General features: G+C 42.4%; 8 protein-coding genes and 1 long non-coding RNA gene across 20 annotated transcripts in view; 4 read left to right on the top strand and 5 right to left on the bottom strand.

Annotated features, from left to right (window-relative positions):
* Window positions 1–405: 405 nt before the first annotated feature.
* LOC122876765 (GTPase IMAP family member 8-like) lies at window positions 406–9,457 on the top strand. 2 transcript variants are annotated; one of them, XM_044197468.1, is made up of 4 exons: window positions 406–607; window positions 1,562–1,647; window positions 3,648–3,707; window positions 5,534–9,457. In XM_044197468.1, exons 2-4 carry the CDS (start codon window positions 1,626–1,628, stop codon window positions 7,996–7,998), a joined length of 2,547 nt encoding a protein of 848 aa, XP_044053403.1. In that variant the 5' UTR covers window positions 406–607; window positions 1,562–1,625; the 3' UTR covers window positions 7,999–9,457. The 2 variants fall into 2 exon arrangements, with proteins under 2 accessions (XP_044053403.1, XP_044053404.1); XM_044197469.1 differs by lacking the exon at window positions 1,562–1,647.
* A 12,356-nt stretch (window positions 9,458–21,813) lies between these two features.
* Window positions 21,814–65,757, top strand: LOC122876769 (GTPase IMAP family member 8-like). 7 transcript variants are annotated; one of them, XM_044197476.1, is made up of 14 exons: window positions 21,815–21,892; window positions 33,961–34,017; window positions 34,738–34,812; window positions 35,778–35,834; window positions 45,538–46,089; window positions 56,409–56,465; window positions 56,723–57,274; window positions 57,415–57,540; window positions 58,502–58,561; window positions 59,373–59,924; window positions 60,064–60,159; window positions 61,819–61,875; window positions 63,061–63,145; window positions 63,355–65,757. In XM_044197476.1, exons 1-13 carry the CDS (start codon window positions 21,874–21,876, stop codon window positions 63,135–63,137), a joined length of 2,337 nt encoding a protein of 778 aa, XP_044053411.1. In that variant the 5' UTR covers window positions 21,815–21,873; the 3' UTR covers window positions 63,138–63,145; window positions 63,355–65,757. The 7 variants fall into 7 exon arrangements, 6 of the variants coding, with proteins under 6 accessions (XP_044053416.1, XP_044053411.1, XP_044053413.1 ...); XM_044197480.1 differs by lacking the exons at window positions 21,815–21,892; window positions 33,961–34,017; window positions 34,738–34,812; window positions 35,778–35,834 and adding exons at window positions 41,426–41,702; window positions 42,411–42,477; window positions 43,583–43,648; window positions 45,237–45,293; XM_044197479.1 differs by lacking the exons at window positions 21,815–21,892; window positions 33,961–34,017; window positions 34,738–34,812; window positions 35,778–35,834 and adding exons at window positions 41,426–41,702; window positions 42,411–42,477; window positions 43,583–43,657; window positions 45,237–45,293.
* On the bottom strand, window positions 52,522–53,718 carry LOC122876809. The gene is made up of 3 exons (XR_006378136.1): window positions 53,519–53,718; window positions 52,719–52,810; window positions 52,522–52,624 (listed from the first exon to the last, which is right to left on the bottom strand). It is a non-coding gene; the product is annotated as an uncharacterized LOC122876809 (long non-coding RNA).
* LOC122876764 (GTPase IMAP family member 8-like) lies at window positions 52,810–92,752 on the top strand. Of its 5 annotated transcripts, none has more exons than XM_044197467.1 (4): window positions 52,810–53,026; window positions 53,725–53,791; window positions 72,282–72,356; window positions 88,731–92,752. In XM_044197467.1, exons 3-4 carry the CDS (start codon window positions 72,329–72,331, stop codon window positions 91,196–91,198), a joined length of 2,496 nt encoding a protein of 831 aa, XP_044053402.1. In that variant the 5' UTR covers window positions 52,810–53,026; window positions 53,725–53,791; window positions 72,282–72,328; the 3' UTR covers window positions 91,199–92,752. The 5 variants fall into 5 exon arrangements, with proteins under 5 accessions (XP_044053402.1, XP_044053400.1, XP_044053401.1 ...); XM_044197465.1 differs by lacking the exons at window positions 52,810–53,026; window positions 53,725–53,791 and adding exons at window positions 70,305–70,443; window positions 71,150–71,216; XM_044197466.1 differs by lacking the exons at window positions 52,810–53,026; window positions 53,725–53,791 and adding exons at window positions 70,531–70,667; window positions 71,150–71,216.
* Window positions 92,753–95,975: 3,223 nt separating this feature from the next.
* Window positions 95,976–101,546, bottom strand: LOC122876781 (actin, cytoplasmic). The gene is made up of 9 exons (XM_044197514.1): window positions 101,397–101,546; window positions 99,578–99,702; window positions 99,362–99,490; window positions 98,635–98,745; window positions 98,296–98,380; window positions 98,019–98,180; window positions 97,671–97,862; window positions 97,297–97,478; window positions 95,976–96,535 (listed from the first exon to the last, which is right to left on the bottom strand). The coding sequence occupies exons 2-9, from the start codon at window positions 99,698–99,700 to the stop codon at window positions 96,392–96,394; spliced, it is 1,128 nt and encodes a 375-aa protein (XP_044053449.1). The 5' UTR covers window positions 99,701–99,702; window positions 101,397–101,546; the 3' UTR covers window positions 95,976–96,391.
* An 11,053-nt stretch (window positions 101,547–112,599) lies between these two features.
* LOC122876771 (golgin subfamily A member 6-like protein 6) lies at window positions 112,600–115,297 on the bottom strand. The gene is made up of 2 exons (XM_044197485.1): window positions 114,541–115,297; window positions 112,600–114,401 (listed from the first exon to the last, which is right to left on the bottom strand). The coding sequence occupies exons 1-2, from the start codon at window positions 115,001–115,003 to the stop codon at window positions 112,834–112,836; spliced, it is 2,031 nt and encodes a 676-aa protein (XP_044053420.1). The 5' UTR covers window positions 115,004–115,297; the 3' UTR covers window positions 112,600–112,833.
* Window positions 115,298–123,447: 8,150 nt separating this feature from the next.
* On the top strand, window positions 123,448–125,127 carry LOC122876786 (protein NYNRIN-like). Its single transcript, XM_044197521.1, has 2 exons — window positions 123,448–123,819; window positions 124,297–125,127. The coding sequence occupies exons 1-2, from the start codon at window positions 123,448–123,450 to the stop codon at window positions 124,852–124,854; spliced, it is 930 nt and encodes a 309-aa protein (XP_044053456.1). The 3' UTR covers window positions 124,855–125,127.
* Window positions 125,128–131,331: 6,204 nt separating this feature from the next.
* LOC122876760 (GTPase IMAP family member 8-like) lies at window positions 131,332–139,342 on the bottom strand. Its single transcript, XM_044197452.1, is given in 7 exon segments — window positions 131,332–133,606; window positions 133,609–134,337; window positions 136,135–136,194; window positions 136,301–136,936; window positions 137,119–137,172; window positions 137,880–137,957; window positions 139,270–139,342. Coding segments are annotated over 6 exon segments (3,447 nt in total). The 5' UTR covers window positions 137,899–137,957; window positions 139,270–139,342; the 3' UTR covers window positions 131,332–131,657.
* Window positions 139,343–142,186: 2,844 nt separating this feature from the next.
* The window catches only part of LOC122876162 (GTPase IMAP family member 8-like), a 7,423-nt gene continuing 6,964 nt past the window's right edge, over window positions 142,187–142,645 (bottom strand). The window contains 1 exon segment of the mRNA XM_044196144.1: window positions 142,187–142,645. This exon segment is cut by the window's right edge and continues 1,794 nt beyond it. The gene's annotated coding sequence lies outside the window, so the exon portion shown is untranslated.

Below are 142,645 nucleotides of genomic sequence, written 5' to 3'. Positions count from 1 at the left end.
GATGAGCCTCCTGTTTCCGTTTAGATCACAAATTGCGTCGCCTTGTGACTGATGCTGTTTACCTGTGTCACAAATTTATCCAAGCACACAAAACCTCTGTCGGTCACAGCAGACCCTCAGTGACACTGACAGACATGAGGACAAACCAGGGCCTCCAGAGGGGCCGCTGGTCTGAGTCCAGCCCGACAGTGCCGCTTTAAAACGGCCTCAGCGACGCAGTGTTTGGTGCAGCTCGTTGGTTTTCATTATATTTGAAAGTGTCACCACCTGTGTGATCACAAGCATCATCTCTCAGCTGATGGCTGCTTTATGATAAAAATGCACTGCGCCTCTTCAGTGTGTTCTACTGTTGCTGCCCAGCAGGTGGCGCTCTACCCTGCACTAGTGAAGTCTGTTGGAGCCGGGGGAATTAGTGTTTCCGCTGTGATTATATTCAAAGTTCGCTTTGCATATCCACAGCTCGTGGACTTGTATACTTCGGGCCACTTTTCACTCCTTTGAAATACACGCGGATGTGTGGAGAACGGCGCCGCGGAGCCTTCTGACGTCGCGAACTGTCTTTACTTTCACTTTCACTTTCTCCTGATGGCGCAGCAAGAATCAGCTGGTGAGTAAACTCCAGAAAACTAAACACAAACATGAATAAAGTCGCTGCAGGTTGTTGGAAATGTTGATGGATCGTGTTATTATAATGATTCGGACTGATTATTGATGATCGTCGCGGTCAGGGCGGCTGCAGGCCTGCAGCCTGTAAAACACAGAGGGAACACAATCGTAGCTGAAAAGGGAGCTTTGTATTAATATCCTCACATTATACTTGTATATAGTGTGTTTGAATGACAGCAGCTATGTCGGATCAGTGTGGTAAAACTATAACAGGAAAGAAGTGACGTGCAGACTGAATCCGGTGGTTTGTTTGGAGGGAAATGGTTTTTACTGTAATATTACAGCTACTGAAGCATTGCTACTGCTAGTACTAATACTGCTACTCATGGAATAAGCGGTTGTGTAACAGCTGCTTGACTGATGCTTGTTGGACAGTACAGGCCTCTTTCACAGCACACATTTTGATTGATTGATTCCTGGATCAACCTTTACTGTCATCACGGGGACATTGACTTGTGGTGTGGGCACAGAAAGAAACACACACATTAAAAACGACTTTTTTAAGTCATAAAGGCATCAGATTAATACTCACGATAAATACCTACACCAGCATAAAACCCAACACTGGAACAAACACACCTGCATGGAATGCAGCTATGAATGTTAATCACACCTGTTTTTCCTGTATGTCACAAGGAGAGAGGTCCATTGTTTTTCTCCCTGTATAAAGATCACCTTTTGCCTTTTGGCATCTAGTGTGTTTTAAGTGTTTTTGCTATACATGCTCACCTGAAAGTCGTATAACAGAGCCCGAGCCAGAGAGAATTGGTATTGGACCATAAAGTTCAAACACCTAAAGGCTGGTGACATCATTGGCACAGAGTGACTGAGTGAGTCAGCAGAACCACAGAAGAAGAAGTGGCTCCAGGTTGGTAAAGTTGTTTTGTGTTTGAAGGCTTTGAGGACCAGCTGTTGGTCTCCAGCTGAGCCTCTTCCGGTGTTTCCAGCACAGAGACAGTATGGCAGCTGCCGCAGCATCTGGTGAGTACAGTCACATGCACAGCAGAAACATGCATTAACTCTATTTGTTTTATGTTGAATTAAAATATCTGGATCTTGTTGTTTTCCTGCTGCAAAGACCCAGTTTCCCTCTGAACAGACAAACATCGTTCGTTGTGAGACCAAATCTATACTACTAGATGGAGACACAGCATTATATACGAGAGAGTCTATACTTGCAATATTGGATTCATAAAATCCAACATCACAGTAATGAATGCTGATAATGTCACTGTGTTTTGGAATAATTATTGCACTGTTTGAGGCAAAATTGTCTAGGAGAGGGTCAATACTTTTCTAGGGGTTCACGGCTCTGTCTAACAGGAATACATCCAGTATCTATCGAACAGTATGTACAGTATATCTACAATATATCTAACAGTATATACAGTATATACAGTATATGTACAGTATATCGAACAGTATATCTACAATATATCTAACAGTATCTACAGTATCTACAGTATCTACAGTATCTACAGTATATCTAACAGTATATCTACAGTATATCGAACAGTATATCTAACAGTATGTACAGTATATTGAACAGTATATCTACAATATATCTAACAGTATCTACAGTATATCTATAGTATCTACAGTATATCTACAGTATCTACAGTATATTTAACAGTATCTAACAGTATGTACAGTATATTGAACAGTATATCTAACAGTATCTAACAGTATGTACAGTATATCTACAGTATATCTAACAGTATCTAACAGTATGTACAGTATATTGAACAGTATATCTAACAGTATCTAACAGTATTTACAGTATATTGAACAGTATATCTAACAGTATCTAACAGTATGTACAGTATATTGAACAGTATATCTAACAGTATCTAACAGTATGTACAGTATATTGAACAGTATATCTAACAGTATCTAACAGTATGTACAGTATATCTACAGTATATCTAACAGTATCTAACAGTATGTACAGTATATTGAACAGTATATCTAACAGTATCTAACAGTATGTACAGTATATCTACAGTATATCTAACAGTATCTAACAGTATGTACAGTATATTGAACAGTATATCTAACAGTATCTAACAGTATTTACAGTATATTGAACAGTATATCTAACAGTATCTAACAGTATGTACAGTATATTGAACAGTATATCTAACAGTATCTAACAGTATGTACAGTATATTGAACAGTATATCTAACAGTATCTAACAGTATGTACAGTATATCGAACAGTATATCTAACAGTATCTAACAGTATGTACAGTATATTGAACAGTATATCTAACAGTATCTAACAGTATGTACAGTATATCGAACAGTATATCTAACAGTATCTAACAGTATGTACAGTATATTGAACAGTATATCTAACAGTATCTAACAGTATGTACAGTATATCTACAGTATATCTAACAGTATCTAACAGTATATCGAACAGTATATCTAACAGTATCTACAGTATCTAGTACAGTATCTTAAAGTGTTAATCAGACCTGGGACTGATTATTGAGTTTTAAACACTGTTTTGGAATATTTGCAATATTAATATTATAACATTGAGCTTACCTTAAGATGAATTCCACACAGTGGTATAATAATAAGGGACAGTGTGTTTTTTCCCATTAGCAGTTCCATTGTCTTTCTGCAACGATTAATATAACTGATGAAGGTAAAGTTTTCAGGCTTACTGACCATCAATAATTGTAAATGTCTGAGTTATCTTAGCTACAAAATTAAACGTACCTGTTGTAAGGTTAAACATACTCTGTTAGCCGTTGTCTGTAACGTTACTCAGTCAAATACAGTTTTCTACTCTCTGTAGGTTTAGGATTTAGTACAAATCATCCTTGTGTTAATGGACTTGTTTTCTACACCACCCACACTACAGTGGTCTTTAAACAACATTTTTCTACTGTCTCAACACTATAAAAAAAAATCTGAAATGTTGACAGAGGTTTGATTTGCTGAAATGTTATTTTTCTGTTTTCTTACAGAGGGAATCAAAGGGAGACCTCTGAGCCACAGCAGCAGCTATCAGCTTATTCCCCCTACCAGTGAGTTCAACTGACTATGTTTAGGTGTTTTGTGAGGTATTCTTCCAAACTGGCTTAAAGTGTATCTGGAGCTGCTATCAGAGCTACTGCAGTAGCTGTGCTACTAAACCTACAAAAGTGCAGTGTATTAATTAATGCCGGAGCATGACTAAGACTTTTTAAACTGAAGTCCATAAATTAACTAATTTCCAGATACAAATGACTATCGGCACCAATGGAATTAAGTTTTCCACAATAAATACCTACATATTTAGAAAATAGGCTATGCAATGATATATATAGATATTATGATCAAATCAACTAAAAGTTTCTGTTACTGGACCAATGGACTACAAAATATCTATGTTTTACTTAAATACCGATTTAATTGATGGGAATTTGTCATTTAAACCCTAACATATAGCAAATATACAAGTATAAAGGGTAAACACTTGGAATGAAACTCAATCAGTTTTAGTTCATTGAGTCAGTTTCATTAATTATTATTAATTATTTGAGATTGTGTTTCTTTTTTGGAGATTTTGGCAGGTTTCTTTTAGTAGTACACATTCGTAAACATATTCATAGTTAGAAATGTTTAAGGTGGTCCCTCAGCTTCATTAACTCCAACTGTGCAGCTGCAGTAAAAAGTGCTGTCTGTAATAAGTTATTGAGCCATGCCAGCTTATCATGCGTACAATCATATAATTAGCACTCAGCCAATCGTATTAGTGATCATCATGGTTCTGATTTCGTATATCTCATGTTGCCCATATAGCAGAACACTGCTCTTCAAGGTAACTTCACCAAATCCAACATCTAACTCCATTCAAAGGATCATTAGGAACTAATTTGGCATAAACCAACATTTTGCTCATTTTGGTCACCACATCGCTTAAGATAGAGTGAAATCTAAATATAAGTAGAAAGAATAGTTGGTTTGAATGGTGTGTCAAGGAAGCCATTTTTGTGAAAAAAGAGAACCCCTCTTTGAACAGAAATGGTGGTCTGAGATTCAATCTGCCCAAGGTCTATCACAGTGTATTAACACCTTGGTCACGCCAATCATATGCTAATCAGGTACTTAACAGTGATGAGGTAGGTGCAGCCAGAAAACAATAGGCCTGATTACTGATTACTGAGCCATCTTGGAAACAATTAGGTCAGTTTCAGGTGAAACTAGCTTTTAACAGATACTCAGGTAGATTTCTTCCTGAGGGCAGGGCTTATGTATCACAGAGTAGCTTAAATTTCCAGTTCCCGTCCCATTTTTTCACAATTGAGAATGACTTCCGGATGGGAGCCGAAACGTCTTGATTCTGAAAACAGTGTCCAGATGACTTTGACTGAAACCTTTTCTACTAAGTTGAATTACATCTGCATAGCAGCGATAAGAGATATCTTTAAAGTGTCTTATTATCTGTCAAAGGAGAAGCATATACGAGGAAAACAGAATAGGACCAAGGACTGAACCTTGGGGCGCACCACAAAACAGAGTTTCAGATGTAGAGACATAGTTGCCAACAGCAACTGAGAAACTGCCATCAGAGAGGTAGGAGGAGAACCACTGCAGGGCTGACCCAAAGATACCCACCCACTGCCTAAGTCTGTCGATTAAGATACTGTGGTCTACTGTGTCAAAAGCTGCACTGTGATCCAACAGTACCAAACCAGAACACTCTCCTGTATCTCCATGCATCAAGATATAATTTGAGTTCTGGATGTTTGATAGCTTTTCTCCAGGTCCACCAATTAGAGTTAGGTTTCATCATAATCCTGTTAGATTGGTCTATCAGGTCACGTTCAGTTCATAGTTCATCTTTCTAATTCACTGTTTTTCTTTTCAGTGTCTGAGCTGAGGGTTGTTCTGCTGGGGAACAGCTGGTCTGAGAGGAGTTCAGTGGGGAACTTCATACTGGGAGAGACTAGGTTCAACACTGAGCAAAAACCAGACTTTCTGACAGTCAGAGGACAGTTGAAAGAGAAAGAAATAGTTCTCATCAACACTCCAGATCTGCTGCATCCCAACATATCTGAAGACAAACTGAGAGAGCATGTGACAAACTGTGTGAGACTCTCTGATCCTGGACCTCATGTGTTCCTGCTGGTCCTACAGCCTGAAGGATTCACTGAGGAACTCAAACTGAGACTCTGCAGAGTCCTGAAACTCTTCAGTGATCAACCATTTGATCATTCACTGGTTCTAATATCAACACCCAGCGAGGAGAGTCCAGGTTTCATGGACAAAGATGTACCAGACCAGCCCTTAAAAGACATGATCAGCATGTGTAGATACAGACACCTGAAGCAGAAGAACCTTGAACTTCCAGAGCTGTTGACACGCTTGGGTCAAACTGCAAAGGAGAACAATGGAGAGCATGTCAGCCTTGATGTATTTGAAGATGAGGATGCAGGTTTAGTCATGACACTAAAGTCTGAACACATCAAACCAGCTTTAAACCTGGTTCTGTGTGGGAGGAGAGGAGCAGGGAAGACTTCAGCAGCCAAGGCAATTTTAGGTCAGACAGAGCTTCATTCAGTCTCCAACTCATCAGTGTGTCTTAAAAATCAGGGAGAGGTGTGTGGACATCGGGTTTCCCTGGTGGAGCTGCCTGCCTTGTATGGAAAACCTCAGGAGGCAGTGATGGAGGAATCATTCAGGTGTATCTCCCTCTGTGATCCTGAGGGCGTCCATGCCTTCATCCTGGTCCTACCTGTGGATCCCCTCACTGATGAAGACAAGGGAGAGTTAGAGACCATCCAGAACACATTCAGCTCTCGAGTCGATGACTTCACCATGATTCTGTTCACTGTGGAGTCAGATCCTGCAGCTCCAGCTGTTGTTGAGTTTGTAAGAAAGAACAGAGAAATCCAGGTGGTCCGTCAGAGCTGTGGAGACAGATATGTTGTTCTCAACATCAAGGACAAGCAGCAGATCCCAGAGCTGTTGGATGCTTTGAAACAAATCACAGTTAAAGGATCCAGATGCTTCACAAAGGACATGTTCACCAAGGCTCAGATGGAGAAGGTTTCAAAACTTAAAGCTGAACTGCAGGATGTGAAACAGCGTGAGGAGGGAGGTGATGATGAAAACCAGAGCAGAGAGCCTCTCAGGATGGTGCTGATTGGGAAGACTGGCAGTGGGAAGAGTGCGACAGCAAACACTATTTTAGGGAAAAGCATTTCAAACCCAGAATCGCCGAAGCCACCGACCAAGTCTTATGAGACAGCAACAGGAGACATTGCTGGACGGCCTGTCGCTGTGGTCAACACCCCCGGCTTGTTTGATACAACTCTGTCTGATGATGAAATTCGACAGAAGCTTCACAAATGCTTCAGCCTGTTGGCTCCTGGACCTCATGTGTTCTTATTAGTGATGCAAATAGGAAACTTTACACAAGAGGAAAAAGGCTCTGTGGAGCTGATCAAGAAATATTTTGGCAAGAAATCTGGAGAATTCATCATCATTATATTCACCAGAGGAGATGATCTGGAAGATCAGACATTTGAGAGTTATATCGAAGGTTGTGATGGCTTTGTCAAACAACTCATAAATGACTGTGGGGAGAGATACCTGGTCTTCAACAACAAAGATGACACAAACCGCACACAGGTCAGAGAGCTGCTGACCAAGATCGAGACCATGGTGAAGGAAAATGGTGGTTGCTACAACACTGAGAGGTTTGATGACAAAGAGGAATTCATACAAGTGGACAGGATTTTGAAAGTGAAGGAAGAAGAGATAAAGAGAAAGGACGAGGACCTCAGAAAACATGAGGAAGATTTGAAAACACTGCAAAGGAAAATGAATGAACAGCGTGGAGAAATTGAACAGGAGAGAAAACTGTTATCGAAACAGCTGAAGGACAAAGACGAATGCATCAACAAGGAGCGTGAGAAGAGAAAGAAAGAACGGGAGGAAGAAGAGAGGAGACGGAAAAAACAAGAAGAAACTCAGCGACAGGAATGGAGAAGAAAACTGGAAGCTTCGGAGAAAACAGTTCAATCAGAAAGAGAGCAAAGGGAAAATGCTGAGAGGAAGCTGGAGCTGTGTAGAAAAGAGATGAAGAGAGATCGAGACGCCTGGGAAAAAGAAAGAAAGGACATCTGGGAACGAATACGTCAGGAGGATAAACAGAGCCTGGAGGAGGTGAAAACAAGCTACAGAAAGCTCCAAGAAGAGTACTATCGTAAGAGAAGAAAGTGGACATGGTCTTTGTTTGTGCTGTTGATGTTGCAATTATTTTTTTTATGTTATGTTTTTCTGAGTCCTGCAAACACACACACTACAGAGACAAAAGAACACACATGAAGAGTTTTACATCTTGCTGGCTGTTCTTACTGGAAAGGGTAATTCCAGTATTTTTAAACCTGGGCCCTATTTTTTGCATATTTCAGGGTCTAAATGACTAATAGGTACAAAAAGCTTTGGAATTGTTCCAGTAGATCTCCTCAGCCAACAGCAGCGAAACGGCTGCAACATAATCCTTGGGGGTAATTGCGCCCGTCAAATGTACGACCAACAATATTCTTGTTTTTCCCCAAAACAGGCTCAGATTGTGTCTGACAACATTATGAAAAGGATCCCTACAGAGATAGACCTTTTTCTTAAAGCCAGTGTAGGTAACATTGGAGAAACTAGCAACAGACAGCAGATTTTGAAAGTATCCAACTGAAAAAATCCCACCCCCTCTCTTCATGCCTCCCTCCAAGTCCAATCCCCGAAAACACATTTTCATACGCAATGAGTACACGAGTAGAGTGCACGAGGTAGGTAGGCAGGTAGTTAGGTACGCTAGCAAGTAATTTCATTTGTTCTGAATTGGATGACCTTATTACAGGCCTACGACAGCCACTTTTTTTCCCAGAGCGTTGGATTTATTGATTGTTGTCAGGATGTAAAGAGAATTTCAACAAATATAACAAAAAATGCTTCATACCTACCTACATTACCTACCCTAGATTTAAAGAGTACGATGACTCACTGACTCGCATTTCCACCGTCGTCTTTCTGCAACAACTCACCTCTTGTGAGATTTCAGAGTGAGACTTCTCCTTGAGCGAGATGTCTGTGTCTGGTTAAACAAAAAGGATCTTACTCTTTAACATTCATCTTTATCACCTTGAATAGTAATAATTGTTTAAAGTGGGACATTGCTTCTCCAGGCTGCATGGTAAGCAAACATGCACAGGGATCACTTGGAATAATTTGAGTTGCTGTTTCTTTTTCTTCTTGTACAGATTTTAGGCCTTAAAACGTTTGCGTGTTTTTGTTTTTTTTGGGGGGGGGGGGGTTCGTTTCCACCTCCCTACATAGGTAATATATAGGTAAAAGTAAAATAATAGTGTTTCTGATTAAAATTTTACAACAAAAAACAATATTATGTAAAAAGTGAACATATTATATATGTAATGTACATATATACATTATTTTATGCATTTTTTGTGTTAAGTAAAGTGCTGCTGTTTAGGCCAAGAGTGCCAATCTGGAGCTCGTGCAGTCGCCTATACAATTTATCTTTAGATCATAGAGGCTTTTTGATGGCAGCATTTATTTTCTATTTTGTGTGGAAAAGTAATATGTACTATACAGCATATAGTCCTATTTATATGCTTTATCTTATTTCATCATAGCTCTTACATCACCCTTACAAAACTTACATCCTTTGTCTTGGTTCATTTATATTTGTTGTTTCAGTTTTGTTCAACATTGTGAAAGATATAAAACTCTGGAGACATTTTCATCATGAATAAAATATTTATCAATGCAATGCACTGTCCAAATAATAGCATTAAGGTGCACAGTTACCACTGCTAATGCAATTCTGTGTTTATTGATTTTCTCTCACATGACAAAACAGAATGTGACATAATCTCTGAATGTCATCTGTTAAAATTAAGCCTGTGACAAGCAAAACATAACAGATCTGTATTCTGACTGAACGGATCAGTCAAACACAGTTTGTACATGCACTTCACTGCCAAGTCTGAGTGACTGGCAGCAAAGCACTTTTTAATTCTTTATTCGATATTTCATCATCCAGATTATGATCAAATGTCTCGATGATACTTTAAGAGCTCCTTTAAAAAAAATGTTTAAACCCAAACTAACTATTACCATTTTCTATAAATTATCAATTCCTTGACGCAAGAGTCTCTGACTAGTTTTAATTTTAGGAATTGTCAAGTGGTATTCACCTCATACTCCACAGCTCCACAGTTTAAATTTCCATCATTTTGTTTCAATACATGTGGGTTTGAATGTTAGGTCAGCGAGAAAATGGCAACACTTCTATCAGTGGACCAAAATATAAACTTTAAGTAAAGCCACAATGAGGTAAATTACAACAGTGGAATTTATATAAAATGATTGCTGTCTAACCCTCTCTGTGATCACTCATTTTTAAAAGGCAGTATAGCAAATCATACAGTACAGCAGTTGTTAGTAAACTGACAACATTCTGATCATAAAATTGTAGGTAGGTTAACAGGTAGTATTCATAAACTGTTGCAGAAACAAAAAGTATGTCAATGATCAAAACACAGTATAGGTGATGATGGAGAGCAGGTGGGGACAAACAGTTATGTTTTTATGTTTTCAGGACTGTACCAGCAGAGGGAGACTTTATTCCACTAAACACTGTTTGGTATAAACTTCCTATTAACTGTTTAGTGATACATAAAGGATAGTTTTGATGGCACATATGCAGTTGTGTCTGTCTCAACCTCCACTGTTGTGGAAGAAATTAGTATAGGTTGAAATTGTTAAAATGTTTTCCTCGGTAGGTGTAATCTTATTTTTATTAAACTCTGGCAGACCCAGCGGTGGCCCATCTTAAAAAAAGCTCATTTCATTTGTCCAAACATTGTTCAACCCACAGAACCTGCAAGACCTCTGATTATTTCTGTTTGAGGGAATTATGCAGCCATTAAAAACACAAGTATAAGTGTTTCACTCAGTGTAAATATCATACAGCTTGAATGTCATACAGTGTGGATAGAGATCGTTTTCTCCTTAAATTTATCCATTAAAGAAAATACATTATTTCTTGCCTATTTAAAACAACAACAAACACTGTAAATCTTCATGGAGTCATGAAGCTCCTGAAGAGCCATGCAAGTTCACAAGAGCGGCAGCCACCCTCCCTCTCCTTACCGCTGTCGCCTGCAAAAAACTTGAGAAAGTAAAACTAGAATCAATACTGGAACATTGGAGAGGTAATGTCATCTGGTGTGGAGACTTCAATGCGCACAGCACAGTATGGGGTGAACAAGAAGATTTAAATGGAGAAATCTTAGAGAAGCTAATGGATGAAAAGGAACTGGTGTGTTTAAATGATGGATCAAGCACACGAGTAAATTTGGTGAAGGGAACAGAGTCTGCGATAGATCTTGCTTTGGTATCACACGCTTTGGTCAGGGAGAGTAGTTGGGAAGTATTTAAAGGAAGCACTAGGGAGTGATCACTATCCTATAGTCACAAGTACTGGAGTAGAAAGGGAAGTAGAACAGGATGAGAGAGAAGGAAGATGGAAATTTGAAGAAGCAAATTGGAACAAGTATAGAATAATAACTTAAGGGAAATTAAAGGAGGTAAATATGAACCAGACAATTCATGACCTCAATGCAGAAATAAGCAGTATTATAATAGGAGCAGCAAAAGAGTCCATACCAAAAAGAAGCAGTAATAAAAGGAAAAAGACACAAGAATGCACTTCTGCAATTAAAAATCAAAATAAGGCATTTAAAGTCTTGAAGAAAACACATCATTTTCAGCATCTTATTGACTATAAAAGAAAGCAGGCAGTAGTTAGGAGTACAGTAAAGAGAGTTAAAAGGGATTTTTGGAAGAGGTATTGTGACTACACCATTAGACCGAGTATGGGGTATGAGCAAGGGGATGTCTAGAAATAGAAAAGAGTATGGATATCCTATAATGAAAGATGGGAGAATGTAGTAATAGAAGGTAAAGAGAAAGCAGAGTTATTAGCAGAGACATTTGTTAAGGTACATAGTACTAAAAATTTGAGGAATGAGGAAAAGAAGCAGAGATAGAACAATAGGAAAAAAATGTAGAAGCACTGCAGGATGATGAGGAAGAAGGAAGTGCAATAAATATGTTGTTTACTATAAGAGAGCTAAATAATGCATTAAGAAAGTCTGGGAAAACAACGCTAGGGACAGACCAAATAAGTTATTGTATGCTAGGAAACCTAAGTATTAGGAGTAAAGGAATATTATTAAGATTATATAATAAGGTATGGGAAAAGGGATGTTTATCAAGTCAATGAAAAGAGTCAGTTATTGTCCCTATTTGTAAGCCAGGTAAGGACCCAGGCTTAGCAGAAAGTTATAGACCAGTTTCTTTGACGTCACATGAAGGAAAAATTATGGAAAAAATAATTAACGAAAGATTAAGGTTTCATATAGAGACAAAAGGTCTGTTAAAGAATTACCAAAGCAGATTTAGAAAAGGAAGAAGTACAATTGATCTGGCTCTGTGTTTAGCAAATTAAATTAGGAAAGCTCAAATTAATAAAGAGAGTTTAGTAGCTGTATCTTTTGATGTTGAGAAGGCGTATGACACGTTGTGAAAGGAATGTGGTAGTTTAGGTGTTATTACTTCCTGTTTTATTTTGGTAGTATTCTTCTTCCCTTGTATGTCTTGTGTTTTTACTTCCTGTCTGTGTTTTCCCTCCAGTTTTGATTGTTGGTCCTCCCTTGATTGTTGGCACCTGTGTCTCGTTATCTCACCTCCCCTAGGGTATTTAGTCTTGGTCTTTTCTTTGTTCAGTGTTGGATCATTGTTGTACACATGGTGTTGTTCCTGCCGAGCATTGACTGTAAGTTTGTATTGGATTCTTTGTTCTCCTGTGGACCTTGTTTCGATTTTGGATTTTTGGATTTTGCCTGCTCCCTTGTGAACTGTGTTTTCCACCTTGGACTCACTCCCCTGCTTTCACCTCTGCCTGTACATGCCTGCATTCCACCCCACAATAAACACGGTAGTCATCCGGCTACTTCACCCTGAGACCGCTTCCTCGTAATCTGCTTTTGGGTCCACATACCTCTGTACAGCACCCCTTACGACAGAATGATCCAACCAAACATGGACCCAGCAAGCAATAACCCGGAAGTAGCACCCTACCACTTAGCGCTGGCTAACCGAGGGATTCTGTTAGGCCAGCATGAACAATTACTCAGGGTTCTGACAGACAGCCATCAGGCCATGGTTTCCCAAATCACTCAGCGAACCCAGTAGGTCTCCCGACTCACCACCCAGCTCTCGACAGCCGGCACCACCTCGCCACCAGATTTCGGTCACTCTCCACCACTCCCTGTCTCTGCTGGATGGCAGGAGCCATCGCTCCCGGTCGCCGCTGGATGGCGGCAGCCATCGCTCCCGGTCGCCGCTGGATGGCAGCCGCACCCTGTCCTCGCCGCCGCTGGATGGCAGCCGCACCCTGTCCTCGCCGCCGCTGGATGGCAGCCGCACCCTGTCTTCGCCGCCGCTGGATCACAGCCGCACCCTGTCCTCGCCACCGCTGGATCTCAGCAGCCTGCGCTCACCGCCTTTGCCGGACCGCTGCAGCCTCAGGCGCCACCATCACACTCTATTGGAACACAGCAGACAGCAACCCGGCCTGGTGGCAACTGCTCCCGCTCCCGTACTCCCTGCTGGATCGCAGTCTAATCTCTTGCCGGCCAGATCTCAGCAGCTCCCTGGACTCTCCGCCGGACCTCAGCAGCCCCCTGGACCCCCTGCTGGATCGCAGCCAACTCGTTTCCCGGCTGGATCACAGCAGCTCCTTACTCCCAGGCCTGAGGTTCCGAAGACGGCGCTATGTCCGGAGGTCCAGTCGCCAGCGCCATGTCCTGCTGTCCCGGCGCCATGTCACGATTCCCCGACACCAGCACTAAGTCCTGTGGTCCAGTTGCCGGTTCTAGTCCCTGCTGGGTCGCAGCAGCCCCTTGCTCCAGTCCCTGCTGGGTCGCAGCAGCCCCTTGCTCCAGTCCCTGCTGAGTCACAGCAGCTCCTTGGTCTGGAGCCAGCTCCGCGTCTTGCTGTCCAGACGCGGGCTACATGTCCTGCCGCCTCGCCACCCTGCCTTGATGTCCCGCCGTCGCCGGCTCAACGCCCTGGTGTCCAGTCGCCGGCTCCCCGTCCTGACGTCTCGTTGCCAGTCCCTGGCCCCCCGCTGTACCGCCATTGGTCCCTGAGTGGACGGGCCTGCCTCCAGAGACTCTCGGTCTTCGCCGCCGGCCTCCAGAGACTCTCGGTCTTCGCCGCCGGCCTCCAGAGACTCTCGGTCTTCCCCGCCAGCCTCCCGGAGGGTTCAGCGTTTGCCGCCGGCCTCCAGAAGGGTTGCGCCTTCCCCGCCGGCCTCCCGGACGGTTCAGCGTCCGCCGCCGGCCTCCAGAAGGGTTATGTCCTCGTCGCCGGCCTTATGTGACTCTCTGTCTTCGCCGCCGGCCTCCAGAAGGGTTGCGCCGCCGCCCGGCCTCCTGAAGGGTTATGTCTTCGCCGCCGGCCTCCAGAAGGGTTATGTCTTCGCCGCCGGCCTCCAGAAGGATTCCAGCCTCCAGAAGGTTTCAGCCTTCGCCGCCGGCCTCCAGAAGGTTTCAGCCTTCGCCGCCGGCCTCCAGAATGGCTCTGCCTTCGCCGCCGGTCTCCAGAATGGCTCTGCCTTCGCCGCCGGCCTCCAGAATGGCTCTCAGTGTTCGTCGCCGGCCTCCAGAAGGGCTCAGTGTTCGCTATCAGCCTCCTATGACTCTTAGTTGTCGCCGCCGGCCTCCTGTGACTCTTAGTGTTCGCCGCCGGTCTTCTGTCTGGTCTTCGGATGGTGTCAGTCTCCATCACGGACCTCAGGAGATCAGCTCCGAGGTCCCCAGCTCCGCACCTGTCCAGCCCCCGGGCCGTCCGCCCAAGGTCCCCAGCTCCGCACCTGTCCAGCCCCAGGGCCGTCTGCCCCAAATCTCCCACCTGGCCCTTGGATTTTTGGATTTTGCCTGCTCCCTTGTGAACTGTGTTTTCCACCTTGGACTCACTCCCCTGCTTTCACCTCTGCCTGTACATGCCTGCATTCCACCCCACAATAAACATGGTAGTCATCCGGCTACTTCACCCTGAGACCGCTTCCTCGTCATCTGCTTTTGGGTCCACATACCTCTGTACAGCACCCCTTACGACAAGGAAGGGTTAATGATCAAGTTACATCAAATGGGAATAAGAGGGAGAATGTGTAGATGGGTTAAAAACTTCTTAACAGGTGGGTGCTGTATCAGTAAGAGCAGGGAAAGAATATAGTACCAAGTATTGAGTGAAATATGGAGTATAATTCGTCCAGTTCTGTTCCCACTAATGATAAAATAAGTGTTTAATAGTATAGATAGGTCGATTGGTGTTGCATTATTTGCAGATGACGGAGTTATGTGGAAAAAGGGAAGGAATATAGATTATGTAGTCAGGAAAATGCAACAGGCAATAAGGAAAGTAGAGAGTTGGGCAATGGAGTGGGGATTTTCAGTGGCAAAGACAAAGGCAGTATGTTTCACAAAAAGGAAAATTCAGATTAAAAATTTATGGAGAAAGTTTAGAGAAGGTAGTGTTTCAAGTATCTAGGTATCTGGTTCAACAAGAATCTTACTTGGACTACTCATATTGGAAAAATTGTTGAAAAGTGTAAAAAGGTACTGAATATTTTAAGGTGTTTGAGGGGTAGAGAGTGGGGGTTTCTCTGAAAACTCTATATAGTGGGTTAATCAGGGCAGTTCCAGACTATGGCAGCATAGTTTACCAATCAGCATCAAAAACATTATTAAAGACGTTTGATACAATACAATATCAGGCCTTGAGACTTTGCTGTGGTGCCATAAAAACTACCCCAGTATCAGCCTTGCAGGTGGAAATGACTTAAATGCCACTGTAAATCAGAAGAACCCAATTAGCACTAACATACTGGCCAAACTTAAAGGGGCACAAGGAGAATCACGCTACTCAGAAGGTGTTAAAACCATGCCAAGAGAAAGAAAAATGACAGATCAAGAGCTTCAGCTGGACAATAGGAAATACAGCGAATGGAACAGGGATAGGGGATATAATGTTAAGCCCCACTGTGCCGTTCGCCATTGTCCCACCTTGGTTATTAGGAGAGATAATGGTGGACCTGCACCTTCTGGAAAGGAAGAAAGAGAGAAATATAGATAGGAACCAAGTTAGCAGATATATAGAGGGAGTATAGTAAAATGTACACTGATGCATCAAAAGTAGAAAGTAACAGAGTAGGAGTTGCATTCATAATCCCAGATTTAAATGTAGTGTCAAATAAAAGAGTTAGCAACAACCTTTCGGTCATTTCAGGGGAAATGTTGGCTTTCTTTTAGCCCTTGAGTGGACAGAAAGCATCAAGCCAGGCAAAGTGTTAATAGGTTCAGTTCTAGTAGTGTGTTAACCAGGTTCACAAGTTTACAGTCAGAAGCAAGTCAGGACATTATGCTGGAAATAGCTCCAACTATCTTCAGAATTACTGGAGTAAGCAGGAGTAATAGTGAAATTCATCTGAATTCCAGCACATATAGGGGTGGAGGGAAATGAACTGGCAGACAAATATGCAAAAGATGCAACTAAGAAAGTAGAAGTAAATATGAGAGTAAATTTTAGTAAGGCTGAAGTTAAACGCACAATCAAAGTAGATATGAAAAAGAAATGGCAGGAAATTTGGAAGAGGGAAACTAAAGATAAGAAAGTAGGAGAAATGAAGGAAACCAGTAGAACAAAAAAAGAAGAAGACATTATCTCGAGGATGAGGTTTGGGCATACTGGTCTTAATAGTAAACTTAAGATAACTGGTAAACATGGCACTGGGTGCTCTGTGTGAGTACTGTAACATACAGGAAACTGTAGAACATGTAATTATCAGTTGTCCTAGGTACGTGCAGTAAAGACAGATTCTAAAAAACAGACTGAGAAGAGATCGCATCAAGTTTGGAACAAAGGAGTTACTACAATTGAACTCAGGGCATGTGGGGTACAGGGCCATATTTCTTTTTTTTTAGAAAAGACAGGACTATAAGAATATAAAGTAGTCATAAGACCATTCTGATCCACACTCCATTTCAGAGGGTGGCGGTAATGCACCAAAAGTTGTTTGCCAACCGCCATAAAACATCAGAAGAAGAAGAAGTCCGCTTCCTACCCTGTTAACCTCCTGCATGCTGGCCTCCAGCCTGATTCCCAGCCACCTAGCCTTCAGCATCGTCTTCAGTCTGCACCTCGGCCTGCTAGCATCCAGCCGGCTAGCTTCCACCCAGTTTCCCAGTCTGCTTGCAACCAGCCTTCATCTCAGCCTGCACTCCAGTCTGTTAGGCTCGGGTTTGTGAGCTTGCAGCCTGCCTGTCCTGAACTGGCTACTTCGCTTCCTGCCAGTCCTGAACCAGCAAATCCCACGCCTGGTCCCCCTCAATCTTTGAAAGCCTTAATGAACTGTTCAAAGAGCCACCCTAACATCTGGAAATCTCCTTTTGAGGGAACTCGCCTATGGAAGTTTTTATTAGACTTTATTATTTGTAATCCACAGAAGACAATCCACAAATGTGTACCATAGTACAGAAATATTCCACTATCCACAAACGTGTTTTTTGTATTTGTGTCATATCCACAAAAATACAGAGCGATTTGCAAATATGTTTAACTTAGTCTGTAAAAACATATTTTGATTTCACATAAAATGATAGGGTTTACAAATGTAAAATAATTTTACCACAAAATACATGTAAAGTGATATTTACGCATTTGTGGTTCCATTTTTATTGGTAGATTGCTTCCTGTCAGTTTGTGGGCCACGTGACATTTTTGACTTCCCTCCTGTTTATTTGTGGCAGCAGAGCTGTAGAAAATAATCTGTAAATTGAGGTGCAGTTACTAGAGACTCCCTCACATGAGCGGGCGGAACTACAGTCTGTAAGCTACTGGAAGAAGGCTGAACAGGAAAAATGGCGGAAATGGAGTCAGAGGAGGAATCGGAGCGCGAAATTGGAAACGAGGACTGGAGAGGATTTGAAAAGAAAAAGAAAAGGAAGAAGAGCAGTTCCAGTGAATCCAGTCAGACAATGAAGAAAGAGGAGAAGTATCTTGTCGGGATGGTAGCGGTGACACAAACAGATGGCATTTTCAAGGATCCACATGAGGTTGGAAAGTTTGTAGGAGGAAAGCTCGGAGATGTACGATCAGTCAGGATAACAGGAAGTGGGATGGTTATCATTGACTGTGTATCAAAGCGTCAGAGAGATAAAGCCCTGAAGATTAATGCATTTGGAGATTACAGCAGTGTGAAATGCTTCCCACTTAGAACAGAAATAAAGAAGAAGGGAGTAGTAAGCGTCGTGCTATTAACAGTAGAGGACGAGTCAAGATGTGTGTGAGGCAAGAAGGCTGACAAGATTCAGAAATGGGGAGAAGGAGGAGAGTAACTCGGTGTGTTTGACTTTTGAGGGGGAGTTGCCGGAAAGAGTGGATCTAGATTATGTGTGTTACAGGGTGAGACCGTATGAGAGAGCTCCTCTCAGATGTTGCTGCAGGATGTAGAGGAGGCAGGAGATGTGGGAAGGACAACTGTAATGTGGAGGAGTGCAAAGTGGAGAAAGAGCAAGCAAAGTGCCTGCACTGCGAAGGAAATCACCATACAGGATCAGCACAGTGTCCAAAAAGAATTAAGTAAAAATGAATAAGATCAGAGCAGAAAAGGGATTGTCATACGCTGAAGCTGCTAAGAGTATGGAGAGAAACTGTGAAATGGTGGCAGTGCAAAAGGAAAAGGAGCAGAAAGGGAATGGAGCTGATCAGAGCATCAGTATAGACAAGAAACAATTTCTGGCATTTATTGCCATGGTTATAAATTGTGCTGCTAAAATAAAGGGGAAGTCGAAAGGATTAAGATGGTGCTGGACACTGCAAGAAGGTTCTTGAATGTTGTGAACATATCTGGAGAGGATATAGATGTTACATTGAGGGAAGGAATTTCACCAACTCAGACAACTGGGTCTGGGTTATAGAATGGACATGAGTGGGAACACTTTGGGTGGACACTGTAAATAGTTTACACTGTGAAGCTGTTAACAGGAGTCACCGTACAACAGGAGAAAACCAGCTGGCTTCTACCAGGAGGAGAAAGACAAAGTGGAGCATTTTTATTCGACCCAACGGTCGTGATTCAGCATCGGGTTCATCATTGTCATCTCCAGGTGAGTGTGCTGTGCTGTGCTTGCTTACTTACTGGCGTTACCTACAGCTAGCTAACATTAGAGTTAGCTTGCTCATGTTAGATCATTTAGTTCGGGGCCCTGTTTCAGAGAAGTGAAAACTCTGACTGTTAACCCTGAGCTGAGGGAAACTCTGGGTTTTCAGTTCTAGAAAGAGAGGCAACTTAAACTCTGGATCAGTTACCATGGTAGCTGACTCTGCTGGCAGGTTTTCTTCAACAAACCCCGAGTTTCTCTCTGTCTCATATACTGCAAGCAATAACTGGGGAATAGAACTTCTCCAGAGTGGTTAACCCGGCGTAATATCCTGTAGCCACAGAGGACGTGGTGGGCCCGGTCCTGGAAGAAGCGACGAAGCTCTGGGAGCGAAGACTGGGGAAGTAGGTTCTGAACCAGTCACGCAGCTGCTCCATGGAGTGGAGCAGGTTGGACACGAGAGGCAGCTGGCTCGTGAGGTGAGGCCGACAGAACAAGAGGCAGCTGGCTAGTGTAGCGTGGCAGATGGAACAAGTAAACGGTTTTGTAGCGATCCGGGAGGAGACTGTGGCTGAAATCACTAGCGTAGAGTAGCTCTGAGACAGAAGCAGACAAAGTTACAAACGAGGCAAAAACTAGAAACTACTACAATTACTTAACTTGGTCGAGGTAGGAGCCTTTACGTGGATATATTGTACAAGTGTACGGAGACAATCTGGCACTGGTAGTGTGGTAGAGCCTGAGAGATATGCTGTGGAGAGTGATTGAATGATTGACATCAGGTGTGCCGGTGATCAGCAGCAGGCGGGAGACCAGGAAGCCAGACCAGTATACCCACACACGCACATACAGCAACAGAGGACACACAAGAAACACAAGGAAAGAAAGAGCACACAGGGGTCAGGAGGGAATTGTGGCTAACTATAACTGCTTAGTGCGGTTCCTTTTAACGCCAGTTGAATTTTCCCGTCTCTGTAATAGGATGTGATGGTCAATGGTGTCGAATTCAGAACTAAGATCTAACAAGGCAAGTACAGAACAAGTCCATTGTCTGATGCAATTAAAAGGTCATTTGTAATTTTCACCAGTGCTGTCTCTGTGCTTTGATGCACTCTAAATCCTGACTGAAAATCCTCAAATAAACTATTGTTATTTAGAAAGTCACACAACTGATTGCCGATTGCTTTCTCAAGGATCTTAGCGAGAAAGGGAAGGTTAGATATAGGTCTTGGCTAAAACCCTGGATCAAGAGTGGGCTTTTTAAGAAGAGGTTTAATTACAGCTATTTTTAAAGACTGGTACATAGCCTGCGAATGAAGACAGATTGATCATATCCAGTAAAGAAGTGCTAACTAAGGGTAAAACTTCTTTAAGAAGTCTGGTTGGGATGGGGATGATCCCAACTAGGCTGTCTTCAAACTAACTTCTTCATCCAGCCTGGCTGCTCTATCTGGCCGCATGTGTGTCTGACTTCAGATGCTAGCACGCTACTGCATATAAAGGGGAGAGCATAACTGGACAAGTCTCAGCTGTGTCAATTAGCTCTCCCTGGCACTGCTCACCTGAGCCACTCCCCCACCTCTCCCTCTCTGCAGTTGACTGCCACTGCCCCGCCCCTTTAGGAGACTAGCAGCAGGTCCTGAGTCTATTCACTCCAATATAAGAAGTGAATGTGTGCATTGATTATGACAAATTCTCTCCTCTCTGCTGAATTTCACTCTGGTTTCACTGCAGTGCTGCCGATGTCGCTGTTAGCTGTGTAAATATCAAATGTTTGCAAAAGAAAAAATAAATACATTATGCAAATATAACCTAGATACATATAAATTCCAACATTTACTTGTAAGCCCACTTATCTCTACTGATAACTTGATGCAACACACAACCTATTGTTTTCATCCATCCACACGATGTCTTCACAACACTTGCAAACAGAGTGGGGGGAGGCAACCACACATACACACACCATGGGAGCTGATTCAAAACATGCATTAGCACATACACGTGCATGTGATTCTTCAAAGCTAACACACACTTTCACACTATCAGATGTGTGAAATGAAATATTTGTCTGACAGAGACCAGATGAAGCCTGTTTAACTGGTTATGCCTCTACTATTGTTATTTTTAGAAGCTCCTTTGTCCTTATATAGGTCCTCCTTTTCCGCGAACTGATTAGATTTTACACCGACAAACTGTAATCTAAAGTGAAAAAAAGATCTTTTGGCCAAGACATCGTCTGAATTCTTAGGTGAGCGTCGATCATCTTACTCAAAATTTGTCATCAATGATTGATCTATGATCTTTCAATAAATGTAAACATCACGTTGAATAAATACAACTCTGAGCTGAAGGCAAACTGCCAAACTACTGGCATAAATACCAGAATGTTACCTGAACCACACCTTAGGTTGCCATGGGAAAAAAGCTGCTCAAGACAACAAGTGCTTTATTATTACAAATACTTCAGTCTCATTTCAATTGAAACTGAGTAATATTATAATATATATATATATATATATATATATATATATATATATTCACCTACTGAGACTGAGATTCTCAGTAGGTGAACCTATTTATCCTTTTTTATGTTCTTAGGTTGAACCAACGTTTGTAGGAGACGCCTTCACTTCAGAAACGATGTACTGTCACTTACAAGTGTGGTTAGGTTTAGGGAAAAAAACATTTGGTTAGGCAGTAGGAAGTCATGTAACTTTAAAATCAACATTTACTTTTGGTTTGACACAGGACATGAACCCTGGTCTCCAGGGTGAAAACCCTGGGTTTCAACCACCCCACCTCCAAAGGCTACCTTGTGTGTCTTTATATGACGCTGAGGGGCGTGACAAAATGTTGGTATTTGATGCCCTGGGAATGAGAACGGGCTGGTTAAACCCAGCAGAGGTTCTCCAGTTAAACTAGTTTCTGATGTTTCGAGCAGAGCGACATCATGGCGACTGCAGCACCTGGTGAGTCCAACACCCACATGATAAAATAACTATGTCCTATGTCTCCTAGTCGCTGTTTGCCTGATTAAACTTTACATAAATATACAGTAACTTATTTTTCTTTATTATTTTGTTCTACATGAACTCATCCATATAGTTTAACTGAGAAATAGCTGATGGCCACTTGTGTCTGTATGTTGCCCTCTGATGGTTTCTGTTGTATAGATAACATCATCATAACATGTAATAAGTAACAATTAGTTATAATAAATTATTCTCTACAGCAGTGAATTGTTAGTTGTCAGAGTAAAAAGTTCACCTGTGTAGCATCAGTATAGGTGGAAAATGTTTTGATGATGATGATTTTTTGGTTTTATGTCCACTTCTAACTAATACTTATAAGTTTGAAGTGTGGCTCAGCAGATGGCAGTGTTGAGAGTTTGGTCAGTCCCTCAGATGACTAGCAGAGGGACAACTTACGTAGATCATCATTTGAAACTAGCTCCACCTTTTCAGTCTCGTTGCTGCCGGAGTCGCACATACCACTGTGAAACCAGAGGCTTTAGACGTCTTTCTGTTGTTGCAGCTCTTTTTTTGGCTGACACTTGGTGGTGACAAAATACCAAAGTTGAATAGATTTTTGTGTGAATCTGCTGGGGATGTAACTTTTCTCTACCACACATTCCCTGATGCTCAAAGGTATTATATTTTATTTCATGCTGTGCTACAGTTTTTTCCATGATACACAATGGTCGCAATAAACTGAAGAATTTTTTGCTACTCAGTCGTCTTGCTACAAAAACAACAAGCAGAGCTATTGCAATTTTAAAGTTATTAATTGACACTTTTCACACTTTTTCATGCCACACTTCCATTTCCTCACGCAGTGAAAAACAAATGTATAACAGATAACGTTTCAGCACGAATCAACTCCACCCAGCTGATGCAACACCAGCTTACGCCGGGATAGCCTAATAAAGTAGACCCACTCTCGCGCTGTGATTTGCAGACAGTTTGTGAGTGGTAACCATAGACTGTATAAAACAATGGTAACGTTACTGGTAGAGTTTTGTGATAGAAAATTAAATAAAATAAGCATCACCAACAACAGCAAGATTGATGAATTGATCTGTCTGTCATTGATTAATTGATGTCTTTTACCATCTTAAAATGTAAAAGTTGTAACAAACTGCTGTTAAAATACAGCCAAATTCTAGCAGTAATGTACCGTTCTTCCTAAATATGGGGAAATGCTGTAAATTGTGATGCTTTTTGGAGCCAAAAACAAGAACAATCATTAACACTACTGTAAGATTTGATGGCACAATGCAGTATTTCCATTTTCAAGACATGTGGACCGAAGCCACATGCAACTATCATCCTCCCTCCCAGAATCAAACAAAAAGGTCAGTAGACCTAGTAATGTAGGCTACTGAGAAAATAAAATTACGTTTTCTTGGATCTGGTTACCTAATTAGTGACCTAGGTTTAATTTTTGAGAATGTAACCAAGTACAAAAAAGGTTAAACACTTTATCTTCAGTATTATTTTTTGTTGTTTAAAACAAAAGAAAAGTGAATAGTTTACTCATACTGAATGAAAAAGTGTTTGCCCCCTTCCTGATTTCCTGATGTGTTATGAGAACAAGCTTGGCACCCAAAAGCAGGACACACGGACAGCAGATCAAGTTCTGAACAGTTTTATTGTGCAGATGGACAGCATGTTTGTCACACTTAAATGTTTCAGATCATCAAACAAATTTAAATATCAGTCAAAGATAACACAAGTAAACACAAAATGCAGTTTTTAAATGAAGGTTGTTATTATTAAGGCAAAACACAATCCAAACCTACATGGCCCTGTGTGAAAAAGTGATTTCCCCCTAAACCTAATAACTGGTTGGGCCACCCTTAGCAGCAACAACTGCAATCAAGTGTTTGCGATAACTTGCAATGAGCCTTTTACAGCGCTGTGGAGGAATTTTGGCTCACTCATCTTTGCAGAATTGTTGTAATTCAGCCACATTGGAGGTTTTCCAGAATGAACAGCCACAGCATCTCAATAGGATTCAGGACAGGACTTTGACTAGGCCACTCCAAAGTCTTCATTTTGTTCTTCTTCAGCCATTCAGAGGTGGACTTGCTGGTGTGTTTTGGATCATTGTCCTGCATGGCAGAACCCAAGTTCGCTTCAGCTTGAGGTCACAAACAGATGGCCGGACATTCTCCTTCAGGACAGCAGAATTCATGGTTCCAGTTATCGCAGCAAGTCTTCCACGTCCTGAAGCAGCAAAACTGCCCCAGACCATTACACTACCACCACCATATTTTACTGTTGGTTTGATGTTCTTTTTCTGAAATGCGGTGTTACTTTTACGCCAGATGTAATGGGACATACACCTTTCCGAAAAGTTACATTTTTGTCCACAGAGTATTTTCCCAAAAGTCTTGTTGATCCCCAAGACTTTTTGGAAAATACTCTGTGGACTGACGAGACAAAAGTTGAACTTTTTGGACCTTGCATTCACCAGGCTCAAGGACCTTTTTCTTCAGCATCCATCCTCACTCAACCTGACTCCTCCTGGCAGTTCACTGTAGAAGTGGATACATCGGACACTGGAGTGGGGGCGGGGCTCTCTCAGCGTTTCAGCGTCTTCTCTCATCGACTTACTCCAGCTGAACGCAATTATGACGTGGGCAATAGAGAGCTCCTTGCGGTCAAGCTGGCACTGGAGGGATTGGTGACACTGGTTGGGGGGGTCGGAGTTGCCATCTGTAGTATGGACCGACCACAAGAACCTGGCCTACATTCAATCTGCCAAAAGGCTCAACCCTCGACAGGCCCGGTGGGCCCTGTTTTTCGGCCACTTCAACTTTTCCCTCACCTACAGGCCAGGGTAAAGAAACATCAAACCAGACACCCTCACTCGCCAGTACACGGCCGAAGACTACTCCCCTGATCCAGGACGGCATCCTCCCATCTTCTTGCATCATTGCTGCTATCACCTGGGAGATTGAGGCCAAGGTGAGGAGGCCCAGCAATCCCAACCCGATCCAGGTAATGGACCACCCGAACGTCTGTTTGTCCCTGACACTGCACGTTACCAAGGGCTTCAACGGGGGCACACTTCTAAATTTGCCTGTCACCCAGGTATTGATTGCACCCTGGACCTATTAAAGAGCCACTTCTGGTGACCCACCATGGAGGCTGGCACCCACACTTTTGTGGCGGCTTGCAACATCTGCACACCGGGAAAGTCTTCTCATCGTCCTCCTGCTGGGCTGCTACATCCTCTGCCGGTTCCCAGACACCTGTGGCCCCACATAGCCCTGGACTTTGTGACTGGCTTACCTCCATCCTAAGGTAACACAATCATTCTCACTGTAGTTGACCATTTTTCTAAGGCTGTTCACTTTGTGGCTCTTCCCAAGCTTCCCAAAGCAGGTGAGACGGCCAACATCATGGTTGACCAGGTTTTCCGTCTGCATGAGATACTCCTCGATATCATCTCTGACCGGGGCCCCCAGTTAGTCTCTCATGTTTGGAAAGCCTTCTGTCAAGCTCTGGGCGCCACAGCAAGCATCTCATCAAATTTTCACCCCCAAACCAATGGCCATTCGGAGAGGGCAAACCAGGACCTAGAGGCCGCTCTGTGCTGTGTGGCAGCCACCAATCCCAAGGCTTGGAGTTCCCATCTAACCTGGGTGGAATACACGCACAACGTGGTCGGCGTTTTTGTGTACCCGGCAGAAGCGTCGCTAGAAACTTCGTCTTAAACCATCATAAATTGATATTTTATCGAGTTTTTAAGCCAGGTTTTCTAGGCCACACTGCTTTCCTGGCCACCGCTTTACCTATATGTTCTAACTTGGAAAAAGTTTTCAGTCATCGGACGTGTGGATCTTAAGTAATTTTAAGCTGGCTGCAACTCCACGTGGTTTACCGGACTGCCTCCACTGCTGCTAGCTTAGCTAGGTTTGTTTTTAGCCGGCGACTAGGCTAGCCGGTCGGTTTTACCAAGGATTTTAAGCTTGTAGCACTTTTATGGACTTTACTGTGGACTTTAAGCTCTGAAGCACTCTCACGGACTAAATGATGGCTGAGTGTGGATCTTGTCACCTTGCTGTTTCAAAGCTGAAGAAAAGTATCGCTTGTCTGGAAGCCGAGCTCAGAGAAAAAGACAAGCTCATCCTGGAGTTCTCCACCGTCGCCTCGGCCCAGGCAAAACACCTGGCGGTCCTCAGCTCCTCTGGCTGCGCAAGCCGGAATGCAACCATCCCATCTCACTCCCCGGACTGCTCCACTCCAGCACTGGACAATGATCCCACTCTTCCGTGGCTCGGCTCCATCATCACTGGCGCCCCAGAGCATGAGGCCGCTTCAGCTAAGCCTGATGACCCATGGCTCCTCATGGGTGCGAAGCACAAAGCCATGGCCATTTCTACCCCGTGCCGAGCCCCAGTGGATGCACGGTCACTCGCCGGCGGGGGTGATGAGAAGGCTCCGGTGAGTTCGACTCCACGCCAACCGGAGCACTGGACCGTAGCCTGTAAGGACAGACATGGTGCAAAGCGCCCAACTCCTCCACCTTCACATCGGGACCTCCCGCTGGCCAACAGGTTTGACATCCTGGACACGCAGGATTTTCCTCCACTGGAGGGACGCCCCATCTTCCAGCAGCCAAGTCTTCCTCCTCCTCCTCGCCGCAAGTTACTGAAGGAGGCCGTGATCAGGAGAAGCTCTGGGGGTCTCATTCGTCCTGAGACGGCAGCGAACACCTCTGCTGAGGAGGACGCCGCCCCCTCGCCGCAGCAGTCCCCGGCCACAACTATCCCAGGGACGGCTGATGGGACTCGGCGGGCTCCACGATCATCGACTCTGCCTCCTCTCATCCCCCCCAACCACGCTGATCGTTGGAGACTCCATAGTGAGGAATATCCGCTTCGCTAATGCGGTCACACGCTGCTTTCCCGGAGCAACGACCCCCGACATCCTCGAAAAGCTCCCGGACTTCTGGCTACACTCCCGGCGACTATCACGAAAATCATAGTCCATGTCGGCACCAATGACACCACCCGTCAGCAATCGGAGCTGACGAAAGCAGACTTCATCCGCCTCTTTGACCTGCTCAACAGCACCGGAAAGCATGCTTTCATTTGGGTCCAATTCCTACACTGGGTCGGGGAATTGGCCGTTTTAGCAGGATCCTCAGCCTTCATACCTGGCTCCAGTCTGTCTGCAGCACCCATGACGTTGGTTTTATTCACAACTTTAACTTATTCTGGGATCGTTCTTCCTTGTTTGCACGAGATGGTCTTCACCCAAACAAGTCAGGTAGTCGCATGCTAGCGGCTAACCTGCAGCACGCTGTGCTGTCCTCCTCACGTAGTTGACTATTTATATCACCTGTTTCCCCTCGCTCTTCTTCTTCCTCTACTCTGCCCACAATAAACAGCCACGTACTCTCTGCTGTCACTACCGCCCCCTTGTGGACTGATCATAGTGCTGCTATCTGGAGCCCGGCTGCCTCTAGTGCCACCTTTAACATTCCTGTGGTAATTTCGGACAGGTCCTTAGTGCGAAACAGACACAACCGACACAGCGACAATAATAACTTAATAAAGATCCGGGCCAGAACCCGACCTCCAGTCTCAACATCAAATCTGAACCAGCACAGACTTTTTAAGATGGCTCTTCTGAATGTAAGATCCCTCTCTAACAAAACGTTTATTTTAAATGACTTTATCTCTTCCACTGAGTTAGACTTTATGTTTTTAACTGAATCCTGGCTACATCCTGGTGATCACAGTCAGCTGGCTGAATTGTGCCCTCCTGATTATGACTGCTTTAGTTGCCCTAGGGTCTGTGGTCGAGGTGGGGGCCTTGTTACTGTCTATAGGAAGCACTTTAAGTGTGACCTCATAGCTTGCAATGATTTTTCCTCCTTTGAAGTGCTCATGTTTAAACTTGGTGGCCCCCTCCCAGTCATATTTGCTATTATATATATCGCCCCTAAACCAGCTGGCTCCTTCTTGTTGGAACTCCTGAGTTTTTATCCAGTCTTGTGTTAAATTATGATAGAATTGTTCTTTGTGGTGACTTTAATATTCACGTTGATGACTCCTCTAATGCCCTTGCTGCTGATTTTTAAAATATCACTAACTCTTTCAACTTACAACAACATGTGTCTGGCCAAACTCATTCCCGTGGCCACACCTTAGACCTAGTCTTTACTTTGGGCCTGAAAACCCCATCTGTGGAAACCAGGGACATGTTTGTATCTGATCACCTATGCATTGTTTTCAATTGTGAATTAGAGGCTGCCAGTTCTGTCTTATCCCGCTCTAAGTACACACGCGTCCTTAATGAGCATAGTGCCTCAAAATTCTGTACACGGTTCAATCCTCCGGGCAGTGTGTTTCCCGATTCCTCCAACACCCACGATTTGGTTGATTATTTTAACTACCAGTGTTCTTCAACATTAGATCTCATAGCTCCTCTAAAAATAGACAAAACTCAAAGACTAGAAAACAGCCATGGTTAAATGACAGTATTCAAAGCTGTAAAAGAATTGCAGAAGAGCAGAACGCAGATGGAAGAAATCACGTCTCCAGGTCCACTTTGTGGCCATGAAAGAGTTATTACGCCTTTATAATAGGATGGTGAAGGATGCAAGAACATGCCATTTCTCTGCACTTATCTCTGCCCATCAGCACAACCCCAGATGTGATCGTTGGAGACTCCATAGTGAGGAATATCCGCTTCGCTAATGCGGTCACACGCTGCTTTCCCGGAGCAACGACCCCCGACATCCTCGAAAAGCTCCCCGGACTTCTGGCTACACTCCCGACGACTATCACGAAAATCATAGTCCATGTCGGCACCAATGACACCACCCGTCAGCAATCGGAGCTGACGAAAGCAGACTTCATCCGCCTCTTTGACCTGCTCAACAGCACCGAAAGCATGCTTTCATTTCGGGTCCAATTCCTACACTGGGTCGGGAATTGGCCGTTTAGCAGGATCCTCAGCCTTCATACCTGGCTCCAGTCTGTCTGCAGCACCCATGACGTTGGTTTTATTCACAACTTTAACTTATTCTGGGATCGTTCTTCCTTGTTTGCACGAGATGGTCTTCACCCAAACAAGTCAGGTAGTCGCATGCTAGCGGGTTAACCTGCAGCACGCTGTGCTGTCCTCCTCACGTAGTTGACTATTTATATCACCTGTTTCCCCTCGCTCTTCTTCTTCCTCTACTCTGCCCACAATAAACAGCCACGTACTCTCTGCTGTCACTACCGCCCCTTGTGGACTGATCATAGTGCTGCTATCTGGAGCCCGGCTGCCTCTAGTGCCACCTTTAACATTCCTGTGGTAATTTGGACAGGTCCTTAGTGCGAAACAGACACAACCGACACAGCGACAATAATAACTTAATAAAGATCCGGGCCAGAACCCGACCTCCAGTCTCAACATCAAATCTGAACCAGCACAGACTTTTAAGATGGCTCTTCTGAATGTAAGATCCTCTCTAACAAAACGTTTATTTTAAATGACTTTATCTCTTCCACTGAGTTAGACTTTATGTTTTTAACTGAATCCTGGCTACATCCTGGTGATCACAGTCAGCTGGCTGAATTGTGCCCTCCTGATTATGACTGCTTTAGTTGCCCTAGGGTCTGTGGTCGAGGTGGGGGCCTTGTTACTGTCTATAGGAAGCACTTTAAGTGTGACCTCATAGCTTGCAATGATTTTTCCTCCTTTGAAGTGCTCATGTTTAAACTTGGTGGCCCCCTCCCAGTCATATTTGCTATTATATATCGCCCCCCTAAACCAGCTGGCTCCTTCTTGTTGGAACTCCCTGAGTTTTTATCCAGTCTTGTGTTAAATTATGATAGAATTGTTCTTTGTGGTGACTTTAATATTCACGTTGATGACTCCTCTAATGCCCTTGCTGCTGATTTTTAAAATATCACTAACTCTTTCAACTTACAACAACATGTGTCTGGCCAAACTCATTCCCGTGGCCACACCTTAGACCTAGTCTTTACTTTGGGCCTGAAAACCCCATCTGTGGAAACCAGGGACATGTTTGTATCTGATCACCTATGCATTGTTTTCAATTGTGAATTAGAGGCTGCCAGTTCTGTCTTATCCCGCTCTAAGTACACACGCGTCCTTAATGAGCATAGTGCCTCAAAATTCTGTACACGGTTCAATCCTCCGGGCAGTGTGTTTCCCGATTCCTCCAACACCCACGATTTGGTTGATTATTTTAACTACCAGTGTTCTTCAACATTAGATCTCATAGCTCCTCTTAAAAATAGACAAAACTCAAAGACTAGAAAACAGCCATGGTTAAATGACAGTATTCAAAGCTGTAAAAAGAATTGCAGAAGAGCAGAACGCAGATGGAAGAAATCACGTCTCCAGGTCCACTTTGTGGCCATGAAAGAGTTATTACGCCTTTATAATAGGATGGTGAAGGATGCAAGAACATGCCATTTCTCTGCACTTATCTCTGCCCATCAGCACAACCCCAGATTCCTGTTTAAGACTGTGGATCAGTTAGTTAACCCAGCCTCTCCTTGTGCCCCTGCTGAGTGTGATGCTGATTGTGAAAAGTTTCTTTTGCACTTTGCTGGTAAGGTGGCGTTAATAAGATCTGATATCACCCCCAATCCTGCCTTTTTAGATGTGGATCACCCGCTCAGGGATTCTTTGAGCAATTTTTCTGCTGTTACTCTGCCCGAACTCGCAGACATCATGTCTCTTATGAGAGTATCCTCCAGCCCTCTGGACAAAATCCCAACTAGGTTTCTATTGGAAGTTATGGATTGTATTGCGCCCCTTTTACAAATTATTTTTAACAGCTCGCTGTCTACTGGCTGCGTCCCTGATTTCTTTAAAACAGCTTGTGTCCAGCCAGTCTTAAAAACCTGGGCTTGATCCCACCCTCCTGGATAACTACCGCCCAATATCCAAATTGCCTTTTATTTGAAGATTCTCGAAAAACTTGTATCTAAGCAGCTCCTTGCTGCTGTGGAAAACAATAATACCTTTGAAAAGTTCCAATCTGGCTTTCGTCAACACCACAGCACTGAGACAGCCCTTCTCAAAGTCACTAATGACCTTTTAATGAATGCAGACGCAGGCATGTGTTCAATTCTTGTGCTGTTGGACATAAGTGCTGCCTTTGATACAATTGATCATGGCATTCTTTTAGACAGACTGAGGCACTGGGTGGGCATATCTGGAACTGCACTAGACTGGTTCGCAACTTATCTGTCCAATAGGAAATTCTGTGTTAGCATTAATAACTTCAAGTCATCCTTTTCCCATATCAAGTATGGTGTGCCTCAAGGTTCAATTCTGGGACCAATATTGTTCTCCTTATACATGCTTCCCTTGGGTGATGTAATCCGCAGACACGGTATTTCTTTTCATTGTTATGCGGATGACACACAGTTGTACCTCCCTGTCAAGCCCACTGACCTTAGTACGCTGAGTTCTCTGCAGGACTGCCTGTCTGACATAAAAATTGGATGTCGATAAATTTTCTTCAGCTCAACTCAAATAAAACTGAAATCCTTGTTATTGGGCCCCAACACATCACTAAACAAATACTGCCATCCACTGGTAACCTGTCACAACATATCAAGCCTGTTGCACGAAATCTTGGTGTCCTGTTTGATAGCAATTTATGTTTTGAGCAACATATCACTAAGCTTGTCCAATGATGTTTCTATCACCTCAGAAACATTGCAAAAATACGATCTATTTTAAATCTTAGTGATGCAGAAACTGTTGTGCATGCTTTTATCTCCTCACGCCTTGATTATTGTAACAGCCTGTTCACTTGTCTTAATCAAAAAGCTCTGACACGACTGCAGACTGTACAAAACTCAGCTGCTAGGCTGTTAACCAGGATCAAGAAGTACGACCACATAACACCTGTTTTAGCCTCTTTACACTGGCTCCCTGTTGGTTTTAGGATTGATTTTAAGATCTTGTTGATTACTTTTAAGGCTCTTCATGGCCTGGCCCCAGATTATATTTTAGACCTTGTAATCCCTTATGAACCTTCACGTAGTTTGAGATCTTCGGGCAGGGGTCTCCTGTCTGTTCCTGAGTCCAGGATGAAAACTAAGGGGGACAGAGCTTTTGCTATCAGGGCCCCGAGGCTCTGGAACAACTTGCCCGAAGAAATTAGGTTGTCTGAGTCAGTGTCTTCGTTTAAATCTCGTCTCAAAACACATTTTTATCTGAAAGCATATCCTGATTTTACGTGAACTGGCTGTTTATTTTACTGTTTATTTTATTGCTTTTCTGTATTTCATGTGTTTTATTTCTTTATATTTCGTCATTCACCGTGTTATTTTATTTTTCTTGTTGTGAAGCACTTTGTACTTTGTTTTGATAAGTGCTCTATAAATAAAGTTTTATTATTATTATTATTATAACGCACAGCAGTTTTCACTAAATGTAGTTCAGTTTCACTAAAAGAAAGCCGTTTGGTTTCTAGAGCTGAGACAAGCTGTTTGGAGCTCATTAGTATGATTATCATTATTTATAGTACCGATATGTCAGAGTAATCACGCATGGGGACACGTGCTGTTTGTAGACATGCTAATAACTGATTCATGAAAAATCAAAGAAGGAGCCGTTGTTGTTAAAGACCCACTCTTTAAAATTGCACTACAAGAACCCAACACAGATAAATGGGGACAATTCTCCAAATGGTGATGAAATCTTGAGGAAGAGCAATGGTACTCTGTAATATCGTTTACAATAAATTGCCTGAGTGAAGATGTTTTGGACACATAGAGTCAATCTTTTAGACTCTCAAAATGTGACTTTTTCTGATCTCATATTGCGTCATAAGCAGCACTCTGGATATATTTTACAAAAAGCACTTTGTACTGTATTGATCAGATACAGTAAGCTTATCCTAGTCTCCATGTCCACCTGCAACTCTCAGTGTAAACTTTTATTCATTAAATATATTTTCATTCGCTTTTTTGTAGGATAGCCTGTGTAGTGTGGATGCAGGCGTTTAGTTATTTATTTCATTTTGCTGCCATTTGGAATAAGTACTGTAGGTGTGTGTGTCCTTTTTAAATGTGCAGCTAGCATTAAGGGCGTGGCCGCTTTGAGTGACAGGTGCGTGCCCTCTCAGGTGGCTAGCCGCTAGGTGGTTTAATCAATCAGGCTTCATTCAGCTCGCCTCAGCTCCACCTCTTTGCCCATTTTTGGATTAGCCGGAGTCAGGCACTGCCAAGATGGCGATGGCCGGAGCCGCCGGAGCCAACGGCTCTTCAGAGACCTGTGGGTGGCGTCAAGGAGACTACGTCCATGATTTATACAGTCTATGGTATTAACATGTAGAATTATAGTGTTTGTAGGTCGTTTCTTTCATTTACATATTTGCAAGTTTCGCGTTGATAACTGATGACAGATTCTCTTTAGTCCACCTTAAAGAAGCTGGGACTTCCTCACTGGTTGTTAGTCCAGTTTCATTGGATTCAACATGGACTCAGTCTGCACTTAGTTCCATTTTCTAATTCACTGAGAGACAAAGAACAGACAGTCAGAGAAGACGAAGACAGGAGAGGGAAAAAACAGTAGAACGTTTGTAGAAATACAGACCAACTAAAGTTTTTAAATTTTAATTTAGTGTTTTGCTTTTGCGCACCCCTCCCTCTCTCTCTCTCTCTCTGTCTCTCTCTCTGTCTCTCCCTCTCTCTCTCTCTCTCTCTCTCTCTCTCTCTCTCTGTCTCTCTCTCTCTCCCTCTCTCTCTCTCCCTCTCTCTCTCTCCCTTGCTATTTTCTGTTGCTTACATTACTTTTATTAAGATGACGCTTTTATTCAAAGCGACTTACATAAAGTGCCTTCAGCCATGTGGATAACACAGAAAAATTGCAGAATCATGCAAGTACATAAACTTCATCAAGTATGCTGAACTGCTTAAAGTGCTACATTTAGAAACAATAAGAGAAAGAGGAGTGTTTTTTAATGAGCAGGCTTATTACAGATTACATGCGAGTGAGAGAATGAACTAATATCTACATTTTCTGTGTCTCTGCAGAGCCAGATGTGGAACCTGTGAAGCGCAGCAGCAGCTTTGAGTTCCTGTCACCCAACAGTAAGTTAAACTGAACTGAGTCATAAATCTTCTTACAGTGTTTGTAGGTGGTAAACACAAACTCACATTTTATTTTATTCATTTAAAGATTTGCAAGCTCACTGTTGAATTTGAATTTGCAAGTTTGAAGTTGATAACTGATGACAGATTCTCTTTAGTCCACCTTAAAGAAGCTGGGACTTCCTCACTGGTTGTTAATCCAGTTTCATTGGATTCAACATGGACTCAGTCTGCACTTAGTTCCATTTTCTAATTCACTGAGAGACAAAGAACAGACAGTCAGAGAAGACGAAGACAGGAGAGGGAACAAACAGTAGAACGTTTGTAGAAATACAGACCAGCTAAAGTTTTTAAATTTTAATTTAGTGTTTTGCTTTTGCTCATCTCTCTCTCTCTCTCTCTGTCTCTCTCTGTCTCTGTCTCTCTCTCTCTCTGTCTCTCTCTCTCTCTCTTGCTATTTTCTCTTGCTTACATTACTTCTATTAAGATGACGCTTTTATTCAAAGCGACTTACATAAAGTGCCTTCAGCCATGTGGATAACACAGAAAAATTGCAGAATCATGCAAGTACATGAACTTCATCAAGTATGCTGAACTGCTTAAAGTGCTACATTTAGAAACAATAAGAGAAAGAGGAGTGTTTTTTAATGAGCAGGCTTATTACAGATTACATGCGAGTGAGAGAATTAACTAATATCTACATTTTCCGTGTTTCTGCAGTGTCAGATGTGCGACACATGATGTACAGCAGCAGCAAGAGCAACAGCAGCGATGATGAATTCTTGAAATCTGACTGTAAGTTAAACTAAATTGAGTGAGAAATATTCTCGTCCATATTAACTTCTAGAATCACAGACTTTTGTAGGTGGTGGAAACAAACTCACATTTTATTTTGATGCAATATTCTCAAGTTCACTGGTGAATTTGGACGTTTCAAGTTGACAATGGAAGACAGATGGCGTTTGAAGCAAAACCTGCATCGTTTGTGCGCAGAGAGTGAACCCTCAGACAGACTGCATCTTGTAATGGGAGACCTCCTGTCTTAACTGCCTTTCCAGAGTTCACACTGCTGAGCTGTGAAAAGGGACATTTGGCCCATTAGGTGGAACACAGATTCTGAGGAATCGTCCCCAACTGGGGGCGTTACTGCTCCTGGTCAGTGTTTTGGTAACTCTGAATGACCGGTGGGTGTGAATGTAAGTGACTTCTGACATGTCCAGGTGAACCCAGCCACTCGCCCAGTGTAAGCTGGAAGAGGCTCCAGCTGCACATGAGCTTCAACAGGAGCAGTGATTTAGAGAATCGATAGATGGATGTTTGCTTCCTGCCTACTGACACTCATTTTACTGCACACAGTACTGATGATCATATTCCATAGCAGAGTGTCACACAAAGCACTCGTGTTGCTTCCTGAATTCATCTGCTGCTAAATATCTGCTGAGTAACTCAAAAAGAATCACAACTTCGCCCTGAAGGCAGCAGGTTGTTCTTCTTCTCCTTGTTTAGTTTCTTCAGGAAGTCTTTTTTATTGAGTACAGACATCACAGGTAGTGGAGGCGTGGCCTCCAGATGTTGGTACAGATGCAGGTAGACTCGACTTGGTTCAGGCAGAGCAGATAATAATTGCATCAGTCTGTTACGGCTGTGAAAATGTTGATGCTGCTTGTGGACACAAACAATCACTGTAATGAGCAGGTTTATTACAGATTCCATGTGAATTAAAGACAGAATGAATATCTACATTTTCTGTGTCTCTGCAGTGTCAGATGTGGAACCTGTGATGCTCGGCAGCAGCTTAGGAGTCCTGCCACCTGACAGTAAGTTAAACTGAACTCAGTGAGAAATATTCTTCTGTACATTTACCGAGCCGCAACTTCCGGGGCTGAAAAATGAAGCCAAAACCTGCAGTTCCTCGAATGGCCACGTGAGGCTCCAAAAGCGAGTCAGTCCCCGTAGAGCTCCATGTTAAAATGCCCAACTTCACAACAGAAATCAACATGCTCACAGCCTGGTACAAAACACGGTTTTGGTCTCTGTAGCTAATTTTCTCGTTCATGACAGCTTCAGGCAGAGCAGATAATAATTGCATCAGTCTGTTACGGCTGTGAAAATGTCGATGCTGCTTGTGTGACTGGTGACTTCCTCGCTGGTTGTTAGTCCAGTTTCATTGTATTCAACATGGATTCAGTTTACACCTGTTGTGTTTTCTAATTCACTGTTTTCTTTTCAGTGGCTAAGCAGTTTCTGCTGGGGAACAGCTGGTAGGAGATTCATACTGGGAGAGATTGAGCTTGACTGACCGGCTTCCTCCTCTACAAGCAGACACTGCACAGCAACATATGCTTCCTCAGCAGAACCAAAAATTTTCTGAGGTTTTGTTGTGACGATTTGGTAGCCACATGTTCTATCTTGCTTACATATATATGCCTTATTGCCGACTAATGTTCTGAGATGTGTGGGGCCAGTCTGCATCACCCGGAAGTTGTAATTCCACAGTTTGGCCGCTATCTCAAGTTCACTTCCTGGGGGCTTCTCTCTGTCGCGGTATTGTTTTTAATGGTCTCACAGTTTTTCCTGTATTTCAGGTGACATTGTTGTGAACTACTACTGCTTAGTTCTTAGGCTACTTCTGGGACCCATGAGTTTATAAGTGGTTGGTGTTTTCATGTATTTTTTTACTTACTGCACAATCTGGAAATGTATCCTTTTGCTCATATAAATAAACAAAACTAATCTACAACCAATCTGACGTAATTATTTGTTTCGTATCTGATCTTCTCCTCAGTGCTGAAGACTCAGAGGTGAAACAGAGTCAACAGGCTGCTACTGATCTCAGCACAGATTATTTAACAGGAAAAATACAGAACCAGCACACTGGTTTGTCTTTGCCATCTGATTCTTATATCTTAACAAACTTGTGATTCAAGGTTCAAAGTTTATCAAAATTGAGTGAGTTATGCAATTACAAACAGTAGGTCGTTTGAGGGGGGACGAGGGGGGGTGCCATTCCCCTTGTTAGCAAAATGACCAAACCCGTCCCCCTTGTTAACCTGCTCAAAAGATGCTCTGTGCTTTGTCTCGTAGCAGCGCTTCATGTTGCTGCTTTTAATAATCACCACGGTCTCTGAACACATGAGACTCGCTGGCTTTGAGCTGCCTGTGGAAGACTGAACATGTAACAGTCTGTGCTGAAAGTGCCCTTGAATGCTCATAAGAATTTTTCTTTTTCTTTTTTGCTGTTTCTTTTTCTTTTTTTCAATCAAAACAAATCTCTGTGCCACAAATAGTGTTTATTTGATAATATACTTTAATAACTATACATAAATTCAGAGTTTAGTAAATGTCCCCAAAGATCAGTGAAAGGGGCCAAAAATAGCTACCTTCTGGAGAAAAAAGGCACAAGGGAGCCCTCCTCGCCCTCCAGCGAATTAACAAATCGCCTACAGATTACAAATACAACTACAGATAAACTTCTGAACATTTTTAAAAAAAATAAGATGTTTTATTTGTTCTGTTAGTGCATCTGCAGTTATCCGAAACAGGCTTGTTTTCAGTCAGCGTTAATATTGTTGCAGTTTTCTTTCTCTTCACAAATTTGTCCAAACACAAGAAACCTGCATCAGCAATGAGTTTTGGTTATCATCATCAGCAGACCATCATCAGCACTTTCAGTCATTCATGATATTTACTGAGCATCACGACAAACCACAGCCTCCAAACAAACCGCTGAGCTTCATCTACAACCCTGACTGTGTCCAAAAAACCCTGTATGATCACAATCACCATCTTCAGTTGATGGCTGGTTTCTATGACAACATATAGATTAGAATACATTTGTACACCTCCATACTGTAGGTATAGGTATGAATAATAAATCCATATACATAATAATGTAATAAAGTATATCATGTTATAAATATATTTGCAGTATTTGTAAAATACACCGTTTCACATTATGATGTTGCTACTTTTACATAAGTAAAGGATATGAATACTTCAGTGTGAGATTTGAGTGAACTAACCTTTTGATATATTCCATTGCGTGTCTCACAGTGGACACGTCATCAGGTGCACCTGCCTAGCAGCATGTTGGATGGACGGACCTCCTTTTAGTTTCAGAAAATTAGACATTCAAAAGCCCAGTCAGGTCAAATTAAAGTTTGTTTTGTTTTGTAAAGAAGAAACCTACTTTATTTTTTTGCAGCTTAAACTGTAATAAAGAGATGCAAGAAACCTAATTGATGTTGGAGACTAAAAAGAAGCATTTTACAGAGCCTATTTAAAAGTGTTTGCACTAGCGAGACTGAATCTAAATCGTTTTTGTTGTAGTTAACATACAGTGGTGTGAAAAAGTGTTTGCCCCCTTCCTGATTTCTTATTTTTTTGCATGTTTGTCACACATTTCAGATCATCAGACAAATTTAAATATCAGTCAAAGATAACACAAGTAAACACAAAATGCAGTTTTTAAATGAAGGTTGTTATTATTAAGAGAAAACAAAATTCAAACCTGCATGGCCCTGTGTGAAAAAGTGATTGCCCCCTAAACCTAATAACTGGTTGCTCCACCCTTAGCAGCAACAACTGCAATCAAGCGTTTGCGATAACTTGCAATGAGTCTTTTACAGCGCTGTGGAGGAGTTTTGGCCCACTCATCTTTGCAGAATTGTTGTAATTCAGCCACATTGGAGGGTTTTCAAGCATGAACTGCCTTTTTAAGGTCATGCCACAGCATCTCAATAGGATTCAGGTCAGGACTTTGACTAGGCCACTCCAAAGTCTTCATTTTGTTCTTCTTCAGCCGTTCAGCCTCTTGTCCGACCTCCAGAGGGGTTTCGCCTTTGCTGCCGGCCTCCTGAGTTGCTCTGCACGTCTGGTCGTCTCCCAGACCTGCTCAGCCTGTCAGCCCTGCCTCCTGGTTGCCCTCCTAACCTGTGCTGCTCTTTTGTCCTGCCCCCAGGCCATCTGTGGATTCAGATCCTGCAGCTCCAGCTGTTGTTAACTTTGTAAGAAGTGACAGAGAAATCCAGGAGCTCCGTCAGAGCTGTGGAGGAAGATATGTTGTTCTCCACATCAAGGACAAGCAGCAGATCCCAGAGCTTTTGGATGCTTTGAAACAAATGAGAGTTGAAGGATCCAGATGCTTCACAAAGGACATGTTCACCAAGGCTCAGATGGAGAAGGTTTCAAAACTTAAAGCTGAGCTGCAGGATGTTAACAAGAAAAGTGAGATAGGAATTGATGAAAATCAGAGCAGAGAGTGTCTCAGGATGGTGCTGATTGGGAAGACTGGCAGTGGGAGGAGTGCAACAGCAAACACCGTTTTAGGGAAAAAGCATTTCAAACCCAGATGACTGTGATGATGTAGACATGTTACAGGACAGTTGGTGACACAGAGGCCAAAAACCTTTGTAAGAAGTGACAGAGAAATCCAGGATCTCTGTCAACTCTGTGGAGGAAGAAACTGTATGTTGTTCTCCACATCAAGGACAAGCAGCAGATCCCAGAGCTGTTGGATGACTATGGGAAGGATGAGGCCATCTAAAAGACGACATTGCTGCTATACAACAGAAACATATGCACATGCCCAAAAGGATAAGGTCTTACAACAACATTGGTACCGCTACGTGGATGACACCTTTGTGAAAATCAAGAAACAAGACTTGGAAGCGTTCTCACAGCATATTAATACCGTGGACCCCAACATCAAGTTCACGCGTGAGGACGCCAAAGAGAACCGCTTGGCCTTTCTTGATTGTTCTACTCTCAGAGGAGAGGACGGAAAGCTCCAGATAGAAGTGTCGTCCCTCATTCGTCCAGGAGTGCTCCAGCGTAGGTTTCAAGGTTTCAGTCGTAGTCGTCTGGACGCTGTTTTCAGAATCAAGACGTTTCAGCTCCCATCCGGAAGTCATTCTCAATTGTGAAAATGGTCTGAGAAGCTCCAGATAGAAGTGTAAAGGAAACCAACACATACGGATCAATACTTGCTCTTTGACTCACACCATCCACTACAGCACAAGCTGGGTGTAATCTGGACATTACAACACAGAGCCCAAGAAGTGCCCACCGGCTCAGAGGGTAAGAAGAAGGAGGAAAGGCATGTCCAGAATGCTCTCTCAGCCTGTGGTTATCCTACTTGGGCTATCAACAAAGTTAAAAGAGCCAAAAGAAACAGGACAAAAGTGTAACAGAACCAAGAAGGAACGGTGTCTCCATCCCTTATGTATCTGGACTGTCTGAAAAACTACAAAGGATCTTTAGACAGCACGATGTTCCTGTTTTCTTTAAACCAGGCAACACTTTAAGACAGAAACTCGTTCACCCTAAGGACAAGTTACCCACACAGAAACAGAGCAATGTTGTCTACTCCATTCAGTGCAGTGAGGAAAACTGCAAAGAACGGTACATAGGCGAGACCAAACAGCCACTTCACAAAAGACTTTATCAGCACAGACGACACGCTAACTCAAGATTACAGAGCGCCGTGCATTTGCATCTAAAAGCTACAAACCACACATTTGAAGACAGCGAGGTGAAGATCCTAAGTAGAGAGAAGAGTTGGTTTGAAAGAGGAGTCAAGGAAGCCATTTTTGTGAAAAAAGAGAACCCCTCTTTGAACAGAAATGGTGGTCTGAGATTTAATCTGCCCAAAGTCTATCAGAGTGTGTTATCACCGTGGTCAAGCCAATCACATGCTAATCAGGTACTTAACAGTGATGAAGCCAGAAAACAATAGGCCTGATTACTGATTACTGGGCCATCTTGGAAACCATTAGGTCAGTTTCAGGTGAAACTAGCTATTAACAGATACTCAGGCAGACTCCTTCCTGAGGGCGGGGCTTATGTGACACAGAGTAGCTTAAATTTCCAGTTCAAGTCCAATTTTTTCACAATTGAGAATGACTTCCGGATGGGAGCCGAAACGTCTTGATTCTGAAAACAGTGTCCAGACGACTACGACTGAAACCTTTTCTACGATAGAACGCTCCTGGACGAATGAGGGACGACACCGTCTTGTCTTACAACAAGAGACAAACATCACCACTCTACAGGCTGAACTTAAGGACCTGAAAACAAAGACCACAGTCAGCTGTAAGTATAGTATTTCACTGATGTACAACTCTATCATAAACTATGTTCTATACTATGCTGTAGCAACTGTCAGCATTTAAAGTAACTCCTTTCTTACTTCACAGGTGAGGATGAGGAAGAGCCCAGAGAGTCTCAGGATTGTGCTGATAGGGAAGACTGGCAGTGGGAAGAGCTCTTCAGGAAACACCATTCTAGGAAAGAAGAGAGTTGAGAAATTAATCTTTCCAAACATCAGTCACCAAACGTTGTCAGAAAGCAGAGAGTGAGTTGTTGTGGTCGACACACCTGGTCTGTTTGATAATAGTATGTCCCATGAAGAGGTTAATGAGGAGAAGGTGAAATGCATCAGTCTTCTGGCTCCAGGACCACATGTCTTCCTGTCGGTGTTACAAATTGTGGGAGAATGTGATGTGATCAGAGGAAAAGACTCATTTATCATGAGCACACATGAAGGTCCAAACACAGGAAGCCTCTCAGCAGAGATCACAGCGGATCCTCAGCAGCACCGACGGAAAGACTCTAAACCAAACAGCAAACTGCCACTAAGCTGAATCAACACCGCTGGCAGCGTCACAGAATAATAACATTATGAGGTTCGTGAAGCTCAAACATGTTGCTAACTGTGATCCACTGTGATCCACTGTGATCCGCAGCACCTCTTGTGTGTTGACAGTGTTTTGTCCAGCAGGTGGAGCGCTAACATTAACTACTGATCTGAAGTCAGTTTTAGAGCTTCTTCTGCAGATCTGTTTGGATTTAACTCTCCATCATTCACTGTTAATGCTTTTGCAACATGCGAACAGTGAAAAGCTTAAAAGGTGGTTTCCGTTAAATGTAACATTGATAATGATGTCTAATATACATTTTACTACAGTAGAGTTTAGGAATGTGTTTTTATTGATATTCGGACTTTAATCAGTGATAATAAATGTTTCACTGTAAGTTTAGACTTGTTCTGCGCTTTAAAGTGTCGCTGTAAAGATGAATGAATCAGTTTAAACAGTCAAGGAAAATACAACAGAGAGCCTAGTAAACATATTAATAGTAAATATCAATAAAACGTGTATAAAGTGATGAAAGACAGTGAGGTTTTACATTCAATGTTTTTTGGTTTCTTCAGTATGAGCAGAGTTTAGTCAAGTTTTAAAAAGTCAAACTCAGCCAAAGCAGGTTGTCCCTAAACTCCACACGGACACCTCCAGTATATGAAGCTTTATGAAAACATGTTTTGGTCAGACACGCTGTGGCTGCTGGGAAACTTCACCGGGGACCGTTTCTTACTTTCACTTTCACTTCCACAGATGATTGTGGCGCAGTAAGAAATCCAGCCGGTGAGGGAACTCGAGCAACACAAGATCAAGAAAATAAGTAAGTGAATAAAGTCAAAGTAGTTTATCGGTGTTGTTGATGATCAGTAGAGTCGATAATAATGATGATGATGATAATGATAATAATAATAGAACTGCAGGAGGTTCCAGATTCACATTATTAACTGAACACATTCAGTTTGTTATCATCACACGAACTGATCTGGGAACAGTGATCCATGTGGAAACAATCCGTTTACTGTACGAACACTTTGCTGCTGTAACGTGTAAAATGTTTAGGATGTCGGTTCTGCGTGTGACAAATGTTTATGTCAGCATGTAGGCCGGAGCGAGCTGAAGACGCCATTTTATGTATCATGCGGAACCTTTCAACCTTTTGTTTTTTCGGTAACGTTACAACTGACACCGGCAGAAACCAGAAACAGGTCGTTTTTTACATTTTTGGGCAACAAAACAAAACAAAAACCCCAAATTGAGCTCGAGTTCTTGTGTTTTTAGCACTCAAAGTTTCGTTTTCATTGGTGGGCGGGCCTTCAGCGCCCCCTTGCTTCTGATTGGCTAGTGTGCTCTATCAATTATGTCTGCTTTATGATAAACTTCTACATTTATTTAGCCTGTTTCAGGGGTTGTAAAATGTTTTTTATAGGTTATTCTTATTTATTTTTTTTAAATTACACATTTGTAAGAATTTTATATGGACCGAAGATGTTATTATCATCATTATTATTATATACAGTAGATAGATTATGTACAGTCTGCTTGGATTTACATTTACAGCAATTTGTAGATGTTTATTGTACAATTGAATAGAAACTAATATACATGATTGGTAGATGTATGGGTTGTACATGAACATTACACAGGAATTGTTTGCTGTTTATTGTCATTACTGGTCTGATTTAAGTGCTCATGAGTGTGATAGCGAGTGGAAAGAAACTGTTGTGTGTGTGTGTGTGTGTGTGTGTGTGCGTGTGTGTGTGTGTGCGTGTGTGTGTGTGTGTGTGTGTGTGTGTGTGTGTGTGTGTGTGTGTGTGTGTGTGTGCGTGTGTTGGGAGGTTTACTGATGAAACATGAGGCAGCATCAGACGAGGTGAAACAAGTTAACAAACAAGATAAATTAACATTTTACATTATTCTCTCTTTAGGTTTTTAAACCCAGCAGTTGGTCTCCAGTCAGTCTCTGAAGTTCATCATGGGGGGCATACCATCTAGTGAGTCCAGTAAGACTTTATTAGTCTGGATAACACACTGTCTGCTCTCACTGTCCACATGTTACACACATCATAAAAGAAGGGTTTGTGACAAAGCGCTATGAGCAATGGTTGTGTATAACGCACAGCAGTTTCACTAAATGTAGTTCAGTTTCACTAAAAGAAAGCCGTTTGGTTTCTAGAGCTGAGACAAGCTGTTTGGAGCTCATTAGTATGATTATCATTATTTATAGTACCATTATGTCAGAGTAATCACGCATGGGGACACGTGCTGTTTGTAGACATGCTAATATATGATTCATGAAAAATCAAAGAAGGAGCCGTTGTTGTTAATGACCCACTCTTTAAAATGGTGAACCCAACACAGATAAATGGGGACATTTCTCCAAATGGTGATGAAATCTTGAGGAAGGGCAAGTTGGTACTCTGTAATATCATTTACAATAAAATGTCTGAGTGAAGATGTTTTGGACACATAGAGTCAGTCTTTTAGACTCTCGAAATGTGACTTTTTCTGATCTCATATTGCGTCCTAAGCAGCACTCTGGATATATTTTACAAAAAGCACTTTGTACTGTATTTATCAGATACAGTAAGCTTATCCTAGTCTCCATGTCCACCTGCAACACTAAGTGTAAACGTTTATTAATTAAATATATTTTCATTAGCTTTTTTGTAGGATAGCCTGTGTAGTGTGGATGCAGGCGTTTAGTTATTAATTTCATTTTGCTGCCATTTGGAATAAGTACTGTAGGTGTGCGTGTCCTTTTTAAATGTGCGGCTAGAATTAAGGGCGTGGCCGCTTTGAGTGACAGGTGCGTGCCCTCTCAGGTGGCTAGCCGCTAGGTGGTTTCATCAACCAGGCTTCATTCAGCTCGCCTCAGCTCCACCTCTTTGCCCATTTTTGGATTAGCCGGAGCCGCCGGAGCCAACGGCTCTTCAGAGACCTGTGGGTGGCGTCAAGGAGACTGCGTCCATGATTTATACAGTCTATGGTATTAACATGTGGAGTTACAGTGTTTGTAGGTGGTATTCACAAATTTACATTTTCTTTCATTTACATATTTGCAAGTTTGAAGTTGATAACTGATGACAGATTCTCTTTAGTCCACCTTTAGTGGTGCTTCATTCAGCCCGCCTCAGGTCCATTTTCTAATTCACTGAGAGACAAAGAACAGACAGTCAGAGAAGATGAAGACAGGAGAGGGAACAAACTGTAGAACGTTTGTAGAAATACAGACCAACTAAAGTTTAAATTTAATTACTTAATTTAGTGTTTTGCTTTTGCTTCTCTCTCTCTCTCTCTCTCTCTCTCTCTCTTGCTATTTTCTCTTGCTTACATTACTTTTATTAAGATGACGCTTTTATTCAAAGCGACTTACATAAAGTGCCTTCAGCCATGTGGATAACACAGAAAGATTGCAGAATCATGCAAGTACATAAACTTCATCAAGTATGCTGAACTGCTTAAAGTGCTACATTTAGAAACAATAAGAGAAAGAGGAGTGTTTTTTAATGAGCAGGCTTATTACAGATTACATGCGAGTGAGAGAATGAACTAATATCTACATTTTCTGTGTCTCTGCAGAGCCAGATGTGAAACCTGTGAAGCGCAGCAGCAGCTTAGAATGGCTGCCACCTCACAGTAAGTTAAACTGAACTGAGTCATAAATCTTCTTACAGTGTTTGTAGGTGGTAAACACAAACTCACAGATTTGCAAGCTCACTGTTGAATTTGAATCTACAAGTTTGAAGTTGATGACAGATTCTCTTTAGTCCACCTTAAAGAAGCTGGGACTTCCTCACTGGTTGTTAATCCAGTTTCATTGTATTCAACATGGACTCAGTCTGCACTTACTGTGTTTTCTAAGTCAGTGTTTTCTTTCCAGTGTCTGAGCTGAGGGTTGTTCTGCTGGGGAACAGCTGGTCTCAGAGCAGTTCAGTGGGGAACTTCATACTGGGAGAGACTAAGTTCAACACTGAGGAAGAACCAGACTGCTGTCAGAGAGAAAGAGGACGGTTTAAGGAGAAAGAAATAGTTCTCATCAACACTCCAGATCTGCTGTTTCCCAGCATCTCTGAAGACAAACTGAGAGAACATGTGACAAACTGTGTGAGACTCTCTGATCCTGGACCTCATGTGTTCCTGCTGGTTCTACAGCCTGAAGACTTTACTGAGGAACTCAAACTGAGACTCTGCAGAGTCCTGAAACTCTTCAGTGATCGATCATTTGATCATTCACTGGTTCTGATATCAACACCCAGAGAGGAGAGTCCAGGTTTCATGGACAAATACATGAACCATCCGCCCTTAAAAGACATGATCAGAAAATGTCACGACAGGTTTTTGTGGAGGAAAAACCTCGAACTTGCAGAGCTGCTAACACGCCTGGGTCAGATTGTGAGAGAGAACAATGAACAGCATCTGAGTTTACCAAGAGGTAAGTCCTGCTCGCAATAAAATCTGTTCATCAGATTTCCTGCAGTTTAAAAATATTCCAGAGGTCTCTGAAGTTGGCTGTTACAGATTACATGTGAATGAAAGAATAAAATCTACATTTGTTGTTTTTTCTAATTCACTGTTTTTTTTTCAGTGGCTTAGCAGTTTCTACTCGGGAACAGCTGGTCTGAGAACAGTTCAGTGGGGAACTTCATACTGGGAGAGAATGAGCTTGACTGAGCGGCTTCCTCCTCTACAAGCGGACACTGCACAGCAACAGATGCTTCCTCAGCAGAACCACATTTTTTCTGAGGTTTTGTTGTGACGTGTTTATCTATTAGGTTAACTTGATAGCCATGTGTTATGTCTTGTGTGTGTGTGTGTGTGTGTGTGTATATATATATATATATATATATATATATATATATATATATATATATATATATATATATGGTGTTTGTTTAATTATGGCAGCATTTGTAAATGTATTATCCTTTGATTAGGCTGGCGAGACAGGTGTAGTCCACTGGAGCCGGTGGCAGGATTTCCAATGTGGTCCGTGGGGGGACCGGCAGGGCTCAGAGGGCGAAGGCGGTGGAGAGAGTGTTCTGGAGACGGCTCGGGTAGTGTGGCAGGCAGAGAAGTGGAGGCAGCTTGACTGGAGACTGTAGAGATCAGGTAGACCACGATGGCTGGAATCAATGGCAGGGAGTTAATCTGGAGCAGAGACCGACAAGGTCACACAGGAACAAACGAGCAACTGGGGTAAATATACTGTGAGGCTTGATTGGGTGATGAACATCAGGTGTGCTGGTGATCAGCAGCAGGAGGGAAAACCACAACGCCACGTCCAGGCCAGCACACACACACACATACACACAGAGGAAGCAGCTAGGAAAGAAAAGATTCAAGAAGTAAGGGAGAACAAATCAGGTATGTGCTCGCTAGCTAATGCTGGAAGCCAGAAACAAACATCTATGATCCGTTTTTTGTTTGATAATCTAATCAAAGAACACATTTTCTTGCGGTGGCCTTTTGAAAATGAGCAGTGGTGAAAGTTACTATATTCCGTTATGATCGAGGAGTTGATAAGCAGACAGCGTTAGCTAGCGCTAGCTAGTTGAAAAGTTGTCCGTACAAAACAAATGACGGATGGAGCAGCGTGAGTTGTTTGTGTGCCTCCCCCCCTTATAATACTGTGAAGTGATTCGCTGAATTAAAATCTGACAACTGGTGAAATTAGTTTTTGACTGACCAAATTAAAAAATGATTAATAATTCATTAACAGTTACCACTCCCTCTCAAAGTCTCCTGTCTGCAGTGATACAAACTTGCATTGTGCGCACTAGCGTTTCCTTTAACCCCGCCTCCCTCGGCGGCCTCGGGGCTGCGCGAGCCGGCTAAGTTCCAGTTTAGCCCTCCACTAACTTGATAAAATGATTTAATCATGCGGCTCTTCTAGTCTTTCCAAACGTTATTGACCGAATGGATCTAATTCGGATAGTGAAACGAGTAATTTCGCAGGGGTTGTGACGTTGAAAAAAAATGTATCCACTGTTTTACTGCAGCTTCTTTCACAATGTAAGTCTATGGGAAAAAGTGTTGTGGGGCCAGTCTGCATCACCCGGAAGTTGTAATTCCACGGTTTGGCCAATATGTCAAGTTGGCTTCAAACCCAGCGCACTTCCTGTGGGCTTCTCTCTGTCGCAGTATTGTTTTTAACTAAGATGGTGAAGGCATGATCCGCCCTACTCTGCTCTGCCTTTGATTGGCTTACCCTGTTATTCTTACCCTAACCAATCTCACTCCTCTTGCCTAAACCTACCCAACCCAACCATGGAAGGCAACAAGTACTAGCCAATCAGAGGCAGAGTTAGGCAGCACATGACTTCACCATCCTAGGAAAAAACATTTGGCCTCCCGGTCTCACATTTTGTCCTGTATTTCAGGTGACATTGTTGTGAACTACTACTGCTTAGTGCTTAGGCTACTCCTGAGACCCATATGCGTTTATAAGTGCTATAACTGCACAATCTGGAAATGTATCTTCTTGTTTATATAAATAAACAAAACTAATCTACAACCGATCTGACGTAATTATTTGTTTCGTATCTGATCTTCTCCTCAGTGCTGAAGACTCAGAGGTGAAACAGAGTCAACAGGCTGCTACTGATCTCAGCACAGATTATTTAACAGGAAAAATACAGAACCAGCACACTGGTTTGTCTTTGCCATCTGATTCTCATATCTTAACAAACCTGTGATTCAAGGTTCAAAGTTCATCAAAATCTTCATATTATGAGTTATGCAATTACAAACAGTAGGTCGTTGGGGGGGAGTGCCATCCCCTTGTTAACCTGCTCAAAAGATGCTCTGTGCTTTGTCTTGTAGCGGCGCTTCACTTTGCTGATATTAATAATCGCCACGGTCTCTGACCACATGAGACTCGCTGGATTTGAGCTGCCTGTGGAAGACTGAACATGTAACAGTCTGTGCTAAAAGTGCCCTTGAATGCTCATAAGCATTTTTCTTTTTCTTTTTTGCTGCTCACTTATTTTTTCAATCAAAACAAATCTCTGTGCCACAAATAGTGTTTATTTGATAATATACTTTAATAACTATACATAAATTCAGAGTTTAGTAAATGCCCCTAAAGATCAGTGAAAGGGGCCAAAAATAGCTACCTTCTGGGAAAAAAGGCACAAGGGAGCCCTCCTCGCCCTCCAGCGAATTAACAAATCGCCTACAGCTTTCAAATACAACTACATATAAACTACTCCTGAACATTTTTTTAAAAATAAGATGTTTTATTTGTTTTGTTTGTTCTGTTAGTGCATCTGCAGTTATCCGAAACAGGGTTGTTTTCAGTCAGCGTTAATATTGTTGCAGTTTTCTTTCTCTACACAAATTTGTCCAAACACAAGAAACCTGCATCAGCAATGAGTGTTGGTTACCATCATCAGCACTTTCAGTCATTCATGATATTTACTGAGCATCACGACAAACCACAGCCTCCAAACGAACCGCTGAGCTGCATCAACAACCCTGACTGTGTCCAAAAAACCCTGTATGATCACAATCACCATCTTCAGTTGATGGCTGGTTTCTATGACAACATATAGATTAGAATACATTTGTACACCTCCATACTGTAGGTATAGGTATGAATAATAAATCCATATACATAATAATGTAATAAAGTATATCATGTTATAAATATATTTTCAGTATTTGTAAAATACACCGTTTCACATTATGATGTTGCTACTTTTACATAAGTAAAGGATATGAGTACTTCAGTGTGAGATTTGAGTGAACTAACCCTTTGATATATTTGTCTCACAGTGGACACGTCATCAGGTGCACTTGCCTAGCAGCATGTTGGATGGACGGACCTCCTTTTAGTTTCAGAAAATTAGACCTTTTAAAGCCCAGTCAGGTCAAATTAAAGTTTGTTTTGTTTTGTAAAGAAGAAACCTACTTTACTTTTTTGCAGCTTAAACTGTAATAAAGAGATGCAAGAAACCTAATTGATGTTGGAGACTAAAAAGAAGCATTTTACAGAGCCTATTTAAAAGTGTTTGCACTACCGAGACTGAATCTAAATCGTTTTTTGTTGTAGTTAAGATACAGCGGTGTGAAAAAGTGTTGCCCCCTTCCTGATTTCTTATTTTTGCATGTTTGTCACACTTAAATGTTTCAGATCATCAAACAAATTTAAATATTAGTCAAAGATAACACAAGTAAACACAAAATGCAGTTTTTAAATGAAGGTTGTTATTATTAAGGCAAAACAAAATCCAAACCTACATGGCCCTGTGTGAAATAGTGATTGCCCCTAAACCTAATAACTGGTTGGGCCACCCTTAGCAGCAACAACTGCAATCAAGCATATAACTTGCAATTGTCAATAACTTGCAATGAGTCTTTTACAGCGCTGTGGAGGAATTTGAACATGAACTCCCTTTTTAAGGTCATGCCAAAGCATCTCAATAGGATTCAGGTCAGGACTTTGACTAGGCCACTCCAAAGTCTTCATTTTGTTCTTCTTCAGCCGTTCAGCCTCCTGTCCGACCTCCAGAGGGGTTTCGCCTTTGCTGCCGGCCTCCTGAGTTGCTCTGCACGTCTGGTCGTCTCCCAGCCCTGCTCAGCCCGTCAGCCCTGCCTCCTGGTTGCCCTCCTAACCTGCGCTGCTCTTTTATCCTGCCCCCAGGCCATCTGTGGATTCAGATCCTGCAGCTCCATCTGTTGTTAACTTTGTAAGAAAGAACAGAGAAATCCAGGAGCTCCGTCAGAGCTGTGGAGGAAGATATGTTGTTCTCAACATCAAGGACTAGCAGCAGATCCCAGAGCTGTTGGATGCTTTGAAACAAATGAGAGTTGAAGGATCCAGATGCTTCACAAAGGACATGTTCACCAAGGCTCAGATGGAGAAGGTTTCAAAATTTAAAGCTGAGCTGCAGGATGTTAACAAGAAAAGTGAGATAGGAATTGATGAAAATCAGAGGAGAGAGTGTCTCAGGATGGTGCTGATTGGGAAGACTGGCAGTGGGAGGAGTGCAACAGCAAACACTATTTTAGGGAAAAAGCATTTCAAACCCAGATGACTGTGATGATGTAGACATGTTACAGGACAGTTGGTGACACAGAGGCCAAAAATCTTTGTAAGAAGTGACAGAGAAATCCAGGAGCTCCGTCAGAGCTGTGGAGGAAGATACTGTATGTTGTTCTCCACATCAAGGACAAGCAGCAGATCCCAGAGCTGTTGGATGACATGGGAAGGATGAGGCCATCTAAAGGAAGACATTGCTGCTATACAACAGAAACATATGCACATGCCCAAAAGGATAAGGTCTTACAACAACATTGGTACCGCTACGTGGATGACACCTTTGTGAAAATCAAGAAACAAGACTTGGAAGCGTTCTCAGAGCATATTAATACCGTGGACCCCAACATCAAGTTCACGCGTGAGGGCGCCAAAGAGAACCGCTTGGCCTTTCTTGATTGTTCTACTCTCAGAGGAGAGGACGGAAAGCTCCAGATAGAAGTGTCGTCCCTCATTCGTCCAGGAGTGCTCCAGCGTAGGTTTCAAGGTTTCAGTCGTAGTCGTCTGGACGCTGTTTTCAGAATCAAGACGTTTCAGCTCCCATCCGGAAGTCATTCTCAATTGTGAAAATGGTCTGAGAAGCTCCAGATAGAACAGGAACAGGAAACCAACACATACGGATCAATACTTGCTCTTTGACTCACACCATCCACTACAGCACAAGCTGGGTGTAATCCGGACATTACAACACAGAGCCCAAGAAGTGCCCACCGGCTCAGAGGGTAAGAAGAAGGAGGAAAGGCATGTCCAGAATGCACTCTCAGCCTGTGGTTATCCTACTTGGGCTATCAACAAAGTTAAAAGAGCCAAAAAAAACAGGACAAAAGTGTAACAGAACCAAGAAGGAACGGTGTCTCCATTCCTTATGTATCTGGACTGTCTGAAAAACTACAAAGGATCTTTAGACAGCACGATGTTCCTGTTTTCTTTAAACCAGGCAACACTTTAAGACAGAAACTCGTTCACCCTAAGGACAAGTTACCCACACAGAAACAGAGCAATGTTGTCTACTCCATTCAGTGCAGTGAGGAAAACTGCAAAGAACGGTACACAGGTGAGACCAAACAGCCACTTCACAAAAGACTTTATCAGCACAGACGACACGCTAACTCAGGATTACAGAGCGCCGTGCATTTGCATCTAAAAGCTACAAACCGCACATTTGAAGACAGCGAGGTGAAGATCCTAAGTAGAGAGAAGAGTTGGTTTGAAAGAGGAGTCAAGGAAGCCATTTTTGTGAAAAAAGAGAACCCCTCTTTGAACAGAAATGGTGGTCTGAGATTCAATCTGCCCAAAGTTTACCACAGTGTATTATCACCTTGGTCAAGCCAATCACATGCTAATCAGGTACTTAACAGTGATGAAGCCAGAAAACAATAGGCCTGATTACTGATTACTGGGCCATCTTGGAAACCATTAGGTCAGTTTCAGGTGAAACTAGCTATTAACAGATACTCAGGCAGACTCCTTCCTGAGGGCGGGGCTTATGTGACACAGAGTAGCTTAAATTTCCAGTTCCCGTCCAATTTTTTCACAATTGAGAATGACTTCCGGATGGGAGCCGAAACGTCTTGATTCTGAAAACAGTGTCCAGACGACTACGACAGAAACCTTTTCTACGATAGAACACTCCTGGACGAATGAGGGACGACACCGTCTTGTCTTACAACAAGAGACAAACATCACCACTCTACAGGCTGAACTTAAGGACCTGAAGACAAAGACCACAGTCAGCTGTAAGTATAGTATTTCACTGATGTACAACTCTATCATATACTATGTTCTATACTATGCTGTAGCAACTGTCAGCATTTAAAGTAACTCCTTTCTTATTTCACAGGTGAGGATGAGGAAGAGCCCAGAGAGTCTCAGGATTGTGCTGATAGGGAAGACTGGCAGTGGGAAGAGCTCTTCAGGAAACACCATTCTAGGAAAGAAGAGAGTTGAGAAATGAATCTTTCCAAACATCAGTCACCAAACGTTGTCAGAAAGCAGAGAGTGAGTTGTTGTGGTCGACACACCTGGTCTGTTTGATAATAGTATGTCCCATGAAGAGGTTAATGAGGAGAAGGTGAAATGCATCAGTCTTCTGGCTCCAGGACCACATGTCTTCCTGTCGGTGTTACAAATTGTGGAAGAATGTGATGTGATCAGAGGAAAAGACTCATTTATCATGAGCACACATGAAGGTCCAAACACAGGAAGCCTCTCAGCAGAGATCACAGCGGATCCTCAGCAGCACCGACGGAAAGACTCTAAACCAAACAACAAACTGCCACTAAGCTGAATCAACACCGCTGGCAGCGTCACAGAATAATAACATTATGAGGTTCGTGAAGCTCAAACATGTTGCTAACTGTGATCCACTGTGATCCGCAGCACCTCTTGTGTGTTGACAGTGTTTTGTCCAGCAGGTGGAGCGCTAACATTAACTACTGATCTGAAGTCAGTTTTAGAGCTTCTTCTGCAGATCTGTTTGGATTTAACTCTCCATCATTCACTGTTAATGCTTTTGCAACATGCGAACAGTGAAAAGCTTAAAAGGTGGTTTCCGTTAAATGTAACATTGATAATGATGTCTAATATACATTTTACTACAGTAGGGTTTAGGAATGTGTTTTTATTGATATTCGGACTTTAATCAGTGATAATAAATGTTTCACTGTAAGTTTAGACTTGTTCTGTGCTTTAAAGTGTCGCTGTAAAGATGAATGAATCAGTTTAAACAGTCAAGGAAAATACAACAGAGAGCCTAGTAAACATATTAATAGTAAATATCAATAAAACGTGTATAAAGTGATGAAAGACAGTGAGGTTTTACATTCAATGTTTTTTGGTTTCTTCAGTATGAGCAGAGTTTAGTCAAGTTTTAAAAAGTCAAACTCAGCCAAAGCAGGTTGTCCCTAAACTCCACACGGACACCTCCAGTATATGAAGCTTTATGAAAACATGTTTTGGTCAGACACGCTGTGGCTGCTGGGAAACTTCACTGGGGGCCGTTTCTTACTTTCACTTTCACTTCCACAGATGATTGTGGCGCAGTAAGAAATGCAGCCGGTGAGGGAACTCGAGCAACACAAGATCAAGAAAATAAGTAAGTGAATAAAGTCAAAGTAGTTTATCGGTGTTGTTGATGTTCAGTAGTGTCGATAATAATGATGATGATGATAATGATAATAATAATAGAACTGCAGGAGGTTCCAGATTCACATTATTAACTGAACACATTCAGTTTGTTATCATCACACGAACTGATCTGGGAACAGTGATCCATGTGGAAACAATCCGTTTACTGTACGAACACTTTGCTGCTGTAACGTGTAAAATGTTTAGGATGTCGGTTCTGCGTGTGACAAATGTTTATGTCAGCATGTAGGCCGGAGCGAGCTGAAGACGCCATTTTATGTATCATGCGGAACCTTTCAACCTTTTGTTTTTTCGGTAACGTTACAATTGACACCGGCAGAAACCAGAAACAGGTCGTTTTTTACATTTTTGGGCAACAAAACAAAAAACCCAAATTGAGCTCGAGTTCTTGTGTTTTTAGCACAAGTTTCGTTTCATTGGTGGGCGGGCCTTCAGCGCCTCCTTGCTTCTGATTGGCTAGTGTGCTCTATCAATTATGTTTGCTTTATGTTAAACTTCTACATTTATTTAGCCTGTTTCAGGGGTTGTAAAATGTTTTTTATAGGTTATTCTTATTTATTTGTTTTAAATTATACATTTGTAAGAATTTTATAAAGACAGAAATTAATATTATTATTATTATTATTATTATTATTATATACAGTAGATAGATTATGTACAGTCTGCTTGGATTTACATTTACAGCAATTTGTAGATGTTTATTGTACAATTGAATAGAAACTAATATACATGATTGGTAGATGTATGGGTTGTACATGAACATTACACAGGAATTGTTTGCTGTTTATTGTCATTACTTGTCTGATTTAAGTGTTCATGAGTGTGATAGCGAGTGGAAAGAAACTGTTATGTGTGTGTGTGTGTGTGTGTGTGTGTGTGTGTGTTGGGAGGTTTACTGATGAAACATGAGGCAGCATCAGACGAGGTGAAACAAGTTAACAAACAAGATAAATTAACATTTTACATTATTCTCTCTTTAGGTTTTTAAACCCAGCAGTTGGTCTCCAGTCAGTCTCTGAAGTTCATCATGGGGGGCTCATCATCTAGTGAGTCCAGTAAGACTTTATTAGTCTGGATAACACACTGTCTGCTCTCACTGTCCACATATTACACACATCATAAAAGAAGGGTTTGTGACAAAGCACTATGAGCAATGGTTGTGTATAACGCACAGCAGTTTCACTAAATGTAGTTCAGTTTCACTAAAAGAAAGCCGTTTGGTTTCTAGAGCTGAGACAAGCTGTTTGGAGCTCATTAGTATGATTATCATTATTGATAGTACCATTATGTCAGAGTAATCACGCATGGGGACACGTGCTGTTTGTAGACATGCTAATAACTGATTCATGAAAAATCAAAGAAGGAGCCGTTGTTGTTAATGACCCACTCTTTAAAATGGCACTACAAGAACCCAACACAGATAAATGGGGACAATTCTCTAAATGGTGATGAAATCTTGAGGAAGGGAAAGTTGGTACTCTGTAATATCGTTTACAATAAAATGCCTGAGTGAAGATATTTTAGACTCTCAAAATGTGACTTTTTCTGATCTCATATTGCGTCCTAAGCAGCATTCTGGATATATTTTTCAAAAAGTACTTTGTACTGTATCTGTTTAATAGATCAGATATAGTAAGCTTATCCTAGTCTCCATGTCCACCTGCAACACTAAGTGTAAACGTTTATTAATTAAATATATTTTCATTAGCTTTTTTGTAGGATAGCCTGTGTAGTGTGGATGCAGTCGTTTAGTTATTAATTTCATTTTGCTGCCATTTGGAATAAGTACTGTAGGTGTGCGTGTCCTTTTTAAATGTGCGGCTAGAATTAAGGGCGTGGCCGCTTTGAGTGACAGGTGCATGCCCTCTCAGGTGGCTAGCCGCTAGGTGGTTTCATCAACCAGGCTTCATTCAGCTCGCCTCAGCTCCACCTCTTTGCCCATTTTTGAATTAGCCAGAGTCAGGCACTGCCAAGATGGTGATGGCCGGAGCCGCCGGAGCCAACGGCTCTTCAGAGACCTGTGGGTGGCATCAAGGAGACTACGTCCATGATTTATACAGTCTATGGTATTAACATGTAGAATTATAGTGTTTGTAGGTGGTATACACAAATTTACATTTTCTTTCATTTACATATTTGCAAGTTTGAAGTTGATAACTGATGACAGATTCTCTTTAGTCCACCTTAGTGGTGCTTCATTCAGCCCGCCTCAGGTCCATTTTCTAATTCACTGAGAGACAAAGAACAGACAGTCAGAGAAGACGAAGACAGGAGAGGGAACAAACAGTAGAACGTTTGTAGAAATACAGACCAACTAAAGTTTAAATTTAATCACTTAATTTAGTGTTTTGCTTTTGCTCACCTCTCTCTCCCTTGCTATTTTCTCACAGAAAAATTGCAGAATCATGCAAGTACATAAACTTCATCAAGTATGCTGAACTGCTTAAAGTGCTACATTTAGAAACAATAAGAGAAAGAGGAGTGTTTTTTAATGAGCAGGCTTATTACAGATTACATGCGAGTGAGAGAATGAACTAATATCTACATTTTCTGTGTCTCTGCAGAGCCAGATGTGGAACCTGTGAAGCGCAGCAGCAGCTTTGAGTTCCTGCCACCCGACAGTAAGTTAAACTGAACTGAGTCATAAATCTTCTTACAGTGTTTGTAGGTGGTAAACACAAACTCACATTTTATTTTATTCATTTAAAGATTTGCAAGCTCACTGTTGAATTTGAATCTACAAGTTTGAAGTTGATAACTGATGACAGATTCTCTTTAGTCCACCTTAAAGAAGCTGGTTGTTAATCCAGTTTCATTGGATTCAACATGGACTCAGTCTGCACTTACTGTGTTTTCTAAGTCAGTGTTTTCTTTCCAGTGTCTGAGCTGAGGGTTGTTCTGCTGGGGAACAGCTGGTCTCAGAGCAGTTCAGTGGGGAACTTCATACTGGGAGAGACTAAGTTCAGCACTGAGGAAGAACCAGACTGCTGTCAGAGAGAAAGAGGACAGTTGAAGGAGAAAGAAATAGTTCTCATCAACACTCCAGATCTGCTGCATCCCAACATATCTGAAGACAAACTGAGAGAGCATGTGAGAGTCTGTGTGAGACTCTCTGATCCTGGACCTCATGTGTTCCTGCTGGTTCTACAGCCTGAAGACTTCACTGAGGAAGTCAAACTGAGACTCTGCAGAGTCCTGAAACTCTTCAGTGATCGATCATTTGATCATTCACTGGTTCTGATATCAACACCCAGAGAGGAGAGTCCAGGTTTCATGGACAAATACATGAACCATCCGCCCTTAAAAGACATGATCAGAAAATGTCACTACAGGTTTTTGTGGAGGAAAAACCTCGAACTTCCAGAGCTGCTAACACGCCTGGGTCAGATTGTGAGAGAGAACAATGAACAGCATCTGAGTTTGCCAGAAGGTAAGTCCTGCTCGCAATAAAATCTGTTCATCAGATTTCCTGCAGTTTAAAAATATTCCAGAGGTCTCTGAAGTTGGTTGTTACAGATTCCATGTGAATGAAAGAATAAATGAAAATCTACATTTTCTGTGTCTCTGCAGAGCCAGATGTGCCACACATGATGTACAGCAGCATCATCAGCAGCACCAGCAGCACCAGGAGCGGCAGCAGCGGCTACAGCAGCACCAGGAGCGGCTACAGTGATGATGAATTCTTGCTATCTGACTGTAAGTTAAACTAAACTAAGTCAGAAATTTTCTCGTCCATATTAACATCTAGAATCAGACTTTTGTAGGTGGTGGAAACAAACTAACATTTGATTTCATTTACATATTTGCAAGCTCAACGGTGAATCTACACGTTTGAAGTTGATAACTGATGACAGATTCTCTTTAGTCCACCTTAAAGAAGCTGGGACTTCCTCACTGGTTGTTAATCCAGTTTCATTGGATTCAACATGGACTCAGTCTGCACTTAGTTCCATTTTCTAATTCACTGAGAGACAAAGAACAGACAGTCAGAGAAGACGAAGACAGGAGAGGGAACAAACAGTAGAACGTTTGTAGAAATACAGACCAACTAAAGTTTTTAAATTTTAATTTAGTTTTTTGCTTTTGCTCACCCCTCTCTCTCTCTCTCTCTCTCTCTCTCTCTCTGTCTCTTTGTCTCTCTGTCTCTTTGTCTCTTTGTCTCTTTGTCTCTCTCTCTCTCTCTCTCTGTCTCTTTGTCTCTCTCTCTCTCTCTCTGTCTCTCTCTCTCTCTCTCTCTCTCTCTCTCTCTCTCTGTCTCTCTCTGTCTCTCTCTCTCTCTGTCTCTCTCTCTCTCTCTCTCTCTGTCTCTCTCTCTCTGTCTCTCTCTCTCTCTCTGTGTCTCTCTCTCTCTCTCTCTCTCTCTCTCTCTCTCTGTCTCTCTCTCTCTCCCTTGCTATTTTCTCTTGCTTACATTACTTTTATTAAGATGATGCTTTTATTCAAAGCGACTTACATAAAGTGCCTTCAGCCATGTGGATAACACAGAAAAATTGCAGAATCATGCAAGTACATAAACTTCATCAAGTATGCTGAACTGCTTAAAGTGCTACATTTAGAAACAATAAGAGAAAGAGGAGTGTTTTTTAATGAGCAGGCTTATTACAGATTACATGCGAGTGAGAGAATGAACTAATATCTACATTTTCTGTGTCTGCAGTGCCAGATGTGAAACCTGAGAGGCACAGCCAAAACAGCTTAGGAGTCCTGCCACCTGACAGTAAGTTAAACTGAACTCAGTGAGAAATATTCTTCTGTACATTTACTGAGCTGCAACTTCCGGGGCTGAAAAATGAAGCCAAAACCTGCAGTTCCTCGAATGGCCACGTGAGGCTCCAAAAGCGAGTCAGTCCCCGTAGAGCTCCATGTTAAAATGCCCAACTTCACAACAGAAATCAACATGTTGATAACTGATGACAGATTCTCTTTAGTCCACCTTAAAGAAGCTGGGACTTCCTCACTGGTTGTTAATCCAGTTTCATTGGATTCAACATGGACTCAGTCTGCACTTAGTTCCATTTTCTAATTCACTGAGAGACAAAGAACAGACAGACAGAGAAGACGAAGACAGGAGAGGGAACAAACAGTAGAACGTTTGTAGAAATACAGACCAACTAAAGTTTTTAAATTTTAATTTAGTGTTTTGCTTTTGTTCACCCCTCTCTCTCTCTCTCTCTCTCTCTCTCTGTCTCTCTCTCTCTCTCTCTCTCTCTCTTGCTATTTTCTCTTGCTTAGCAGCAGCTTAGAATGGCTGCCACCCGACAGTAAGTTAAACTGAACTGAGTCATAAATCTTCTTACAGTGTTTGTAGGTGGTAAACACAAACTCACATTTTATTTTATTTCATTTTAAAGATTTGCAAGCTCACTGTTGAATCTACAAGTTTGAAGTTGATAACTGATGACAGATTCTCTTTAGTCCACCTTAAAGAAGCTGGGACTTCCTCACTGGTTGTTAATCCAGTTTCATTGTATTCAACATGGACTCAGTCTGCACTTACTGTGTTTTCTAAGTCAGTGTTTTCTTTCCAGTGTCTGAGCTGAGGGTTGTTCTGCTGGGGAACAGCTGGTCTCAGAGCAGTTCAGTGGGGAACTTCATACTGGGAGAGACTAAGTTCAACACTGAGGAAGAACCAGACTGCTGTCAGAGAGAAAGAGGACAGTTGAAGGAGAAAGAAATAGTTCTCATCAACACTCCAGATCTGCTGCTTCCCAGCATCTTACAACACAGACTGAGAAGACCTGTAGAAAACTGTGTGAGACTCTCTGATCCTGGACCTCATGTGTTCCTGCTGGTTCTACAGCCTGAAGACTTCACTGAGGAAGTCAAACTGAGACTCTGCAGAGTCCTGAAACTCTTCAGTGATCGATCATTTGATCATTCACTGGTTCTGATGTCAACACCCAGAGAGGAGAGTCCAGGTTTCATGGACAAATACATGAACCATCCGCCCTTAAAAGACATGATCAGAAAATGTCACTACAGGTTTTTGTGGAGGAAAAACCTCGAACTTCCAGAGCTGCTAACACGCCTGGGTCAGATTGTGAGAGAGAACAATGAAAAGCATCTGAGTTTACCAAGAGGTAAGTCCTGCTCGCAATAAACTCTGTTCATCAGATTTCCTGCAGTTTAAAAATATTCCAGAGGTCTCTGAAGTTGGTTGTTACAGATTCCATGTGAATGAAAGAATAAATGAAAATCTACATATCTGTGTCCCTACAGAGCCAGATGTGCCACACATGATACACAGCAGCAGCAGCAGCATCAGCAGCAGCGGCTGCAGCAGCTACAACGATGAAGAATTCTTGCTATCTTCCAGTAAGTTAAACTGAACTCAGTGAGAAATATTCTCGTCCGTATTAACATCTAGAATCACAGCGTTTTGTAGGTGGTGGAAACAAACTCATTTTATTTTGATGCAATATGATGTTTCACATTGACAATGGAAGACAGATGGCGTCTGAAGCAAAACCTGCATCGTTTGTGCGCAGAGAGTGAACCCTCAGACAGACTGCATCTTGTAATGGGAGACCTCCTGTCTTAACTGCCTTTCCAGAGTTCACACTGCTGAGCTGTGAAAAGGAACATTTGGCCCATTAGGTGGAACACAGCTTCTGAGGAATCGTCCCCAACTGGGGGGCGTTACTGCTCCTGGTCAGTGTTTTGGTAACTCTGAATGACCGGTGGCTGTGAATGTAAGTGACTGCTGACGTGTCCAGGTGAACCCAGCCACTCGCCCAGTGTAAGCTGGAAGAGGCTCCAGCTCCACATGAGCTTCAACAGGAGCAGTGATTTAGAGAATCGATTGGCAGAGTAGATAATAATCTGTGATTTCAGATTCCACGCGAATGAAAGAATGAATGAATATCTACGTTTTCTGTTTCCCTACAGACCAACATTTTTCAGAGTCAGAAATATTCTCGTCCATATTAACATCTACAATCACAGACTTTTGTTGGCAGGGCTGGGCGATATGGGTTATGAATATTATCTTGATATTTTTAGGCTATTTTTGCTGGGACACACACTTATACACTTATTTTTTTCCAGAATTTATTCTTCCGTTGGCTTCTCTGTTTCGCAATCTTTCTCCATTTTGAACTGATGTTAACTCCGTCAGGTCAGCGATGGGCTGGTTAATAAGTTTGTGGGTGTCTGTGACTGTGAGTGGGAGAGAGAGAGCGAGTCTCCTGCATGTAAACAGTGCCTGCTTTTAATGCAAAAATAAATTACTAAAATGTGCAACGAATAACTCGATATGACGATATGGTCATCTGCAATATCGCACACAAATTGATATTTGAATATGTCGGATATAGTGGATATATCGCCAGCACTATTTGTAGGTGGTAAGCACAATCCTACGTTTTATTTCATTTACATATTTGCAAGTTTGAAGTTGATAACTGATGACAGATTCTCTTTAGTCCACCTTAAAGAAGCTGGGACTTCCTCACTGGTTGTTAATCCAGTTTCATTGGATTCAACATGGACTCAGTCTGCACTTAGTTCCATTTTCTAATTCACTGAGAGACAAAGAACAGACAGTCAGAGAAGACGAAGACAGGAGAGGAAACAAACAGTAGAACGTTTGTAGAAATACAGACCAACTAAAGTTTTTAAATTTTAATTTAGTGTTTGGCTTTTGCTCACCCCTCTCTCTCTCTCTCTCTCTCTCTCTCTCTCTCTCTCTCTCTCTCTGTCTCTCTTGCTATTTTCTGTTGCTTACATTACTTTTATTAAGATGACGCTTTTATTCAAAGCGACTTACATAAAGTGCCTTCAGCCATGTGGAAAACACAGAAAAATTGCAGAATCATGCAAGTACATAAACTTCATCAAGTCTGCTGAACTGCTTAAAGTGCTACATTTAGAAACAATAAGAGAAAGAGGAGTGTTTTTTAATGAGCAGGCTTATTACAGATTACATGCGAGTGAGAGAATGAACTAATATCTACATTTTCTGTGTCTCTGCAGTGCCAGATGTGGAACCTGTGAAGCGCAGCAGCCGCTTTGGATTCCTGCCATCCAGCAGTAAGTTAAACTGAACTGAGTCATAAATCTTCTTACAGTGTTTGTAGGTGGTAAACACAAACTCACATTTTGTTTTATTTCATTTACATATTTGCAAGCTCACTGTTGAATTTGCAAGTTTGAAGTTGATAACTGATGACAGATTCTCTTTAGTCCACCTTAAAGAAGCTGGGACTTCCTCACTGGTTGTTAATCCAGTTTCATTGTATTCAACATGGACTCAGTCTGCACTTAGTTCCATTTTCTAATTCACTGAGAGACAAAGAACAGACAGTCAGAGAAGATGAAGACAGGAGAGGGAACAAACAGTAGAACGTTTCCAAAATATTCCAGAGATCTCTGAAGCTGGGGTGCACGGTGGCAGAGCGGCTAAAGCTCCTGCCTCCCAATAAGGAGATCGTGGGTTCGTGGGATCGATTCCCGGACCAGACCAACATCACACAATCTCTCTGGGTGGAGTCTGCATGTCCTCCCCGTGTTACCGTGGGTTCTCTCCGGGTTCTCCGGCTTCCTCCCACCGTCCAAAGACATGCATGTGTAGGTTAATTGATAACTCTAAATTGCCCGTATTGAATGAATGGTTGTCTGTCCTTGTCTGTGTCTGTGTTCGCCCTGCGACGAGTTGGCCACTGTCCAGGGTGTGCCCTGCCTAAGGCCCAAAGTCACTGGGATAGGCTCCAGTCACCCACGACCCCCTAACGACCAAGCGGTAGAAAATGGATGGATGGATGGATCTCTGAAGCTGGTTGTTACAGGAGGTGGTGGAAACAAACTCACATTTTATTTTGATGCAATATTCTCAAGTTCACTGGTGAATTTGGACGTTTCAAGTTGACAATGGAAGACAGATGGCGTCTGAAGCAAAACCTGCATCGTTTGTGCGCAGAGAGTGAACCCTCAGACAGACTGCATCTTGTAATGGGAGACCTCCTGTCTTAACTGCCTTTCCAGAGTTCACACTGCTGAGCTGTGAAAAGGAACATTTGGCCCATTAGGTGGAACACAGATTCTGAGGAATCGTCCCCAACTGGGGGGCGACGTTATCAGTCTGTTACGGCTGTGAAAATGTCGATGCTGCTTGTGTGACTGGTGACTTCCTCACTGGTTGTTAGTCCAGTTTCATTGAATTCAACATGGATTCAGTTTACACCTGTTGAGTTTTCTAATTCACTGTTTTCTTTTCAGTGTATAAGCTGATGTCTAGGCTGATATCTGAGTTCCTAAGACTGCGGAGGACCTGGGCTGCGTCAAAGCATCGTTGAACCTGAAGGTGAGGAAAAGGAGGAAAAAAATCAGGAAGGAAGAAGAGAAAAGAGAGAAAGAACAGACAATCAGAAGAAGAAACTAAGAGAAAAAAAACAGCAAGAAAGTCGATGACAGGAGAGGGAACAAGCTCTGGTTGTTAGTCCAGTTTCATTGAATTCAACATAGATTCAGTTTACACCTGTTGTGTTTTCTAATTCACTGTTTTCTTTTCAGCGTCCGAGGAGCTGCATGATCGTTCATTGAGAATTGTTGAACCTGAAGGTGAGGAAAAGGAGGAAAAAATCAGGAAGGAAGAAGAGAAGAGAGAGAAAGAACAGACAATCAGAAGAAGAAATTAAGAGGTTTTGTTGTGTTTATCTGTCAATTTGGTAGCCATGTGTTATATCTTGCTTTTATATTTATATATATAATATGCCTTATAGCCGACTAATGTTCTGAGATATTATTGGTGTTTGTTTAATTATGGCAGCATTTAATCCTCTGATTATACGTTAATTGATTAATTCAGTCTATTTGTTCTGTTGTAAGTAATTTAACCTGGGTGAACCCATGTACATAATGGTGATTATTATGCTATGTATATGCCCTACACTTTGTTGTTTAATTTCTGTTGTATTTCTGCAGAACCACACAAGTTCACAAATCTAGTCTAAATTCTGTCTAAGTGCCCTGTGCTCTGGTGTGCCTCCAATCTGATTATTGAAGTGCAGATTGAATGAACACTGGGAGCTTGTTTGGTTTAACGATCTAAAGGACCCAAAAGCAGGACACAGCGAGACAGAGAACCGGATGTTAGTTCAGACAGTCTTTATTGTAAATACTACAGAAGATCACTTATAGACGAATGCTCCTCCAGAGCGGGCGAGGCAGGAGTCCACTGGAGCCGGTGGCAGGATTTCCGATGTGGCCCGTGGGGGGACCGGCAGGGCTCAGAGGGCGAAGGCGGTGGAGAGAGTGTTCTGGAGACGGCTCGGGTAGTGTGGCAGGCAGAGAGGTGGAGGTAGCTTCACTGGAGACTGCAGAGATCAGGTAGACCACGATGGCTGGAATCAATGGCAGGGAGTTAATCTGGAGCAGAGACTGACAAGGTCACACTGGAACAAACGAGCAACTGGGAAACTCAACTGGGTCAGGATTTAGGCCGTAGCGAAGGTACCGCAATGGTGCACTGAGATGATCTGCCACTGGTTGAATGGTAGAGCCGATGGTACATATACTGTGGCTAAACTATGACATAGCTCATTTGTGTGGAGACATGATATTGGGATAGGCTATGTACTAAATGTGGAGATGAGATGTGCAGCGGCAGAAACTGTGGAAAAAGAACCCAAGTGTAATCAGTGTGGGGGGAGTCATGAAACATGGCAAGCAGACTGTCCAAAGATGGAAGTCATGAGGATCAGGTCCAAGAGAAGGATCAGCCACGAGGAAGCAGCTAGGAAAGAAAAGATTCAAGAAGTAAGGGAGAACAAATCAGTTATGTGCTCGCTAGCTAATGCTGGAAGCCAGAAACAAACATCTATGATCCGTTTTTTGTTGATAATCTAATCAAAGAACACATTTTCTTGCGGTGGCCTTTTGAAAATGAGCAGTGGTGAAAGTTACTATATTCTGTTATGATCGATGAGTTGATAAGCAGACAGCGTTAGCTAGTTGCAAAGTTGTCCGTGCAAAACAAATGACAAATGGAGCAGCGTGAGTTGTTTGTGTGCCTCCCCCCCTTATAATACTGTGAAGTGATTCGCTGAATTAAAATGTGGTGAAATTAGTTTTTGACTGACCAAATTAAAAAATGATTAATAACTGATTGACAGTTACCACTCCCTCTCACAGTCTCCTGTCTGCAGAGATACAAACTTGCATTGTGCGCACTAGCGTTTCCTTTAACCCCGCCTCCCTCGGCGGCCTTGGGGCTGCACAAGCCGGCTAAGTTCCAGTTTAGCCCTCCACTAACTCGAATGGGGATAAAATGATTTAATCGTGCGGCTCTTCTAGTCTTTCCAAACGTTATTGACCGAATGGATCTAATTCGGATAGTGAAACGAGTAATTTCGCGGGGGTTGTGACGTTGAAAAAAAATGTATCCACTGTTTTACTGCCGCTTCTTTCACAGTGTAAGTCTATGGGAAAAAGTGTTGTGGGGCCAGTCTGCATCACCCGGAAGTTGTAATTCCACGGTTTGTCCGATACGTCAAGTTGGCTTCAAACCCGGCGCACTTCCTGTGGGCTTCTCTCTGTCGCGGTATTGTTTTTAACTGAGATGGTGAAGGCATGACCCGCCCTACTCTGCTCTGCCTTTGATTGGCTTACCCTGTTATTCTTACCCTAACCAATCTCACTCCTCTTGCCTAAACCTACCCAACCCAACCATGGAAGGCAACAAGTACTAGCCAATCGGAGGCAGAGTTAGGTGGCACATGACTTCACCATCCTAGGAAAAAACATTTGGCCTCCCGGTCTCACATTTTGTCCTGTATTTCAGGTGACATTGTTGTGAACTACTACTGCTTAGTGCTTAGGCTACTCCTGAGATCCATATGCGTTTGTAAGTGCTATAACTGCACAATCTGGAAATGTATCTTCTTGTTCATATAAATAAACACACACTGGTTTGTCTTTGCCATCTGATTCTTATGTCTTAACAAACTTGTGATTCAAGGTTCAAAGTTAATCAAAATCTTCATATTATGAGTTATGCAATTACAAACAGGTCGTTTGAGGGGGAGTGCCATCCCCCTTGTTAACCTGCTAAGAAGATGCTCTGTGCTTTGTCTCGTAGCGGCGCTTCACTTTGCTGATATTAATAATCGCCACGGTCTCTGAACACATGAGACTCGCTGGCTTTGAGCTGCCTGTGGAAGACTGAACATGTAACAGTCTGTGCTAAAAGTGCCCTTGAATGCTCATAAGCATTTTTCTTTTTTGCTGCTCACTTATTTTTTCAATCAAAACAAATCTCTGTGCCACAAATAGTGTTTATTTGATAATATACTTTAATAACTATACATAAATTCAGAGTTTAGTAAATGTCCCTAAAGATCAGTGAAAGGGGCCAAAAATAGCTACCTTCTGGAGAAAAAAGGCACAAGGGAGCCCTCCTCGCCCTCCAGCGAATTAACAAATCGCCTACAACTTACAAATACAACTACAGATAAACTACTCCTGAACATTTTTTTTAAATAAGATGTATTATTTGTTTTGTTTGTTCTGTTAGTGCAACTGCAGTTATCCGAAACAGGGTTGTTTTCAGTCAGCGTTAATATTGTTGCAGTTTTTCATGATCATGTCATTCATGATATTTACTGAGCATCACGACAAACCACAGCCTCCGAACGAACCGCTGAGCTTCATCTACAACCCTGACTGTGTCCAAAAATCCCTGTATGATCACAATCACCATCTTCAGTTGATGGCTGGTTTCTATGACAACATATAGATTAGAATACATTTGTACACCTCCATACTGTAGGTATAGGTATGAATAATAAATCCATATACATAATAATGTAATAAAGTATATCATGTTATAAATATATTTGCAGTATTTGTAAAATACACCGTTTCACATTATGATGTTGCTACTTTTACATAAGTAAAGAATATGAATACTTCAGTGTGAGATTTGCGTGAACTAACCCTTTGATATATTCCATTGCGTGTCTCACAGTGGACACTTCATAAAGTGCACCTGCCTAGCAGCATGTTGGATGGACGGACCTCCTTTTAGTTTCAGAAAATTAGACCTTTTAAAGCCCAGTCAGGTCAAATTAAAGTTTGTTTTGTTTTGTAAAGAAGAAACCTACTTTACTTTTTTGCAGCTTAAACTGTAATAAAGAGATGCAAGAAACCTAATTGATGTTGGAGACTAAAAAGAAGCATTTTACAGAGCCTATTTAAAAGTGTTTGCACTACCGAGACTGAATCTAAATCGTTTTTGTTGTAGTTAAGATACAGCGGTGTGAAAAAGTGTTCGCCCCCTTCCTGATTTCTTATTTTTTTGCATGTTTGTCACACTTAAATGTTTCAGATCATCAAACAAATTTAAATATTAGTCAAAGATAACACGAGTAAACACAAAATGCAGTTTTTAAATGAAGGTTGTTATTATTAAGGCAAAACAAAATCCAAACCTACATGGCCCTGTGTGAAATAGTGATTGCCCCCTAAACCTAATAACTGGTTGGGCCACCCTTAGCAGCAACAACTGCAATCAAGCGTTTGCAATAACTTGCAATGAGTCTTTTACAGCGCTGTGGAGGAATTTTGGCCCACTCATCTTCGCAGAATTGTTGTAATTCAGCCACATTGGAGGGTTTTCGAGCATGAACTGCCTTTTTAAGGTCATGCCACAGCATCTCAATAGGATTCAGGTCGGGACTTTGACTAGGCCACTCCAAAGTCTTCATTTTGTTCTTCTTCAGCCGTTCAGCCTCCTGTCCGACCTCCAGAGGGGTTTCGCCTTTGCTGCCGGCCTCCTGAGTTGCTCTGCACGTCTGGTCGTCTCCCAGACCTGCTCAGCCCGTCAGCCCTGCCTCCTGGTTGCCCTCCTAACCTGCGCTGCTCTTTTATCCTGCCCCCAGGCCATCTGTGGATTCAGATCCTGCAGCTCCATCTGTTGTTAACTTTGTAAGAAAGAACAGAGAAATCCAGGAGCTCCGTCAGAGCTGTGGAGGAAGATATGTTGTTCTCAACATCAAGGACTAGCAGCAGATCCCAGAGCTGTTGGATGCTTTGAAACAAATGAGAGTTGAAGGATCCAGATGCTTCACAAAGGACATGTTCACCAAGGCTCAGATGGAGAAGGTTTCAAAATTTAAAGCTGAGCTGCAGGATGTTAACAAGAAAAGTGAGATAGGAATTGATGAAAATCAGAGGAGAGAGTGTCTCAGGATGGTGCTGATTGGGAAGACTGGCAGTGGGAGGAGTGCAACAGCAAACACTATTTTAGGGAAAAAGCATTTCAAACCCAGATGACTGTGATGATGTAGACATGTTACAGGACAGTTGGTGACACAGAGGCCAAAAATCTTTGTAAGAAGTGACAGAGAAATCCAGGAGCTCCGTCAGAGCTGTGGAGGAAGATACTGTATGTTGTTCTCCACATCAAGGACAAGCAGCAGATCCCAGAGCTGTTGGATGACATGGGAAGGATGAGGCCATCTAAGGGAAGACATTGCTGCTATACAACAGAAACATATGCACATGCCCAAAAGGATAAGGTCTTACAACAACATTGGTACCGCTACGTGGATGACACCTTTGTGAAAATCAAGAAACAAGACTTGGAAGCGTTCTCAGAGCATATTAATACCGTGGACCCCAACATCAAGTTCACGCGTGAGGACGCCAAAGAGAACCGCTTGGCCTTTCTTGATTGTTCTACTCTCAGAGGAGAGGACGGAAAGCTCCAGATAGAAGTGTCGTCCCTCATTCGTCCAGGAGTGCTCCAGCGTAGGTTTCAAGGTTTCAGTCGTAGTCGTCTGGACGCTGTTTTCAGAATCAAGACGTTTCAGCTCCCATCCGGAAGTCATTCTCAATTGTGAAAATGGTCTGAGAAGCTCCAGATAGAACAGGAACAGGAAACCAACACATACGGATCAATACTTGCTCTTTGACTCACACCATCCACTACAGCACAAGCTGGGTGTAATCTGGACATTACAACACAGAGCCCAAGAAGTGCCCACAGGCTCAGAGGGTAAGAAGAAAGAGGAAAGGCATGTCCAGAATGCACTCTCAGCCTGTGGTTATCCTACTTGGGCTATCAACAAAGTTAAAAGAGCCAAAAAAAACAGGACAAAAGTGTAACAGAACCAAGAAGGAACGGTGTCTCCATTCCTTATGTATCTGGACTGTCTGAAAAACTACAAAGGATCTTTAGACAGCACGATGTTCCTGTTTTCTTTAAACCAGGCAACACTTTAAGACAGAAACTCGTTCACCCTAAGGACAAGTTACCCACACAGAAACAGAGCAATGTTGTCTACTCCATTCAGTGCAGTGAGGAAAACTGCAAAGAACGGTACATAGGTGAGACCAAACAGCCACTTCACAAAAGACTTTATCAGCACAGACGACACGCTAACTCAGGATTACAGAGCGCGTGCATTTGCATCTAAAAGCTACAAACCGCACATTTGAAGACAGCGAGGTGAAGATCCTAAGTAGAGAGAAGAGTTGGTTTGAAAGAGGAGTCAAGGAAGCCATTTTTGTGAAAAAGAGACCCCTCTTTGAACAGAAATGGTGGTCTGAGATTTAATCTGCCCAAAGTCTATCAGAGTGTATTATCACCTTGGTCAAGCCAATCACATGCTAATCAGGTACTTAACAGTGATGAAGCCAGAAAACAATAGGCCTGATTACTGATTACTGGGCCATCTTGGAAACCATTAGGTCAGTTTCAGGTGAAACTAGCTATTAACAGATACTCAGGCAGATTCCTTCCTGAGGGCGGGGCTTATGTGACACAGAGTAGCTTAAATTTCCAGTTCCCGTCCAATTTTTTCACAATTGAGAATGACTTCCGGATGAGAGCCGAAACGTCTTGATTCTGAAAACAGTGTCCAGACGACTACGACTGAAACCTTTTCTACGATAGAACACTCCTGGACGAATGAGGGACTACACCGTCTTGTCTTACAACAAGAGACAAACATCACCACTCTACAGGCTGAACTTAAGGACCTGAAAACAAAGACCACAGTCAGCTGTAAGTATAGTATTTCACTGATGTACAACTCTTTCATAAACTATGTTGTATACTATGCTGTAGCAACTGTCAGCATTTAAAGTAACTCCTTTCTTACTTCACAGGTGAGGATGAGGAAGAGCCCAGAGAGTCTCAGGATTGTGCTGATAGGGAAGACTGGCAGTGGGAAGAGCTCTTCAGGAAACACCATTCTAGGAAAGAAGAGAGTTGAGAAATGAATCTTTCCAAACATCAGTCACCAAACGTTGTCAGAAAGGAGAGAGTGAGTTGTTGTGGTCGACACACCTGGTCTGTTTGATAATAGTATGTCCCATGAAGAGGTTAATGAGGAGAAGGTGAAATGCATCAGTCTTCTGGCTCCAGGACCACATGTCTTCCTGTCGGTGTTACAAATTGTGGGAGAATGTGATCTGATCAGAGGAAAAGACTGATTTATCATGAGCACACATGAAGGTCCAAACACAGGAAGCCTCTCAGCAGAGATCACAGCGGATCCTCAGCAGCACCGACGGAAAGACTCTAAACCAAACAACAAACTGCCACTAAGCTGAATCAACACCGCTGGCAGCGTCACAGAATAATAACATTATGAGGTTCGTGAAGCTCAAACATGTTGCTAACTGTGATCCACTGTGATCCACTGTGATCCGCAGCACCTCTTGTGTGTTGACAGTGTTTTGTCCAGCAGGTGGAGCTCTAACATTAACTACTGATCTGAAGTCAGTTTTAGAGCTTCTTCTGCAGATCTGTTTGGATTTAACTCTCCATCATTCACTGTTAATGCTTTTGCAACATGCGAACAGTGAAAAGCTTAAAGGTGGTTTCCGTTAAATGTAACATTGATAATGATGTCTAATATACATTTTACTACAATAGGGTTTAGGAATGTGTTTTATTGATATTTGGACTTTAATCAGTGATAATAAATGTTTCACTGTAAGTTTAGACTTGTTCTGTGCTTTAAAGTGTCGCTGTAAAGATGAATGAATCAGTTTAAACAGTCAAGGAAAATACAACAGAGAGCCTAGTAAACATATTAATAGTAAATATCAATAAAACGTGTATAAAGTGATGAAAGACAGTGAGGTTTTACATTCAATGTTTTTGTGTTTCTTCAGTATGAGCAGAGTTTAGTCAAGTTTTAAAAAGTCAAACTCAGTCAAAGCAGGTTGTCCCTAAACTCCACACGGACACCTCCAGTATATGAAGCGTTATGAAAACATGTTTTGGTCAGACACGCTGTGGCTGCTGGGAAACTTCACCGGGGACCGTTTCTTACTTTCACTTTCACTTTCACAGCGGATTGTGACGCAGTAAGAAATGCAGCCGGTGAGGGAACTCGAGCAACACAAGATCAAGAAAATAAGTAAGTGAATAAAGTCAAAGTAGTTTATCGGTGTTGTTGATGTTCAGTAGTGTCGATAATAATAATAATACTAATAATAGAACTGCAGGAGGTTCCAGATTCACATTATTAACTGAACACATTCAGTTTGTTATCACACGAACTGATCTGGGAACAGTGATCCATGTGGAAACAATCCGTTTACTGTACGAACACTTTGCTGCTGTAACGTGTAAAACGTGTAGGATGTCGGTTCTGCGTGTGACAAATGTTTATGTCAGCATGTAGGCCGGAGTGAGCTGAAGACGCCATTTTATGTATCATGCGGAACCTTTCAACCTTATGTTTTTTCGGTAACGTTACAATTGACACCGGCAGAAACCAGAAACAGGTCGTTTTTTACATTTTGGACAACAAAACAAAACAAAACCCCCCAAATTGAGCTCGATTTCTTGCGTTTTTAGCACTCAAAGTTTCGTTTTCATTGGTGGGCGGGCCTTCAGCGCCTCCTTGCTTCTGATTGGCTAGTGTGCTCTATCAATTATGTCTGCTTTATGTTAAACTTCTACATTTATTTAGCCTGTTTCAGGGGTTGTAAAAGGTTTTTATAGGTTATTCTTATTTATTTGTTTTAAATTATACATTTGTAAGAATTTTATACAGACAGAAATTATTATTATTATTATTATTATTATTATTATTATTATTATATACAGTAGATAGATTATGTACAGTCTGCTTGGATTTACATACAGCAATTTGTAGATGTTTATTGTACAATTGAATAGAAACTAATATACATGATTGGTAGATGTATGTGTTGTACATGAACATTACACAGGGATTGTTTGCTGTTTATTGTCATTACTTGTCTGATTTAAGTGTTCATGAGTGTGATAGCGAGTGGAAAGAAACTGTTATGTCTGGTTTCTTTCCACACGCCAAAAGGGGCTTTGTGTGTGTGTGTGTGTGTGTGTGTGTGCGTGTGTTGGGAGGTTTACTGATGAAACATGAGGCAGCATCAGACGAGGTGAAACAAGTTAACAAACAAGATTAAATTAACATTTTACATTATTCTCTCTTTAGGTTTTTAAACCCAGCAGTTGGTCTCCAGTCAGTCTCTGAAGTTCATCATGGAGGGCTCATCATCTTCTGAGTCCAGTAAGACTTTATTAGTCTGAATAACACACTGTCTGCTCTCACTGTCCACATATTACACACATCATAAAAGAAGGGTTTGTGACAAAGCGCTATGAGCAATGGTTGTGTATAACGCACAGCAGTTTCACTAAATGTAGTTTAGTTTTAGTAAAAGAAAGCCGTTTGGTTTCTAGAGCTGAGACAAGCTGTTTGGAGGTCATTAGTATGATTATCATTATTTATAGTACCATTATGTCAGAGTAATCACGCATGGGGACACATGCTGTTTATAGACATGCTAATAACTGATTCATGAAAAATCAAAGAAGGAGCCGTTGTTGTTAAAGACCCACTCTTTAAAATGGCACTACAAGAACCCAACACAGATAAATGGGGACATTTCTCCAAATGGTGATGAAATCTTGAGGAAGGGAAAGTTGGTACTCTGTAATATCGTTTACAATAAAATGCCTGAGTGAAGATGTTTTGGACACATAGAGTCAGTCTTTTAGACTCTCGAAATGTGACTTTTTCTGATCTCATATTGTGTCCTAAGCAGCATTCTGGATATATTTTTCAAAAAGTACTTTGTACTGTATCTGTTTAATAGATCAGATACAGTAAGCTTATCCTAGTCTCTATGTTCACCTGCAACACTAAGTGTAAACTTTTATTCATTAAATATATTTTCATTAGCTTTTTTGTAGGATAGCCTGTGTAGTGTGGATGCAGGCGTTTAGTTATTAATTTCATTTTGCTGCCATTTGGAATAAGTACTGTAGGTGTGTGTGCAACCACAAGGGGGCACAAGCCAGTGTCTTCTTGTGCCAGTCCAAAGTCTGGATAAATGCAGAGGGTTGTGTCAGGAAGGGCATCCGATGTAAAACACATGCCAAATTAAAAAAATGCGAATCGTGAAAATGACTTCCTTACCAGATCGGTCGGGGCCCGGGTTAACAACGACCGCCACCGGTGCTGTTGACCTGCAGGGTACCGGTGTTAATTGGACTACTGTTGGTCAAAGACGAAGAAGGAGAGGAGGAAGGTGTGTTTGTAGGCAGAGAGAGAAGAGGAAAGCTAAGAATGTAGGACTGACAGTAGGGACTCTGAATGTTGGGACTATGACAGGGAAGGCTAGAAAGTTGATTGACATGATGCAGAGAAGGAAGGTGGACATACTGTGTGTCCAGGAGACCAGGTGGAAAGGTAGCAAGGCTAGGAGCTTAGGAGCAGGGTTCAAGTTGTTCTACCCTGGGTCAGATAGGAAGAGAAACGGAGTAGGAGTTATCCTGAAAGAGGAGTTTGTGAGGAATGTTCTAGAGGTGAAAAGAGTATCAGACAGGTTGATGAGTCTGAAGCTGGAAATTGAAGGGGTGATGTTCAACGTTGTGAGTGGTTATGCCCCACAGGTAGGATGTGAGTTAGAAGAGAAGGAGAAATTCTGGAGTGAGTTAGATGAAGTGATGCAGAGCATCCCCAGAGGTGAGAGAGTGGTGATTGGTGCAGATTTCAATGGGCATGTAGGTGAAGGGAACAGAGGTGATGAGTATGTGATGGGCAGGTTTGGTCTTCAGGACAGGAACGCAGAAGGACAGATGGTTGTAGACTTTGCAAAGAGGATGGAAATGGCTGTAGTGAACACTTTCTTCCAGAAGAGGCAGGAACATAGGGTGACATATAAGAGCGGAGGTAGAAGCACTCAGGTGGACTACATCTTGTGTAGACGTTGTAATCTGAAAGAGACCAGTGACTGTAAAGTAGTGGTAGGGGAGAGTGTAGCCAGAAAACACAGGATGGTAGTGTGTAAAATGTCTCTGGTGGTGAGGAAGATGAAGAGGACAAAGGCAGAGCAGAGGACGAAGTGGTGGAAGTTGAAAAAGGAAGAATGTTATGTAGTTTTCGGGGAGGAGCTGAGACAGACTCTGGGTGGTCAGGAAGTGCTCCCAGATGACTGGACCACTACAGCTAATGTGATCAGGGAGACAGGTACTCGGGTACTCGGTGTGTCATCTGGAAAGAGGAAAGTGGACAAGGAGACTTGGTGGTGGAGCGAGGAAGTTCAGGAGTGTATAAAGAGAAAGAGATTAGCTAAGAAGAAGTGGGACACTGAGAGGACTGAAGAGAGTAGACAGGAGTACAGGGAGATGCAGCGTAAGGTGAAGGTAGAGGTGGCACAGGCCAAACAAAGAGCATATGAGGACTTGTATGCTAGGTTGGACACTAAAGAGGGAGAGGTGGATTTGTACAGGTTGGCCAGACAAAGAGATAGAGATGGGAAGGATGTGCAGCAGGTTAGGGTGATTAAAGATAAGGATGGAAATGTATTGACAGGTGCCAGGAGTGTGATGGGAAGATGGAAGGAGTACTTTGAAGAGTTGATGAATGAGGAAAATGAAAGGGAATGAAGAGTAGAAGAAGTGACTGGTGTGGAGCAGGAAGTATCAAAGATTAGCAAGAGTGAAGTGAGGAGGATGTTGAAGAGGATGAAGAGTGGAAAGGCAGTTGGTCCTGATGACATACCTGTGGAGGTATGGAAGTGTCTAGGAGAGGTGGCAGTAGAGTTTCTGACTAGTTTGTTTAACAAGATCTTGGAGAGTGAGAGGATGCCCGAGGAATGGAGGAGAAGTGTACTGGTGCCAATTTTTAAGAATGAGGGAGATGTGCAGAGCTGTGGCAACTACAGAGAAATAAAACTGATGAGGCATACAATGAAGGTGTGGGAAAGAGTAGTGGAAGCTAGGCTAAGGGCAGAGGTGAGCATTTGTGAGCAGCAATATGGTTTCATGCCTAGAAAGAGTACAACAGATGCAGTATTTGCTTTGAGGATGCTGATGGAGAAGTACAGAGAAGGTCATAGGGAGTTGCACTGTGTCTTCGTAGATTTAGAGAAAGCGTATGACATGGTGCCGAGAGGAGCTGTGGTATTGTATGAGGAAGTCTGGAGTGGCAGAAGTATGTTAGAGTGGTGCAGGACATGTATGAGAGCTGTAAGACCGTGGTGAGGTGTGCTGTAGGTGTGACAGAGGAGTTCAAGGTGGAGGTGGGTCTGCATCAAGGATCGGCTCTGAGCCCCTTCTTGTTTGCTCTGGTGATGGACAGGCTGACAGATGAGGTTAGACAGGAATCTCCATGGACTGTGATGTTTGCGGATGACATTGTGATTTGTAGTGAGAGCAGGGAGCAGGTGGAGGAAAATCTAGAGAGATGGAGGTCTGCTCTGGAAAACAGAGGAATGAAGCTTAGCCGCAGTAAGACAGAATACATGTGCGTCAATGAGAGGGACCCAGGTGGGACGGTGAGGTCACAGGGAGCAGAGGTGAAGAAGGTGCAGGACTTAGGTACTTAGGGTCAACGGTTCAGAGCAATGGAGACAGTGGAAAAGAGGTGAAGAGGCGAGTGCAAGCAGGTTGGAGCAGGTGGAGAAAAGTGTCAGGTGTGCTGTGTGATAAAAGAGTATCAGCAAGAATGAAAGGAAAGGTGTTCAAGACGGCGGTGAGACCAGCGATGTTGTTCAGCTTAGAGACAGCGGCACTGAAGAAAAGACAAGAGGCAGAGCTGGAGGCAGCAGAGCTTAAGATGCTGAGGTTCTCTTTGGGAGTGACGAGGACGGACAGGATCAGGAATGAGTACATCAGAGGGACAGCTCATGTTAGATGTTTCGGAGATAAAGTCAGAGAGGACAGATCGAGGTGGTTTGGACGTGTTCAGAGGAGAGACTGTGAATATATTGGTAGAAGGATGCTGAGGTTGGAGCTGCCAGGCAGGAGGTCTAGAGGAAGACCAGAGAGGAGATTTATGGATGTAGTGAGAGAGGACATGAAGTTAATTGGTGTGAGTGAAGAGGACGCAGAGGACAGGGTTAGATGGAGGCACATGATTCGCTGTGGCAACCCCTGAAAGGGAACAGCCGAAAGGAAAAGAAGAAGACGACTGTAGGTGTGCGTGTCCTTTTTAAATGTGCAGCTAGAATTAAGGGCGTGGCCGCTTTGAGTGACAGGTGCGTGCCCTCTCAGGTGGCTAGCCGCTAGGTGGTTTCATCAATCAGGCTTCATTCAGCTCGCCTCAGCTCCACCTCTTTGCCCATTTTTGGATTAGCCAGAGTCAGGCACTGCCAAGATGGCGATGGCCGGAGCCGCCGGAGCCACCGGAGGCGTCAAGGAGACTACGTCCATGATTTATACAGTCTATGGTATTAACATGTGGCATTACAGTGTTTGTAGGTGGTATACACAAATTTACATTTTCTTTCATTTACATATTTGCAAGTTTGAAGTTGATAACTGATGACAGATTCTCTTTAGTCCACCTTAAAGAAGCTGGGACTTCCTCACTGGTTGTTAATCCAGTTTCATTGGATTCAACATGGACTCAGTCTGCACTTACTGTGTTTTCTAAGTCAGTGTTTTCTTTCCAGTGTCTGAGCTGAGGGTTGTTCTGCTGGGGAACAGCTGGTCTCAGAGCAGTTCAGTGGGGAACTTCATACTGGGAGAGACTAAGTTCAACACTGAGGAAGAACCAGACTGCTGTCAGAGACAAAGAGGACAGTTGAAGGAGAAAGAAATAGTTCTCATCAACACTCCAGATCTGCTGTTTCCCAGCATCTCTGAAGACAAACTGAGAGAACATGTGACAAACTGTGTGAGTCTCTCTGATCCTGGACCTCATGTGTTCCTGCTGGTTCTACAGCCTGAAGACTTCACTGAGAAACTCAAACTGAGACTCTGCAGAGTCCTGAAACTCTTCAGTGATCAATCATTTAATCATTCACTGGTTCTGATGTCAACACCCAGAGAGCAGAGTCCAGGTTTCATGGAAAAATACATGAACCATCCGCCCTTAAAAGACATGATCAGAAAATGTCACTACAGGTTTTTGTGGAGGAAAAACCTCGAACTTCCAGAGCTGCTAACACGCCTGGGTCAGATTGTGAGAGAGAACAATGAAAAGCATCCGAGTTTGCCAGAAGGTAAGTCCTGCTCGCAATAAAATCTGTTCATCAGATTTCCTGCAGTTTAAAAATATTCCAGAGGTCTCTGAAGTTGGTTGTTACAGATTCCATGTGAATGAAAGAATAAATGAAAATCTACAATTCATGTTTCCCTACAGAGCCAGATGTGCCACACATGATGCACAGCAGCAGCAGCAGCATCAGCAGCAGCGGCTGCAGCAGCTACAACGATGAAGAATTCTTGCTATCTTCCAGTAAGTTAAACTGAACTGAGTGAGAAATATTCTCGTCCATATTAACATCTAGAATCACAGCGTTTTGTAGGTGGTGGAAACAAACTCATTTTATTTTGATGCAATATTCTCAAGTTCACTGGTGAATTTGGACGTTTCAAGTTGACAGTGGAAGACAGATGGCGTCTGAAGCAAAACCTGCATCATTTGTGCGCAGAGAGTGAACCCTCAGACAGACTGCATCTTGTAATGGGAGACCTCCTGTCTTAACTGCCTTTCCAGAGTTCACACTGCTGAGCTGTGAAAAGGGACATTTGGCCCATTAGATGTAACATAGATTCTGAGGAATCGTCCCCAACTGGGGGGGGGCGTTACTGCTCCTGGTCAGTGTTTTGGTAACTCTGAATGACCGGTGGCTGTGAATGTAAGTGACTGCTGACGTGTCCAGGTGAACCCAGCCACTCGCCCAGTGTAAACTGGAAGAGGCTCCAGCTGCACATGAGCTTCAACAGGAGCAGTGATTTAGAGAATCGATTGGCAGAGTAGATAATAATCTGTGATTTCAGATTCCACGCGAATGAAAGAATGAATGAATATCTACATTTTCTGTTTCCCTACAGACCAAGATTTTTCATTTCAGATGCACCGCAGCAGCTTAGTTAAACTAAACTAAGTCAGAAATATTCTCGTCCATATTAACATCTAGAATCAGACTTTTGTAGGTGGTGGAAACAAACTAACATTTGATTTCATTTACATATTTGCAAGCTCAACGGTGAATCTACAAGTTTGAAGTTGATAACTGATGACAGATTCTCTTTAGTCCACCTTAAAGAAGCTGGGACTTCCTCACTGGTTGTTAATCCAGTTTCATTGGATTCAACATGGACTCAGTCTGCACTTAGTTCCATTTTCTAATTCACTGAGAGACAAAGAACAGACAGTCAGAGAAGACGAAGACAGGAGAGGGAACAAACAGTAGAACGTTTGTAGAAATACAGACCAACTAAAGTTTTTAAATTTTAATTTAGTGTTTGGCTTTTGCTCACCTCTCTCTCTCTCTCTGTCTCTCTCTCTCTGTCTCTGTCTCTCTCTGTCTCTCTCTCTGTCTCTCTCTCTCTCTCTCTCTCTCTGTCTCTGTCTCTCTCTGTCTCTCTCTCTGTCTCTCTCTCTCTCTCTCTCTCTCTCTCTCTCTCGCTATTTTCTGTTGCTTACATTACTTTTATTAAGATGACGCTTTTATTCAAAGCGACTTACATAAAGTGCCTTCAGCCATGTGGATAACACAGAAAAATTGCAGAATCATGCAAGTACATAAACTTCATCAAGTATGCTGAACTGCTTAAAGTGCTACATTTAGAAACAATAAGAGAAAGAGGAGTGTTTTTTAATGAGCAGGCTTATTACAGATTACATGCGAGTGAGAGAATGAACTAATATCTATATTTTCTGTGTCTCTGCAGAGCCAGATGGGAAACCTGTGAAGCGCAGCAGCAGCTTTCAATTGCTGCCACCTCACAGTAAGTTAAACTGAACTGAGTCATAAATCTTCTTACAGTGTTTGTAGGTGGTAAACACAAACTCACATTTTATTTTATTCATTTAAAGATTTGCAAGCTCACTGTTGAATTTGAATCTACAAGTTTGAAGTTGATAACTGATGACAGATTCTCTTTAGTCCACCTTAAAGAAGCTGGGACTTCCTCATTAAATCCAGTTTCATTGGATTCAACATGGACTCAGTCTGCACTTAGTTCCATTTTCTAATTGAAAATGGCGTCTGAAGCAAAACCTGCATCGTTTGTGCGCAGAGAGTGAACCCTCAGACTGCATCTTGTAATGGGAGACCTCCTGTCTTAACTGCCTTTCCAGAGTTCACACTGCTGAGCTGTGAAAAGGGACATTTGGCCCATTAGATGTAACATAGATTCTGAGGAATCGTCCCCAACTGGGGGGGGCGTTACTGCTCCTGGTCAGTGTTTTGGTAACTCTGAATGACCGGTGGCTGTGAATGTAAGTGACTGCTGACGTGTCCAGGTGAACCCAGCCACAGGCTCCAGCTCCACATGAGCTTCAACAGGAGCAGTGATTTAGAGAATCGATAGATGGATGTTTGCTTCCTGCCTACTGACACTCATTTTACTGCACACAGTACTGATGATCATATTCCATAGCAGAGTGTCACACAAAGCACTCGTGTTGCTTCCCTGAATTCATCTGCCGCTAAATATCTGCTGAGTAACTCAAAAAGAATCACAACTTTGCCCTGAAGGCAGCAGGTTGTTCTTCTTCTCCTTGTTTAGTTTCTTCAGGAAGTCTTTTTTTATTGAGTACAGACATCACAGGTACGGAGGCGTGGCCTCCAGATGTTGGTACAGATGCAGGTAGACTCGACTTGGTTCAGGCAGAGCAGATAATAATTGCATCAGTCTGTTACGGCTGTGAAAATGTCGATGCTGCTTGTGTGACTGGTGACTTCCTCACTGGTTGTTAGCCCAGTTTCATTGAATTCAACATGGATTCAGTTTACACCTGTTGTGTTTTCTAACTCACTCTTTTCTTTTCAGTGTCTGAGGTGCGCAGACTGCCACAGCGTTCATTGAGCCTTGTTCACCGAGGACCTGGGCTGCGTCAAAGCATCGTCCAACATGAAGGTGAGGAAAAGGAGGAAAAAATCAGGAAGGAAGAAGAGAAGAGAGAGAAAGAACAGACAATCAGAAGAAGAAACTAAGAGAACAAAACAGCAAGAAAGTCGATGACAGGAGAGGGAACAAGCTCTCGAATGTTTGAGAAATGCAGACCGAGTGAAGTTGTTTAGATTTCCATTTAGTTTCGTACTTATACTTCTCTCTCTCTCTCTCTCTCTCCTCTCTCTCTGTCTCTCTTCCTTATAATCGACTTGGTTCAAGCAGAGCAGATAATAATTGCATCAGTCTGTTACGGCTGTGAAAGTGTCGATGCTGCTTGTGGACACAAACAATCACTGTAATGAGCAGGTTTATTACAGATTCCATGTGAATGAATGAATATCTACATTTTCTGTGTCCCTACAGAACTGTGACTGGGGTGAATTTTTTCATATCGCACCCGTTTAAATTATATTAAGGCTTAACGTTCTGCATAATTAAGGGCGTGGCCGCTTTGAGTGACAGGTGCGTGCCCTCTCAGGTGGCTAGCCGCTAGGTGGTTTCATCAGCCAGGCTTCATTCAGCTCGCCTCAGCTCCACCTCTTTGCCCATTTTTGGATTAGCCGGAGTCACGCACTGCCAAGATGGTGATGGCCGGAGCCGCCGGAGCCAACGGCTCTTCAGAAACCTGTGGGTGGGCTCAAGGAGACTACGTCCATGATTTATACAGTTTATGGTATTAACATGTGGAATTACAGTGTTTGTAGGTGGTATACACAAATTTACATTTTCTTTCATTTACATATTTGCAAGTTTGAAGTTGATAACTGATGACAGATTCTCTTTAGTCCACCTTAAAGAAGCTGGGACTTCCTCACTGGTTGTTAATCCAGTTTCATTGGATTCAACATGGACTCAGTCTGCACTTAGTTCCATTTTCTAATTCACTGAGAGACAAAGAACAGACAGTCAGAGAAGACGAAGACAGGAGAGGGAACAAACTGTAGAACGTTTCCAAAATATTCCAGAGATCTCTGAAGTTGGTTGTTACAGATTCCATGTGAATGAAAGAATAAATGAAAATCTACATTTTCTGTGTCTCTGCAGAGCCAGATGTGCCACACATGATGCGCAGCAGCAGCATCAGCAGCAGCAGCAGCAGTATTTATGAACTGCGATCTTCCAGTAAGTTAAACTGAACTGAGTGAGAAATATTCTCGTCCAGTTTAACATCTAGAATCACAGCGTTTTGTAGGTTTTTTAAACAAACTAACATTTGATTTCATTTACATATTTGCAAGCTCACTGGTGAATCTACAAGTTTGAAGTTGATAACTGATGACAGATTCTCTTTAGTCCACCTTAAAGAAGCTGGGACTTCCTCACTGGTTGTTAATCCAGTTTCATTGTATTCAACATGGACTCAGTCTGCACTTACTGTGTTTTCTAAGTCAGTGTTTTCTTTCCATGAGATGATGATGGGAATTGATGAAAACCAGAGCAGAGAGTGTCTCAGGATGGTGCTGATTGGGAAGACTGGCAGTGGGAAGAGTGCAACAGCAAACACCATTTTGGGCAAAGAACATTTCAAATCCAGAGCCAGCCAGAAGTCAGTGACCAAGTTTTGCCAGAAAGCATCAGGAGAGATTGATGGACGGCCTGTCGTTGAGGTCGACACCCCCGGCTTGTTTGACACGACTCTGAAGAACTCAGTGAGTTCGGACAGAAATACACCAAAGACTTTTCATTTCGAGGCTACAGTTTGTGGCCGTGATGTTTTGGACAGCATTACCTTAAGGTGTTTCTCACATCTCTGTCTGCTTCAGTCCTGACTGTCTTCATTCTGACTGTCATGTGCCTGAATGAATCACATGATTATGTGTTTTTGTGTGGCGGCGTAGTTTACTCTTCAGTAATCTATTAAAAAGAGGGGCATTACTGCAGTGAATGAGATTTTCAGGGTATAAAAGTGTCAGTAGTGTACAGTAGTAGTGTTGTAATAACGTGGTTAAGAATAATGCCATAAGAAGTATGTAAAAAACCTTACAGATGCTAATATTAACATACGTACATAGATAAGAATGGCAACAAATGTAAAACATGACTAAAAATACTCACATCGGAGTTTTCTGTTTTATTGTTTTTTGTTCTGTAACTGATTTTTACAGCTGTAGCAACATTTCTCTGTGGACACGTTTGTTAGAAGTTTGTGTAAGTTTTAATGATTTCATTTTTTTTAAGTCACATGGTTTCTTTTTCTAAGAATACTTACCTACTTTTACTCGTACTGAAATTAGTAGCATTCAGGACTTTTACTTGTAAGTGAGCATGTTTGGAGTGAACACTCTACATCTTTAAAAGAACACACACCTTTTTAGCCTGGCTTTACTCTACTGTGTGTTTATTGTAATTTGCACTTTTACTGTTATTAATTATTATTAGTTTCATTATAATCAGAATCAGAAATACTTTATTGATCCCCGAAGGGAAATTCTTTGTTACAGCAGCTCGCCTTTACGTCAGTGCACACAGGAGAAAGTACTAGCAAAGAAAATACAATACACTATAAAAACAGGTCAGAAAATACATTAAGTACCAAGTGGGTATAAGTATAAAAGTATAAAATAAAATAAGTGTGATGTACCAAGTGGGTTTACCGGTATAATAATGCAATGTAATAATATAAGTAATAAGTAGTATTGCAACAACAGTAATGGAGGTACGAATAATAAATAGGAAAAAGCTAAATATTGCACATGAGTAGTACACGGATATTGCACAATTATTCAAGTACTGCAGAGATGTAATGATCAATGTCCAGTTTAGTGACTTCGGGTCATACAGACTGACACTTAGAGGGAGGAGTTAAAGAGTCTGATGGCCACAGGCAGGAATGACTTCCTGTGGCGCTCTGTGGTGCATTGTGGGAGGATGAGTCTTCCGCTGAAGGTGCTCCTTTGCTTGACCAAAGGATTATACTTTGGTCAAGCAAAGGTCATACATTATACTTTATTTTATTCATTTAAATGCTTTTTTAATTTAAACCTATGTTCAGCACTTGGATTTGATGTATGACTTGTGCTATATAAGTACAGTTTGATTGATTTTATCAGTAATGCAATTCCAAATACAACTACATATCAAATACTTGCACATTTGAGCAGATTTTAGTTTGAGAAGTGAAAGTATTGTTTTTCCTTTGTGCTGTTAACTATCTGTTATCCAAAACAGGCCTGTTTTCTCCTGCAGTATATCCTGCTTTAATAAAAACTACAGGAACCTCACAAGGCAATGTTCTGATCCTTTAAATCCCTGTTACATTTACATATATGTTCGGCAGTTATTTCTCGTCTGCTTGTAGCTGAAGCTGTGAGCATCTTTTGCTGCTGTTTGTGTTCGGCTGGTGGGATGAGCCTCTTGTTTCCGTTTAGATCACAAATTGCGTGGCCTTGTGACTGATGCTGTTTACCTGTGTCACAAATTTATCCAAGCACACAAAACCTCTGTCGGTCACAGCAGACCCTCAGTGACACGGACAGACATCAGGACAAACCAGGGCCTCCAGAGGGGCCGCTGGTCTGAGTCCAGCCCGACAGTGCCGCTTTAAAGCGGCCTCAGCGACGCAGTGTTTGGTGCAGCTCGTTGGTTTTCATTATATTTGAAAGCGTCACCACCTGTGTGATCACAAGCATCATCTCTCAGCTGATGGCTGCTTTATGATAAAAATGCACTGCGCCTCTTCAGTGTGTTGTACTGTTGCTGCCCAGCAGGTGGCGCTCTACCATGCACTAGTGAAGTCTGTTGGAGCCGGGGGAATTAGTGTTTCCGCTGTGATTATATTCAAAGTTCACTTTGCATATCCACAGCTCGTGGACTTGTATACTTCGGGCCACTTTTCACACGCGGATGTGTGGAGAACGGCGCCTCGGAGCCTTCTGACGTCGCGAACTGTCTTTACTTTCACTTTCACTTTCTCCTGATGGCGCAGCAAGAATCAGCTGGTGAGTAAACTCCAGAAAACTAAACACAAACATGAATAAAGTCGCTGCAGGTTGTTGGAAATGTTGATGGATCGTGTTATTATAATGATTCGTACTGATTATTGATGATCGTCGCGGTCAGGGCGGCTGCAGGCCTGCAGCCTGTAAAACACAGAGGGAACACAATCGTAGCTGAAAAGGGAGCTTTGTATTAATATCCTCACATTATACTTGTATATAGTGTGTTTGAATGACAGCAGCTATGTCGGATCAGTGTGGTAAAACTATAACAGGAAAGAAGTGACGTGCAGACTGAATCCGGTGGTTTGTTTGGAGGGAAATGGTTACCGTTTATGGTTTTAGATCATCTATTTTTTACTGTAATATTACAGCTACTAAAGCATTGCTACTGCTAGTACTAATACTGCTACTCATGGAATAAGTGGTTGTGTAACAGCTGCTTGACTGATGCTTGTTGGACAGTACAGGCCTCTTTCACAGCACACATTTTGATTGATTGATTGATTGATTGCTGGATCAACCTTTACTGTCATCACGGGGACATTGACTTGTGGTGTGGGCACAGAAAGAAACACACACATTAAAAACGACTTTTTTAAGTCATAAAGGCATCAGATTAATACTCACGATAAATACCTACACCAGCATAAAACCCCAACACTGGAACAAACACACCTGCATGGAATGCAGCTATGAATGTTAATCACACCTGTTTTTCCTGTATGTCACAAGGAGAGAGGTCCATTGTTTTTCTCCCTGTATAAAGATCACCTTTTGCCTTTTGGCATCTAGTGTGTTTTAAGTGTTTTTGCTATACATGCTCACCTGAAAGTCGTATAACAGAGCCATATCGTATTGGACCATAAAGTTCAAACACCTAAAGGCTGGTGACATCATTGGCACAGAGTGACTGAGTGAGTCAGCAGAACCACAGAAGAAGAAGTGGCTCCAGGTTGGTAAAGTTGTTTTGTGTTTGAAGGCTTTGAGGACCAGCTGTTGGTCTCCAGCTGAGCCTCTTCCGGTGTTTCCAGCACAGAGACAGTATGGCAGCTGCTGCAGCATCTGGTGAGTACAGTCACATGCACAGCAGAAACATGCATTAACTCTATTTATTTGTTTTATGTTGAATTAAAATATCTGGATCTTGTTGTTTTCCTGCTGCAAAGACCCAGTTTCCCTCTGAACAGACAAACATCGTTCGTTGTGAGACCAAATCTATACTACTAGATGGAGACACAGCATTATATACGAGAGAGTCTATACTTGCAATATTGGATTCACAAAATCCAACATCACAGTAATCAATGCTGATAATGTCACTGTGTTTTGGAATAATTATTGCACTGTTTGAGGCAAAATTGTCTAGGAGAGGGTCAGTACTTTTCTAGTGGTTCACTGCTCCGTCTAACAGGAATACATCCAGTATCTATCGAACAGTATGTACAGTATATCTACAATATATCTAACAGTATATCGAACAGTATATCTAACAGTATGTACAGTATATCGAACAGTATATCTACAATATATCTAACAGTATCTACAGTATATCTAACAGTATCTACAGTATCTACAGTATATCTACAATATATCTACAGTATATCGAACAGTATATCTAACAGTATGTACAGTATATCGAACAGTATATCTACAATATATCTAACAGTATCTACAGTATATCTATAGTATCTACAGTATATCTACAGTATCTACAGTATATCTAACAGTATCTAACAGTATGTACAGTATATCTACAGTATATTTAACAGTATCTAACAGTATGTACAGTATATCTACAGTATATCTAACAGTATCTAACAGTATGTACAGTATATTGAACAGTATATCTAACAGTATCTAACAGTATTTACAGTATATTGAACAGTATATCTAACAGTATCTAACAGTATGTACAGTATATTGAACAGTATATCTAACAGTATCTAACAGTATGTACAGTATATTGAACAGTATATCTAACAGTATCTAACAGTATTTACAGTATATTGAACAGTATATCTAACAGTATCTAACAGTATGTACAGTATATCTACAGTATATCTAACAGTATCTAACAGTATGTACAGTATATCGAACAGTATATCTAACAGTATCTAACAGTATGTACAGTATATTGAACAGTATATCTAACAGTATCTACAGTATCTAGTACAGTATCTTAAAGTGTTAATCAGACCTGGGACTGATTATTGAGTTTTAAACACTGTTTTGGAATATTTGCAATATTAATATTATAACATTGAGCTTACCTTAAGATGAATTCCACACAGTGGTATAATAATAAGGGACAGTGTGTTTTTTCCCATTAGCAGTTCCATTGTCTTTCTGCAACGATTAATATAACTGATGAAGGTAAAGTTTTCAGGCTTACTGACCATCAATAATTGTAAATGTCTGAGTTATCTTAGCTACAAAATTAAACGTACCTGTTGTAAGGTTAAACATACTCTGTTAGCCGTTGTCTGTAACGTTACTCAGTCAAATACAGTTTTCTACTCTTCTCTCTGTAGGTTTAGGATTTAGTACAAATCATCCTTGTGTTAATGGACTTGTTTTCTACACCATCCACACTACAGTGGTCTTTAAACAACATTTTTCTACTGTCTCAACACTATAAAAAAAAATCTGAAATGTTGACAGAGGTTTGATTTGCTGAAATGTTATTTTTCTGTTTTCTTACAGAGGGAATCAAAGGGAGACCTCTGAGCCACAGCAGCAGCTATCAGCTTATTCCCCCTACCAGTGAGTTCAACTGACTATGTTTAGGTGTTTTGTGAGGTATTCTTCCAAACTGGCTCAAAGTGTATCTGGAGCTGCTATCAGAGCTACTGCAGTAGCTGTGCTACTAAACCTACAAAAGTGCAGTGTATTAGTTTAAAAAGTCGTAGTCATGCTCCAGCATTAATTGAAGTCCATAAATTAACTAATTTCCAGATACAAATGACTATCAGCACCAATGGAATTAAGTTTTCCACAATAAATACCTACATACTTAGAAAATAGGCTATGCAATGACATATAAAGATATTATGATCAAATCAACTAAAAGTTTCTGTTACTGGGCCAATGGACTACAAAATATCTATGTTTTACTTAAATACCGATTTAATTGATGGGAATTTGTCATTTAAACCCTAACATATAGCAAATATACAAGTATAAAGGGTAAACACTTGGAATGAAACTCAATCAGTTTTAGTTCATTGAGTCAGTTTCATTAATTATTATTAATTATTTGAGATTGTGTTTCTTTTTTGGAGATTTGGCAGGTTTCTTTTAGTAGTACACATTCGTAAACATATTCATAGTTAGAAATGTTTAAGGTGGTCCTCAGCTTCATTAACTCCAACTGTGCAGCTGCAGTAAAAGTGCTGTCTGTAATAAGTTATTGAGCCATGCCAGCTTATCATGCGTACAATCATATAATTAGCACTCAGCCAATCGTATTAGTGATCATCATGGTTCTGATTTCGTATATCTCATGTTGCCCATATAGCAGAACACTGCTCTTCAAGGTAACTTCACCAAATCCAACATCTAACTCCATTCAAAGGATCATTAGGAACTAATTTGGCATAAACCAACATTTTGCTCATTTTGGTCACCACATCGCTTAAGATAGAGTGAAATCTAAATATAAGTAGAAAGAATAGTTGGTTTGAATGGTGTGTCAAGGAAGCCATTTTTGTGAAAAAAGAGAACCCCTCTTTGAACAGAAATGGTGGTCTGAGATTCAATCTGCCCAAGGTCTATCACAGTGTATTAACACCTTGGTCACGCCAATCATATGCTAATCAGGTACTTAACAGTGATGAGGTAGGTGCAGCCAGAAAACAATAGGCCTGATTACTGATTACTGAGCCATCTTGGAAACAATTAGGTCAGTTTCAGGTGAAACTAGCTTTTAACAGATACTTAGGTAGATTTCTTCCTGAGGGCAGGGCTTATGTAACACAGACTAGCTTAAATTTCCAGTTCCCGTCCCATTTTTTCACAATTGAGAATGACTTCCGGATGGGAGCCGAAACGTCTTGATTCTGAAAACAGTGTCCAGATGACTTTGACTGAAACCTTTTCTACTAAGTTGAATTACATCTGCATAGCAGCGATAAGAGATATCTTTAAAGTGTCTTATTATCTGTCAAAGGAGAAGCATATACGAGGAAAACAGAATAGGACCAAGGACTGAACCTTGGGGCGCACCACAAAACAGAGTTTCAGATGTAGAGACATAGTTGCCAACAGCAACTGAGAAACTGCCATCAGAGAGGTAGGAGGAGAACCACTGCAGGGCTGACCCAAAGATACCCACCCACTGCCTAAGTCTGTCGATTAAGATACTGTGGTCTACTGTGTCAAAAGCTGCACTGTGATCCAACAGTACCAAACCAGAACACTCTCCTGTATCTCCATGCATCAAGATATAATTTGAGTTCTGGATGTTTGATAGCTTTTCTCCAGGTCCACCAATTAGAGTTAGGTTTCATCATAATCCTGTTAGATTGGTCTATCAGGTCACGTTCAGTTCATAGTTCATCTTTCTAATTCACTGTTTTTCTTTTCAGTGTCTGAGCTGAGGGTTGTTCTGCTGGGGAACAGCTGGTCTGAGAGGAGTTCAGTGGGGAACTTCATACTGGGAGAGACTAGGTTCAACACTGAGCAAGAACCAGACTTTCTGACAGTCAGAGGACAGTTGAAAGAGAAAGAAATAGTTCTCATCAACACTCCAGATCTGCTGCATCCCAACATATCTGAAGACAAACTGAGAGAGCATGTGACAAACTGTGTGAGACTCTCTGATCCTGGACCTCATGTGTTCCTGCTGGTCCTACAGCCTGAAGGATTCACTGAGGAACTCAAACTGAGACTCTGCAGAGTCCTGAAACTCTTCAGTGATCAACCATTTGATCATTCACTGGTTCTAATATCAACACCCAGCGAGGAGAGTCCAGGTTTCATGGACAAAGATGTACCAGACCAGCCCTTAAAAGACATGATCAGCATGTGTAGATACAGACACCTGAAGCAGAAGAACCTTGAACTTCCAGAGCTGTTGACACGCTTGGGTCAAACTGCAAAGGAGAACAATGGAGAGCATGTCAGCCTTGATGTATTTGAAGATGAGGATGCAGGTTTAGTCATGACACTAAAGTCTGAACACATCAAACCAGCTTTAAACCTGGTTCTGTGTGGGAGGAGAGGAGCAGGGAAGACTTCAGCAGCCAAGGCAATTTTAGGTCAGACAGAGCTTCATTCAGTCTCCAACTCATCAGTGTGTCTTAAAAATCAGGGAGAGGTGTGTGGACGTCGGGTTTCCCTGGTGGAGCTGCCTGCCTTGTATGGAAAACCTCAGGAGGCAGTGATGGAGGAATCATTCAGGTGTATCTCCCTCTGTGATCCTGAAGGCGTCCATGCCTTCATCCTGGTCCTACCTGTGGATCCCCTCACTGATGAAGACAAGGGAGAGTTAGAGACCATCCAGAACACATTCAGCTCTCGAGTCGATGACTTCACCATGATTCTGTTCACTGTGGAGTCAGATCCTGCAGCTCCAGCTGTTGTTGAGTTTGTAAGAAAGAACAGAGAAATCCAGGTGGTCCGTCAGAGCTGTGGAGACAGATATGTTGTTCTCAACATCAAGGACAAGCAGCAGATCCCAGAGCTGTTGGATGCTTTGAAACAAATCACAGTTAAAGGATCCAGATGCTTCACAAAGGACATGTTCACCAAGGCTCAGATGGAGAAGGTTTCAAAACTTAAAGCTGAACTGCAGGATGTGAAACAGCGTGAGGAGGGAGGTGATGATGAAAACCAGAGCAGAGAGCCTCTCAGGATGGTGCTGATTGGGAAGACTGGCAGTGGGAAGAGTGCGACAGCAAACACTATTTTAGGGAAAAAGCATTTCAAACCCAGAATCGCCCCGAAGCCACCGACCAAGTCTTATGAGACAGCAACAGGAGACATTGCTGGACGGCCTGTCGCTGTGGTCAACACCCCCGGCTTGTTTGATACAACTCTGTCTGATGATGAAATTCGACAGAAGCTTCACAAATGCTTCAGCCTGTTGGCTCCTGGACCTCATGTGTTCTTATTAGTGATGCAAATAGGAAACTTTACACAAGAGGAAAAAGACTCTGTGGAGCTGATCAAGAAATATTTTGGCAAGAAATCTGGAGAATTCATCATCATTATATTCACCAGAGGAGATGATCTGGAAGATCAGACATTTGAGAGTTATATCGAAGGTTGTGATGGCTTTGTCAAACAACTCATAAATGACTGTGGGGAGAGATACCTGGTCTTCAACAACAAAGATGACACAAACCGCACACAGGTCAGAGAGCTGCTGACCAAGATCGAGACCATGGTGAAGGAAAATGGTGGCTGCTACAACACTGAGAGGTTTGATGACACAGAGGAATTCATACAAGTGGACAGGATTTTGAAAGAGAAGGAAGAAGAGATAAAGAGAAAGGACGAGGACCTCAGAAAACATGAGGAAGATTTGAAAACACTGCAAAGGAAAATGAATGAACAGCGTGGAGAAATTGAACAGGAGAGAAAACTGTTATCGAAACAGCTGAAGGACAAAGACGAATGCATCAACAAGGAGCGTGAGAAGAGAAAGAAAGAACGGGAGGAAGAAGAGAGGAGACGGAAAAAACAAGAAGAAACTCAGCGACAGGAATGGAGAAGAAAACTGGAAGCTTCGGAGAAAACAGTTCAATCAGAAAGAGAGCAAAGGGAAAATGCTGAGAGGAAGCTGGAGCTGTGTAGAAAAGAGATGAAGAGAGATCGAGACGCCTGGGAAAAGGAAAGAAAAGACATCTGGGAACGAATACGTCAGGAGGATAAACAGAGCCTGGAGGAGGTGAAAACAAGCTACAGAAAGCTCCAAGAAGAGTACTATCGTAAGAGAAGAAAGTGGACATGTTCTTTGTTTGTGCTGTTGATGTTGCAATTATTTTTTTTATGTTACGTTTTTCTGAGTCCTGCAAACACACACACTACAGAGACAAAAGAACACACATGAAGAGTTTTAGAGCTTTCTAGGCTGATTTAAAGGGTGCAGTTTTACATTTATGGGCTTTACAGATGAATGTCTGCATCTTCAGTTTACACTCATGGCTGGAAGTGGTTCAGTAAAATGACAGACAGAGGAAATGAAACAGATATTGATCTACTCACCAGCCATATGATTATCAACATAAATAACCAATAATTAATGACGTGTTTAAGTGTTTAGAAATGGGAACTACAAATCAAATGTTATGGTTCCTAAATTCAGTTCTCTGGATGCCAGTTTCTCAAACCCCAGTTCACTATGTGAATGGAAAGTTTGATTTTCCAGTGTGCCTTGAAACTCCATGGCAGGAGTTTTTAAATCAATCAGGACACAGACACATTAAAAAGAGTTGGTTAAATTCAATAAAAGAGAAGTCCCGTCCTCATAGTGACACCACAGGGTCCAAACACAGTCTGAAATCTGATTTAGACATTTGGCTAAACCTCTGTGAACTATTTTTTTTTTTCTAATTTTCTGGTTTACGTGGCAAGCCTGTTTTATTGTAATTCATCTTTGATGGTTCCTTTTGAATACATTAATTTACAAATTCCTATATTTATAGATTTTGTTACCGTGAATAGTAATAATTGTTTAAAGCTGGAACTTGCTTCTCCAGGCTGCATGTGAGCAAACATGCACAGGGATCATTTGGAGACGTTTGCATTGCTGTTTCTTTTATACAGATTTGGGTTTTTCTTCACGAAGTTGGATCCCACACAGGCGTTTACGTCTATTTTCAGAGAACCATAATTCCAGCTAGTCTGTAACCTCAGACTGTTCTTTGGTTCACTGTATTAGTTGTGTTTGCTAAGTACAGCATATCAGTTTCAAAGCACACCTGGTTAGTACCAAAAAAAAAAAAATGTATATATCTTAAACTAAAATAATACATACATATGTCCTTACTTGTTTGTACAGCACAAGAAGAATATATAATGCATTTTAGTGTATGAACATTAATATTGACAAATATAACTGTTAATAAAACTTTTTAATATTGGTAATATTGTAAAATATGTGATTTCCGACCAGGGTTTAAATTTGCACCTTGGGTAACAGGTTAAAACATGCCATAGAAGGTATATTTTTCTATTCAAAGGGTTTCACGACCTTCTGGTGGTTTCTTAAATGTCAGGGATGTATCTTTCAGAAAAACTGGTGCTTTGCTCTGTGACTGGAATGTAAAGATAATACATGAGAGCTGTTTGATAAAGTGCTTTGTATTTCTTTATTTTGAATTTAGTGTGTACATTTTGTACATATATTGTTTAACAAACACCTTTTTTAGCAACCTTACTGACTGTTCACAGCAAGCAAATACAAGTTAACCATCACCTGTGATGTAGCTGCCTCCATGACGTGTTCTCCAACACTACGTCCTTAACAACTTAAAAACAAAACACATCCGTTGTCTTGGTTCATTGGTTCAGTTTTGTTCAACATTGTGAAAGATATAAAACTCTAGACATTTTCTCTTGTTTCTTCAGTGTTAATCTACAAATAAATGCACATAAAAAAATCTTTCCTGTGAACTGTATTTTCTGTATGAAGTTGTGTGTACAAAGATACACAAGATATTAGATCTATATCTTGTGTACACAAGAAAATAACTTGTACACACAAGACCCCTGTACAGCTCTGATCGCAGGCTGTGCTCGTGCTTATGGTTTTATTATTATGGAGTACAAAAAATCTGAAACAATTTTTTTTGGTGAAAACAACTCATGCTGGGACTTGAGGGTTTTATGAACACGCACTCTATATTTTCAGTAGTTTTTGTTATTTGACTACTATGCATGTCATTTAGCCATTTCCAGTGAGGCCCTATGCAATTTCCAAGTCATCAAATTTTATCCTGAGTAAGAAAATCCACTCACACTAATCCAAATTCATTTCCAGACTCCAGGCCTGGAATTATGTCATTTTTAGGGCAAGGCCACGTTGGCCTTTGATAAATACAAATTTATTGGGGCATTGTGGCCAATAACAATAAGTGATAATTACATTGTATGAAGACAACACAGTACACAATCAACAATTAGGAGTCAGTGTATTGAAAACCAGTACTGAGTTTATTACTGTACACCGAATCAGGCACATCATGTTTAGTTAGGAAAGTAGTTTAAAAACACGCACACAAAGGGCAAAATTTACTGCATACTGCCTTAGAAACTGAGTACAATTAGCTGATAATTAGCCTGATCAGCCACCTTCAATCAATACAAACACATATTACTGTAAACCATTAATCCAACCAATAACTAACCGCAGTCAACGTCAGACAACCTTATCAGACTTTGGCAGTAACCTAGTGTTTCTGTAGTGGTGACAAAACGATAAAAAAATATACATACAGTAGCACTTTCAATTAAATGTAAGCTCCAGACGCTCTCCGGGGAAAATGTTATACCAAACTCCCTTTAAGAAATATGACATATTAACCATTCCTTACGTGTCCGCAAAAACACGTGACTCTAGAAACACAAGATAAAAGGCTTCATATGTCGACAGCCTTCTTGTAAATTGGCATCAATATTATCCATAAAAATAAACTGTACAAACCTTACATTTAGAATTTTGTTGTTATAGAGATCCAAGCAACATTTGAGCATCACTTTTGGTCCCATTCTCCCTGATGGGAAATGAGGCTGCACAGAGTTCACTGAATAGCTCTCTGTTATTTATTGGTTATGATGCTTTAGTGAACTGTTCACAGTCTAGGAGTTGACCTTTGACCCCCATGAAGTCAGAAAGATAAGTGGCATGTTTTGTGTAAAAGTTACTTTGAGTAAATCTTTGTTGTTTTACTTGACCAGTTTCTGCCTGTGTTATTTGTCAGTTATGAGGCTGTTGTGAGATCATGGTTGCTGTCAGTTTCACCAAAAACCTCCCAGATGCCACTGATTAGTTTCTGTTCTGTAATGAGACAATTCAGATAAAACGTTTAAAAAAAAAATTCTAGGCAAACCTAAATTCTACATGTGCATCAATCTATTATAAACATTGACTGCAACTATTCACATCAAATACATCTTCCTTTTCCAACAGTCCGGGTTATTCTGAAAAAGAAAATGTGCAACACATCTATATTTGAAGTTGCTGAGAGACTCTGAGAGGCACATAACTGGCAGGAGGAAAATATCGACACTGAATGTTGTTTTTCCTTATTTGAGTTTTTTACTGCCCCTCGGCTTCAGTCGGATTGTCCCTGAACCAGCTGCAGAGTGCGGACAGTCTGTTGTGTGGTTTCACTCCGACAAATGCAAACCAGAGGATGATGCTGACGAAGAGGAGGATGAAGGGCTGAACAGAGCAGTTAGCTGAAGACAGTCACTACACTCACACCCACACAACTTTCTGTCATTTGCTTAATGTTTGTTTAGTATGTTGTTACTTATGAACTGAAATCTCGTAGCGCTCATACGTTTTCCACAATTAAAACCTGGTGACGATTAATCAATTATCAATCTGCAGCAGTTCTGATCATCGATTAATCGTTGAAGTAATTTTTTTTAAAAGCAAACATTCACTGTTTCTTTTTTCTTAAATGTGAATATTTTCTGCTTTTCAAGACTTTTGAAGACGTCAATATAAATGTAACCCCTCGCTGTAAGTGCACAGCCGCCCGCCATGAAAACACCACCTATGCTTTACCACACCCTCCCTCCCCCACATAGGGAGTAGTCGACCTCCCACTCCTCTTTGTTAATGTTCAACTTTGTGTTTTACTTCTTAGTGTCCTGCAGTATGATTCAGAAAGATTCATTTTATGTTGGTTTAACAACATTTATTTTGAGTTACTTTCCTCAGTGGTATTTTCATGTTGGGAAAGGTTCATTCATGATCAAATACTTAGTGTATCTGAAAAAGTTCAAACGATGCCTCTGCCATTGTGAAGAAACCTCTAGAACTGAAATCAAAATGTCAGAAAGTATGTAGGTGGAAAGGGGCGTGGCCTATGTTAACATTGTATTTGGTCCCAAGAACCCAGGAGGGAAAATATAAAACAGATTTTACATCAAGTCAGGATTTATGAGGGAGAATGATTCATAAATGGCCACTTGGTGTCGCTGTTCACACAAACTACAGCTCCTTTCAGGAGTGAAAGGCTTTGGATTTTCTTGCCTTCATATTTCCTCTCTTTTATGGGATTTCCTTTTTAAGATGCAGGGCTGTAGGCTGGAACTGATTAGGCTTAGTCTAATAAAATTAGACATGTTATGTACATTGTATTGACACTAATTGCTTGACACAACTGCTACTACAGTTGTTATTGGCTCTGTTACTGACATTATTCCTATAGCTGTCATTACTATAAATTTAATAACACTAATTACTATACAAAAAAAAAAAAAGTATTTTTTTAAAAATGTCTACATGGTCTTTGCATTGTGCCTCCCTAACCCCCAAACTCTCCTCTCTCAAAACCTAACACAGGTACAATTAGCCACCAAGGACAGTCGCCTGAGATACAAAACACTGGGTAAGGAAAGTCTGTTTCAATGCTCACTGCTTCTCATGAGGCAGAAGCCTGAGCATTAAATGATACAGAGACAGCTGATCTGATAATTAAGAGATTTTAGTTTGCAAGTCAAACTAAAACTATAAGGGAACTCAGACTCTTGTGTCAAGACCATGATTCTGTGTTTGTTCAGCATTTTGTTGCACCGTTTGCATCTATAGTGCTAAGAAAATAAACTCGTGCACACCCAGGGCATTTTAAATGACGACATTAGAAAATCTGTAAACATCAAATGTTGGCATTTTATTGATCAGGAAACACTCGTGGGGAGTATTTATACAGATTGTCAGTCAATCGACAGACCGGACGAGGAGAAAAGCAGAATATTGACGTGCAATTTATTGCTAGAGAGGTAGAAAGACATGACAGAAAGGTTCAGTGATACTGTTTGACTAGCAGTAGTTTATCACCAGGAGTTAGAGGAGCATATTCAGAGACGCCGTTGTAGGTTCAGCAGGCTGCTGAGGACCTGCAGAGTCGAGACATTAAAACGTAGACCGTCACTGGATTCATCGTCTGTGGCATCTTGCATCTTTTAGTCTGTCCACACAAGATAAACCCGAGACATCTCTAGTTGGATGGACAGTTGAAATGCATATTAACTTCCCCGCTGGGGCAGGAGGACGACGAGCAGCTTTCTAGAAGCACTTGCGGTGGACGATGGCGGGGCCGGACTCGTCGTACTCCTGCTTGCTGATCCACATCTGCTGGAAAGTGGAGAGGGAGGCCAGGATGGAGCCGCCGATCCAGACTGAGTACTTCCTCTCTGGGGGAGCGATGATCTGGAGGTGAGGAGAGAAACGATGCTCAATATAAACAAAAGCCTGAATATTTACTTTAAGACAGGTTTTATTTCCAGGGTGGAAACGCCCGACAACTCTGTAGCATTAGCAGTTTTATTATTAGACCCAGGGTTTAAGGAGACAGATTTTAAGTTTTAAAAAAAAAAAAAAAAAAAAAAAAAAAAAAAAAAAAAAAAAAAAGGAATGTGATCATTTTAGACCCAAATTCACACATCTGAAGTCTATATGTGTACTACATTATCATAGTATCCCTTTTCAGTTCATTTTCAGAATTATATTGACATGAGTTATGCAATGTGTGAGCTGATACTTGTCAATTTAACTTCAAATTATTTAAATTTTGAGTTTTCTGGAGGAGCCGTTTACACACAGTTTCGATGAGCTTTCAGAGCTTTGTGCAATGCATCATGGTACTGTGCGTCCATCACCAACACTCAAAATCAGGTTGTTTTGGGTTTTTAAGTGTGCATAGTGGCTGCTTCAAGTTTGGATTTGGGAAAAGCTTTTGAAGTTGTGGTTTAGTTATTTTAAAATGTTGAAAGTAAAGTAACTGGCATTAAAATGAATATTCAGAAGTGAGTCTGTTCTTAAAGTTTACAGATCAGAATCCCTAGAAAATTAATGACCCGTTTGTTCACTGGGGCAGTAGAACCTATGAAGACCAAGTCAGGAAGCCAATAAGTTCCTGAGACAAGAGATTCAAACATCCTTCACTGATCAGCATGAAAATAAAGCTGTACCTTGATTTTCATGGTGGGTGGGGCCAGGGCGGTGATCTCCTTCTGCATACGGTCAGCGATGCCGGGGTACATGGTGGTGCCGCCGGACAGCACCGTGTTGGCGTACAGGTCCTTACGGATGTCCACGTCGCACTTCATGATGCTGTTGTACGTCGTCTCGTGGATGCCAGCCGACTCCATTCCTGAGCACCGGACAGAACAAGAGTTCAGGACAACTTTAACGTCACTTCTAGCACGTACGAGACCAGAACCGGCTCTGCAGTAACAGACGCAGCTACGCCGACGGCAGCAGAGAACTCAAACTGCACAAGATCTTTAAAAGACGGATTGGACAGGTGTCTTAAAACAAAACCTGAAGGATGCACGTTACCCACCGATGAACGAAGGCTGGAAGAGCGTCTCGGGGCAGCGGAACCTCTCGTTGCCGATGGTGATGACCTGTCCGTCAGGAAGCTCGTAGCTCTTCTCCAGGGAGGAGGATGAAGATGCCGTCTGCATCTCCTGCTCGAAGTCCAGAGCCACGTAGCAGAGCTTCTCCTTAATGTCGCGCACGATCTCACGCTCGGCTGGAGTTTGAGAGTTAAAATGTTTGAGTTACAAGTGGCCAAATATTCAGAAGCTTCATCTCTTACACATTGTTTCCAAATGGGAAGCTCCAGATTATAAAATGTGCCTATTTTATTTGTTTTGGGGAGGTAAAAACAAGGCGTGCAGTGTTGTACCGGTGGTGGTGAAGCTGTAGCCCCTCTCAGTGAGGATCTTCATTAGATAGTCGGTCAGATCTCTGCCAGCCAGGTCCAGACGGAGGATGGCGTGGGGCAAAGCGTAACCCTCGTAGATGGGCACAGTGTGGCTGACACCGTCACCGGAGTCCATCACAATACCTGCAGGACACAAACCCACCCAGTTACAGAGGAACACACACTGAGGTCACTGATCATGGTTCAGCATCAAGGCCATCACACATTAAAGTTTAGAGAGACATGTCCGTGGTTTCACCTGTGGTACGACCGGAGGCGTACAGCGACAGGACGGCCTGGATGGCAACATACATGGCAGGACAGTTGAAGGTCTCGAACATGATCTGGAACAAAGAAAGACATGACATCTGAAGACCAAACCCCTGTAGCCGGTTGTTCCCTCCTTTATACAGTATCTGTATTACAAGTTACAAGTCTAACCAAAGATGCAGCTGTTCATGTCTCACTGCAGAGGAACTAAGGAGTTAAAGCTGCACCTCAAGGGTCGTGTGCATCTGAGCCTTTAACTTTCTTTCGGCTCCATAAGCTCACGGTCAGAGCCACCGATAGATTTTGAGCATCTGTTACGAACACACACCTGCGTCATCTTCTCCCTGTTGGCCTTGGGGTTGAGCGGCGCCTCGGTCAGCAGGACTGGATGCTCCTCAGGAGCGACACGCAGCTCGTTGTAGAAGGTGTGATGCCAAATCTGCAGCACAGGACGGCTGTTAGTGCCACGACGCAAAGCTACGGTCAGATGTAGACGTGACAATAAAAATACATGCAGGACAACTCGAGCGTGGTCGGTGTCAGCTTACAACAGCTGGAAGTAACTAAGAATGTTTACTGAATAGTTTGGAGATACTTGTATTTCCATTAAACACTACAGTTTCCTGAGATACTTTCCTCCCCTACATGTCTGACTGTAGTTACTTTTGATTATTAATACAAAGACATTATGTTCCATTGTTGATTAAGCTGCCAGCAGTGAGAGTGAGCTGTATTAATATTAGCTCCACCAGTAAAGTGATGCTTACACATTAATGCATCAGTAATTCAGCACCACTGCAATGGGCCTGTCTGCAGTACAGGTGTGTTAAACTGTAACATCTGTTCCTGTTTTACTTTAAGTAAAAAAAGAAACTCAAAGCTGAAATTATTAACTGAGCTCTAAAAACAGTAGTGCAGTCCGTCATGCTGGGGACATTTGACGTATTCAATCTGCACGCGAGTGGAAAAAGCCCAACCATGCAGGAAAACAGTGACGTCACAACTCTCGCTGGTTTTGAGCGCCAGGTGTGTAAACACGTGTGAAGAGGCGTCACCTTCTCCATGTCGTCCCAGTTGGTGACGATGCCGTGCTCGATGGGGTACTTCAGGGTCAGGATGCCTCTCTTGCTCTGGGCCTCGTCTCCCACGTAGCTGTCCTTCTGTCCCATCCCCACCATCACACCCTGCGCACACACAAAACACACACCTGTACAGTCACACTGCATTCGTCTGCGTCACGTTTCAGAGTCACGAGCCGCCGGTGTCGGTACCTGGTGTCTGGGGCGGCCGACGATGGACGGGAAGACGGCGCGGGGGGCGTCGTCTCCGGCAAAACCGGCCTTGCACATGCCGGAGCCGTTGTCAACAACGAGGGCAGCGACGTCATCCTCCATTTCTGAAAGGAAGCAGTTGCATTAATGAGCAGCATGGCGCCTAGTTATGGTTTCCGGTCCTGAGGCTGCTCTCAGTGCTGAACAGTCTGAGCTTCATCATACCAACATGATGCTCATTAAATAATAATAATCATAATAATAATAATAATAATGCACTACTTTATATTCCCTGCTGTTCTGCACAGGCCAACTCATTACTGTACATATCCATCAGTATGTCTGTATATAATGTCCATAGGACCACTTTTCATAGTACTGCACACACTTCATCTCCTGCACTTCTGCTTAGACCTAAGCTGCATTCCGTTGCCTTGTACTTGTGTAATGATAATAAAGTTGAAGCTAAAGCTAATAAGTTCAATAAAAACCCCATTTGGCAAATCTAAATAAAAACTTTAATTTCAGTGCCAATCTGACACAAAACCGACCCCCTCCCGTGTCGTTTCCACAGACAGCCGTGAAGCAGTGGCCTGTCAGATGGAAGCAGAGGGAACTGAGGCTGCGTGAACCTGAAGTGGTAATGAGACCGTGTTGGGGGATGTGGAACCTTTTGAGACGCTTCCTCTAAAAGTGACGCGACACCTTCCAGTGTTGCAGAAACCTCTCCGCGCTGGTTTAACGTTGTAATCCCGGACTGTGGCTTTCCCTTCATGTTTAAAACTACTTTCACATCTTTTAACTCGCTTTCACCTGCAGCGCACACCGGACCGACAGCTGTGCGCCGGGCGGGGCACTTTACGCGTGTGACCTGTAAGGCCCGTCGCTTCAGGACATTTCAGACGAGTTGGGGCAGAACAGAAACCGCCCCTGTTCGGCAGACTCCAGACTGCAGCCCGGATGCCTCATCAGGTGGTTTTACGCGTCAGCTGCGCCCTTTAATTAGCAGCATCCGGCCTGTTAGGGAGCGGCAGAGTCCGCAAGTCTCCAAGATTAAGGTGGTTTTATTTTTATTATAAATCAAAGTGTTCATGAGCCGAATATTAAAAGCTGTTCTGGACATTTTAAGTTTGAACTGGCTGCAGTTTCTTGCAGCTGCTACAGAAACATTTCAGGTTTCTCCTCATTTTAACTAAAAGCATTTAAAAACAAAGTGACTTCACAAGAGAAATACCCTTAAAGAGAAAAGATCGATCCCTCATGCAGACTGGAGTTAGTGCTCATGTCACGCATCAGACCGCATCTCTGCTGCGGCCTCGGGTTTGTTCCAGTTTCTCACCCAGAGAGGGATTTCACTTCAGTAGAGTTTGTCTTTGAAACTGCAGGTTTAGCTGCTGGGAAACCATCAGTTCCAGTTCACATCCTCATACCTGTGGAGATCTTGTCCGGTTTCCCCGGACACGCTGATCGCAGCCAGATTACATTCAGCTCTGACAACTTTTTACAGAAAAGCTTTCAGCATTTTAAGATCTTACAGCTTCCTTCAGACAGTTAAATCTTTCTAAACCACCGAAATTTAACAGCTTCCCGGGCCAGACGTCTGATGCATCAACTTGGACCTTTTTAGTTTAAAGAGTGAAAACGTTAAACTGCAGCTCTGCAACATAAAGGCGTTTCTATCACCTGTCCTCACCTGCCTGTGACACACCTGAGTCTGTCAGTGACTGTCCTTTAATACAAGTCCACTGCAGGTTTAGTTGCGTGAGATATTTCAGATAAAACAACTTCAGCCCAGTCAGAAGCCCCAGCTGCTGCTTACCTGTGCAGGTGAGTCTCAGGTGTGTCTGTCGGTGAAGGCTCGCGGGTGTTTCTCTGCCCCAGCTGTGCTCGGTGAATGCAGCATCACGAGCCAAACCGCACCGGTTTTATTCGCGCTCGCGGGACTGCTGGCGTTGTCCATAAAAGGTAAGGTTCTCTCAGCTGGCGCTCTCATTGGTCCAGGTGAGCAGGGTCCCGCAGTTTCTCTCAGCTCGCGTCCTGATTGGCTAGAGAAGGCATCTGTCACGAGGGAGGGGGCACGCGGGACAAAACCTGTTTCCAAAGGGGGGAAAACACCTTTCAGGGTTGTTTTTTTTAACTTTATTTTTTTCTTTTTTGACAAGAAAAGAAAAGAAAACCAGACAGACAGACCAAGGGACATCAGGCAAAGTCATCGCAGGTTAACATAAGTGCTCAACATCATATAAAACAGATAAGAAGAGGAAAAGAAAAGGGAAGGAAATGGATAAAAATACATAAATAAAGACATATACATCTCAATTTGTATTCAGATAAGATGTCCATTTTTCCCAATATGCTTCACATTTCTTTTGGTCTCAAAGAGAAAGTTAAACGTTCCATAACGTAAATTTCCTTAATTATTTCTATTCATTCAGCAATTGTCGGGGAATCTTTACTTAGCCATTTCCTGGTTATTGCTTTCTTGCTACCTGCTAAAAGTATTTGTAACAAATATCTATCTGACTTTCTCAGCCCTGTTGGTAGATTTCCTAAATATATAACACTGAAATTAAACTCGAGCTCTGAGACAAATTTTGACCTAATTGCCTTCACCACCTCTATCCAATACGAGGAAATAACAGGACATTCCCAAAAGATATGGAAGTGACCAGCAGACATATTACCACACATTCTCCAACACTGACCATGTTCAGGATTGTTACTCTGTGCCATTTTTATATTAGGGGTTATAAAGAACCTTAAAATGTTTTTCCAGGTGAATTCCCTCCACAGACCTGAGCTACAGGTGGTAGATAATGTCCTGCATATATTTGACCAGTCATCTTCGCTCATTTTTATATTAGCTTCTTTTTCCCACCTCTTTTTTACATACATTGTTGAAAGTCCCCTATCTAACTGTAAACATAAATATAACCTGGAAATCAGTTTTCTGTTAATATTACCCTTATATGCATCAATGAATACTCTAATCAGGTCTTTTCCCTTCTCTCCAGTAGTTTTAATATGTTTATCAAAGTGATGTCTCAGTTGAAGGTATCTGAAAAAATCTTCCTTCCCTAAGTAGTAGGTATCCATGAGTTCTTTAAAAGTATCCAAACCATCAGTGGAGGATACTACCTTTCAGGGTTTTTGCTGAAATCATCCCACCGGGGCAGCAGAGCTGTGATTGGCCGTCAGACCGGAAGAGGATTTTAAGAGGACATTGAAGACGTTTCTGTGTTTTCCTCTACATAATCAAATAAAACACACAAAGAAGAAATATACAATAACAGGAACATGCACAGGTGGGATGAGGGCGTTGCACAGGTGGGATGAACCCCCCCAGAGGGCGTGTAGAGGAACCCACAGCTGGATGTGCTTACCACAAAGTTACATACATGTAGTTTTTAAAATATCTATATAACAAGAAATGCTAGAGATAAGAAGACCAAGGAAGAACAAAGTAAAAAGAAGGATGATAATAACAGATATCTGTCCTGCTTTCATGCACCTCATACCTCACGTGCTGCAGTCCGGCAAGAGAAGAAGTGATCCACGGAACTGGACTGAAGGCTCGTTCTGTAGAACTGACTACATCTGACAGCTGCTTAAAAAGAAACCGTGAAAGGAAGTGGGAAGTCCCCATCTGAAGTTCAGTGATGTTGAATATGTTTAGCAGCTCGCGTTAGTGGCCTTTCTAACACACGGTTGTGAAATAAAAAGATGGAACAGAGACCGGCTGCAGACCTGAAAGGATAAATCATAGAGTAATGCAGAGCCAGAAAGTTGCGTTAGCCTGCGATACCAGTATTCTTTGCACCTTTGTCGGACACATCAGAGATGTGCTTTTTTTTCCAGTTGGCATCTAAAATTAAAAGCACTTCTTTCGATATCAAAATGCAAATCACCGATGTAGATGAGAAATAAAAGAGGACCCAGTATGGACCCTTGTGGAGAATCACACTGATCACATATTGTTTCCTGTTTAGCAAGTAGCTTTTAAAGTTACGTTCAGTACTAGTGACACCATGAGCTTCTTTAATAATATTTTACGATCTACGGCGTCAAAAGCTTCTGACAAATCAATAAATACCTCAGTGAATTCTCTGTTGTCTAAAGCTGTGGCTGTCAGCTAACTGCAACAAGGCCGCAGAGCGCTTTACACGAAACCCGTATTGATTCGTAAAGTAACGACTCATCTATTGTACAAAAGGTTTTGAAGGATTTTGAAAACTACTGTGGAAGAAAAGTGGCTTCTCTCAAAGCCAGAAACGTTACTCTGGACCAGATGAAAGGTTCTCGATATACAAAGCGAGAACCTGCAGGAAAAGGTTAAATAAAAACTGGGACGTTTTAAGTTTCAGAAAGCTCTTTCTTCATCTTTGATTCTTTTGCATTGTGTTTGACTGAATAATAGGCAGATCCACAGTACCACTCTGTTACAAGTCAAAGTCATTCAAAATGTTTCGTAAGTAAGGTTTTGTTAATTTATTCTCATTAAAAAAGGAAACTAAGCTGAGGTTAAAATCTCTTCTTCAGATCTTCTTCTTTTCCTTTCGGCTGCTCCCTTTCAGGGGTCGCCACAGCGAATCACGTGCCTCCATCTAACCCTGTCCTCTGCGTCCTCTTCACTCACACCAGTTAGCTTCCTGTCCTCTCTCACTACATCCATAAACCTCCTCTCTGGTCTTCCTCTAGACCTCCTGCCTGGCAGCTCCAGCCTCAGCATCCTTCTACCAATATATTCACAGTCTCTCCTCTGAACACGTCCAAACCACCTCGATCTGTCCTCTCTGACTTTATCTCCGAAACATCTAACACGAGCTGTCCCTCTGATGTCCTCGTTCCTGATCCTGTCCGTCCTCGTCCCTCCCAAAGAGAACCTCAGCATCTTAAGCTCTGCTGCCTCCAGCTCTGCCTCTTGTCTTTCCTTCAGCGCCGCTGTCTCTAAGCTGTCCAACATCGCTGGTCTCACCGCCGTCTCCAACACCTTTCCTTTCGTTCCTGCTGAGACTCTTTTATCACACAACACACCTGACACTTTTCTCCACCCGCTCCAACCTGCTCGCACTCGCCTCTTCACCTCTTCTCCACAGTCTCCGTCGCTCTGAACCGTTGACTCTAAGTACTTAAAGTCCTGCACCTTCTTCACCTCTGCTCTCTGTGACCTCACCGTCCCACCTGGGTCCCTCTCATTGACGCACCTGTATTCTGTCTTACTGCGGCTGAGCTTCATTCCTCTGTTTTCCAGAGCAGACCTCCATCTCTCTAGATTTTCCTCCACCTGCTCCACCTGCTCTCACTACAAATCACAATCTCTCTTTTCCCCATATTAATCCTATTTCTACCATGAGCTGTAATATCAGTTATTGTTTATTGTTGTTATTTTATTTTGACCTACGGTATATAATAGGAGTTAAAAAGTGACGAGGCACATGTGTAGAAACAGAATTAAAGCTGACAACACTGTGAGTTAGTCGATCGACATTAATCATTAACAGTCGTGATTATTATTATTAATTGACTATTGATTAATAGTCATTTTTTGAAGCAGAAACATTTACTGGTTCCGGTCTCTGCAGTGTGATGATTTGCTGATCTGCTGTTTTCTATCTCAGTAAACTGAATATCTTTGACGTCTGAAGATGTCGACGATGAACATTTCTTCATTGTTTTCTGACTTTTTATAGACTAAATTATGAATCAGTCAAATTTAGAAAATAATCGTCAGATTAACTTATGATGAAAATAATCGTTAGTTGCAGCCCTAAACAGAATCTCTCTCTCCCTAAAAACCCCCTCAAACAGTCAGTTTTCAGATTAAGGAGGAATGTGATTTGAACACATCGGTTGAAGGTATAAAACAACATTCATGGTTCATTTTGAATTTAAGGCATATTTAAGAGGCCTCTCTTAAATAAGGAAGAACTAAGTCAGGCATGGTGCATAAGGTGTGTGTGTGTGTGTGTGTGTGTGTGTGTGTGTGTGTGTGTATCTGAGGGAATGAAAAACTCCTTCAGCCTGAAATTCTTATGTGAACGTATCAGAAAATTGTGAGCATGGAGGCAAATGAAAACAAAGTTGTCGTCCATTAGAGGCCGTATTCAGTTGGACATTTACACATAAAGCAAAGCGTGAGCTGCTGAACAGAAAAAGTCAGCTTGACCTCAGCGTGGCTCTGCAGAGCAACTATCAGTCTGAACTGCAGGTCTCTGCATGTAACACACGGCCAGATGAACCTCCCGGTGGCCCCTGGGGCAAGAATGAGCTGCTGGGCCCCTGTTAAGGCCCCATTCACCCCCTCTCTGTGCGGTGGGTGGGGTTCTTCTACAAACCTGGGCCCCGGACGGCCTTCAGGTAATCTGAAGAAACGTGTTCACTTACAGCAGTGGAGGAAGTGAAAGCAGCAGTTCTTTAATATGAATCTACTCCATTACCAGCAACATGTGCTTAAAGGATTCAAATTAAAAGTACTCAGTGTGGCTTTTACATGCCATTTTATTGGCTTGTTATCACTGATGCATTAATGTGACAGCAGCATTTTACCGTCACAGCTGGGCGAAGGTGGAGCTGCTGTTGGGTGGTTCGGTCTGTAACGGTGCATCTTGTGTTATAAGCTCATCAGAAATGAGCTAGTAACTGAAGCTGTGAACTGAATGTAGTGAAGTGTAGCAGAAATATAGTTTCATTCCACCACTGTTCATTTATGAATATGTTACATCTAAATACAAACTGAAGGGATGAAAGTCTTTAAACTACCAACGCCCACCAAGGCCCCCATCATGCCAGCTGACTTCCTGCTGCAGTGTTGCATTTTTCAAAACAACTCTTGAATTTCAGTTTGCACACATTCAACCTGGAGCTCTGGGGCCCCTGGAGCTCTGGGGCCCCGTGGCAGTTGCCCCTTTTGCTTGATAATCCAGCATTGATGGAAGAGCTCGTCGTCTGACACATCAAAACATCCGTGATCAAATCCAGTCAGTAGCAGGCGACGCTCACTCGCTGGGATTTAAATGCATGAATAAACTCGATATAGTTTCTTTTACTGTGGAGTCACAGTCCGTCCGTCGGGAGCAGCTGCGACGGCTCGCTCAAACGTTGGTGTCTCATTCTGAAATCGGACATTTATTGTCAGAAAAGCTTCAGCTCACAATGTAAAACACTGGCACACTGCGAGGTTTTCATTTATGTAACAGGTGAGCGGTGACATGAAAAGAGGAAACCAGGGACTGTGATCACATGGTCAGCGTCCTGAACGACAGTCTTTGAGCTGCTCTTTGATCTGGTAACCCGCGTTAGCTTGAATTAGCTCCTGCATGCTAGCAGCTGCACAGGGTTTTACACTGAAGGGCCATTTTTTGGTTTTGTTGGTGCGGGAACAAAAAGCTGTAAATAAAGCTTTCATTTAGTGAGATTATATCAAATGCTATTTATCTATAAAATAATTAATAAGCTGCAACAATGCAACGAAATACGCACATTTTTAAAGCATTTTATTTGACTTTTTGCAAAAAGTTCCACATTGCAATGCTTTGCTTCTGATAAATGTGTAAATTACAGTCATGTAAGCGTCTGAAATCCTTCTTTATTGCTCACTATACCGAGTGTCTGTCATGTCGGAAACAGCGAATACGTGGAGGTAGAGATTTCACTCAGCACAGTTGTGTTTGTCGGGTTCTTCGTTCTGCTTTGAAAGGTTTAAAAACAGGAACTCCAGTGTGAATGTTTGTGGTTTTGTTTTGGTTTCAAGCTGCAAGTAAATCCTGCAAATCAGGACCAACAGCGCGAGTTTAAGTTGGACTCATTACAATATTTATTCTCCTTCTGGAGCCACGGCCTCCAGGTTTGAATCTGGCCCGGGACTTCTGTTTTCTGACGTTCCTCGCTTCCTGCCCGCTGTCTTCTGTCGACTCCCCTCATGTGAAAATCCAGCTTTGACTGAAAAATCATCGGGGTGGGGTCAGTTGGGGCCCACAGCTAACAGGTTGACCGGGCCCTGATCTATTCACTTCTCCTCCCTCGTTCGTCTTCCTTGATTTTCTCCCTGTTGCCTCGTGCTTCGTTCTGTTTGCCGTTCACTTGTTTCTCGTCTTTTTCCGTCTCTATCAAGCTGCCCTTCTCTCTTTTCATTTCTTGTCTTCGGACGTCTCTCCTCTTCTTGTCACGTGTTCTTCTCGTCCTCTTTTACAGCTCAAATGATCTATTGTTCAGTTTAGTTGAATGGTTTTTTTACACTGCAGTGAGGTAGCAGTATTACCTCTCTATGCTCTGACGCTTTATAATGTAACACAGTCGACTGCAGCGACGCACACACTCAAGAAAAACGGAACATGACTTCCAATAGTTGTACTTTTGCATGGCTTTATGTTACAGAGCTGTTCCTGTTGTTGTGTCCACACCCTGAACCAGCACAGACATGTCTGCACGTTCAGTCACAGCCACTCGAGAGCTCGTCTCTCATTGGATCAGGCTCATGTAAAGTTATAGAAATGGTCTTTTTTTTTTTTGCAGGCAAGAACCTCAAACTCTTTTCCTTTTTTGACTTCTAACTCGGCCAAACATAACGCGGCATTTCTGGGTGTTACCCGAGTCTGCCTTTCAGATTTCGAAGGGGCGGTCCTCTCCAGGTGTGACCCCTTATCAGACTGAAGCTTTATCCCATCTGTCCTTGTATGGACTTAACCGCAGCTGAAATTCCACCAAATGACACACCTGCTGCTGCAGAGGGGGAAGTGAGATTCACTGACGTCCTGCTGAACGTTTTTACCCGAAGGATGCAGGCAGCACAGACTTTGCACAAATAAATGATAAACTGATCAAATGTGATGCAGCAAAGACTCAGAACCCCAAACAGCATGAGTTGGGAGGAGATGTAACAAAGTCAGGACGTGTCTCAGTATCTTTAAACTATATAATAGTATATAAGATTAAAATACTTTGTTATCAGTGGGAAGTCTTCACAATTCAACTTTTGAATTTTAACAATATTTACTGCTAATTCTTGTTTTGCTCTTACAGAACTGAACGGCATTGTGCTGCTGCTTTCCTTATATGGACTGAACTGCAGCTGGAATTCCAGCAACGAGAGAGAGACCTTTAATCCACATTTACCTGAAGGACGCAGAAACCAGCAGTTTCTGATTTTACTCACAAGATAAACAATAAGATGAAATGGTGCATCAATGATACACAGTGGTGTAAGGTACACTTACTCAAGTACTGTGCTTAAGTACAATTTTAAGATACTTTCTACTTCATCTCCACTACAATTAGAGGGAAATATTGTACTTTTAATGCCACTATCTAAGTACTTCTTCCACCACTGAAGATACACGACGCCCAAATCCTAAAATGTCAAGAGCTGTGAGGCGATTTGGGGATTTGGAGGAATTATTAGACTTTATATATTGCAAAAAAAGGAGTGTACATTACATAAACTACCTAATATTAGAATACAGCTCAACACTCTGGAGGAAAGTCATTCTTCAAAATAAAAACTTTAGTTCCAATACTTGTTTTTCTAACCACAGTGAAAATGCAGCAGTTTCACTATTCTGACGTTGTCGTCCTGCTGCAGAATACTGAAGTGCAGGATGTGACTGCAGTGAAGTCACAGCACCGGTTTGTCTCGGCATGCTGGTTTAGAGCCCTGACCTGTGATCATCGCCCTGCAGTCAGGCAGGTCTACATTCTCCGGCTGGTTCAGGCCTGTTCAGGGAGCCGGGGGAGTGTCAGTCTACCAAACCACACACTCACTCTGAAACTGATTAACATGCAACAACACAAGGATCAAAAAAGGTGTGAACACAGGAGACACTTCCTGGATGGATGGGGATCCTCCGTCTGTGTGTCCTCTTCAAAACTCAAAGTGCTTTTTATGAAAATCAATGTGCAGGGACCTGAAACCTGCAGCAGAGAGATTATCTTCATGTCTGCCTTGATCTTTGTCAGAGGTACAGTTTGGTTTTGTGAATCAGTCTGAGAGAGACACGGATAAAATGCAGGTTTCAGGTCTCTACAAGCTGATTTACACGGTAATGAGCTGAAACTAATGGCTGCATAGAAAGAAGCAACAATTCATTCAGAAATGTAAAACGTGTTTGTAAAATGGTTGCAGAAAGTCTCAGGGTCTCTAAAACTTCAGCTTCTTAACAACTCAGATTCTTGTTCTCAGATCAGTTACAATAAACTGAGCTTAGGAGCTTTATTTACACCCAAAATAAGTAAAACTATTTATGAAGCTCTTTTCAAAACCTGGGTTCCAAAGTAAATCATGGCTGCAACTGTTGATCCTGTTCATGATTAACTAATCTGCAGATTATTTTGGTCTATTCAATGTTAGAAAATAGTTTTAAAAGTCACTATTTATAAGACCAAGGTGACGTCTTCAAAATCTAGAGAGATTTTCTTTGTTATTAGAAAGACAAAGAAAAACAGCAAATTCTGTTTTTACATGATATAATTTTCCTTGCATAACATTTATTTATTGTTTATTTGCAATGTAACGTCTACATTTTTATATCTGTACACACACACACACACACTTACTGCACTGTAAAGCTTTTGTGTCGCACCTACAACCTTCCTGAATAAACATTTTGAAAGGAGTTCCTGACATTAGTCCTCTTTGATTTCACATCACACTTTATAACTGTACCATGGTATAAACATGTGCACAGACACATGCTGTATGTTGATGTCATTTTATTTATCTTGAACCAATGATCAACATAATACCAATGTCAGTTCTGTCAGTGAACAGAATCACAACACTTCCTGGCAACAAGCCTGCTCATATAGACAGGGCGCCCTCTTGTGGCGGAATAACAACTGGCTGACTGAATATTTTCAGAGAATAGAGAAGAGAATTTTGTTCCTGTTCAGTAATGTCAGTAATGAATAACTGAATACTGACATTTCGTGAATATGTGGGATTTTCAACCTGACACCGTTTCTAATTAGAAATTAATTAATTAACAGAAAGCACACGGACACACTTACAGTAACGGGATGTGCTTACTAAATGTACTACTAAATGGACGCATGCCAGGTAAAACTAACACCAACAGCTGGAAACTGATCTGTAAACTAATAGTTATTTTACTTGAACCTTGAGTCCAAACAACGAGCTGCTGAAAAAGCTTCTCTGCATCGATCACACACCTTCAAACAATAAAAACTATTTGTGGCTTTTCAGACACCACAAACTCCATCCATCCATCCATCCATCTTCTTCCGCTTATCCGGGGCCGGGTCGCGGGGGCAGCAGTCTAAGCAGGGACTCCCAGACTTCCTTCGCCCCAGACACTTCCTCCAGCTCCTCCGGGGATCCCGAGGCGTTCCCAGGCCAGCCGAGAGACATAGTCCCTCCAGCGTGTCCTGGGTCTTCCCGGGGCCGCCTCCCGGTGGGACATGCCCAGAACACCTCCCGAGGGAGGCGTCCAGGAGGCATCCGGATCAGATGCCCTAGCCACCTCAGCTGGCTCCTCTCGACGTGGAGGAGCAGCGGCTCTACTCGAGCTCCCCGTGTGACTGAGCTCCTCACCCTATCTCTAAGGGAGCGCCCAGCCACTCGGCGGAGGAAGCCCATTTCGGCCGCTTGTATCCGCGATCTTGTCCTTTCGGTCACTACCCAAAGCTCATGACCATAGGTGAGGGCAGGAGCGTGTAGATTGACGGTAAATCGAGAGCTTTGTCTTTCGACTCAGCTCCTTCTTTACCACAACGGTCCGATACAGCGCCCGCATCACTGCAGACGCTGCACCGATCCGCCTGTCAATCTCACGCTCCATCCGTCCCTCACTCGTGAACAAGACCCCAAGATACTTAAACTCCTCCACTTGGGGCAAGGACTCCCCACCCACGCGAAGAGAGCAAACCACCTTTTTCCGGTCAAGAACCATGGCCTCAGATTTGGAAGAGCTGATTCTCATCCCAGCTGCTTCACACTCGGCTGCAAACCGTCCCAGTGCATGCTGCAGGTCCCGGTTTGAAGAAGCCATCAGAACGACATCATCTGCAAACAGCAGAGATGAGATCCTGTGGTTCCCAAACCGGACACCCTCCGGCCCCTGACTGCGCCTAGAAATTCTGTCCATATAAATTATGAACAGAACCGGTGACAAAGGGCAGCCTTGTGCTTGAACATGGTGTTAGTTATGGACAAACTGTAACTAGCACAGAAGTCCAACAACTGAACACCGCTCGGGTTCAGATCAGGGAGGCCGTTCCTTCCGATTACCCCTCTCCAGGTGTCACTGTCGTTGCCCACGTGGGCGTTGAAGTCCCCCAGTAGAACAACGGAGTCCCGGGCGGTGCACTGTCTAGTACCCTCCCAGGGACTCCAAGAAGGCCTGGTACTCTGCACTGCTGTTCGGCCCGTAGGCCGCCACAACAGTGAGAGACCTGTCCCCACACCGGAGGCGGAGGGACGCGACCCTCTCGTTCACTGGGGTAAACTCCAACACGTGACGGCTGAGCTGTGGGGCTATGAGCAGGCCCACACCAGCCCGCCGCCTCTCCCCCGCCGGCAACGCCAGAGAAATGGAGCGTCCAGCCCTCTCGAGGAGACGGGTTCCAGAGCCCAGGCTGTGCGTGGAGGCGAGGCCGACTATATCTAGCCGGTAACGCTCAACCTCCCGCACAAGCTCAGGCTCCTTCCCCCAGCGAAGTGACATTCCATGTCCCTAGAGCCAGTTTCTGTGTCCGGAGATCTGGTCGCCGGCCCCTGCCTTCGACTGCCGCCCAGATCTCTGCACCCGCCCCTACGGATCCTCCTGCGGGTGGTGGGTCCACGGGAGGACGGCCCCACGCCGCTCCTTCGGGCTGTGCCCGGCCGGGCCCCGTGGGGAAAGGCCCGGCCACCAGGCGCTCGCCGTCGGGCACCCACCCCAGGCCTGGCTCCAGGGTGGGGCCCCGGTAGCGCCAATCCGGGCGACGTAACTGGCCTTGATTTTAAGTAATCCATAAGGGGCTTCTGAACCCCACAAACTATATGGATAAAATATTAGAATTGTTGTTGTTTTTGGAAAACTTCCTCCAAGCAGCTCTTCATTTCAAGCGAACGAGATGCTGCGACAGCGTTCTGCTGCTGAAGTCCATGATTAACATTATTTTGATATTGCTCGTGTCCATGAATGTTTTGAGAAAACGTCATTAGCGAGGCAGGGACTCATCAGATGTCAGAGGAGTTCCTGCTGAGCATGCTCATGTGGTCCAGAAAAAAAGGAAAAAGCAAAACATCAATCAGTGGGAGATCAGAGGATGATACATTTGTCTTTGTATTTCTGTTTTAGTTCATTTATTTCTTGTTCGTGCTTTTTCTTCAAGTCTTCCATTTCTCCTTTTAGATTTTTTTCTTTGTGACTTGAGAGGTCTTGTAACAGATTGTACTGTTTTTCATGTCTCCCTCCTGTCTCTTGCATTTCTCTCTCATGTTTTTGCTTTATGTCCTTTATTTCCTCCATGTGTTTGTCTACCAACGCTGAAAAGTCTTTGGTGTATTTCTGTCTGAACTCATTGAACTCTTCGGCTTGTTTTCTGGCCTCCTCTTCATATTTCTTCTTCATTTCCTCCAGTTTTGTCTTATACTTTTCCTCTAACTCTTTTCGCTCCTTCTCCTCCTGTTCTCTTCTGTTTCGATCTTCTTCTTTTCTTTTCTTTTCAGATTTTTCTCTTTCCTGCTCATATTCGTCTTGGAGCTTTCTAAGTTTTGTTTGCTCCTCATGGCGTCTCTCTTCATTTTCTTGATTTCGTTTCTCCCACCACTCTTTTCTTTCCTTCTCCCAGCGCTCTCGTTGCTTTCTCACCTCTTCTCTGCTCTCCTCCAACTCTCTGTCAATGGTTTCCTTTTCCTTTGATTCTGACTTTATTTTTTCCTCAAGATGTTTACATTTTTGCTCCCACTCCTGTTGTTGAAGTTCTTCCTCTCTTTTCTTTGTTTTGTCCTCCTCTTCTCTCTTTTCCTGTTCTTTTCTTCTCTCCTCACGTTCCTTGTTGATCTTCTCCTCCTTTTCCTCAAGTTGTTTTTCTCTCAGTTTTCTCTCCTGTTCTATTTCTGCTGTTTGTTCTTCCATTCTAGTTTTCATTGCTTCCATTTCTTCTTCATGTTGTCTTTCAAGCTCCTCCCTCTCTCTCTTCATCTCTTCTTCCTTCTCCTTCAGGATCCTCTCCATTTCTTTCTTTATAGCTGCCTCAGCCTCTTGCAGCATCTCATTGGTGTAGCAGCTGCCTCCATTTTCCTTCACCATGGTGTCAATCTTGGTTATCAGCTCACGGACTTGTGTGCGGTTTCTTTCATCAAAGTTATTAAACCCATGGTATCTTCCTCCACAGTCAGCAATCAGCTTCTTAAAGGAATCATCACACCCTTTTGCAATGTACTCATCAATGGACTTCTCCTCACGTTCCAGTTTATCTCCTCCAGTTAAAAGAATGATGGTGAACTTTTCAGCATTCTTCCCAAAGACTTCCTTGATGAGTTTTAATGTTTCCTTCTCCTCTGGTGTCAGTCTGCCAATGTGTAACACCAACAGGAAGACATGTGGTCCTGGAGCCAGAAGACTGATGCATTTCACCATCTCGTCATTAACCTCTTCGTGGGTCAAACTATTGTCAAACAGACCAGGTGTGTCGACCACAACGACCCGACGGCCGTTCACTTCACTCTGTGCTTTCTGACAACGTTTGGTGACTGATGTTTGGCTTGATTCAGCTCTAAACTCTCTTCTTCCTAGAATGGTGTTTCCTGAAGTGCTCTTCCCATTGCCAGTCTTCCCTATCAGCACAATCCTGAGACTCTCTGGGCTCTGCTCCTCATCCTCACCTGTGAAATAAGAAAGGAGTTACTTTAAATGCTGACAGTTGGAACAGTATAGACTGCAAGGTATAATGTTGGAAAGGACACAGAAAAAAATCCCCATTATAATTTATTATTATTTATATTTATCATTGATAGTACTTACAGCTGACTGTGGTCTTTGTTTTCAGGTCCTTAAGTTCAGCCTGTAGTGTGGTGATGTTTTTCTCTTGTTGTATGATCTTTGCTGTTTGAGCATATGCAAATGTTTCTGTTGTGTAGCAGAGTGGTTTGTCTTTATAGGGTCTCAGTCTCATTTTTTCCGCCATGTCCAACAGCTCTGGGATCTGCTGCTTGTCCTTGATGTTGAGAACAACATATCTGTCTCCACAGCTCTGACGGAGCTCCTTGTTTCCTTTTACAAAGTTAACAACAGCTGGAGCTGCAGGATCTGACTCCACAGTGAACAGAATCATGGTGAAGTCATCGACTCGAGAGCTGAATGTGTTCTGGATGGTCTCTAACTCTCCCTTGTCTTCATCAGTGAGGGGACCCACAGGTAGGACCAGGATGAAGGCATGGACACCCTCAGGATCACAGAGGGAGATACACCTGAATGATTCCTCCATAACTGCCTCCTGAGGTTTTCCATACAAGGCAGGCAGCTCCACCAGGGAAACCCGACGTCCACACACCTCTCCCTGATGTTTAACACACTATGATGAGTTGGAGAATAAATTAAGCTCTGTCTGACCTAAAATGGCCTTGGCTGCTGAAGTCTTCCCTGCTTCTCTCCTCTCACACAGAACCAGGTTTAAAGCTGGTTTGATGTGTTCAGACTTTGGTCTGATGGTCTCTTCAGTGAAGGTGAGAAAGGTTCCTTTGTTTTTATGTACAATGTTCTTAATCGTCTCCATTAACAGTCTGCGATCATTTGTAAACACACTGTAGTGTCTTCCTCCAAAATTCCTCAAGAAGATTCATACACATAGAAATTTTCTATCGCATCATGTGTGCTGATGACAATTGAGTGTTTAAAAGCATCTTCAAAGACCAAGTGGAAGACCTCAGGCGGACGGCCTGGGGGCAGGACAAAAGAGCAGAGCAGGTCAGGAGGGCAACCAGGAGGCAGGGCTGACGGGCTGAGTAGGTCCGGGAGACGACCAGACGTGCAGAGCAACTCAGGAGGCTGGCAGCAAAGGCGAAACTCCTCTGGAGGTCGGACAGGAGGCCGGCAGCGAAGACAGAAGCCCTCTGGAGGTCGGACAGGAGGCCGGCAGCGAAGACAGAAGTTCTCTGGAGGTCGGACAGGAGGCCGGCCGCGAAGACAGAAGCCCTCTGGAGGTCGGAAAGGAGGCCGGCCGCGAAGACAGAAGTTCTCTGGGGACCAGCGGCCAAGGCGGGACCTCTCAGGTGGTCAAGCTGGTGGCTGGCAACATAGAGTTATCCGCTCTGGAGACCGGCAACGTGGCTGGAGATCCGAGCAGGATAACGGCGGCAGGACAGCAGGACTGGAGGCCGGTGGCAGGGTTGCAGAGCTGAGAGCCAGTGGATCCGGGGAAACAAGAGACTGTCGCGGCTCAGCAGGAACTGGAAACTGCTACAGCTCGGCCGATTGCAGCAGTTCATAAACTGGAAACAGCTGCATCTCCACAGGAACAGGAGTCTGCACCAGCTCAGGAAAAGCGGATTGCTGCAGATCAGCAGGACGTTCAGTAGGCTGCTGCGGCTCAGCAGCATCAGGAGACAGCTTGCAGCTCAGCAAATTCAGGAGGTTGCGTCACAACCAGGACAGGAGATGGCTGTGGCGCAGGAACTGGAAAATGCTGCGGCCTGGCTGCCGACTGAAGACCAGGAGGAGAAGTCTGCCGGTCCACAGACTGGGGACCAGGCAGGAATGATGACGGCTCTCAGGCACTGGGCAGCTGAGTTTCTGAGGCACTGGGCAGCGGGACCTCTACAGCGCAGGGAAGCGGTGAGGATGAGGAGCTGGGATAGTTCCTAATGGATGCATTCTGTGATGGCACTGAAGTGAAATGAAGTGATATCACCCATTACACTCACTTATCAATAACTTTAACAGTGTCCGAGATAGCAGAGAATGTTTCCTGTTGTTTCAGTCTTTGATAATCACCAGGTAAAGCAGATGCTGAACACATGAGGTCCTGGATCAGAGAGTCTCACACAGTTTTCTAGTTGTTTTCTCAGTTTGTCTTCAGAGATGTTGGGAAGCAGCAGATCTGGGGTGTTAATGAGAACTATTTCTTTCTCTTTCAACTGTCCTCTGACTGTCAGAAAGTCTGGTTTGTCCTCAGTGTTGAACTTAGTCTCTCCCAGTATGAAATTTCCCACTGAATTCCTCTGTGACCAGATTGTTCCCCAGCAGAACAACCCTCAGCTCAGACACTGAAGAGAAAACATAAATGAATACAGTTAATTATGAAAGGTCAGCCTGGTTGTGCCTCTACACTGGATAGATGTAGACTATCCAGTGTAGATGTAAACTATTCAGTGTAGAGGCACTACCAGATGAGGACCCCTTGCTGATGTAGTGGCAATTTCTTCGGAATAAAGAAACACTCAAGGCAATCACTTGTCTTTCTGTAGGTTTACTTCAAGCGTCTGCAGACGGACTTCACAGCAGCAAAAACATACGTCAGTATAATCTGCTCTGAATGAGTACAGAGAAAAGAAGAGCATCAGTTATTTATCCAGTCTTCAGGGTCAGGCTCCTCAACCCGGGGAGAAGAGTGTCCCTGAAGTCTGGACATAACAGTCAATAGGATCATTTGTAGTTCCATGTCATCATTATCAGTGTACTGTTCTCATCTCGCAGTCCAAACAATCATACACAGATGAAGTATTGACGCTAAACAATTATAATAATATCTGTATGTTATTATATCAGAGAGTCTGTTTGTTCTTGCCATTACACTAATTTCTTTAGCCTGGATTTATTTCCCCACAATATTGGAGATATATCAGTTAGGTCATTAGTATTCTCAAAGGGACAAGTTTTTTTAGTTGAGTCACCGCCTTTACACTAGAGTCAGAGTTACAGGATAAGACTGGTGATATTCTATATGTTTCTTATTGTCATCAGATCCCATAAAAAACTAACAATTCATTGATCCTTCTAACTGTTAGAATAAAAATGTACATAAGTTATCCCATTTATGTTTTGTTCTTAGTAGCCTTTAAAGTGCACAGCAATGCTGTGTGTGTGTGTGTGTGTGTGTTATTAAACTTGTGTCTGAGAATTACAGGAATGGCACCCTGCTATCTCATCACTGGCAGGGCAGGCTGACATCGAACCGAGACAGTCTCATGGTTGCTCCCAAGGCCGCTCTCACGAGATTAGAGCAGTCTCAACATACCTTGTCTTTTATTAAGCATTATACACCTTCCCCACCCCTTAGAAAACTATGTAACAGGGAATCTCCTAAACTGAATAAAGAGAGGAGGCTGCATAGATGCACTTCAGAGTGAGTAGGAGATGTAACTGAATGCATCTATGCTTACTCTCCTCGAGTAAAACTTAAGTTAATGCCTTTGTCTTTCTTTCCTTGTATATGATTTAAATGTTCTAGGTGTCTTGAACCTGACATTAACTTGGTCCTTCGAGCGGATTCCAACATATCCAGAGTTTCCAGTGGACACGGAGGATTCCAGGAAGACTGTGCACAGCGGCCCCCTAGGTGGGCTCCTAAGATCCTTTTGAGAGGAACTGGATTTCCTCCTCGTCGGCTGGAAACCGAGGATTGACGGAATCTGGAGGAGTTAGACGAAAGGCTGAGGACGGCGGAGTCCTGTCGCTGACTTAAATTCCGTGAGTAGGTTTTAAGTTAAAAACCTGTGTGACTGCTGCTGTTAGCACGTCAAAAGGAGAGCCTTTGTGACTGCGGCTGTTAGCGCATCAAAAGGGGAACCTTTGTGACTGCTGCTGTTAGCGCGTCAAGAGGAAATCCTTTGTGACTGCGGCTGTTTAGCGCGTCAAAAGAAAAAGCCCTGAGGATTCTAGACCCTATCAGGCAAGAGAATAATTTGGGTGGGACGGTGGAATCCCCTTTTAGTGAAACTCAGTTAAAACTCCATGGTAAATTAGTAGGCCTCAAAAGTGTGCGAAAAAGACGTCTGTAAATAAGTAAATAAAAGTGTGAATGCATGTGTGAGTGAATGGAGACAGGAATACCATTTGTTTGTTTTTTTTTCTCATACCAAAGCAGTGGGAAAGAAAGCAATAAACCTTACAGGAAGCAAAGGCAAGAATTCTCCACTCGAAAGAGTTGAAGTGAGAATTACCTGGAAAGGTATTATTATTATTATTATTATAATTATTATTGCCCCACTGATAACATCCCAACGTTTAGAACACCCTAGGTGTTAACCCAGCGTTGGACCAAAATACATTAAAAAAAAAAGCTCCAGTATGGGCAAGAGTCAAAGTAAGCCCAAAACTAGGGAGGATTTACAGTGTAAAGATTGGAAGTATATAGAAAAACGGGATCCTGATAAAATAAAATATTTGGATAAATGGGTAAAAGATTACGGGTTTAATGGTAAACTAAACGTCAAAACAATTAAGCTACTACAGGAAACAATACAAAACAACACTAACAAAGATCCTAAAAAGATGAAAAAGGCAGGTTATGAGGAAACCAAATATTGGATAAAAGTAGCTGAAAAACGTGAAGCTGGAGAAAGAGACAGAAAAAAAGAGGGAAAAAATAGGAGAAGTAGATGAGAAAACTAAAAAAAAACAACAAGTAATGTTTCACAGATAGGAGGATGATGAGACAGGGCCGGTAGGAAGAAGGGCAGAACAGAGAAATGAGGAAGGTGCCTCAGGGGGACCTCCTCCTACAGCTCCACTATACCCTGATATTCCCCAAGAAGACCCCCCTGAGTATGATACCACACCTCCCAGAGTACTAAGATCGACCCGAGGTACTGCAGGCCTCGGGTGGTCTAAGAAATTGGGATGGTCTAAGAAATTGGGAGCATTTTTTTCCCCAACTAGTCCTCAAGCCATTGATACAAAAGTAGCAGATGAGTATCCTATGATACAAGTAGCTAATCCAAACACGGATGAAAGCCAACCACCAACAATCCTTGTTTATAGAACTTGGAACATGAATGATGTTAAAAAAACCTTAGAGGGCATAACTCCATACAAAGAAGATGTCACCCAATTTGTAATTGACATGGAAAATGTGCGAAAATCCTATCATCTAAATGGAGAAGAAGTCCAACAAATCTGGATGTGTGCTCTGGGACCAGATTGGCATAACGTTAGAGGAGATTGGAATCCTCTGAACACAGCAGGTGATGCTCCCCTTCCATGGGACAGCCAACAAATGGAAGTAGGAGTAAACGGTCTGGCAACCAGAGCCACAGCCAGGTTTAAACAAAAAGCAAATTACACTGAAATAGGCAGAGCAAGACAAAAAGACGATGAAACTTTTGAGGACTATACACCGCATGACTACAGTGTTTAAAATCCATTCGGGACTAATTGACGACAATAATGACCAAGGAGCTTACAGACAACAGTTGAAAAATGCTTTACATGCGGGCTCAAAAGACGCAATCATAAGCTGGGTGCAGAGGCACTACATTGGACTGTCTACTGGTACCCTTGATGAGTACATTAATCATGCTTTGCACGCAGAAAAAGTTGCTAAAGAAAAAGACAGTAGGAACGTTTTTGGTGAGGTAGAGACTGAAGAAGTGTTTTACCATGACCAGAATAGAGAGAGGGGAAGAAACAATAGAGGGCGTAGATTTCATAGAAAAGGACAGAGAGGAGGCAGAAGCAGAGGAGGTTTTGGACAGAGAAACAGAGAGAGAAGCAGGGTGTTGGAACTGTGGGAAAGATGGACACTTTGCTGTAGATTGTCCAGAGAATAAACAACAAGCATGACTAGAAGCTAATGCTACTCAGACACCAAGATTAGATGACATCAGTGATCATGATGAAGTTCTAATAAATTACCAGGACTTGCTTGCAGTACATTTTGAGAAACCGATAGTGACTTTATGTGTAAATGGAAAACCAATTGATTTTCTTTGTGACACAGGAGCATGCAGAACAACTTGTAAGGAAAGTTTCCCTAGGGCTAAATCTAGTAATAGCAGTATTGCAGTACGAGCAGCAGATGGCAAATTGACTCATGTGGAAGAATCTGAGCCAGTCTGGTTGAGGGATCCGCAGGGATGTGGGATATCTGTCTTGATGTTCCCAGAGTGTCCAGTAAATCTGTTGGGGCGGGATGCTCTGTTTTTGTTGGGATTAGCTCTTGTTCCTACATCACAGGGAAGGATAGAGGTAAAGAGAAAAGCAGAACTAACCCAGGAAGACATCTTTGTCTTAAAAGGTTCAGGGCTACCTTATTACTACTATTCTTTAGATGTCCCAAATAAACCCCCACACGACACTGCAACTGCATTAATGACAGAGGGAAGACAAGTTATTTCCAGACCACAAGACAAAATGGAGGAAGGAAATTTGCATGTCACTCTATGGTTCAAAATCACTCCAGGACCAGACACAGAGTATGAAGCAAAATTAGACAGAGCAATACCTGTTAAAATCACAATAGATTACATTTATTCGGATGCAGAAAATACTGCCGTTGCAGGTGTAATCATACCAGATAATTTAAAACCACTAAACAGGATGTGGCTCCCATCCCATATTTCGCTGTACAAAAATGAAAACTTGCAGTGGAAAGACCTGGGGAAGCTGGTTCAGCAAGCCAAAGCGGCAAGTGACTGGACAGCGACCTCCGTCAACACATGGACAAGCGCGTCCGCAGGCCTGACTAAAAAAAGCACTGTTTTGGTCAGTCCAAGTCCAAAAAGGCGTGCACCTCCGTGGTGCTAGTGTAAAAAATTGACATGTGTTTTTTACTCAGGAAGAAGAAAAGCTAATTCAAAGTGTTCCTGACTCATTATGGTCCAAGGGACCAACAGATGTAGGGCTAGTTAAAGGAGCATTACCTGTCCAGATTAGAGCTAAGACAGAATACCGTCCTTGTGTGAAACAATATCCACTGAAAGCAGATGCACGTGAAGGCATTAAACCAGTGATTGAAGATCTGATAGCTGCAGGAGTCATTATAAAGTGTGACGATTCACCATGCAATACACCAATATTTCCAGTAAAAAAAACAAGCACCCTCAGTGGGTTGGCGAATGGTACAAGATCTGCAGGCTGTAAATAATGCTGTAATACAAAGAGCACCTTGTGTGCCTGATCCGCACACCCTTTTGAACTCATTAAGACCAGATGCTAAAGTCTTTACTGTAGTTGACATCAGCAATGCATTCTTTTCAGTCCCAGTGGACAAAGATAGTCAGTTTTGGTTTGCTTTTACTTACGAAGGTCAACGTTATACATATACCAGATTGCCCCAAGGATATTGTGAAAGTCCCACAATATACTCACAAGTGATGAGTGCTAGCATGGCTAAGTTCCAACCCCCAGGAAACAGTCAAGTTTTGTTGTATGTAGATGACATACTTTTAGCTTCTCCAGACGAAGACATCTGTAAAAAAGACTCCATAGCACTGTTGACACATTTAGCTGAGCAAGGCCACAAAGCAAGTAAAAATAAGTTGCAACTGTGTAAAACAAATAAAATATTTAGGTCATAATCTTAGCTCAGGAGGGAGAACAATAATTGAAGACAGAAAGACAACAATCTTAAAGGCTCCAAAACCACACACAAAAAAACAAATTATTTCACTTTTAGGGTTAACGAATTACTGCAGGTGTTGGGTACCTAATTATGCTGAAATAACTGCTCCACTCCAGAAATTAATGTATGATGAAAACATTAAAATGACTACTCCATTGAAATGGACAGAAGAGGCAGAAAATGCGTTCTGTACTTTAAAACAAACTCTCGTTTCCAGTGCAGCTTTAGCATTACCTGACTACAGCAAAACATTTGTGCAAATGGTAGACTGCAAAGGGAAATTTATGACTTCTGTTTTGACACAGCAGCATGGCGATAAGATGAAACCTATAGCCTATTTCTCCTCTAAATTAGACAGCGTAGCATGTGCCCAGCCACACTGTGTTAGAGCGGTGGTGGCTGCTTCTATGGCAGTAGAAACTAGCGCTGCTATTGTGTTATTTCACCCACTGGTGTTGAAAATACCACATGCAGTTTCAGCGCTGCTGCTGCAGACAAACATGACTTTTCTGTCTCCAGCGAGACATCTGTCATGTATGGCTGTGTTGCTTTCACAATCTCATTTAACTATTGAGCGATGCACAACCCTCAATCCAGCTACACTTCTGCCACTTCCTGATGATGGACATGCACATGACTGCCAGGAACTTGCTGAACAAACAGCAAAAAGCAGACCTGATCTTACTGATCAACCTTTAACAACAGGAGAAACAATTTATGTTGATGGCTCTTCAAAAAAAAATTATCTAGGAAAAACACAAACAGGTTATGCTGTAGTGACCAAAGATAAGATATTAAAAGCTGAACAATTATCCTCACACTACTCTGCCCAAGCTGCAGAGATAGTGGCTCTAACAGAGGCATGTAAATTAATGAAGAATAAAGACGCTACTATCTATACAGAGAGTCAATATGCTTTTGCTACAGTCCATACTTTTGCACAGTATTGGCAAAATAGAGGAATGATCACATCTACAGGGAAACCAGTAACACATGCAGACCTCTTATCTAACCTGCTCAAGGCAGTAGGGTTACCTAAACACCTCGCGGTTTGTAAATGTGCAGCTCATACCTCAGGGACAGATCAAGTATCACTAGGGAATGCATTTGCAGACAAAACAGCTAAACAAGCAGCCGAGGGACAGATAAAAGTGCTTATGCTGACCTCGGACACTGATATGACTGATACAACACTCCAAGACATGCAACAACAAGCACCACAGAAAGAAAAGGATTTGTGGGTAAAACACGGAGCACAACTACAAAATGACATCTATGTATGACCAGAGAAATAACCAATCCTTCCACACAACCTATACAAATGGGCTGCAATATTGAGCCATGGTGTTACACATGTCTCAACAGGAGGGATGGTGGGACAGATAAAACAACATTACACAACCTATGGATTTAACTCTTATTCAAAGAATTTTTGTAGAGCATGCTTGACCTGTGCTAAGCACAATTCTCAGGGAAACTTACGACCTAGAAGAGGGCATTTCCCTTCACCACAGTATCCGTTTCAAGCAATACATTGTCTGGTCATAATAGATGCCTTCTCTAAATGGGTAGAGCTGTTTCCAACCAAACACCCAGACGCAGTAACAGTGGCAAAAGCGTTATGTAAAGACATAATACCCCGTTATGGCATTCCGGAAAAACTTTATAGTGATAATGGAGCACATTTTGTAAACCAATTGATCAAAAAGATAGGAATAATGTTTCACATTAATCTAAAAAACCATTTGTCGTAAGGCGAGGTGCTAAATAGAGAAGTATGTGGACCCAAAAGCAGATGACAAGGAAGCAGTCTCAGGGTGAAGTAGCCGGATGACTACCGTGTTTATTGTTGGGTGGAATGCAGGCAAGAACAGGCAGAGGTGAGCAGACAGGTAACGAGCAGACAAAAGCCAAAATCCAAAAAATCAAAAATCCAAAAACCAAACAAGGTTCACGGGAGAACAAAGAATCCAATAATCACGGGCTCGGCAAGGAACAACACCATGTGTACAACAATGATCCGACACAGAACAAAGAAAAGACCAAGACTAAATACCCTAGGGGAGGTGAGATAACAAGACACAGGTGCCAACAATCAAGGGAGGGCCAACAATCAAAACTGGAGGGAAAACAGACAGGAAGTAAAAACACAAGACACACAAGGGAAGAAGAATACTACCAAAATAAAACAGGAAGTGATAACACCAAAACCACAACACCATTGCGCATATCACCCTCAAAGTGCAGGATTAGTGGAACGAATGAATGGCACTATAAAAAACCGTTTAAAGAAATGTATTGAAGAAACAAGGAGACTTTGGACTCAGTGCATAGATTTAGTGAAAATGTACATCAACATTACAGCAACTTCAGGTTTAACTCCATATAAAATGTTGTTTGGTAGACCATACAGGCTGCCACAGTTTAAAAATCAATGGGAGCTGAGTGAAGAAACCAACCTAGCAGACTATATGAGAAAAATGTTAGAAAAACAAAAAGGAAAACAAGCTGATGAAAATCCTTCTGTTTCTCAACAGGAGATCCAATTAGTGGGACCAGGCGATTGGGTGCTGATACGAAGCATTAAAAGAAAACATTGGCACTCTCCCAAGTGGGAAGGGCCTTACCAAGTATTGTTAAACACTCCCACAGCCATAAAAATAGCTGAAAGATCCACGTGGGTACATCTTACTCATTGCAAAAAGGTCATCTCCTCCGACAGTTCCGCAGAGAAAAGTGACTCACAGTATGATAATAGAGTGGACTCAGGTGTGTAGAACCTGAGTAGACTCGAAAGTCAGTGAAGTATTTCCAAGACACCAGACTCATTAGAGGACACTCTCGGGGAAGATGGCGACTAGATGGATAAGCGATGCCATTAGGTGCTGGGGAGTGACAATTGTATTCATATTAATTTTTCTTTTTACCTGGTACTTATGGGAAGCTCCTGGAACTTCCCTAAATAGCACTCATGTTCCACCCACTTCATCCCAAGGTGTCACCCAACCACATGCTAGAGTAAAAACGTAGAGTAGGCTATTATACACAAATGACCAGTACAATGCCCAGTGAGTGGAGACAGAAACGCTCCTCCTGGCGCTCTGAAGCCGATCCTACATATATAGATGCTATAGGAGTTCCTCGCGGCGTATCAGACGAGTACAAGATAGCAGATCAGGTGGCTGCAGGGTTTGAGTCCCTGTTCTGTTGGTGGTGCACGATTAACAAAAACGTAGACCGAATCAATTACATCCATTATAACGTACAGAAATTGGGCAATTGGACACAGAGTGGGTTTGAGGCTGTTCATGGACAGCTTTCCTCCACGTCACTGATGGCATTCCAGAACCGCATAGCTCTTGACATGTTGCTTGCAGAGAAAGGAGGTGTGTGTGCTATGTTCAGAGAGCAATGCTGCACCTTCATTCCTAACAACACTGCAGCGGATGGCAGTCTCACCAAGGCCATAGAAGGGTTGAAAACTCTGAATGGTAAGATGAAAGATCAATCTGGTGTAGACGCCACTATGTGGGATTCTTGGATGGATGCTTTTGGGAAATACCAAACCTTGGTGTCCTCAATTCTAATATCTCTAGCAGTTTTTTCTGCAATATTGACCTTATGTGGATGTTGTTGTATTCCGTGCCTGTGTTCTTTGTCTACTCGTCTCATCACCACAGCAATTTCACCTATGGAGGACCGCTTAACCCAGATGTATCCACTCCTGCAACAAAACCGAGATAACGATGACAACACAGATGAAGAATCAGAATATTGATTATCCAGGTGACTATGAGTCGCCCCTGTAAGTAACCTAACACACACTCTGAGTGTAAACATTTTGACAGACTCATAAAAATGATCTTGCAGTCGAAAATCTAGCGAAGAGACTGATTGAGTGATATGAGAATTTGAGAACAAAATGTGATAAACAGGAGGGAAATGTTAGAATAAAAATGTACATAAGTTATCCCATTTATGTTTTGTTCTTAGTAGCCTTTAAAGTGCACAGCAATGCTGTGTGTGTATGTGTGTTATTAAACTTGTGTCTGAGAATTACAGGAATGGCACCCTGCTATCTCATCACTGGCAGGGCAGGCTGACATCGAACCGAGACAGTCTCATGGTTGCTCCCAAGGCCGCTCTCACGAGATTAGAGCAGTCTCAACATACCTTGTCTTTTATTAAGCATTATACACCTTCCCCACCCCTTAGAAAACTATGTAACAGGGAATCTCCTAAACTGAATAAAAGAGAGGAGGCTGCATAGATGCACTTCAGAGTGAGTAGGAGATGTAACTGAATGCATCTATGCTTACTCTCCTCGAGTAAAACTTAAGTTAATGCCTTTGTCTTTCTTTCCTTGTATATGATTTAAATGTTCTAGGTGTCTTGAACCTGACACTAACAACTATTCTCTATCCAAAGCCTGACATAGACAATTCTGGGTTGTAGGTGGAATTAAAGAAGCTGCCATTACTGTGGTGGAACCTCACTTGAAAACCTGCATATAACACTATAATTTATGTAAAGGATTTTTCTTAAGCACTTTTCCCAAGAAACCTAGCCAAGAGATTGAACCCTGTTGAACCTTTTAAATGTTGAAAATATAGTCGATTGCCATTAAAATAAAGGTTATAATGTAAAAAACTTTTCAACAAAATGTACTCTAGTTTTAACAGACTCAAGACATCTTTTCTGCTCTGTGCTGTTATCAGTTGGTCCAACAACAAACTAAGAAACAGTCAAATATTTAACTAGGGCCTGAGCAGCGACCGCTGTGAGGTCCCAAATGAAATGCAAGGAATTATTATTTTTCTTTGTCCAAATGAATCGCATTTTTGAGGGGCTAAAGGTGCTAGAAAAGTCACTAAACTTTGCATACATGTCAGATGTGGTGAAAATCTATGTCTGATGTCTGGCACGTTTCACCTAGATGTACGAAATTTGGGAGGCAGATGTATTATCCCAAGACTTTAAAAAAACGCCTATTGGACTCAGACCCTAATCCCAACAGGAAGTCAGCCATTTTGAAATTAGTGGTCATTTTTTGTGATTTGCAGGTGCTGCACTTTAACGAACTCCTCCTAGAGATTTAATCAGATCGACTTAAAATTTTTTGCAGTGCAATCTAAAGACCTTCGCGATGAAATTTTGATGTTTCGACAAGAAACAGGAAGTTGTTGTGTGAGTGTGCATGGTCACATCTGCCCCAAACTTGTTTGATAAGAGTCTCGTCCTGAAGACATCTACAGGCCAATATTGAATATTAGTCATAGTGCTACCTACTGGCAACAGGAAATTACACATTATAGCTAGTTAAAGCTATAAAAATGGTTTCTCATTTTTTGCAGGCAAGGACCTCAAACTCTTTTCCTTTTTTAACTTCTAACTCGGCCAAACATAACGCAGCATTTCGGGGTGTTACCTGAGTCTGCTTTTCAGATTTCGACGGGGCGGTCCTCTCCAGGTGTGACCCCTTGCATATCAGACTGAAGCTTCATCTCATCTCATCATTTCCTGTTTTATTTTGTAGTGTGTCCCTTTCCTTGTGTGTCTTGTGGTTTTACTTCCTGTCTTTGTTTGCTTTCCTTCCAGTTTTGATTGTTGGCCCTTCCTTGATTGTTTGCACCTGTGTCTCGTTGTTTCACCTCCCCTAGGGTATTTAGTCCGGGTCTCTGTCTTTGTTCAGTGTTGGGTCATTGTTGTAACTGCATGGTGTCTTCCCGTCTTGAGTTTTATTCCCGTCGTGTGGGTGTTCCTAACTTTTGTGTGTGTTGCCGTTGGGTGCACTTTTTGTTGTACCTGGTTCCTGTGCCCAGGTTACCAGCATTCTTACTATGAGTTTTGTATTGGATTCTTTGTCTCCCTTGGACCTTGGCTGGATCCTGGATTTTGTAATTTGCCACCTTAGACTCACTTCCCTGCTTCCACCACTGCCTTTTGCCTGTTTTTTTAACTGTCTGCCTACCGGTCTGTCTGCCTGTACCTGCCTGCATACCACTGCCTGCCTGCATACCACTTCACCCTAATAGTCTGCATTTGGGTCCACATACTACTACACATCATACGACAGAATGACCCAACCCATCATGGACTCCGCAGAATTCGACTCTCTCATGGGGGAGTTAAAGGAAGTGTTATCAACACTAGAGACATTCAGGCTCTCCATTCAGAACTCTGTGATTATCAAACGCAGGCATTTTGTATACTCCTTAATAGAGAGGACAATACTATCCAGACCCAGGCTTGCAACTGTTCACATTCTGGTAGAGAATCTTGCGGCAATCTCCAGCATGAGGCAAGATTTGCAGCCCTACCTCGACTCCCGGCCCGCCAGCAACCAGCCAGACTCCCGGCCCGCCAGTCATCAGCCTGCACCCCAGTCAGCATCTCAGCCTGCTAATCAGGTGGTACCTCAGGCTGTTGCAGTCTTGGCGCCTTCTGGGAAACCCTCCAGGAGGAAGCGTGGCTCCCACAGTGGCTCACCTGCCCAGCTGCTCGCCTGCTCCGCTGCTCGCCTGCTCAGCAGCCCCCTGTCTCTGCTGGATCGCAGCCGCCTCCTGCCCCAGTTGGATCGCAGCAGCAGCCATCCCCTGTCGCCACTGGATTGCAGCTGCCTCCTGCCCTGGTTGGACCACAGCACGCTGCAGAACAGTCTGCTGGGTCGCAGCACGCCACTGAATCTCTGCTGGATCACAGCAGTATGTTCCTTTTTTTGCCGGAGTGGCAGGCTCCGGGTTCTCGGACATTGCTGGCTCTGCCAGCTCCTCTACCAGTCTCTGCCTTGGCCGGCTCCCTGTCCTGCTGTCCTTTTGCCGGCCTCCTGAAGGGTCCCGCCTTTGCCGACGGCCTCCTGAAGGGTCCCGCCTTTGCCGACGGCCTCCTGAAGGGTCCCGCCTTCGCCGACGGTCTGCAGAAGGTCTGTCTTCACCGCTGGCCTCCTGTGACTCTCCATCTTCGCCACCAGCATCCTGTTACCTTCCTCCTGTGCCACTGGCATTCTGCCAGGCCTCCAGATGGTGTCAATCTTCATCACAGACCTCAGCAGATCAACCCCGTGCATGTCCAGCCCCCGGGCAGTCTGCCCAAGGTCCTCGGCTCCGCAAGTCCTGCCCCCAGGCCGGCCGCCCAAAGTCTCCCACCTGGCCCTTTTACTTCCTGTCTTTGTTTGCTTTCCTTCCAGTTTTGATTGTTGGCCCTTCCTTGATTGTTTGCACCTGTGTCTTGTTGTCTCACCTCCCCTAGGGTATATGGTCTGGGTCTCTGTCTTTGTTCAGTGTTGGGTCATTGTTGTAACTGCATGGTGTCTTCCCGTCTTGAGTTTCGTTCCCGTCGTGTGGGTGTTCCTAACTTTTGTGTGTGTTGCCGTTGGGTGCACTTTTTGTTGTACCTCGTTCCTGTGCCCAGTTTCCCAGCATTCTTACCGTGAGTTTTGTATTGGATTCTTTGTCTCCCTTGGACCTTGGCTGGATCCTGGATTTTGCAATATGCCTGCTCCCTATTGAACTGTTTTGCCACCTTGGACTCACTTACCTGCTTCCACCACTGCCAGCCGGTAACCTTTCTGCCTTTTGCCTGTTGAACTGTCTGCCTACTGGTCTGTCTGCCTGTACCTGCCTGCATACCACTTCACCTAATAAACACTGTAGTCATCCAGCTACCTCATACTCATACCTCTTCCTGATGTTCTGCATTTGGGTCTAAATACTTCTACACATCATACGACATAAACAATAATGGAACGAATTAAATGGTACATCAATGATACACAGTGGTGTAAGGTACACTTACTCAAGTACTGTGCTTATGTACAATTTTTAGATACTTTCTACTTCATCTCCACTACATTTAGAGGGAAATATTGTACTTTTAATGCCACTATCTAAGTACTTCTTCCACCACTGAAGATACACGATGCCCAAATCCTAAAATGTCAAGAGCTGGGAGGCGATTTGGAGGCACGATTAGACTTTATATATTGCAAAAAAGGAGTGTACATTACATAAACTACCTAATATTAGAATACAGCTCAACACTTTGGAGGAAAGTCATTCTTCAAAATAAAAACTTTACTTCCAATACTTGTTTTTCTAACCACAGTGAAAATCTGAATGCAGCAGTTTCACTATTCTGACGTTGTCGTCCTGCTGCAGAATACTGAAGTGCAGGATGTGACTGCAGTGAAGTCACAGCACCGGTTTGTCTCGGCATGCTGGTTTAGAGCCCTGACTGTGATCATCGCCCTGCAGTCAGGCAGGTCTACATTCTCCGGCTGGTTCAGGCCTGTTCAGGGAGCCAGGGGGGTTGTCAGTCTACCAAACCACACACTCACTCTGAAACTGATTAACATGCAACAACACAAGGACCAAAAAAGGTGTGAACACAGGAGACACTTCCTGGATCGATGGGGATCCTCCGTCTGTGTGTCCTCTTCACAATTGAAACTGCTTTTTATGAAAATCAACGTGCAGGGACCTGAAACCTGCAGCAGAGAGATTATCTTCATGTCTGCCTTGATCTTTGTCAGAGGTACAGTTTGGTTTTGTGAATCAGTCTGAGAGAGACACGGATAAAATGCAGGTTTCAGGTCTCTACAAGCTGATTTACACGGTAATGAGCTGAAACTAATGGCTGCATAGAAAGAAGGAACAATTCATTCAGAAATGTAAAACGTGTTTGTAAAATGGTTGCAGCAAGTCTCAGTGTCTCTAAAATGACAGCTTCTTCACAACTCCGATTCTTGTTCTCAGCTCAGTTACAATAAACTGAGCTTAGGAGCTTTATTTACACCCAAAATAAGTAAAACTATTTATGAAGCACTTTTCAAAACCTGGGTTCCAAAGTAAATCATGGCTGCAACTGTTGATCCTTTTCATGATTAACTAATCTGCAGATTATTTTGGTCTAAAATAGTTTTAAAAGTCACTATTTATAAGACCAAGGTGACGTCTTCAAAATCTAGCGAGATTCTCTTTGTTATTACGAAGACAAAGAAAAACAGCAAATTCTTTGTTTTTACATGATATAATTTTCCTTGCATAACATTTATTTATTGTTTATTTGCAATGTAACGTCTACATTTTTATATCTGTACACACACACACACACTTACTGCACTGTAAAGCTTTTGTGTCGCACCTACAACCTTCCTGAATAAACATTTTGAAAGGAGTTCCTGACTTTAGTCCTCTTTGATTTCACATCACACTTTATAACTGTACCATGGTATAAACATGTACACAGACACATACTGTATGTTGATGTCATTTTATTTATCTTGAACCAATGATCAACATAATACCAATGTCAGTTCTGTCAGTGAACAGAATCACAACACTTCCTGGCAACAAGCCTGCTCATATAGACAGGGCGCCCTCTTGAGGCGGAATAACAACTGGCTGACTGCGCTCTGAATATTTTCAGAGAATAGAGAAGAGAATTTTGTTCCTGTTAAGTAATGTTTTGAGAAAACGTCATTAGCGAGGCAGGGACTCATCAGATGTCAGAGGAGTTCCTGCTGAGTATGCTCATGTAGTCCAGAAAAAAAGGAAAAAGCAAAACATCAGTCAGTGGGAGATCAGAGGATGATACATTTGTCGTTGTATTTCTGTTTTAGTTCATTTATTTCTTGTTCATGCTTTTTCTTCACGTCCTCCATTTCTCCTTTTAGATGTTTTTCTTTGTGACTTGAGAGGTCTTGTAACAGATTGTACTTTTTGTCATATTCTTGCTTCATTTCCTTTATTTCCTCCATGTGTTTGTCTACCAACGCTGAAAAGTCTTTGGTGTATTTCTGTCTGAACTCATTGAACTCTTCGGCTTGTTTTCTGGCCTCCTCTTCATATTTCTTCTTCATTTCCTCCAGTTTTGTCTTATACTTTTCCTCTAACTCTTTTCGCTCCTTCTCCTCCTGTTCTCTTCTGTTTCGATCTTCTTCTTGTCTTTTCTTTTCAGATTTTTCTCTTTCCTGCTCATATTCGTCTTGGAGCTTTTTAAGTTTTGTTTGCTCCTCATGTTGTCTCTCTTCATTTTCTTGATTTCGTTTCTCCCACCAGTCTTTTCTTTCCTTCTCCCAGCGCTCTTGTTTCTTTCTCATCTCTTCTCTGCTCTGCTCCAACTCTCTGTCAATGGTTTTCTTTTCCTCTGATTCTGACTTTATTTTTTCCTCCAGATGTTTACGTTTTTGCTCCCACTCCTGTTGTTGAAGATCTTCCTCTATTTTCTTTTTGTTGTCTTCCTCTTCTCTCTTTTCCTGTTCTTTCTCTCTCTTTTCACGCTCCTTGTTGATGTTTTCCTCCATTACTTTAAGTTGTTTATCTCTCAGTTTTCGCTCCTGTTCAATTTCTGCTGTTTGTTCTTCCATTCTTCTTTTCATTGCTTCCATTTCTTCCTCATGTTTTCGTTCAAGCTCCTCTTTCAGTCTCTGCATCTCTTCCTCCTTCTCCCTCAGGATTCTCTCTACTTCATGTTTTATTGCGGCCTCGGCCTCCTGGAACATCTCATTGGTGTAGCAGCTGCCGCCGTTTTTCCTCACCATTGACTCAACCTTCGTCAGCAGCTCGCTGACCTGAGTACGATTCTTCTGATCCTTATTACTGAAAACATGATATCTGTCTCCACAGTCATGTATCAGCTTTTTTACAAAGTCATCACAGTCTTCTTCTATGTACCTCTCAAATGTTTGGTTGTATAGCTCATCTCCTCTGGTGAATGTAACAATGATGAAATGTTGTGAATTCTTGCCAAAACATTTCTTGATCAGCTTCACAGAGTCTTTTTCCTCTTGTGTAAAGCGGCCGATCTGCACCACCAGTAAAATGACATGAGGTCCTGGAGCCAACAAGCTGATGCATTTCACAAGCTCCTGTTCAACGTCAGCGCTGGACAGAGTCGTGTCAAACAAGCCGGGAGTGTCGACCACAACGACAGGCCATCCATCAATCTCTCCTGATGCTTTCTGGCAAAACTTGGTCACTGACTTCTGACTGGCTCTGGAATTAAAATGTTCTTCACCCAAAATGGTGTTTGCTGTTGCACTCTTCCCACTGCCAGTCTTCCCAATCAGCACCATCCTGAGACACTCTCTGCTCTGGTTTTCATCAATTCCCATCTCACTTTTCTTTTTAACATCCTGCAGCTCAGCTTTAAGTCTTGCATTAGTGTTCTCCTGCTCTACAACCTTCTCCATCTGAGCCTTGGTGAACATGTCCTTTGTAAAGCTTCTGGATCCTTCAACTGTCATTTGTTTCAACACATCCAACAGCTCTGGGATCTGCTGCTTGTCCTTGATGTTGAGAACAACATATCTGTCTCCATAGCTCTGATGGAGCTCCTTGTTTCCTTTTACAAACTCAACAACAGCTGGAGCTGCAGGATCTGACTCCACAGTGAACAGAATCATGGTGAAGTCATCGACTCGAGAGCTGAATGTGTTCTGGATTGTCTTTAACTCTCCCTTGTCTTCATCAGTGAGGGGACCCACAGGTAGGACCAGGATGAAGGCATGGACGCCCTCAGGATCACTGCCTCCTGAGGTTTTTCATACAAGGCAGGCAGCTCCACCAGGGAAACCCGACGCCCACACACCTCTCCCTGATGTTTAACACACTCTGATGAGTTGGAGACTGAATGAAGCTCTGTCTGACCTAAAATGGCCTTGGCTGCTGAAGTCTTCCCTGCTCCTCTCCTCCCACACAGAACCAGGTTTAAAGCTGGTTTGATGTGTTCAGACTTTGGTCTGATGGTCTCTTCAGTGAAGGTGAGGAAGGTTCCTTTGTTTTCATGCACAATGTTCTTAATCGTCTGCATTAACAGTCTGCGCTCATCTTTAAACATCCTGTAGTGTCTTCCTCCGCAGTCTTTAAGCAGCTGATTCACAGAGACACTTGTTCCATCATGTGTGCTGATGACCACTGAGTGTTTAAAAGCATCTTGACCAAACAAACTCAGGATGAACTTCAGTGTTTTTCTGTTCTTCTCAGTGAAATCAGAAGGCCTCACTAACAGCAGCAGAACATTTGGTCCAGGAGGACAAAGAGTCACACAGCTCTTCACCTTTCTTCTCAGCATCTCCTCAGACAGACTGAACATGTCTGGAGCTTTCACTACTGTTAATGGTTCTCCTCTCCACTCTCCACAGGTGGCCACACATTGCCTGGTTTTTTGGTAATGAAAACCTTGGTCCTCGATGATTAAGTTACCAAGTTTTGCCTGTTTGTCCTCACTTCTTCCCAGCAGCACAATCCTGAATCCAGATGCTGTAATACAACAGAGAGAAAGATAATATGACAAACTCTTTCTGAGACTGAAATCACTGCACTCGGCTAACATGAGGAGATCTCTTCAGCTGGCCAATGTTCTGGTGCAATTCATAGGTTCAACATTCTGTTAAAACGGGATGTGCCACTATATTATTCACTAGTAAACCTGTAAGAGCACTGTTGGAGGCAGCCTGAGGTCTAAGAATTTCATTGCCAATTACATTAACCTGGCTGTGCAAATTTCCCCGCTCTGACTCGCGGTCGAGACACGATCATCGAACGGACCCAAAGGACTGTTGTGTCACCCGACATGTGCACTGTTTAAGTTCAGCCAGTGTTCCCCAGAAAGGCCACCTGACTGTTTTAGTGCTAAACAGGGAGTCGGAGATCTCTATAAGCTGTGTGTGAATGAATCTGTAAGTGTAGTACAAATATATACGGTTCAGTAATAGACTATTTACAGTAGTTGTATTGTTCTGTTATACGCTTTCCCTCTAGTTTAACAGCAACGGCGGGAAACAGGAGAGACGTGAAGTGGCAGAGGAGCTAGTTTGTAGCCAGTTCATTTGTAAGTAACGTTACACATCATCCACTGGATTGATAAGTCTGCGAGTATTTGTTTTTGGGAAGTTGGACGTTATTTACTCCCGTGTTTTGAGACTTGTGTGATGTTATACTGTGTTGAAATAAATGAACAAAATGTTCAGTCTCCTTGCTGGTTGTTCCGACACTTTCAGAATCATTACCGCTTTGTAAAATGGATATTTTAAAGGCTCATTATTACGGTTTTGTATTTCTCTGTAATGCAGCACAGTGTTTCTCAACCCTGGAACTCAAACCATTTTCTGATGCCCCAAAAACCTATATTTAAATTATTTCATTCATATAAACGTCGACTAATAGCTTGAACTAACGACTACAAGTCGACTAGGACAATCTGTAGTCGGGGCAGCCCTACAAACACGTGATCTGACTGTAAACGTTGTAATCCTTTTATGCTGCGATCAGCGAACATGTACAGCGTGTGCTGTAGATCCTTGTTGCGGTCCACAGTTGGAGTACTGCTTATAATACTGTGCAGCCGACTGCTTCCAGCAGAAGTTGCTATTATTGTGGTTATTTTCTGAGTTATTTATAACAGTTTGCACTCATTATATATTTTGTTTGCTTATGTTCCTTCAGATAACCACAACTTTACAAACTGATAATTGGCTGTCTATTCAAAGTGGATACAGGATTTAATGTACACATCTACGTTTACTCCTGGGACATTAATAAAGACTGTTGACTGAACTCCTGGATTGCTGCAGTTTCTCTGACAGAAAGCATCTGTACATATCTACAGATATATTTCACTCAGGGTTTAAAGGTGTACTTAAAATAACTCCATCTCCTGCTACTTCTGTTCATATACAGCTGTTTTACATAAGAAATGACATTGTAGAAAAGAAGAAAGGGCGGTCAGAAACATTCAACTGAAATGTTTGTATGGCAGCGATCAGTGTCATTACAGGAAATACTGTTTTGTCCAAACAGAGCAGCGGATGTGGAGGTCGGGGTGGTGGATGGGAATGCAACAGGTCAATCTGATAGTGAACTGTTAGAGCGCCCTCTGCTGGATCACACGGCAAACTACTTCAAACGGTCTGCTGCGCTTATAGACTGTACATTTTGAATTCGAACAGGTCGTTACAGTTCTATTTATTATCACGTTCAAACAAATGTTCGAATTTCAAATACAAACTGACAGCCCTACTGCAGGTACATGATTAGCACTGTGATGAATTTACTTACTGTGAGTCGAAAGGTTTTTCTCTGAGAGTCGTCCAGTGACCTTTTTAAACGCATGCAGCCCTGTAAAAAGATGACATCAACTATTAGCAGATTAATGTTCTAATTGAATCAAAGATTTCTGTGAACAAAGTTTTCATTGCCTTGTCAGAATTGTTTCTGCACTTACCAACAGCTTTTACAGCATCTGTGATACCCGGTGTTTCCTTTTGTTTTGGGCTTTGATGATCAACTGGAAAATTATCTGTTGCGTCCTCAAATACTTCATAGCTGACATGTTCTCCATTGTTCTCCTTTACAATTTGACCCAAACGAGTTAACAGCTCTGAACGTTCAAGGTTCTTCTGCTTCAGGTGTCTGTATCTACATTTTCTGATCATGTCTTTTAAGGGCGGATGGTTCATGTATTTGTCCATGAAACCTGGACTCTCCTCTCTGGGTGTTGACATCAGAACCAGTGAATGATCAAATGATTGATCACTGAAGAGTTTCAGGACTCTGCAGAGTCTCAGTTTGAGTTCCTCAGTGAAGTCTTCAGGCTGTAGAACCAGCAGGAACACATGAGGTCCAGGATCAGAGAGTCTCACACAGTTTGTCACATGTTCTCTCAGTTTGTCTTCAGAGATGTTGGGATGCAGCAGATCTTCAGTATTGATGACAACTATTTCTTTGCCCTCCAGCGGTCCACTGATTCTCAGACTGCCTTTAGGTACTTTGTCGAACACAGTCTCTCCCAGTATGAAGTTCCCCACTGAACTCCTCTGAGACCAGCTGTTCCCCAGCAGAACAACCCTCAGCTCAGACACTGTGAAAAACAAAGATTTAGAAAAAGCGGGAAAAAAGATAAATGCAGACTTGCATTTATTCATTTATAGTTTCATTGCTGTTTAACTTCAGTTTAGTTACTAACTTACAGATTGTTCCTGCAAAATACTGTAAACTCAGATATTCTTAAACAGCAGGATAACACAGTTCAGTTTGACTCACTTTCAGGTGGCAGCAAATCATAGCTCTTACTGCGCTTCAGAGGCTGCAGATCATCTGTGATTGGAAGGACACAGCATTTATTACTCATTTACTTGATCACATGTAATCTATAGTAGACCTTCTCATGACAGTAACACTGTTACTGACCGGTAGGCCATATAATCAGGTAATATTAAATGGTATTAAAATGCAAAAACAATCAAACAAAAATGAACAAATATGAGAGAAAACTGAACTAGAAAAATAAAACTGAAAAGCACCAAATGCCAGCTAGTGAAGAAAACTAAATCATCTAGAGAGTATACACAGGATATTGATCAGCGTTTCAATTCAGGAATCGCACAGGTTATAAATGTTCATACATTTATAAAGAAAAAAAATCAGTGTATCACAGTGTAAACAGAAATCGTGATTCTGTCAAAGTCTGCAACGAAGCAAACATGGGAAGATACTTTACAATAAAATACCAGTGATAAAATGTGACGTAAAGTTGATTGATCAGTGACTGCGGTCCAGCTGTTAGCTGCATCTCTGTGTGAAGCCTCTGATCACTGTCTGTCTGCTCTGTCACCCAGCTACAGTTGTTACTGGTTCCCATATTTAGTGTTTTGTTAGATTAAAAGGAGACTGACCAATCAGCTGAGTTTCAGCCAGGACTCACAGACCTGATTGATCATCTGAGGACACAGCTCTTTAGTCTCTGTATAATATGTGGACAGAGAGAGAAGAGTGTTATCCAGATAAAGTCTGACTGAACTCACGTGTTGCTGCAGCCGCCATGATGTCCCTCTGCTGGAGACACCAGAGACTAATTCAACTGGAAACCAACTGCTGGGAACCTGCAGAGAGGACAGCATAACATGTTCAGCTGTCTTGTTTGTTAACTTGTCTTACAGCATCTGCTGCCTCTTGTTACATAAGTAAACGTCCCAACACAGGGGACTAACTTCTTACATTGCTGCAGCCAATAATACATTTTACGCATACACATTGGTAATTCCTTAGCACATGTAAATGATTGTAAACAGGAATAAAGGTGCCGTAAATGTTTTTAATGGACTTAAATGGCGTTAGTTTATTGGAGACATTGTGCTTTTCAAAAACTTTTCGATGCTCCGACAGCGAAAGCACTGTTCCAGTTATGCGCGGATCGCAGTTATATCCGCGGGGCCTGCGGGTAATCTGCGGATCGGGTGGCCAGTAAAATGACCATTCTGATTAATAGCAGATGGGTTGCGGGTGGGTGAAATAGGGCGAAGCCTCTACCCATTAAGACAGACGCAGTGCGCATTTACGCACGAGGCACAGCAGCGTAACTCTCAGACTCGAAGGAGAAATAATGTAAACTGATGTAACATTGACCTATCTTATTGTTGAATTATCAAGGACACTTTCGTGTTTTAGTTTTCAGAAATGTTGAGGATGTCATGGAAAGAAAACCTTACCATGGGAATGAACAGTGAGGAATGTGCGGCCGGAGCGGTTCCTCTGAGCGTCTAATATTGCCGCGGATGGTTTTACATGGGAGTTAGTTGAAAGCCCGGTGCGTCTCATACAGACGATAAAGGGTTCCAAGTCTGTATGAGACGCCAAGGGCCGTGACAAAACGTCGGTATTTGACGGCCTGGAATGAGAACGGGTTGGTCGTTGTGACGGCATTTCTCAAGTTTTCCAAACCGATCGATCGATGGAGAAAAGAATCAGCAGATGGATCCAGAATGAAAAGCATCATCAGCTGCAGTCCGATACAAACCAGCTCTTTTCACAGTGTGTGTTAGCACTTTTACTGCAGTATAGAATCTGAATACTTCCTCCAGCACTGCAAGAGAGGATTGACTTCCTCCTCTCATGATTCATAAAATGGCGTCTTCAGCTCACTCCGGCCTAAATGCTGACATAAACATTTGTCACACGCAGAACCGACATCCTACACATTTTACACGTTACAGCAGCAAAGTGTTCGTACAGTAAACGGATTGTTTCCACATGGATCACTGTTCCCAGATCAGTTCGTGTGATGATAAACTGAATGTGTTCAGTTAATAATGTGAATCTGGAACCTCCTGCAGTTCTATTATTATTATTATTATTATTATCGACTCTACTGATCATCAACAACACCGATAAACTACTTTGACTTTATTCACTTACTTATTTTCTTGATCTTGTGTTGCTCGAGTTCCCTCACCGGCTGGATTTCTTACTGCGCCACAATCAGCTGTGAAAGTGAAAGTAAGAAACGGTCCCCAGTGAAGTTTCCCAGCAGCCACAGCGTGTCTGACCAAAACATGTTTTCATAAAGCTTCATATACTGGAGGTGTCCGTGTGGAGTTTAGGGACAACCTGCTTTGACTGAGTGTCTCATTTAAGGACATAAAAACATGGATGACCTGCAATTTTCTGATATTAAACTCTGACAAAACTGAAGTTATTGTACTTGGCCCCAAACACCTCCGAGACACATTATCTAAAGATATAGTTGCTCTAGATGGCATTGCCCTGGCCTCCAGCAGCACCGTAAGGAACCTCAGAGTTATCTCTGATCAGGATCTATCCTTTAACTCCCACATGAAGCAAACTTCAAGGACTGTCTTCTTTCACCTACGCAACATTGCAAAAATCAGGCTTTGTTACTTCTAGGCTGGACTATTGCAATTCCTTATTATCAGGCTGCCCGAATAAGTCCAGTTGATCCAGAATGCTGCGGCACGTGTACTGACAAGAACTAGGAAAAGAGATCATATTTCTCCAATATTAGCTTCTCTGCACTGGCTCCCTGTAAAATCCAGAATAGAACCATAGCACCATCGTATCTTAAAGATCTCATAATACCTCATTACCCGACTAGAACACTGCGCTCCCAGGATGCAGGGTTACTTGTGGCTCCTAGAGTCTCCAAAAGTAGACTGGGAGCCAGAGCCTTCAGTTATCAAGCTCCTCTCCTGTGGAATCAGGTCCCAGTTTGATCATTCCTACTATTATTACTTTATTAATATGAATATTACCACTACCATTACATTATTATTATTTTAAAATTCCCCGATTCATTCATCTTTACAGCGACACTTTAAAGCACAGAACAAGTCTAAACTTACAGTGAAACATTTATTATCACTGATTAAAGTCCGAATATCAATAAAAACACATTCCTAAACCCTACTGTAGTAAAATGTATATTAGACATCATTATCAATGTTACATTTAACGGAAACCACCTTTAAGCTTTTCACTGTTCACATGTTTCAAAAGCATTAACAGTGAATGATGGAGAGTTAAATCCAAACAGATCTGCAGAAGAAGCTCTAAAACTGACTTCAGATCAGTAGTTAATGTTAGAGCTTCTCCAGTCAGCATCTCAGTCTGCTAACCAGTTGGTACCTCAGGCCTTTGCGGACTTGGCGCCTATTGGGAAACCCTCCAGGAGGAAGTGTGGCTCCCACAGCGGCTCATCTGCCCAGCTGCCGGATCGCAGCAACTTCATCCAATAAACACCGTAGTCATCCGGCTAACTCATCCTCCTATCTCTTCCTTATTTTCTGCATTTTGGTCCGCATACTACTACACATCATACGACATAAACAATAATGGAACGAATGAAATGGTAAATCAATGATACACAGTGGTGTAAGGTACACTTACTCAAGTACTGTGCTTATGTACAATTTTTAGATACTTTCTACTTCATCTCCACTACATTTAGAGGGAAATATTGTACTTTTTATGCCACTATCTAAGTACTTCTTCCACCACTGAAGATACATGACGCCCAAATCCTAAAATGTCAAGAGCTGTGAGGCGATTTGGAGGCACTATTAGACTATATATTGCAAAAAAGGAGTGTACATTACATAAACTACCTAATATTAGAATACAGCTCAACACTTTGGAGGAAAGTCATTCTTCAAAATAAAAACTTTACTTCCAATACTTGTTTTTCTAACCACAGTGAAAATCTGAATGCAGCAGTTTCACTATTCTGACGTTGTCGTCCTGCTGCAGAATACTGAAGTGCAGGATGTGACTGCAGTGAAGTCACAGCACCGGTTTGTCTCGGCATGCTGGTTTAGAGCCCTGACTGTGATCATCGTCCTGCAGTCAGGCAGGTCTACATTCTCCGGCTGGTTCAGGCCTGTTCAGGGAGCCGGGGGAGTGTCAGTCTACCAAACCACACACTCACTCTGAAACTGATTAACATGCAACAACACAAGGACCAAAAAAGGTGTGAACACAGGAGACACTTCCTGGATGGATGGGGATCCTCCGTCTGTGTGTCCTCTTCAAAACTCACTGCTTTTTATGAAAATCAACGTGCAGAGACCTGAAACCTGCAGCAGAGAGATTATCTTCATGTCTGCCTAGATCTTTGTCAGAGGTACAGTTTGGTTTTGTGAATCAGTCTGAGAGAGACACGAATAAAATGCAGGTTTCAGGTCTCTACAAGCTGATTTACACGGTAATGAGCTGAAACTAATGGCTGCATAGAAAGAAGCAACAATTCATTCAGAAATGTAAAACGTGTTTGTAAAATGGTTGCAGAAAGTCTCAGTGTCTCTAAAACTTCAGCTTCTTAACAACTCAGATTCTTGTTCTCAGCTCAGTTACAATAAACTGAGCTTAGGAGCTTTATTTACACCCAAAATGAGTAAAACTATTTATGAAGCACTTTTCAAAACCTGGGTTCCAAAGTAAATCATGGCTGCAACTGTTGATCCTTTTCATGATTAGCTAATCTGCAGATTATTTTGGTCTATTCAATGTTAGAAAATAGTTTTAAAAGTCACTATTTATAAAACCAAGGTGACGTCTTCAAAATCTAGAGATTCTCTTTGTTATTAGAAAGACAAAGAAAAACAGCAAATTCTGCAGCTAGGGGAAATGATAGAATTTATTTAAGTACGTATCAAACAGAAGATACAATCAAGTGTCTAAAATCTTCCTCAACAAACAGAAAATCTGAGTTTTTACATGATAAAATGACATCAACATACAGCATGTGTCTGTGTACATGTTTATACCATGGTACAGTTATAAAGTGTGATGTGAAATCAAAGAAGACTAAAGTCAGGAACTCCTTTCAAAATGTTTATTCAGGAAGGTTGTAGGTGCGACACAAAAGCTTTACAGTGCAGTAAGTGTGTGTGTGTGTGTGTGTGTGTGTACAGATATAAAAATGTGGAAGTTACATTGTAAATAAACAATACTGTATGAAAAATAACAATAACATGAACATTATGCAAGGAAAATTATATTTATCTTGAACCAATGATCAACATAATACCAATGTCAGTTCTGTCAGTGAACAGAATCACAACACTTCCTGGCAACAAGCCTGCTCATATAGACAGAGCGCCCTCTTGTGGCGGAATAACAACTGGCTGACTGCGCTCTGAATACTTTCAGAGAATAGAGAAGAGAATTTTGTTCCTGTTCAGTAATGTCGGTAATGAATAACTGAATTCTTACATTTCGTGAATATGTGGGATTTTCAACCTGACACCGTTTCTAATAAGAAATTAATTAATTAACA

Source organism: Siniperca chuatsi, linkage group LG5 (assembly GCF_020085105.1).
Source record: "Siniperca chuatsi isolate FFG_IHB_CAS linkage group LG5, ASM2008510v1, whole genome shotgun sequence".
Lineage (NCBI taxonomy): Eukaryota > Metazoa > Chordata > Actinopteri > Centrarchiformes > Sinipercidae > Siniperca > Siniperca chuatsi.
Note: the sequence above shows the minus strand (reverse complement) of the source record. Positions and strands in the feature narration are given on the sequence as shown.

Excerpts from the sequence above, each read along its gene's own strand:
- LOC122876781 (XM_044197514.1), bottom strand. The coding sequence starts at position 99,700 with ATGGAGGATGACGTCGCTGCCCTCGTTGTTGACAACGGCTCCGGCATG. Across the intron at positions 99,491-99,577 it reads TCGGCCGCCCCAGACACCAG|GGTGTGATGGTGGGGATGGG; the intron begins GTACCGACACCG and ends GTGTGTGCGCAG. Across the intron at positions 98,381-98,634 it reads ACAGGGAGAAGATGACGCAG|ATCATGTTCGAGACCTTCAA; the intron begins GTGTGTGTTCGT and ends TCTTTGTTCCAG.
- LOC122876765 (XM_044197469.1), top strand. The coding sequence starts at position 586 with ATGGCGCAGCAAGAATCAGCTG. Across the intron at positions 608-3,647 it reads GGCGCAGCAAGAATCAGCTG|AGGGAATCAAAGGGAGACCT; the intron begins GTGAGTAAACTC and ends GTTTTCTTACAG. Across the intron at positions 3,708-5,533 it reads TCAGCTTATTCCCCCTACCA|TGTCTGAGCTGAGGGTTGTT; the intron begins GTGAGTTCAACT and ends TTTTCTTTTCAG.
- LOC122876769 (XM_044197476.1), top strand. Across the intron at positions 57,275-57,414 it reads GCATCTGAGTTTGCCAGAAG|AGCCAGATGTGCCACACATG; the intron begins GTAAGTCCTGCT and ends GTGTCTCTGCAG. Across the intron at positions 58,562-59,372 it reads AGGAGTCCTGCCACCTGACA|TGTCTGAGCTGAGGGTTGTT; the intron begins GTAAGTTAAACT and ends TTTTCTTTCCAG.
- LOC122876771 (XM_044197485.1), bottom strand. The coding sequence starts at position 115,003 with ATGGAGGAATCATTCAGGTGTATCTCCCTCTGTGATCCTGAGGGTGTC. Across the intron at positions 114,402-114,540 it reads AACAAAGACCACAGTCAGCT|GTGAGGATGAGGAGCAGAGC; the intron begins GTAAGTACTATC and ends CTTATTTCACAG.
- LOC122876786 (XM_044197521.1), top strand. The coding sequence starts at position 123,448 with ATGGTGGGACAGATAAAACAACATTACACAACCTATGGATTTAACTCT. Across the intron at positions 123,820-124,296 it reads TTCACATTAATCTAAAAAAC|CATTGCGCATATCACCCTCA; the intron begins CATTTGTCGTAA and ends AAACCACAACAC.
- LOC122876764 (XM_044197464.1), top strand. The coding sequence starts at position 84,123 with ATGGCGCAGCAAGAATCAGCTG. Across the intron at positions 84,145-86,847 it reads GGCGCAGCAAGAATCAGCTG|AGGGAATCAAAGGGAGACCT; the intron begins GTGAGTAAACTC and ends GTTTTCTTACAG. Across the intron at positions 86,908-88,730 it reads TCAGCTTATTCCCCCTACCA|TGTCTGAGCTGAGGGTTGTT; the intron begins GTGAGTTCAACT and ends TTTTCTTTTCAG.